A 104401-nucleotide genomic window follows, 5' to 3' on the forward strand; every position below is an offset into this window, starting at 1 on the left:
TGCTGAATTTCTATTGGGAAAGCATCTTGGACAGGGGAGGAAATGATGAAAACGTGTCTAACTGGTTAAATTCTTTACTGCAAGAGCCCGATATGCAGTTTAAATTTAAGCACTAATTCCCGGAGCTGCAAAGTTTTTGCATACCTGCAGAACATAAGCACTAAAACTTGGCTGTGAGAGTTCCCAAAGCAAAAGTCAAGGGCCACTTCAATGCAGCTTTGGGTGTTGCTCTGCAGTGACCATGCTCACCTGCCAGGCCTCATTACAGAAGCTTATGAATGTTCCTGGCAAGCAAACAGTTATCTCCCCAGGGAAGCTCACAACCTGTGGCTAATATGCTAAGCACAAAGAGCAGCAAGCAGTAAACAGAAATGCCCTTGGGCTCCTTTTTCTTTTCATCTATTGCAGGCTGAAGAAGCAGGACATATGTCCAACCATTCCCACAGTGGCTCTGCCTACTGCCCTGGAAAAAAAAAAACACAAGAACTCTTCTTTCATTGGGTCAGAAGACCTTGCTGGAGTCCCACTTGTCCAGAAAGACTTGAATAATGCCGAAGGAAATGAACAGCAATCTCATACAGGGCAGAAGAGAACTGCAGGAGACAAAATACAGAAAACCCGAGTAGTCCTGTGTTTACCTGAGTATTTTTCTCATCAAGAGCACTGGCTTCTGTAGCTCCCATTGCTGTTGTGTGTCACCCTCCCATTGTGAGCTGCGGCATTCCCCTTTGTGGTACTGATACAACTCTTCAAAAGGGCCACATGGTTGAGTGGATCCAGGAACTAATCCAAGTTTAGAAACTTTTTTTTTTTTAACTACTGCTGTAAATTGATGAAACTCTGGCCAATAAAAATCTCTCATATTTTTAAACAGTCCTCGAAATCAAGAATTAGTATGGAGTTAAGTGTGGAAAAATTAGGTATTTTCCAGGAATCCAGAGCAACAATTTATTTTGAGAAGCCTAGATCATGAAGGTAAAAATGTAAATGGGAGGGAGAATTAGGGGAGAGGCTCTAATATACTAGAAACCTCACAATTCTTCTGGATTTCAGCTATGCTTCGTTGCACTGACCTGGTACATTAAATCATCTCATCCATCGCCTTCCCAAGATTGGCAAGAAGAGATTGGTAAATGAATGGGATCACTGACACTGGCAATTAATAACATTGTTCTATTTATTGTACTACAAGTGTCTGTAGAAGAGATCGCTAGGTGTATTTTACACAGGTAAGAAGAACCAGATAACATTATGACTACGAAGGTAGGTGCTTTGTAACTCTACTCCAAGCGAGCCTGATGTCACAAGGATCCAAACAGACAGTGCCCAGACGATTCAGCATCACAGAAACCCCCTACAAGTGTTAGGGCTCAGGTTTCCACAGTGCTGAGCATTTCCTGGAAAATGTTGAAAATCTTCATTCTTTGAATGGCAGGTGAGGGCATCCAGCACATTTGGGGAGGTGTGAAAAGTAGCTTTTAATAATAGGCCTTTAAACTACAAGGGTGGGAAAGTAATACAAGAGGATTCCCCCACACACACACCTTAAAATACAAAGCTGAGGACTTATCTCAAGGAAAGCGTTTGCTCCTCTCCTCCTCTTGTTTCCCCAGATCTTGCTGATTACCAGATTCTTCCAGATTCTTCAGCTGGAAGTGTCCGGATCAATAAGAAAAAAATTATAAGGTAGGAATAATTTCAAATGCCATCTTTACTGTCTCTAATCCATCGTGTGACCACAGTGGTTACACCACTGATGCTGAGGGTACATAACAACTCTGTTACCAGGTGTATGTCCATTTATAATAAGAAATAAAAAAACGGCTTTTCCTCTTCAAACCCTGATGACTTCCATATTTCCTCAACGTAAATTACTCCACTCCGCTTCTCAAAAACCAGACATCATCCGCACCTGCCTGCAGGGAAGACAGTGGGGGGAACTTCCCATCCACTCCATTAGCATTTCTCTAGAGTGATATGAGTATTTTGCATGTTGTGACTTTTCATCATGACGCACGTTCAGGAGGACTTCCGAAGCGGCTAGTGCTCCTGGATTCCTTGGATCTGGCTCCCTTCAGTTAGGATGCTTTCAGCAGCCTGGTTTCCTAGACTGTCTCAAAATGGAGGCATCCCACAATTGCTTTTGAAAAACCATAGATGTCATCATTCCTATTTATTTAAATAATCTTACTACCCTGTACATATGACGGCAAGGTAAAATACAACAGGCTTTGAACAGTACAGAATAACTGATAATAATTGTTATGATATTCAAAAGTGCATACAAGTATCATGTGACAGACAAAAAGACAGAGAACCCAACAGAATAGCTCTCCAATATGTTCTGCACAGTCATTTATGCCAAAAAGTGAAAGAATATATCCAATTTCACCTTCAGACAATGTTTGTAAGAAGCAGAGGACAAATTCTTCCATTGGAAGAGGAGCTCACGAGTGCAGTTCAGGGCTAAATCCCGCCTGGTGCCAAGCATGTGTTCATCCTAAGGTTTAATAACATCCTTCCAGCCCATTTTCAGCATCCCTCTCCTCCACATTTGTGTGCCACAAGCTCTCTATTTCCTTTGAACCCAGATGAAACTGGACAAGGGCTCACTCAGCCTAGCCTTGGATGGTGTTGTGATGTGGCCTTTTTTTCCGCCTTCCTCTCACGTTGGTGAGAGATGCCATTCTGCTTCACGGTGTTGCCTAACCCAAGACCCCTGGGGAAACTAATGCTATTGCCATGTATTTCCCCCTTCTGTTGCTTTCATCCACAGAAGCCCCTGTCAAGTGCTTGAGAGTCAGTGAGTTCCTAAACACCTAGTATTTCTGTCCTAGAAAGCTGCTGGGTGAGCCGCACGTAGGCCAGCTCCCCGCTGTGCAGCGAGACGGGATACCTGCAGGCAGAGGACGGTCTAGCAGGCCGGCTGCAGCGCGGGGCGCTCGGCTACCTGCGCGGCTACGCCTTACCTCGACGGGGGATCACCACCCCGCGGCAAGAGAAAGGAGAAGTGCCTGATGCCCGAGGAGGAGCTTCTTCTTTTTTTTTTTTTTTCCTTTTATTTTTTTTTTTTTTGCGCGCGCGCTGAGTCTTCAAACACGAGCAAAAACGCTTACGTGAACGGCGCCGCACCAACCCAGCCCCACAAAATTCACCAGCGAGCCAGGTCGGGCAGCGCAACCGGCACCGCCCGAGCGGAGCCCCGGGCCGCCCCGGGTACCAGATAACGACGTTGCCTGTGAACTACTTACTTAAACGCAAAGTGCTACGTGTGAGCTGCCGGGCGGGGGGCGGGGGGCGCGGCACCCGCCCGCCCGGGGCCCCGGGCAGCGCCCGGCCAGACCGCCGCCTCCAGCCAGCGCCGCTCCGGCCGGCGGCGGCACCGGCGCCCAACGCCCGGGCCGGACCGGACAGCGTTTTCGGACCCCTTTCACGCACCAAGTGGGCGCAAAATGATTAAAAAAAAAAACGATGGAAGGAGAAAAAATAAACCCGAAGTAGCACCGACAGTCCTCGCAGGGCTAAAGCGGAGGCGGCTCCCGCGGGGACAGCCCGGCCCGGCCCGGCCCAGCCCCGGGAGCCGCCGGAGCCGCCGCGGGGGCCGGGGCGGGGGCGGGACGGCACGGCTGCAACCCACCTATGGCGGCAGCGGGTGGCCGTGACGGACGCGCGGGGGCCGCAATGAGCGCGGCGCCGGCGCAGAGAGAGAGTGGCCGGCGGCGGCGGGGCGCGGCCAATCAGAGCCGCGGGGAGGCGGGGCACGGGGGCCGCGCCCCGCCCCGCGGAGCTGCGTGCGGCGGGCGGGCGGGCCGCGGGCAGAGCTGGGCAGCGGGCGCCGCTGCCGCCTGGTCGGGTGCGCGGCCGCGGGGCCGGGCGCAGCGGGGTGAGCGCGCAGCCCGACGGGGCTGGGAGCGGGACCGGGAGCCGCCGCCGCCGCCATGGATCACTACGACCCGCAGCAGACCAATGACTACATGCAGCCGGAGGAGGACTGGGACCGGGACCTGCTCCTGGACCCCGCCTGGGAGAAGCAGCAGAGGAAGGTGGGCGCCGCGCCGCCGCCGCCGCCGCCGCCACGCGTGTGCGGGGCAGCGCCGTGGGAGCTGCGGGGGCGGGGCAGGGCAGGGCGGCGGGGCCGCGCCGCGCTGCGGGAAGCAGCGGCCGGCGCGCAGCGGGCAGGTAGCGGCGCGCTGCGGTGGCCGGCGCGGCGGTGGGACGTGTCGCCGTCCCGCCCGCGCCCCCGTCGCCGGCGGGGCTCCCCGCCCGCGGCCGCGGCCGCAGGTGCGGCGGCGCTGGCGGGAGGGGGGCGCGCCCGGGGCGGCGGCGGAGCGCGGCCCGCGGGGCTGGCGGGCGCCCGGCCTGGGCGGGGGGCGCCGCGGGGCCGCCGCCGCCTCCGCGCTGCCGTCGCCGCCGCCCGGGGCGGGCTGGGCGGCCCCACCCGGCCCTGCCCTCCGGCCCGGCCGTTCGGCGGCGGGGTAATAACTCCCTGCTCAGTTGAATGGAGGCACTTTAGGGCTGGGCTTGTGCGAAGCTCATGTCCAAAAATGGTAACATTCGTCCTTTTTTTTTTTTTTTTTTTAAAACTTAAAGGGTGGCAGGAGGAGTTGGAGCTTCTCCGTTTCGGGTTTTTTTTTTCTGTCTTCCTTTTTTCTCCTTGAAACCGAAAAGCATCCTGTGTTAGATCACTCTGGAATCCTAATCCCTGAAACGTTTCCGTTTTAGTCACTCCACCAGGCAACAATAAAGCCGAATTTAAAATAGCCGTAATGCTAATATGGCAGAGGCACCTAGAACTGCAGCAGACTTGACACTTCCATGTGAATCACTTGTTCGCTCCTCGCTCACGTTTTGCATTGTGTCTTGCCCCTGCCTAAATCATGAGCACCGAACACCAAGACCTTGCTTGCTGCTGAGGAGGACATTACTGTGTTTAAACACATATGTGTATGCATACACATATATGTGTGTGTGTATATATATATATATGCATACATATATATGTATGTATATACAAATATATACATACACATATATATATGTGTGTGTATATATATATATATGTAACACTTGCAAGGCTGTTGTCAGGCTTCCTGTAAGGAGCTGGGAGCAACTGGAAAGCAGGGAGCACCAGTAAGAAGACTCTTCCTCTTTAGCCTCATTCTTCCCCCCCCCCCCCCTTCTCCTTTCAGAAAAAAGGGTCTTTGGGTTCTCCTGCTTGTAGCTATCTGAAATGGTGCCTTTGAGAAGCATTTTCCCTAGATGATGCTCCCCCTGATGAGTTAATTGAAGGTGATAGCTGTGGAGCTTCTGTCAGCAGTTTCCTCGCTTGGAGAGACTTGCAATGGTGAGGGTAGACAGCATGAGAATTAAAGTATACAAACAAGGGCATTTAGTTGAGAAAGAGTTTGTGGTGTGTGAACTTATATTTCAACAAAGAAGAAAAGAGAGGAATGTAATCTCAGTGTGGGGTGTAAGTGCCAGATCACTTATCTAAGACCAGGCTCTAGTCCTTTGAGGAAGGAGGTTTCTTCCTTTTCGGAAGAACTGCCTGGCTGTGATCTGTATCTTCAGCTGCACACCTATATTTGGCTAATACAGCTAGAAACAACCTGTGGGGCGTGTTGGGGCCCAGAGAAAGATGGACAGTTTTGCTCCCAGGTTATAGGGGAAATGTTTTGTCACGCTTCTTGTGTTTTACTGGAAGGGAGAATATTTTGTGTAGTGGGACTTGGTTGTCAGAAGCAGGAATTGAACCTCTGGATTTAAAAAAAAAAAAAAAAAAAAAAAGTCCCAGAACATGAGTTGTAATATGTTCCCTGAAAGGTCAGAGTCTTTTCTTTTTTTAACTTAATATTATCTCCTTCAAGGAGATCTTAAGTCATCTTCATCCTATCACAAGAGGGGGACAGAGAGCTGCTCTATAAACTTGGGTTATATGGCCAGAGGAGGGGAGAAGCTAAAATAGTTTTGAGGAATTAATGCATCACTTAAAAATCATCCAAGCCAATTTATTTTGCTGGTTGATCACTAGTAGTGAACCTCCTTCTCCAGCTTGCTGAAGAAAGGGGCTCGGTCCGGTTAGGAGTCCCTCTCTGTGGTGGCAGGGTCACTTTGTTGTTCTTCTGCTGATGGACAGCTGAAACCATTCTCTTCTGCAGTAGATGCAAGATGATAGTTTTATTGTGACCCGCCTCTCTAGTTTCTGTACGTAGACAGACCAGGTTTGGGAGGGACAGCTCTTCCCAGCTTCTGCCCGCCAGACTAATCCCCCTCACAGGAATGGCCAAACTTGGTTCCTGGCCTGGGCAGGCTGTGCAGATGCTGAAGGACGATCGTGTTCCCATCGCTGCCTTGGGGCTTCCCCCTTCAGAGGGTGGGGAGATAGCGGTACCCACCAAGTGCAAGCCTGAGATTTGTAGTAAATTTGTGCTGTCTCCTTTCCCTCCTCCTCTTTTCTTATCTGGGAAGTGAAATAATGATCTGTGACTATAGTTAAATGTTCAATACCATACCGAGATGAATAGGACATTTTCATGTCTGCCAAAGCTATTTGTGTAGGTTCTCTTCAGGCTCGTTCTCAGTCTCTTGCTGTTGGCTCACATGTTTTAGGTTTTCCTCATCTAAGAAATACCTAGAGAATTCTTAAAAGCCTGTCTATCTGAAATAAAAGAGCACTGAGATTCTGGAAGAGCAAAAATATAATGCATTGGCTGAGTCCTGGGATGACGCTAGGTGAACTGAAATGCACTGGTTATGAATCCTGAGTTTGTGTTGCTTTTTTGCGCACACGAATGGGTGTTTGGACCATCGGTTCTTAGAAACGGCTGTGCCTGTTTCAGTATTGCCGTTCAGTCGGGTGCCACCTTTATTGATGGGAGAAAGCTGCTATTTCACTGTCTGCAAGCAGCAGGCCCAGAAGTAGCATATGAATGAGGAAATGTGCTTCAGTTTTTGAAAACGGTAGACCCAAAACCTTCCAAGCTGTGATGGAGAAGAGAGGTATAAGGAAATCTGGCTAAATGGGGATTTAAGTACTACCAAATTATTATTATAGCACTGATGTCAAGCAGTGAGGCAGACTTGAAACTTTCCTGCTTGGCCTCTCTCCTGGAGCAGAGACAGCATCTCTAAAATGTTGTCATGGCCAGCAACCCAGCAAACAAATGTGTGTTTGAGAAGTGGCTGCGCTTTGCTGGCCGTTCCCAGGCTGGCCCCGATGTCCTGGCTCAGTAAGGCCCTGCGGATGGTGCTGGACGGGTGGGGGAAGCTGTGCTGCCCTGCTGTCCTGCGTGGCTCTGCGCAGCTGGGACTAATTGAGACTTGGGAAGCAGACAGTCCTGGGGATGTAGCTCAAAGGCGAATTGAATCCATTTCCCTTCTCAACTGCATTGGCTCAGCAGAGCTAACAGCAGGCGTGAGAAGCGGGAAGAGCTACTGATTTTAGTAACTGACTCAAGAGGCCTGCTGCAAGGAGGAGGTGCGGTCGCCGAGCTATCAGGAAGGTGGTCCGCAGGTTCCCTACCTGCACGGGGTGATGCGTACAACAGCCCTCCCTGTCTGGGAAAATGCTGGAAATAGACTCTCGAGAGCTGCTTTGAGATGAGTAAAGGGATGAGCTGCAGAGTGAATTTTAAATTTGGAGAGCGATGCTAGGCCTCTGTCTCATGATGCAGAGAAGACCCTGTGGTCCCACATCTCTTCCCATCTGCCCTTTCCAGACTAAGTGCAATAACTAGGACCCTGTGAGTTGAGGACGGGAGGTTACTGGATTAAAATGTAGGCAGAAAGTGACAGTTCTTGGGAGTGAAACAGCTTTCCTTGAGAAGCTTTTTTTTTTTTATGTTCTGAAGAGTCCCTAGGAGGAATTGAAGAGCTCGTGGCAGCGTTGCTGTTCATAGGGAGCAAAAAACAAATTCTGATAAATCTGGTTTAATGTAAGGCCTGCACAGCCCTTTTCACAGGAGGAAGGGGTCTCTCTTGGGAATTAAAATACTTTCTACTTTGGACTATCAATCTCCTCTTAGTAGTTTCTTCTAACAACCTTTCTTTTCTTCCTTTATTCTTTCCTCCTCAGATTCAGGCCTCACAAAGTAGCACTAGCCAAGATAGAACAAGACTGATCCTGCTGTTCTCCAGTGTTACAAGGCAGAACTTGCTGAAAGGCATTGCCAGAAAGTCACACCTGAAGTGTAACTGTCAGGGTAGACAAGCTTCCCTTGTAAAATGTATGTTTGTGGGCATTTACTAGCTGAGAGACTGTCACTTGATTAGATTGATCCTCTTGATTAGAAAAGGCCAGCACCCATGTTTGAACTTCCCCTGGGTCACGCAGGGGCTTTTGCTGAAGGAGCTGGGTTAGGCAGTGAGTGACTGGGTGAGCTGCTTGGCCTGGCTTGTCTTTGCACGTGAAGCGAAGGGTAATAGTGAGAAGAACAGCCTCCTGCCACCATCTCTGAAATGTCCCACGGAGGTTGGAAACAATATTTCAGTGAAGCTGGTGCTGTTGAGGTGCTGTACCTGAGGCACGCTTGTTCTCATGCTGGTCACTGTCATTTCATGAACTAGTCGCTTATGGTTCGTATATTTAAAAATCTGGCCTGAAGTGTCTTGTCCAAACTGCAGAGCCGGGGAAAGAAACTTTAAATTGCTGTCTGACCTGACAGCTGCATCTTGACAATGTGAGTAGGAAGCAGGGTTCATTTGCAGCATAAAGAGGAAAGCCATGTGTGACTTAAACTTTGTAAGGAATTATAGTAATACTTTTATTTAAAAATGTTGATTAAATGGCTACACTGAAAAAAATGTGCCTCCTCTTTCTCCAGTGCTGCTCTGCCTCACCAAGTTGGCATTTCTGCGGTGATGTGGCAGTAAATGATATCTCTGGCTGAGAGAGCTGAACCATTCAGATTTTTGGTGCTGCTAAAGTAGTGACAGTACATAAATTTTTGGAGCACCTTTTCTACCTTAAATAAATATTTATCAAGTGCAGTTATTTATGGAAATTACTGAATTTCCTGTTAAAAACGGCAGCTTCCCAGATCCCTTCTCACCACTCTGTGCGTGCTACGTGCTAAGATACACATGGAGACAAGGGTGGTCCTGTAGCCATGCATCTCGTACCCTTGCTCCGTCTGCATCCAACAGGTCGTACAGCTCTTGTTGTCACGGTTTGAATTTTGCTTTGCTGAGCACCTCAATCTTTTTAGGTAAGATTGTTCATGATAAAAACTACCCATTAAGCATAGCTGAGGTCCCTTGTGGAAATGCCTCGCCTCCAAGTCTCCTGACTAATATCTATGACAGAATTTAAAGTTGTAATCACAGCTTCCTTTTCCTTTGATTTGAATAGTCTCCCTTCCAGACAGTGTCTGTTTTGAAACTGGAATCTAGATTTCCAGAAAGCTGCAGTTGTGATAGCTGCTGTGGGCCAGCATAAAAGTGAGATACCACATTTCTTAATCTCTGTAGTTTGCTAAAATTCCTTACAGTTCCACCATAGTTTCATCAGTGAGATAAATATCTGTTGCTGGTGAATATACAGTAGTGGGTCCTTGTGCTCCCCCTGTAAGGGACGTTGCATAATAATCAATTGATCATAGCAAGGGATGGTCCTTGATCGGTCTTTGCAGGGCGGATGTGCTGTGGGAAAGGTGGCCCTGATGCACATAAGGATCCTCTGTACCTTATTTCACACTGAGTGATACCAGTACAGAAACGGAACGATGAAATTTGTAGAATCACTTGCTCAGCTGCTATCTTGTCATATAGGCAGGCAATATAGGTCACTAGATATCTTAATCTTCTCTTTCAGATCAAGCTTTTGTTGTTTAACATAGGTAGCTTATCACCAGGTACTTGCTCTTCAAAACTCTTAAATCAAAAGTTGCTGTAGCGGGCCCTGGAAATGTCTGGCTTTGCAAATCAGTTATTCATTCTTGAGCGTGGCAGCTGCCTTATACTTTCTGTCATCAGATTTCACCAGGACATGTACGTGTGTGTTTGTGTTTATTAACAAGAACATTGTTATTCATTGTAACCTCTTGGTTGTGATGAATGAGGCATGTGGCCTTTGCAGTGACTTACCCTCCCATACAGCATCCTGTTTCTTAAGGGAAGAATGAAGGAGAAGGCAGGCGTGGGTTAAAAAGGAGACTGCACATTTTTTAGGAGGCCTCTGTAACAGATCCCAAGGAGCAACCCATGAGAACACAGTGCTTGCCAAACGGGATTGAACTGTTCATCCTCCTAATCTTCCAGGGTAGGGTGAAACACCTCAAAGGCATCCAGCTACCAGCACGCTGATGTAAAATGTGTCTGGCTGGGGAATTTCTTACTGACTGCTTCAGGCCACCAGTTTAAATTCTTGTGCATGTGATTTGGCGATGACGCTGTTGCTGTGTATCACTGTAACGGCTAAAGATGATAACGCTGTTTTCTTTCCTGGCCGCTCATAGTGCTCTGTGGCAAGCTTGGGGTGTCTGGTGTGCTAGCCTGCCACAGAGGGCATCTTTAAGCAGAAGCTGTTTGGAAACTTTTATTGGCTGTCTGGTAAGAACTGGTCTCTTGAAAAGGAAATGGATGCCTTTGTGTGTAGTAGTGTTGTTTTGCTACGAAAATTGAGTGTAGCTAGACTGTGGCCAGTGAGAATGCAGGTCAGTAAAGCTGTTGAGTAAAAGCATTTGGTCTTCCTGCGCACTTGGCCCTGCAAATTACGATGGAGACCCAGTGAACGCTACCTGCTCTTTGCAACCCTGAAGTGACCACTGCGAGCTGTAATAATACACTCCCCAGCTGCTCCTCTTGTAGGCACTTTGCTCGTCTCTTGTGTGCCTCATGTGAGATGCAGTCCCACAAACTGACATGTCTCATATTGTTACCTGGAGGAGGAACAGGGTTTAGTCAGCCTCCTGGCCAGGTTATAAGCCTGTATGTAGCCTCGCTGGGATCCACTTAAGGATTTGGCCTAGAGTTCTTAAGGCTGGCACAAGCAGTGGTGACAGGGATGGTGAAAACTAACAAGCCTCTGCTGGAGAAGGTCAGAGCTTTTTCCAGCTGCCTGTGGATTATCACTGTTGTCTGACACTTAGGCCGTTCTCTGGGGCGTAGTTAAGCTGGTTGGAGATGGCTTTGCTCTCTCTGCTGATGAGGTGCAGAAAGCAATCACTGTAGAAAAGAGGCTGGAGCTCTGTCTGTGGAAGCTTTGGGAAGCTGCTAAAATACTGCAAATAGAGAGGACCTGCCTCACTTGAGTGTGTTGTCTGCCTGAGGGGCTTGCTGGATGTGTTGTTGGGATTCTTAGAGGTGTTTTGTACGTATCTAGGCCATGGTGATTGAAAAAGAGGGTGGGGAACAGAGTTTACTCTTAGTCGTCTAAAAACCTAAAACCGATGTCTTGCCACATGTGGCTATTACAAATACAGTGGTTATCATAAGGAACTCACTTGGCATGACCTCTACAAATCTTGCTGAGCAACAAAAACCCCTCTCATCCCTCACAGAGTTATAGGTGAGCTCTGTTTGTGTGTTTCTGCCTGTGTGTTGGGGATATAGTGTGCTTGACAGATGCTAGGTAGAAAACATGTGATGTTAGTGAGAAAGGCCAGAGTCATCTTTCCTTCATAAAGCATAGGATTTACTCTCCCTGGGATTTGGGGGCCAAAGCATGTTATGTAGAGTTTGGATCCGTTGCAATGAGTTGGTGTAGAGTGGTGAGATATACTTGTCAGCAGTGGGACCTTCTGTCTGGCACTAGTCACACTAGAAAAGTCTGTTTTATTTCAGTCTCTGAAGCCATCCACCACTGCATTTTGACCTCACCAAATGAGACTGACTTACAGGTTCTAAAAAGAATCATCTGTACTCCTGAGACAGAGAACTGGGAAATTCTTTGGGCAACCCAAAAAATGCAGAAGTGAGCAAAACTACTAGCGATGTTATGGTTAGCAAAAAAGCTAGCTTCCCGTTGCCCTACTGTCGTCTTCCTCGCTCTTGTTCCCCCACTGCGTTGCAGCAGAACTTGGCCATAGGATTTTTTGTGGTGTGGCCTGGTGCCAGTTTAACCTCTTAACTCCTTATTAGGCAGTAAAGTAGAACCTTTTTTTCCCCATGTTGGTTTCCTGTCGTTGTCTTTCCTGCTGGGCTGGCAATGCACGTATCCTATTGCTAAGGGCTGGGTTAGACCTCTGGAAGCCAAGCCTTGTTGTACCAGTATTGCAGCTGACTGACCTCAGGCCTTTACCTGTAGTTGTCTTCTCTCCTCCTTATTCCAAATCCATTGCTTCTTTGGAGCACTAGGACATGAACAAGGCTTTGCAGGGACTTTCTCTGCCTTCAGCGCACTAGAACAGCTCCAGCTGATAGGGTTGGGATATGCATGAATAAACGGAGAGGATTTTGGTCACTCATCCGGCTGAGTCTTTGATTTGTTGTTCTAGCTATGTGGACTGAAAGCCTTCTGGAAATATGTTCATCCCTGTGGTGTGGGAAATGGCAGCAAAACCAGCCCTTCCGTTGTGTTGGAGCCAACGTACTAGTCTGGATGGGAAGTGCTGGCAGGTGAAAAGGCCGTGTCTTGGCTATTAACACTCACTACAGTGGACACTGCTGATGTGAGACTCCATTTATCACCTATCTGTCTGATCAGACTGGAGTGGTTTCGCATAAGCCCCTAAATGGCAGCAATCCAGTGCTTCTGAGCAGTTTTCCAGAAACATACCAGTCTGGATAGTTAAGAGGCCAGTAGGGCTGCAGGAGAGATTTCTTCACAGCATGTTGATCCACACCCTTGTTAGGTGGCTTCCTTGCTTAATGGGAAGGCAAGGATGACTTGATGTATCAGCCAATTGCTGCTCGGGCAGTAGCTTGACTTGGAATGATACCCTCGTTGCTACACTGATGATTGCTTAACATCTTTGACTTAAATTTTTGTAAGAAAAAGTTGAGGCAGGGTGTGCACCTCTTTCTCTGTATAGGCAGCTCCTTGCTGAGTGGTGTTGCTGGCTGAGGAGGGGTGGAGCAGCAGCTCAAGCAGCAGTGGAAGACACTGGCTTAGAACATAGTATCAGCCCTCACACTGACTGTGTTTGGTCACCAAGCAGAAAGGACTGGCTGCCAGAGTGGTGAGTGGGCCTGTCCTTCAGGATAGCACAGGTGGACTCTGCTTTTGCATCTTAAGGGCCCTCATTTTCGGAGGTATCCTTGCAAAATCTTCCATCTGCGTGCCAAGCAGCACGTTGCGGATGGGCAGCCCTTTCACTCCACTTCTCCTGCGAGCAGAGTGCTGGATCGCTGCTGTGCTAGATAAATTTCACACAGAATAGCCATGCTGTCTTTTACAGTGTTGAGGACAACTCCTCCGTCCTAGAGAGGTGTTGACTCAAGGCTGATTGGCAGCAGCGGAGGCATTCCTCTGCTTTCCATAGGCTTTGGATCAGGCACCCAGGGCTCTTGCTACTCCTTGCTGCACTTACTTGCTGCTGCTACTCCTTGCTTAGCACTACGATGCTAAGCACTTTGATTTCACTGCTGCTGTAAATGGAAGCTGAGCTGTTGTATCTTTGCTCCAGGAACTAGCTTGTAAAGGCCTCTGTGAGAGAAAGAGAGAGAGATCCATGTATGGTCTCTGCGTCCCGGCAGAGTGCTCTTTTCTTCATCATGGAAAGTGATGTGTACATCCCAGAGCTGTGTTTCCTGGCCAGATTCCTTGGCTTGATAGCAGCAGAGAGTTTCTTTCACTCTCCGGTATGCTTACCTGTGATCCCCTCAGTTTGTTGAAATGTACCCCTGGGTAAGTGATGAGTTAGTTCTGCTGCTTAAATATATAATACCCAATAAAACTTTAACATTTGGCTCAGCAAAGGAAAAGCAAGTACACAATTCTCAGTTGCTAAACGGTGCCAGAGAAAGGACACTTTGTTTAAAACTGTTTGGACCATGTCTGTGCCAGGGCTTATCACAATGGAAAATACTTAATTTCCTGAGGAAAACTCTGCTTGCAGCCAAGAGCAGTTCTAGCTTTTTAACACCTATATATGCTTCCATGTGAACTTCCTACATGCTTTATCGTGTTTGGGAGATCTGGAGATGTTGTAGAGGAAAGGGTAGTGGCTCAGAGGCAAAGGGGTGGTGGGGAGAAGAGTGTGTGAGTGCATTTGTTCAAGCCTCTGGCTTCTCTACCTCCACTCGGTGTTGCTATATAGAAGTAGCACATATAGAGGAAGTATCTGTCTTGGCCCATACCTGGCTTTGCACACAGAGCAAGAACTTGCATCTCATTAACGCTTGCTCATCAAGCACCTTTTGCCGGAAGCACTTTCAGGTGGCCGAGCTGTGAGGAGGAGACTGGGTGGGGGCAGCGGAGGAGTACATTCATTAATAAGTGCCAGTCTGTTTCAAAATGGCTAACGCGTGGAAACTTGCTGTTTCCTGAGGGTTTTGTTAGGCTGTTGGGGAGCTCTGGCCAGGGATGAGACTATTTACAGCTGTGGGGAGCCAAGTGTGAACTCATTCTGGGCAAGATGCCCAACTCCACTGGTTTTCCCCTGCCAGAAATCTTCCCCCCCCCCCCCCCCCCCCGCGATACCGAATTCAATTTCTACTAGTCCTCAGCTGAAGCTCTTAGCAGGGAAGCAGCACAAAGAGACCAAGTGGAGCAAGATGCTGCTCAGGATGGGGGTGAGGGGAGGGACTGAAGGACCTGAGCAGTGCTGACCTCGGTGGGGACATGCGCTGACTGGGGACCTGCGCCAACCCATGCCAGAGGAAGTGGTAGAGGGTAGTCTTCACCGAGGGGCGGCTGTGTGGATAGGGGTTGGCAGGTGATGTAGTCCCCTAGGGTGGGTGGAGAGGGGGAAGCAATTGATTGACTTTGCTTGGTTAGGCAGAGCTATCCAGCAGCCTACAGGGAGATACCAACTGGCAGTGCCATCAGGGTAGCTTTTTGGGAATTAGTGTTTTCCCCCTCATTTTGGCTGTAGCATGCTGGGGATTTCTTCTCTTCCTGTTAAATAGGAGACTGCTTTCCTCTTCTGTGAAAGGTGCTATGGTGCAGGAGGTACTCTTCAAGGGGGAAAGCTGTGTTGCTGTTGCCCTCCATAGAAAAGGCATGGTTGCACAAAACTTCCAGCAACATCTTCCAGTGCTGCTAGCCCTGCGCTTTGCTGTCTCTGCACTGGGATAGGACTTCCTGCAGTGGTCCACTGGTCTAGCTGCTCTTCCCCTAAGACTGCAATCAGACAGATGCTGCTGAAGAACAAGGAGAGGTGTGTGAAAAATGTATGTGGGGATGCTCCACTACATGTTCCTTGTATGTATTTTTAACAATAAGCAGAGGGACTAAGATGTTAATGCCTGGTAACTGTGGTCCTTCCGGTGGTAGCAAAAGTTGTTAGTGAAAGGAAATTTCTAGCCACTGTTTCTGATGAATGCCTTTAGCTCCTGATACTGTGGATGTTTGTATCCGGCTGTTCAATTCTTTTTTAAAAGAATTTCCAAAATGCCTGTAGTAACAACTCATTGCATGCTGTAACAAAGCATCATAAACATGATACCAGGTCAGTAACTTAGCATGCACACACCTGTCTGCAGCATATCTTCTGGGTTCAGTCATGTAGAGGTGTTGGAGCTGATTGGGCCAGCATATGAGCAGGAGCCCTTCTGTTCCTGCAAACGCTCCTACTCCAGCACTGTTAATTTTCATGTGCTAGCGTATCATTTAGTGACACATTACACTCTGCTCCTTGCTGTTGCAGCTCCTGCAAATGCTCTGACCCAGCCAGCTACTGACAGCCTCTTAAGAGGTGGACCACTGAAATCTGAAAGAGGTTTCTATCCTAAACCCAAAGGGATATTTCCCTCCCCCTCCTGTAATGGTTTGTTTCTTTAAAGCTGTTAACTGGCCATAATCCAATCATTACTACCGTAATTAGTGAACTGCTTACAGTAACTAAAACACTCAAAGCCTAATACCCTCAGTGTTTCCATGGTTGGGAACAACTGCCTGAGGTCCTGTGAGAGACAATTACAGCTGAGGGTCCAGGGGTGGGTGCAGAGGGCTTGGGGCAAGCCTGGCATGGGCCCGTGCTGCCTCTTGCACCAAGCCCTGGCTGGGAACGCGTGAGCTTCCTGCAGTGGGTAGATCCTCAGGGCCCAGCATGGGTGAGCCAGCATGCCTGGGCCTCAGCCCTGGAGGCTGCGACGGGAACTGGGAGTGCGCCAAGGGCTGTTGCCCCCCGGCTGCTTGTTCAGCACCAGCTGCTCAGCTCCTTGCTTTGCCTGAAGCAGCACAGCAAAGCACGAGGCCGACTTTTGTCACGTTGAACAAATCTCAGCTTCACCACCAGCGTTTCCCAGTGCTGCGAGCAGCGCGTGGCCATCTCCTGCTGCCCCTTTGTCTGGAGGGAGCCTCCTCTCTGCCAGTTGAGAGGAAGGACGTGGAGGTTGGGGGGAGCTGAGAGGCAGCTGATGGCACTGAAGATACAGTGTAATATTTAACGATTGGTTTTTACATGGTAAAATTTTCTTGCCTGTTGCAGCAGGTTTAATGTCTCCTCTTGCTGTTACAAAACCCTCTTATCCCTACTCAGTGTCTGTCTTCCCTCTTTCCACCCCCCCCCCCCCCAAAAAAAAGAAAAAAAATATTACAAGCTTAGACAAGGCCAAGTGAGTTCAGCTCCTTCCCCTCTCTGCTGATTCAGTCTTCTCTCCAGGACTCAGGGTTTCCAAACAGACACATGCCCTTGCCGTGTTCTTCAGTCATTTCCCCTTTTAGGTGAGGTGGCTTCCCTGAAGCCTTCTTCTGCCCTTCCCCTCCTACTGCGACATGAAGGCAGCGCCAGCACGCTTGTCTCCCGCCTTTGCCCTGCTTCCTCTTTTTTCTACCTTCCTAGATCAAGCTTGTTGTAAATTGAAATCTTTTTCCTTGGGGAGGAGGGGGACCATGAGGAGGAACAACACATGTGGCAGCTTTTAAAGTCGAGGGCCCTGCAGGATGAGAAGGGGTGAGGGGGTGAGCATATACAACTGCAGCCAGCAAAGGGCCTGCCATGTTAAAATCCCGAATGCCAACTGTTGGCTGGCAGGCTTGCTGTGCTCAGCAGTTGAGTAGGGTGGTTTTTTGCAAGTGTTTGGCCTGTGACAGGGTCAGAAAAATGAAAAGTCTGTTCGGCCTAGATTTACTGCAGGGTGAAGTTAGAAAAAAAAAAAAATCTCCCATGAGAGTTTTCATTTTGCTCTTGAGCAATTTTAATCTTGCTGGTTTTCCAGACTTCACTTCTGTCTGGTGCTGGGCAATAGAGGTACTACAAAATACATAGTCTGCATCGTGGCTCCCAAAAGATGAAAGACAAAGCTCTGAGAGCAAGTTTGTTTCATTTGCCCTGGGTTTAGCCTAAGGAAGGGAGAGATGTTCTCGCCCCTCTGGATTTTGTGCGTGTTGTCACCCTCTGGCACTGCTGTCTATAAACTCATATTACTGCCCCAAAAACGTGCTGTTGTCACTGAGCTGCATGAAAAAGTTGCAAATGCACGTAACATGCTCTAAGTCAGTGTGGGTGCATAAGGTGAGGAGTGAGTCGTGGAGTACCGGTGGCCAGAGGTTGCGTGTGACTGGCCCTGTGGATGTGCCAAGACCACTGCCTGTTGTCCTCCCTGTTTCCTTGTGCTCAGCCTTCTCGTGTCTGCATCTGCCTCTAGTCTCTTGTGATGCTCATAGCCTGGAAGGTATTTGGCAAAGGGACTGTGTTTGCTCTGCGTTCATACAGTGCTTTGCACCACAGAAATCCGCTCCATGAGCGTGATTCTCAGATGCTGCAAGGCCACAAGCATTGAAGAAATTACTAATTTTAAAAGGACCCTGAGAATTTACTTTTAGGTGCTTTTTTTTTTTTATAAATGATTATAGCGAATAGAAGCTACTTCCCTGTTTGTGGTACTTGCTTACCATCCACTTAATTCAAAAGAATAAATTATTTTCAATTTCTTATTCTCCTGTACTAGTGCCATGCTTTTGACTTGCCATCTATTCTAGGTGCTGGCTTAGCCACTATCTGCACACTGCATTTGAATGCTTCCCAATCTCTCTTCAGCATGGGCTCTAGCAGCAGACCACTTCAGAGTTGTGCTTTTGTATTTATCATCTTTAGCTCCAGATGTCTTCTGTAGTATGTCACTACAAAATTGCAAGCATAGATGTCCCTTTCTGCACATACTCCCAGCTCTACTGTTACTGTACAGCACCATTCCTTAGGGAGTCAATTATTTCTGATACGGGCATAGCTGGAGAGAGTAAAATCACCAGCATACCAGTTCATGTCAAATTTTACTTTGAATTTAAAGCCTCAGATAGTACTTCCCTATTTCTTTCTCTATCTGTATTTTCCTATTCCAAATTCTCTCTTTTTCTCTTGCTTTCCTTGCTTTTCCCCACCCTCATCAACAGGAGCTGGGAAAGGAAATCTGCATTCCCAACCTAATCTTACGCTTTGGGTGGAAGACTGCTGTTCTGCCTAGGTGGGCTGCTGGCTCTCGTGGTCTGATACATTAACAAAATAATACGGTACTGGAAAGAGCTTTTGAGTTTTCTGTTAATAAATGTCTTCAACTCTTCCTTGTAGATGGTATTTCAGTGGTGGTGTTTTTCTTAAGAGCTTATTTTGAAGTCTCCAATTCTGGCAGCCCCAACCTGAGTAAGCCTTGTTCTGGTTCTGAGCAGGGCAGCAACAGACAAGCTTGAAATAGGGGAGTTTGTGCACTGTGCACGATCAGGCTGTGGGAGTCTTGAGGTGGGAATGTAATTTGCATAGTGCATCCAAAGGAACAGCTCTTCAGGCAAATAGCAAAGCTCCTCATGTGTAACTGGGTTCACTACACAGGAAGAGATGTCCTTTGGATAAACATGCCTCTGTGGGTACAAGAGTTGTCCTGATACTGCAGCAAAGAATTAGATACTGACAAAACTCAGTTCTGTTCCTGTTCCCCTCTGATCTTCTATGATGGGTTGGTAAGTCACATTCTTCTATGACTTCTGGTGTGAACTTTTAACAGGCTTTTGTAAGGGTGCTCATTTGTCATGAAACTGAAGTGCATCAGGACAACTACCCACCCAATCCTAATAGAAGATTATAGAAATGTTAGCTAAGCACGTTTGCCTTTATCCACTTCAAAAGCTTACTAGGGCTTAATTCACCACCCATTTGCACCTTGCTTTGCCTCTCCAAGAGGGTCTAAGTGGGCAAAGCATTTTACTATGTATATGGGGTAAAGTGCTCCAGAGCTCTTGATGCAATTTATGCAGCGCTTATCTGCTGTTTGAGTGCTGAAATTTAGTGTTCCGCTAGCATGGAAAAAGGGGTGAATAAATGTATTGTGTAATTGCAGTTTGTAAAGTGTGTTCTGGACGGTTTGCCAGAAGGTGACAAAAGATATCTTCAAACTGGCTGTCCCTGATGGTTCCAAAGACCTGGCAGGAACCTCTTTTATTTTCCTTCTAATTTATTTACCTTTTGCATATTCAAATATTGAGTGTTCTGCCTTCATGCATTTAGTTGGGGCAGGGTTTGCTTCAGGTGCAGTTTCATAGTTTTTAGTCCTGTCTGATTGCGGGCTTTCCTCTCCCTCATTCTAAGCTGGGTGCTCTCATGATCAGTACTTGTGAACCTGTGACTGCAGGCTAATTCTACGCCTGCACACATGAAAAATGAGTTTTCAGCCTGATCAGAGCCTAAGGTTAAGAGAAGGAGGTGACAGGTTGGAACAAGTGAGGGAGACTGAAGGATGGGACCCCTCGCTTTCATGGCAACTTGACAATAAAGTGGGCAAAACCAACTACGAAATCAGTATCTCAGTGATATGGTATCTGGAGCTACAGCAAGTGCAGACAGGACCTGGCTGTGCCAGTAAGGGAGCTTGAGGTTTGTGCTCTGTTCCAGGTTTCTGAATAGCTGGGCTGGAAAACAAAGCAGTGCATTCTCACTCTCTTTAAGCCCTGCCCAAATTCCTTGAATTTTTGCAACTGGGACCAGGTGATAGTTCTAGTCTGCATGTGAAAAGAATAAACTATCTGCCCAATCTCCATAGGTAGGAATGCAGCTTAAACCACCTCTAGCCATGCAAAATACTGACATGCATGGGGGAAGGGTATTGGGGTGGTGGAATGACAATCTGCCCGACATAGGTACTGTTGGAAGAAGCAGGACTATGATTATGGCTTGATGCAATAAAGGGGCTGCACTAGCCATAGCTGCCTGAGAAAACCTGTCCCCAGGTGTTCCTTCCTGCCCTGTGCAAGGCACAGCCTTTGGACTGCTCCAACATAATGGCTTGTGGACATGAGCTGTGAACTGGATCAAGGAACATAGTGTTAAAATTAATTTACAAAAAAAAAAAGCAAGAAGGGTTAAACCCAGATAGTTCCGCACAAGCGAAGGAGCAGCAAGTGAATGGGAAAGAGATGGGAAGAAGTATCACTGGATCAGTGACCATCCCTTTGCCTGGTCCCCAAGCCCTAGCCTAGGAATAGGGTTTGGCATCTGTTGCCTTCTGAAGTCTTGAGACAGTCTTCCGTCTTCTGGAAGCAAGTGCTCAAGTTGCTGTTCAAGGAAACACTGAGCAGCAGCTGCTGAGCAGGGAAAGATGCTGCTTCTGTTGCCTATTCGGGAATATTAGCCGCCGCCTCCTCAGCCCTACAGATATCATCTGAGCTCAGAGTGGTTCACAGGAACCAGGTTGCTGAAGCTCTGAAGAAACGTCACCTACCTAGTGTGATGTTTAGCCCTACAAATCTGAAAGCTCAAAACCTGAAAATTTTTGCCATGCTACTTTGCAGAATGTCAGAGTTCTTCCATGAACAGACGACAGTGATCTGCTGCCCATCTTTGAAGAGTGGCAAGGCTGCTGCAGGGAGTGTGGGGAGCAAAGAGCTGTGCTGGGGGCTGGCGCCTCCTCCTCCTGCCTGGGAGCTGGCATTTCCCTGTTGGGATAATGCAGGGCTGGCTGTTCCCCCACTGAGTTGGGTGTGAATCCCCTGTCAGCAGGGAGATGCTGTGCTGCAGCTGTCCCACTGGTGGGTGCCTGACTCTTTATTTCAGCTGATTCCTTAGCAAATGTGTGGTGCTCTGATCTGGTCTGTTTTGCTACCTGGTCACTGCTCATAGATCCATCTGGCCCTGCCGACTGATTGCTTCGGTGTAGTTCAGTCTACAAAACGAACATATCTGGTCAGGGCTCTATGCTGAATCTTCCTAGGTAGAACTCAGCCTAGAGCAGTCTTAAGTAGAGAGGAACCACACAGAGAGCTGGAGACAGCCTCCAAATTAGGAGGGTTGGTTTCTTAGGCACCAGAAAGCCAGAAAAAAGTATTAGAGTAGCCTGCTAAGCAAAGCAAGAGGCTTAACAGTTCTGGCAACTGAGAAGGGAAGGAATAAATTCTAAATCACTTAACAATACCTTACCTGTGTACAGAAATGGGCTGGCTGGCTCATGGCATGGGAGACAGTCTACTGTCGAAATGACTAACTTCCTTTAGCAGTTGCCAGTGAAGCACATAGGATGTAGGAGGTCGGATGTAAGCAGGTCCTGATTAGCTTGGGCCACTAATGAGTTCAGTTAAGCTTGCTAAGTACCTAACTTCATGTTAGGAAGGTGCCACTTCCTGGAGTGAACTGTCCAATTTGTGTGGGAAGACAATGTTTCCCTTCCATGCACAATGCTGAATGGCTATCCAGCTGCATCACAGGAAGGAACAGTCTTGCAAAAATTAGATTCTGTGTGTATTAATGATAGGCCATGTAATGCCGTGGAAAGGAAGAGGATCCTGTGGGAGGGAAGAGCAGGGTTTGAAATTCATTGATTGCCTGGCTTCCAGCCTGCCAGTTCTTTTCCCAAGCTGTGGTGGGTGTTGGTGGAGGGGTGCATAGTCGTAACTGCAGGACACACGTGGCCTTTGCCTGCGGCGGATGGAGTTAGAGCACAGGGTGTGAGTGCTGCACTGGATTGCTCATATGGCAGACGTGGTGCCTCTGGGCAATGGCCAATACCTCTGTAATGCATAGCGATTGCTTGATGAAGAAAAGACCATGACAATTGTGCCCCTGCTCTTCGAGCCCGCCCGCTGGTTATCCAGCGTGCTGGGAGTGGGAATATTTCTTCCTGGCTCATACACAAGATTAGCTTGAGCCTCCCACTGTGGGATCTTAATTACCCATACCCTTTTCCCTGTGAAGCTGCACGTAGACCGGCGTTGTTCTTTGACGTGGTTATGGCTGCTGCCCAGCCATAGCCTTGGGCCAGACTGGGATAGACCACAGAATAAAACAGACTTCCTGGGAACTGGTTATGGTGGAAATCTGCATTCATTCTTCTGCAGCCTTCCGCTGTGCGAACGTAGTTTTGCAAAGGAGACAGCACAAGCACCAAGCTGAGGATAAAAGGCCAACCAGTTTGTGGAAAGAGTGTTTTGCTATTCCTATTGCAACCTTATGCTGACATGCAGCTGCCAGCAAGAAGAGGGTTAAACACACATATCGCACAGCAAGGTTCTGTTTACTGCATACTTCTCATAATCAGGGCTGGCATCCAAATCCGGAAGAAGATTAGCACTTAACCAGAGACCCTGAAACAATGTGTTTCATGTTGGTATTCGGGTGAAGCTATGCAGTCTGCCATCACCTCTCTTGCAGGGACCTCCTCCTCCTCCCTGCATCCCTCAGAGGGAGCTTTGAGGAGCACAGAAAATGGATGATTTTAGGAGCAAAGATTGGATTGGAGTTTATTCATCATTGATGTTAGCTTGAAGTCAAAAGAGTTTTGCCAGGAGTTAACTTATTCCATAATATCTCTTCCAAAGGAGGTTATAGAAGTTGCTGGCTGGGACCGCGTGCTGAAACAAGTGCCTAAAGCTCTACAGGCTCATCAGGGATCCCATTTTTGGGGGAAACAGGATCATGCCTCTCAGATGGGTGTCACTGGATCTTTGTTCAGCGATGCAGCCATTACTGAGTACAAGCAGTTGTGGTGATGGAGAGTGACCCACTGTAAAATGGAAATTAATTTTTGAGGTGTGGTTTGGGGCAAGAGGGCTTGGGAAGGAAGATGCAAGAAGCCTATAGCTTACTCTTACTATTAGGATGTTATGGCATCCTGTTATGGCATATGGATGTTATGACGGAGTTATGGCAAACCTCCCTGAGGCCAAGGTGGGATGTGGTTTCCCATGCTGCTACTCCTGCACAAAGCAGATCCCTCCATTTTTTCCATTCTCATGCCAACCTCATCTCTGCCTTTGCGCGCACCCGCATATAGCATGGGGCTTTCCCTTTCTTCCATCTAATGCCAGTTCTCTTACAAGGGCCCACCTTGTATGGCGTGAGGATTAGGCCTCCAGCCCATGGCCACATCCAGCATCACTGGTGATTTCCAAAGCCATTTCTGAAGGCTTGTTGCCTCTCCAGTTCAAGCTCTGTGAGGGAGCTTAGTGCAGGGTCTGCTTCTCTCAGCAGTGTGGTGATGTTTTCTCTGCTCCCCTGTTGGATCCCCTGCTGCCACTTAGGAATTGCAATGTCTTCTGATTTTATTTTTTTTTCCCCCATGCTTCCAAAGGCCTTTTTCCACCTTCTTTCTCCTGTCTTATCTGAGAAATCTGATCATCGTCCATGGATGAGGTAAATGCAAACTTGACGTGGAAAAGGAAGGGGGGAGAAGCTTTTTTTTTTTTTTTTTCCCCTTCTATATTGAAGACTAAACTAAAGGAAAAAGAACTCTTCTCTCAACCATCCTGTTTGCTAGTGGGGTCTGCCTGCTTAGAAAGCTCTCTCAGGCTGAACAGAAATGGGAGAGGGCTCTTGGGCTATGCACAAGCTTGAAATATACCTGTCTGTGTGTCTGCCAGTACTGTCGGAAGGAGCATCTTCCCCCTCCCCTGGCCAAGGTTAACTTTTGTTTAATCACTCTTCTGTACTTCAGCAGAAAAGGAGATGAGTCCTGGGTTCCTATTCTGTTGATTGCTAGCTGTGACTGCTAATGCATGATACAGTTTTTTAGTCACTCAAGACAGACTTAAACTGTTATATTTATTTGTGGAGTAAGGAAGAACTTTACCACATTAGTCTTGCACCGAACTGGATTATTACAGGAGAAACAGATAAGCACTTGGACTTTCACAACAAATACTTCCAAATTCGTGTAATTAAAAGACTTATGATGAATATCTTAGGGTACTAGTGAGATGTCTATTTTCAGTCATTATTGTCAAATGTGTGGTGTCATTATTGTCAGTAGTGTCAGATGATCTATATCACTGGAATGAGTTTTTAGATCTTCTGAAACAAGTGAAACTAAAAGTTCCTTGGCTCTTTGCACCAGGGTATAATTTGACTTCCAAGTGGTAACTAACACTTTGCTATCTGTTATCTGAATGTCACTTTTCTGCATGCACTTTCCTTCGTTTAGATGATTCCTTAGTCGGGAAAACAGATACAAACATCATGACAAGTATAATTTATAGATTACACATAAACTGCGTGCCCATCATTTATGTTACCTATTTCTTGTCAGTGGTTTTTTTTATAGTGTAATATGGAACAGGATCTAAGTTCTCCTAACTTTGTTATTCCTACTGTATCTGTGTGTGCATGTGTTAACAATAGAAATAATTTAGTTCCATCAGTAAAGAAAAAGATCTGAAAAAAACAAGGGTAGGTCCAAAAAGGAGCAGGACTCGACTTGCATTTTACTGTGTAACCATTGGGAACGTTCACCGTGTATCAGTTGTGATAGTAAACTGAATTGCAAATGTTTTGCCTAGCAACTGTTGCCAAGGAAAATTGTCAGGCAACTGCAAAATTAAGAACCGTGAGTATGGAAGGCACTCCTCTTCAGAGATGAGCTGTGCTCTGACGTACTACGCGTGACTAAATGATTTGGCATTTTCTTGCATCAACATGTAAGAATATGCACATTTATGAATATGCATCAGAGTTTAATCCAATCTCCTGGTTAGATAAACATTCCTACTGGCTTTCCTTGTGTTGTAGATATCCTTAGGCTGCTTCCCAACGTGGCCCTGCAGGGTAGAGGCATTTTATGCAGTAGCAACTCCTGTGGCTGCTCCTTGGGCAGCGCTGATGAATTGGGGTGGACATCCAGGTGCAGCAAATGCAGAATGGTGGTTGGTTTAGTCACTCTCCACTGAGGAACCGTTTTGTGATTCCTAAAATAAATCGTATTCTTGAGGGCTGTGTCTGATGCCACATTTCTGAGACTTCCTTCTTCTGGAACTGCATGACAGATCATGATAATGTAGCTATGACTGTAAATGAGGAACTGGGATGTACCTGTATGTATATAGCAGGGCAGGGCAAAATGGTGGGTAACACACCATATGCCATCTGCAGGAGTGCTTGCCCAGTGGTGTGAACAACAAACACCTGAGTAGAGAGTGAGTCTGCAGTGACCAGGGCTTTAACTTTACCATGTATAGGTATGTGCGTGTCACAGAGAGCAGTGTGTTCAAAAGGCTCTTTGAAAGGGGCTAATCTAAGTGTCTTGAGGCCTAATAATCCGAAATAGGAAATCGGCACTAAGCCAAACAGCTGCTTTATACGCTTGTGCTAGGAAATGTCTACTTCCACATGCTTCTCCTTCCCTTGCTACAGTGATCTTAAGAAGGGACTGTCTTAGGAGAGGCATATGGGTAATAGGTATGTATCAGGGTACAAATACTGCCAGGGTAAGAGCACTTTCATTTGCTGTTACTTATTTATGGGAGACACGATTAGAGGCAAGGGAAACCTACCCTGAACTGACACACAAGGGACATGCCTCTCCTCAGATTGTGCAGGGAGCCCTCTCACCTGGGTTAACTGTGAGAGGGTTGCTTGGCACGTGTCCTACGGACTTTTTCTTAGTCGATCATGAAATTCAGTGCAAAAACAGCTTGAAGAACTGAAGTTAGGTAAAGGAGAGTCATGGTATAGCTGTGTAGCGGTCTGCCCGCGCTGCTTGCCTAGTCTTGGAGTGAAGGGTTTGTTTTTTCCAGAATCATAGCGTTATGGTGGGGTTTTATAGTGCTTTCATTGCCCTTCCAGACAAAGGATCAGCTGTAACCAAGACACTGTCTCCTAAGTACCTGCCCTTTCTTCTTTGCCTGTCCCTAACGCAGGAAATGGGGACGGGTATTTTGCTAGGGTGGCAACATTCTCCTGGGTGAACCATGAGGGCCTGGCAGGAAAACCATTTCAGCAAGGCCTCATCTTTTCTGAAATTTTCTTCCCGCCTTACGCTGAGATATTTCTTCAAGGCCTGTCCCTTGCAGTGGAAGAACAGCAGCGGTTAAGAGAAGACGACATTACTCATTGTGATGTGTTGTGGCAGTTTGCGTATGACCATTCATGCCACGTGCTGTGCTTTGGACTTGGAGTTTTGTCATTCTGCTCATCTGCATGATTTTTTTTTCCTTCTTTCCGTCTTAAGAAGGAATCCTGCTTATTGCAAGCCACAGTAGCTCCCAAATAAAGGTAGAGTCCCCAGTAACCTCATCTACTCTGAAATGAAATGTTCTTATCTAAATCACTTGCCTTTCCTTGGGCAGGAGTCTCATTTTTATTTTTATTTGCATCAGGAGTGGGACCCTCTCCGATCTCGCTGTGCCACTGAACTTGTAGGATAGCAGAAATAGTGAGGGGTGTGTGTAGCTCTGTTAGAGATGTAATGCTGCGTTTGCTCTGCACGCTCTTTTCCTTGTCTCCTCTGCCTTTATGCCTGTGTTGACTAGCGCAGCACAAAACAAGACCCCAGGGTCTTCCAGAGCTACTGAAGGAGGTAGATACTGCTGGTGGTTACTGGGGAAGCCTATGCTGTGGTTACCAACTTGCTCCTTCCTTCATTTTAAAAAAAAAAAAAAAAAAAAAGCTCCCTGAAAGCACATGCTTTTCTGAAGGCTGTTCAATAGTGTGAACCGGAGGCTGGTTCAAGAGAAGTGGATGAGAGGAGGGGAGGCACTGGCCCTGCAGGTACGCTGGCCTGCTGGTGGGCCTGTCAGAGAGCGTCAGCAGGATGGCGCGTGGGTGCCAGGGTGCTCGGAGAGTGTGTGGCCGAGGCTGTCTGTCTCCTGGAAACCAGCTGCGTAGCGGTCGGTTCTTGCTGGGGCTTGTGCCTCCTTGGCAATCGCTGCCTCCGTTCATCGCAGTTCTGGCCTCTGTGCTTGGCAGAGCAGTCTGTCAGCCTAGTGCAGGGTGCCCCTCTCCTTCTGCAGGGTTTGGTGCGCTGTGGCTAAATCTGTACAGCTGCTGAGGCTGCATCCCATGTGCTTGCAGCTCCGCTGCCTCCTACTTCAGCGGCACTGACTCATCTCTGCCAATATCTCTGTGATCGTGTGCGCTACATGCTGGTCTCGGTCTTGCCGCTCTCGCAGAGCGGTGCTCAATGCTGTTCTGTGGGAAGAGACAGGGGATTGCCACCCCGCTGCTTTCCCAGTTAGAGAGGGAGCCCTCTACCCTGCAAGGGAGCTGTCTGTGCGTGCCCCCTGTGAATTTATGGCTGTGTGGTCTCAGTACGGCTTTTGTGTCTATTAACCAAATAGGGAGCCTGGCAGATGCTGGAGCTTTGCCAAGCTTCAGTGACAAGAAATCAGTTTACTTGTGTCAGGAGGCACGGGTAAGAGTTTAGAGATCAGCTCTAGCAGCGGAGGCCACTGAGCAGGCGTCCATCTGTACGTGCTTCAGTGCTTCACTGACTGGGCCTAGCCGAAAGAGCCTGGATAGGATCAGGGACGATGGCTGAGAGTGTGGATATGGAAAACACAACATTATGGTGCTTGCGCATCGTATCACGCCAGCAGATTACACTCTGGGGATCCTCAAAGTGATCTTTCAGGAACTGAGAAAAATCCTTTGCTGCCTTAAACTGAAACACTGATGAAGGACTTAAAAGTGTGTGGGATGAGTGATAGAAACCCAGGAGGGTACCCTAGTCCTACAGGAGCAGGACTCTTCCTATCACTGGTCATGGGAGGCATCTTGCTTAATAAGGACCAGTGAGAGGATGAATTCAGTTTCCTGTCAGCACATTGCTTAGATCTGCAAACTTTTTCCAGAATTGCCACAGAAAAAAGCTCAAAACTTTGTCTGGAGTTTTATCATCCTGCTGGATTGAATAAAGCTGGTTAAACTAATTGAAGAAACTGAGCTTATTGGAGAAATGCTGTATTCTAGAATTAAAATATCCGTCTGTAATGATTTTATGAGACTAGAACTTTCCCTTTTCCCTGAGGAAAAAAGATGCCATTCTGTGCCAGGGTCTCTGGGTGACAGACTTCTGCAACAGTTTGGGGCCAGAGCTATAGATTGCCTTTGCGTTTCTTAATGGGTGCCCCCTTTTTAAAAAGCCATTAACTTTCTTTGGGGAGCTTCTTTCATTAAGATTTCTTTGCAGTTAATTTGTGCAGCAGAGTTCAGGAACCTGCGTGTGTTTCAGGGGAGCCCATGTTCTGGAGAGTTTCTAGGTAAAATCAGTATTAGTGGTTCCAGCTACCCATGCACAAGTATAAAGCTGTGGACACCCTTGTGCCCTTGTGCTTTGTTCCTCCTGATAGACTAGACCACAGGTTGCTTCCTATGGTCAGGAGCCACATCGGGGAGTTTGAAGAGCACCATAGGCAGGTTGGAGACCTTCTAGCTAAATAACATATATTTTAGATGAGATCAGAGCTTACTAGAAAGAAACGTGATAAGGAAGGATATGGGTTAGAGATTACGTGGTTACTCAGTTTAGGCAAATTGTGTCCTGCTGATTCAGTGTTTTTAATGCCCTGTTTTATAGGGGGTGTTGAAGCACTGCGCTTTTAGAAGCAGCACAGTTCTGATACCTACCCAAAATGTTTGTATCTTTGTAAGAATACTTCAGGACTTGCAACGTGCAGGTAAAAAGTACCTCATCTTCTAAATGGTTTGATTTCTGTGTATGAGAGAGAGGCACCTCCCCATGCTGCCTTCAAAGCTGATATTGTTGGTGGCAGTTCTCACTGGTAGTTAATATGCAACCCGAATGTCCACAGAAAGTCTAGAATTCAGTAATTATTGCTGTACCTTGACAATGCCTTTTTTAAAAGTGGCAAGGGAGGGACAGGAAAGGGGAGATTTATATTGCATTGCCTTAAAAAAGCTAAACAAACTGCCTGTAAGCCACTTAGTGTAGATCTGACTTTCATCCAAGTCAAACTCTACATAAATTCTGCCATAGATATATGGAACAATTGCTGCATGATTGTGTTCTGCTCTTTCCTACTGAACTGTAAAGCAGAAGTAAAATGAACATCTCGATTTGATTTGCTTGTAATATTGTTTTGTCCCTGTTCTGAACTTTTTAAACAAAGAAGGAACCATACAGCGTTCCACGTGAAGGCACAGCACGGAGTAGCGTGCTGTTATTGTCATGTCGGTAATTATTTTTCATCCTGTTCCTTACTCACCTTTACTTGTGGTTTCTCTTTTCGAATAATGCTGTGCGTTGAGCAGATGAACTGGTGAGCTGTGCAGGGCTCTTTCCTGTTTTGTTCCAATTAATTTAGAGTTAGTTCAGGATCCAGTAAGATGTTTGAGTAGTTTCTATACAAATGAATCCTTGAGGATTTATTACCAGTGACTTTTATGCTGTTGTGTTGCCTGCTTGCCTGCCTTTTGATTACATCTAGTTCTTCACAGCTAGCTAGGCTTTATAAACCTAAAAGTTTTTTCACCTTACTGATCGCTTCATTTTTCTCTATCATTAACCATTATATTAGGTGGTATTTGTCCTTGTCTGAAACAGTGGGTAACCCACTGCTTAGCTCTCACCTTTTTATCCTTTCATTTTCTTTTATCCAGTTTATAATCCAGGAGAGAGCAGCCCTCTTTCCCTATGACTCTTGGTCTTTGAAGTGTCAGTGATATTAAGATACAATGAAGTTAGGGAAAATAAGTCAGGTAACAAAGGAGAAATATGCAAACTATATGCTGGTTTCTGGAGGTGTGGCAGGATGCGAGAAAGCAAATAGGTTTGCTCCTTATTAGGCATCAGAGAACGCGCACCAGAGCAGCATAGGAAGCCAGACTTCACTAGTTCCACTGTTTACTCAGTGGTTTCTTATCAAAGAATAAATAGGTTAATATTTGACTTTGGAGGTGAGGTATTAATTTTCAGGAAGAGCTGAAATCAAGTAGAAATTTAATACAGTACATGGACATGCACTGTATTACATGGAAAAGTGTGCACCAACATGATTGCCTCTTCCAAGAATGGCATGTTCTCTGTAATGTTGTTAGTGATTTGTTTATGAATTACCAAGGGCAGCCAATGCTTACTGGTACTAGGAGGGTAAGGCAGCTTCCTGGAAAAAAAGCTGCTGATAACCAAAGCAGCTGTAGTCTTTAACCGCCCAGTGAAGGGGCGGGGCAGGGGGGGAAATAGCTTGAATGATGTATAAGTTTGATGCCATTTTAATAGTTAGCCACAGTCAATGACAGATGAGCACTTAAGGCCTTTACTGGGAAGACAGGGGTTGACTTAATGCCAGTGGCAGGTGCACTCAATTCAGCTGTATTGTAGTAGCTGACCCGTGCGAATGTGATGATGGCAATGCAGCTGGATCCCATCCCCTGAAAGGGTAGTACTCCCTGGGTCCGCTACTGCCCTTTGCTATGACACCTGTGTCCCCGACGGTGTATGGATTTCCAGTACTCTGCTTGTGAAGCAAGGTCAATGATGGGATACTAGTTTCAGTCACTTCAGGTCCTTTCCTCTGGGAAGGCTGCTGGATTGCTGTTGGCACCACAGTTAAATTATTTTCTCAGTTAAAAAGAAAAACATGCGTGAGGTGGGAATCTAAGCTTCTATTTTAAGTTGACTCCACATTGCTACTCTTCAGAAGATAAAGAGCTGGAGTAGGATACGCCTCAAGCATGGAGGAAACTTTTCTAGGGCTAAAACCTGGTTTGAACACATACTTTGGACTGAGAACTGCAGTAGCTGAGGTTCAGGTGCATGCTCCTTGCCGCACCTCTTAGCGGAGCAGCAGCATTCAGTAGCAGGGCAGGGTAGTATTGTCTTAAAGACTACAGCCAAGTCTGTCAGAGCCTAGACCCTCTAGTTAAAGCTGGAAAAGTTTGTTGGGATACAGAGTTACCCAGTGTGCAATTATGCTGCTGCTTGTATGCTTCCACTGCACAGCTTTGTATGATTGTGTGCAATTAGCCCTACTCTCTGCACTGTTCAACAACCCATCGCATGTCAGACTGCCTTTTAACTCTTTTGACCTTGATTAAAGTGGATGTGTGAGGCTGGAGCCCGGGAATCTTCACTCCAATTTAGCTGTAGTCACTGTACAACTCTGAAATGCGTTGGTTTTGTTCTATTGTTGTTTTTGTTCTATTTATTATATGGGTAGTTTGTGCAATAACCCAACACACAACCTGTTAAGTGCTTTTGGCTTGTCACCTCTCCTTTCCTTCCTCCTCCGGTTTGGAAGAACCTGAGTGAACAGATGGCACTGGGGGTTAAGCTACTAGCGTTTATGTGGTTGGAGCACTGAGCAGAGCTTTCACGTTATGACTTTACCTGTAAGATTTGCTTGATGCCCAAGTGAATGGGCAGAAGAGCCCTGAGGACTCTTTGCTCTGAGCAGTAGTTAGAAATCTGGGTCTCAGCCTTCCAGACTCAGGAAGAGCACATGCTTCCCAGGGTGGTCGCAGCGTGTGGAGGGCTGCTGAGGTCTCAGTTAAATTCAGCCAAGTGGGATAGAGTGAAGAGAGGAGGAGCAGTGTACAGGCCCTTTAAGAATGAATTGGCAAAAGAAGAGCTCAGTATTTAAATTTAGCACAGACGAAGAGGGAAAAAATTCCCTCCAGCATCTGTTTTATATTACTGCTCTCAGCTTCAGTAGAGGGTGTGTTTACAGTGAAGCTCTCCAGTGTGTAGTGAGGGGGGTGCTCAAGCTGTTTGCTTCTGGGAGACTCTGTCTTGCAGCTGCCCCTGTGTCCTCCCTTTGGGCTCCTTAAATAACCCTGTGTCGGCCCTCCAGCAGCGTGGAGGGGGACCCTTTGAGGTCCCAGATATCTGGGACCACAGCAAGCATGCTGTCTTCCAGGGCGCTCTGGCAGCGCTCACTGTCCTGGCAGCTTCCCATTTCACTCAGCATAAAAGTGGAAGGCGAATAGTCCCTTGTTTATGGACTTTATTTGGCCATCCCACCAGTGGCTACCTACAAAGACTATAAAACTGCTGATGCAACTGCATCCTGGCTGCTTTCATGTTTTGAACACAGCTGGTCATTTTTGACTTGTTCTAAATGCAGGGTCGGGGATGGGAGTGGGAGGTGCAGTGAGCAGAAGAACGACTGGGTTTTAGTTGTGGTGGAATTTCTCTGCTCTGTGTGTGTGTGTTTTCTTTATTAAAGTGTGGTTGTGGTCTCCGAGCAGTTTTAACAAAACCAAGCTCTGACAGGAAACCTGAATATAGTAGTATTAGTTGAACGAGCTACTTGTAAGAAGGAAAGAGTAGTGCTTTGCACAGGGAGTGCTTCGCACAGGACTGTGGTAACCCATGTAAATACTTTCTTCCACCGATACCTGGTGCAACTTGCAGCCTGTTCCCTTGAGGAATGACTGCACCTTCGGTTGTATAATATGTGAAGCACAGTTGTCAAACACAGCAGTGAGCTCCCATGCTCCATTCGGCAGGCAGGGATGTTTTTAAAAAAAAAAAAAAAAAAAAATTCTCCTGAGTTGAAGTGCCTTGTTCAGCAATAATATAAATATGTTGCAAGGCTCCATCATGTTGAAGGATAAATAAATACACAGTTGTAGACTAAGAGCTGGGAAAAATAATTTGTAGTCTGCAGGGCTAGCAATCATTTTGATGTCTGCTATTTGAAATTCTTGGGAATAGATGCCACATGCCTCCAGGCAGGAGAAGGAAGAGCAATGGAAAATTCTCGATTTATGTTCATGCAGAATACAAATTTTTTTACATAGTCATTCTCTCCAGCAGCTGCTGGACCAAAGCCTGTTGCCACCACCGCCAATTGAGATAAAAGCTCATAACACAAACTCTTCCCCCAACTATTTTTGCAATTTCCTTCATCCAAGAAAATTTTAGTCCCCACCTCCCTTCTTTTCCTCCTCCTCCTATTCCAGGACAAGTCAGAAACAGTTCTCATCTTGCATTCTTTATCACTAAACAGCAGCAAAGGCAAATGATAATTAATCCCTGTCTGACCCCGTTAAAATCAGTACCCCCCCCCCCAGCCACCAGTCATCTTTCATGACTAAATGCATCTTGCTACAGATGAATCAAGAGTTAAACCCTACCCTTGTCTCTGTGCCGTATTCTCTTAAGTCTTTTGAACTGCCATGTTCATCTCTGAAGGGCTGTGCTCCCAAGGCCAGCCTGCTAGCAAGGAGGAGAAAGTACCCTTTCTGCATTTATGGTAGGCTGCCTCAGCTGTGGTACCTAAGGGTGGTTTCTATCCTGTCTGATTTGAGGCACTGATCACTTAGATCCCTATGTAATTACTACAAAAGACCAGCCCTTCTCAAATAGTTAGAATTATTCTTTGACCAAAAATGCACATATTCCTAACTGCATAAATACAGCTTTCTCCTCCCCACCCCCCCACCCACCCATGAAAGCTGTGTGCTTTCCACTGGAGAGAAGTGATATTTATTTTTTTCAGCAAAAAGCCAGATACTGAAAACCCCAAATATGTTGGCCGGTTTCCTTCACCTTCTGTAAAAGGCATTTGGGTATGCAGCTCACACAGCTGGTTCAGTTTTATCTGTGGAGTGGTTTCTCAGGAGAGTTGTCTCATGATTTGCACCTGATTCCTGTAATATACCATCTTCCTTGGTAGTTCATCATGGAAGTTGCCATTAAACAAGAGTTCCTGCACTATACAAGGAAATGGGAGCATGAGGCATCCGAACTATGGCTCCCAAAGGAGGCAACACTATCTCCAAAGCAAAATATTACGACTCGAGACAAAATATTTCTCCTGTATGTGCCCCTGCTGAAAATAGACCTTCTTCTGTACAGTAGGAAAAAGATGTCTCAAATTGTCCGAGCTGTGCTAGAACTCATGGTCTTTGCTACAGAAGGGTGAAAGTGCAGCTCTCAAATGGGATCAGTCGCTAATAAGTAAGAACATAGCTGATAGTATAGTTGGGGTTGAAATGGAGCTGCAGAAAGGACAGGTAAATCCAAATGACTGAAATTGTAAGTAATATAGGAACATCCCACTCTGAAATACAAATTGTTAGATTTTGTTGAATGTCAAGACTTCTCATATTCCATGTCCTTTCTTTCCCTCCAGATATTTGCAACAATGCATAGCATCCTGGGAGACTCAGCGCAGCAAATAGAAATTGTCCCTATCCCCCTTTCTTTAGGCCAAAAACTAGACAAAAAGAGTTGAGATCTAGCTCTTTTTACTGAAAGTAGCTAAATCACCATTAACTGGAGACTTATTCATTTTTCTTGATGAAAATCTCTGGTTTTCCTCAGGGAATCTTTTCAAGCCCTCTGCTCTCCAGAAGGCTCCTCCTTAGAGGGATGAAATTGTTGTTGTAGTGGTGGTGTGTGTTCCCCCCCCCCCCCACTCATCCCTTAACTGGGAGTGCTGAGCTTTGGAAATTGTGCTAACATATTTATACCCTCCTCTAGTCTGCTGAAGAATGCACCTTTTATACCAATGGCCTTTCCTATAAATGGAAACGTTCTCGCATTGTTCAGAGCACAGTGAAGAAAAATTAGTGCTGGCATTCAGCATCCAGTTTACATCATCCACCCTCTCTTGTGGCAAGCTCTTCGACCTCATCTCCTAGAAATGAGCAAATGCAAGAATGTGAACGTGTCTGTGGCTAGGGCTTAAATCACACTCTGTCCCCAGCGCTTTGTAGTTACTGTAGCTCCAGCTTATACCTTTGCTTTCCCAACTGCCCGACGTGCTAAGTTAATTTCCCCAGCCAAATACAGTAATGGTGTGTTTCCAATCCCGGTAAAGTTAGGGCTTATCACATCTTTCCTAAGGAAGGAGCAATTGAGAAGCAGTGTGGTTTTTACAGAAGATGATGATTCTGGGCTGAAGACACCTCAAGCCCTCATGAACTAATGGGAACTTCAGTTTGCCCAGGGCAGGGATGCTCGGACTGCTCTCCCTTGCCTCCCTGCCCACAAAGTGTTGTGCATATCTGCTTTTAAGAAATGCAGCAGCAGCTCCTTATGGCTTCTTGGGACTTTGAGTCATCAGAGTCTGCTGTTCTGTGATTATCCTCCACAGATGGAGCCTGATCCAAAACCCACTGAGGTCAATAGAAATGTTCTCAATGACCTTGGTAGCTTTTGGATCAAGTCTAGAAACTTTGACTGTGTTTCCCACTCTTTACCTAGGATGGCCATTCTAACAGATTTGAAATCCACCCAAAATATTGCAGCTCCCTAGTACAAGTATCTTTAAGCCTCATTTCCTTCTTTTCTTTTAATGAAAGTTTTTGAAAAATTACTGTAACCATGATGCAAGCTTTTTGAAGAATAAACAATGCCAATAGTGTCTGGTTTTCTACTAACTTAGAGTTACTGTGTTCATACTGAATAAAACATCAAAGAAAAAAATCCTTGAATGTTCCTCTTTCCCTTTCCAACCCCTGATATCAGTTCCACATCTGACATCTTTTAGGTGGAATTTCTTGCTTTGATAACCTGCATAAACAGTTTTAGGAAAAACAAGGTAATTAAATGAAGGCTGATGGGAAATAAGAGGTTTTGGTCATAATGTCAAGAAAATCTTTAAGCGGTACGTCCTCTTAAAGTTGGATCATCTCTCACTTAGACCCCCTGTCGGGAGTCTTTGTGGTCATGGGGAACTCAAAGGAGCGTGGGGTCAGAGTAAAGAAAGCAAACTAGGTGAAGGAGAGATGAATGCTGTGCTGTCTCAGCCAGGTGTAATGTGGGACGAGCCAGCATTGCCTCCACCTCTCCTAAGCAGCCACTTCTATATCAGGATGACTGAAACATTGAACCACAGCAGTATGGAACAAAGCTCCTGCTGTAATTATCCCCTATCATAACTTTTAATCTTCTACTGCCTTTTTTCTTTCTTTTTTTTTTTTTTTTTTTAAAAACTTTGATTTCCATCCTGGTTTGAACATGCATGCTGGCAAGACCTAGCCTGACCTCCTCGTTTCTCTGCCCCACTGCAGTACCAGGCTCCAGTTTCTATGCCTGTTGCATGCTGATTGCTGCTGGGGGGGCTGTGCCCCATATTCTGAGTACGGCTCCTGCCTCACACAACCCTTGCTGAGCTTTGATTTCTCACTGCTGCTCTTCATGCTTCCGTGGGTCAGATACTCAGATGCCCCTGCAAACGGTTTCCCTGTGCAGTCCAGGTGTGTGCACAGAGACTTGCCACAGATCATGCAAAGCACAGCTCAGTACCAGTCAGGGTTACATATGCTGGGTGAAGAGACGAGATCTCATTATTTGCAGTGCATGTAGGGGTAAGGTGGTGTTACAAACTTGCCCTGGCCTGCAGAGGCCTTAGGGCCCATGAAGATGCTAACTAATTAGACTATTCCTTGCCCAAAATTGCACACTGAGAAACAGCTTGCTACTCTGCTAGTATAGGTAATTTAAATCCTCTTTTAGCTCAGCTCTTAGGTGACACATTCATGCCTTAACAGTGAATATGTCTTGAGATCCCATAAAAGACAATCTGTATAATCTCACCACCCACAGTAGCTTTAGCGCTTTTGATAGCCAATTAAAAATGGTCACCATGCAATTCAATTTTAAATATGACCATTATCTTAATAAATATCTCTTTCCACAATCACAGGGCACACAGACACTCAGGTATATGAATTTACTGTCGTCTTCACTATTGGATATGTAGAGTATTTAAACTACAAGTGAAAACACACTAGAAACTATAGCTGTGCAAACATGAGCACCCACTTGAGAGTAACAGCCTTGGAAGAGAAATGCATGTGGTCAGATAAAACTTCCAGTAAGTCACTGAGGCTCTGATCCTCCTGGTGCTGCTTGTCTGTGTGCTGCTAAAGGCCTGCAGGTTCAGTGAGACACGCTGGCAATCTTGTGCCGCAGTAAGGATCCACGTCTCTTCATGCATGTATCGAGCTCAGCACCTTCTGGGTCATCTGTGCTGGCTTTACAGGCTTAACAGCAGTGAAAAATGATAACTCCTGCTGCTCAGTGTGTGAATGAAAGGAGCACAGCTACCCAGGGGATACACAGAGGAGCAGTTCCACCTTTTCATGGTGCCTCTTTTCATGTTAAAATTATATCTTACTCTGTTTTTCAGTTGTAGGAGATGGGAGGGGCTGGGGGAGCTGGATGATTTCAGAATCAGAACTTCCTAGGCTTTAATTCTGCATTTAATTTTTTTAAAGACATTTTAGTGCTCACAAAGTAGAAGTGGGACTTTTTTTTCACAGTGACTTTATATAAATATTTAAAATCTTGCCTCCACCCAGGTCAATTAAATCCTTTCATCCAATAACAGACATGACATTCCCTGCTCTCACCTGGTATTTCATTTTCCTCCAGAATGGTTGGTGGATCTTCTCTAAGACTCCCACCTGGGCTTTTGATTATCTTGTGTCTCGGTAACTGCAGCATCCTTTTTTCTGACCTTCGTAAAGCAATCCAGTCACGCTCATACTCACCCAAACAGCTGCAGCAGATACATTTTTTTCTAAGGCATCACTTACAGACATGCCCTGCAGTTCACATCTCATGGGTGACTCCCCTTTCTTCGGCTCATTAAACTTCAAGTACCGTTGTTTTGAAGGCCCTACTACAGGATCTCTCCCCTTCTTCTTATCGTCTCTTTGCTGTGAGATGTGAGCTCTCACCTCTGTCAGCCCCTGATGCCAGCTGTCATAGCCTGCTCATTACTTTTTCAAACAAGTGCTTCCTAGGTCGTTTGTGCTGCCTCTCTCTCTCTCGGGAGGAACCTGCTATTGATAGCCACAATTCCCCCTCGTCATCTCCCCTCCTATTAGACTGCCAACAGCAACTGCATAGACCAAGCTAAAATAAATTGCACCATGGTAACAGGATGTAGCTTCTGAGAGCAAGGTGAAAGCATCAGAACGTAACTTTGATAGTGTGAGGAAATCAGTCGTAGGGTCTTGCAAAGGAGGCTGCTGTCCAGATGCATTTACATTGCTTTTAGGGGTTGCGTGAACTGTTTGTGGCTTTTATCTGATAGGGACAGCTGGGAATGCTGTAGTTTATCTCACTGTCTTTTTTGGATTAAATCTCTCTTTGACTATGATTTCTGTAAAGAACTTGACAGCAGGTAGGTTGTGGGTGTGCTGAGGCCACTGCCAAGCACCCTGGCTGAGAGTGCCTCATTATTTTGAGATCCAGTGCATCTACTGTCTCATCTGAGTCTTACATGGAAAGTGCTTTGGGGCAGGGAGCAGCTTTTCAGCCTGTATTTGTGTAGTCCCTACTACCGTAAGGTCCCTGTCTGTCTCCAGGGCCCTTGCTTCTTTGGTAGTGTGCATATGTCACAGTTATCTTGACCCAGAAGCTATTTTGTTAATTCTGGAAAATCACTTTATCAAGTTAAGGATTTTAATAATTGCAAACCTGGTTGACAAGAAGAAACCTCTGGAGCTGGGAGTGGCACGTTTCGCAGCTGTGAACGAGGATGAGAGCACTGCACATTGAGGGACCTGGGATCCAGGCATGGTCGGCCCCTTCTGCTGGCTCACGCGCGTGTGGCTGATGCTGGCTACGTCCAAGGACAGGCTGCCATGCTGGAGCCTGAGAAATTGCAATTTAAGGAAGCAACAGCATTTTGAGTCAGGGAGATAGATGATGGCCAAAAGGACAATTTGAAGCCAAGGCAGCGGCATCTTTACAGAGATAGCCGCGCTGAAACATTTTCAGACCTTATCCTGTCTTCTCAAGCAAAGCAGGGCTGGACCAGATCCATGTGTCCTGTGTTACAGCGCCCAGGCATTCGCTATCTTTCCTCCCAGCCTTCCCCTATGACTGAGTGGGTACCTCCCTTGGAACTCAGTCCTGGGCCTGAGTAAATGGTCTGAGAAACTTTGTCTGGTGAGATTTAAAATATAGACCTGCTATCAGTGACACGACACTGTTTGTGAAGGTTTTTATCCAAGGGTCCTGACCCAGTTTTGTGCTGGATAGTTGAGTTGAGCATCTCTGAACTGAATAGATTGTTTTCATTCTTGTTTGCAGTGCTTTGTTGCCGCTTTTCATTCCATAAATGGTTGCATCCTAGTACTCAGTAAGATGTTTTTTTCAGCATCTCTTCAAACGCTATAAAGCATTTGGGACACTCAGGATATAAAGTGCAGAGGCTAGCTCTGTTTAACTTTTGTTACGAGAGCTTTAAATGAGTTGACATTTATGAGCTGATTTCATAGGCTAGGGAAATGCCTAATGAAGAGTCTTGCTAGTCTGACCTTCACAGTAAACTATAAAAGATCATACTTTTAGTGTTCTTACCCTGTTGATCTCATTGTTCAGTTTTGTGCATTGTTTTTGCAAGTCTGAAGCCTTCCTGTAGCTTCCTAGCTAATAGCACTCCCTGGTAACTCTGGGATAAAGAGTGCTCGTACTTTGCTGGTCTGAAATGCCGCCCAACTCATTGATTTAATGGTCAGTAGCTTTCCAGTGCCAGAAGCAGATTCTTCCTGAAATGGTGCAGATCTGTAGCAGTAATAGAGATAAAGGTGCCGGAGGTACAAATGTGGAGAAAAACAAATATTTATCCTGTGTTGGAAGGGAAGTGCACTGGATTGAGATTTCTGTTCTTGCTCTTGTTAGCTAATAAAAAGATCATTCTGACTCCAGAGCAGTTAACGCCACTCCAGGGAAAACAAGCGTGGAAGGGATTCCAGCTTGTTTTTCTCCTGCCCTCCAGGAGAGGAGAATTAAAAATTGTGCAACACGGTAACTGTATTCCACAGAGCAAAAATGAAAAGCCCCTACACTGAATTTACTTGAGCTTATTGCAGGCAATTTGCTGATTCATTTCCACTGTCCAAAAGGATGAGTTTATTGTTAGGAGAAGTTTATTTTCCCTGTACCTTGGTTTTTAGCTGTTCTGGATAGGGAGGGACTCTGGTGGCAAATACTGCGTTCCCTGTGGGATGCAGCCTGGCTTGTGCAGGCACAGTTAGGACTGGGCCTCTTGCTGCTTTGGTGTTGTTTTCATCGTGAGCTGCAGAGCCGGTTTTGGGAAGTCGCTGAAACCACATATGCTGAGAAGCATTGACTGAGCTGTAACTTGCTGAGTTTCAGGGGCTGTTACTTGGAGCTGGGAGATGCAAGCGCACTTACGATGTTTCTTTTCACCCCCTGTTCACCCCTATTTTTTCACTTATCCAGCTACCGAATGGCTCCTTAGGAGGATGCTGGTAACATGCCGTACAATATAATGACATCTGCCCTCTTCAGTAAGTAGTGTTTCAGAAAGTGTGGCTATGGTGGTTTGTCTTTCAGCCACACTTAAAACTTAGCACATACAATTAAACCAAAACTGGACAGTATCACTGATGCAAGTGGCATGATTCTTTCTTAATGATTCTTTCTGAATATGTGTTTAATAACTTCAGCCTTTCTTACACAATTGACTAATCCTTTGGGAAAGCAAAATTCTTCATTGTACTTTGGTCTCACCCGTCATTCAGTAGATGCCAATAAGTGATAGCATAACTCTTCAACACAGATCAGGCCCTTTGAACCACCGCAGCATCCTGGGGCATGGGCTCTGGAACTCAAGGCTGAAAGGGTTTACCAACTGCCTTTCTTCCTTTGGAAATTGTGGTGTGGCTTTAAATACAAAGCACTATGCAGTGGAGTCAAAGCTGTATTTCAGGTTAGAAGAAGAAACTAGAGGGTGGAGTAAATGGTGGCCGATCTCTTAATTCAGGTTCACACAAAAAGCACTTTGGGCAGCTCCCTGGAGCTGTGAGGAGGTTTGTGTAGAGGAGCTCTCTGAACCCAGGAGCTCCTCTGCAAGGTGAGGACAGCCGTCTGTGAGTGTTTTGGGTATTGTAATACAGCTCTAAGTACCCCGAGGGGAATAAACTAAGGGGTATAGTATACAGAGGTGGGGGCTGTAGGACTGCACTTCCTCTGTCCCAGCTGAAAACCAGTAATATATACATGAATAAAGTTTCTGTCACTTGAAGGCTGTGGGCACAGAAACTAGTTGGGCCAGGAGACTGTTTGGGCTTATTTGATCACAGTTGTAGTTCATGAAAGCCCCTTTTGATGCCCAGCTTTCTTCACTAGGGTTGTTAGTGTGATCTATTATGTCCAGCCATGGCCTTTCTTGTGCCAAGGAGCTGACAGGATCCGGGATTACTTTGTAACTCCTCAAAATAACTGAGCACCACCTTGTCAGCTTGTACCACAGCCTTGGGCAGGCAACAAAGCTGCAGCCAAGCCTGTCTTCTAAGCTTGTGTTGAGTTTAGGGAGGGGGTGGGTGACAAGTAGCCAAGGGACCAGATGAGCCAGCAATTCTTCCAGATGCCGTAAGGTGTGAAATGGGGGCAGGGGAAAGGAGTGCTACAGAAACTGTCGGAGAGCAGTAGCGTCAGGCTGGGGAAAATCACATGAGACTCTAGGGGTTAATGCTAGCAACGACTTAGTGCTGAGTTCAGGGAAACTTGGACCGGATAGTCAAGAGACATTTCATGGCTTTCTCAGTCTTTTAGCCCATAAGTTTCTGATTAATAAGGCAATTATGCCCTAGTCTACATGTTCAAGTGGAAGTAGAGAGAGGTTTGTGGAGACTGTGGGTTAGGATCCTTCTTACTTGCTACAGTATATTCAGCTCCCAGACTGCCAAGGTGGAAAGGATCCAACTGTGGGGCAGCTGAAACTGCTTTATTAGTAATTTTATTGCTTAAAGAAGCCTTGTGTGCAGCAGTTTTCTGCCTGTTCTTAATAAACTATTAGTCGTTACTGGGCGAGTGCCTCAATCGCTGTTCCGGATAATTTCATTTAAATAAAATTCCTTGCAGTGTGGAATTGGCTGTAGAATTTGCTGCAAGAACTGGTGGAACCGTGTAAGCAGTCCTGTAATGCATGGTATTGTGTGCTAAGCAGGCACTGAAAAGTGTTTGCTTTCAAACCAGGCAGCAAATGCAGGCTGTGACTGTGCATTCAAAAGCACAGGTGCACTCTTCTGAACACATAACTTTCAGAAGAGAAGTGCTTGCAGCTGGGTAAATTGATTTAATTTTCCAGCTGTGCACGATGTGTCGTTTGAATATGTATCCACAACCTGCTTGCTTTTCTGGTGGTTGGGAAGGAAGTCTTCCTGTCATTCTGCCTACAACACCAGAAGAACGCCTGGACCTGTAGCTTACAACTTTCAAGACCTCACTTTGTAGAGCGCATGTGCAGACAGTGTAAAATGTTGCTACCCCATCCCTTTCTTAATAGAAGCCAAACCTTTGTGGACGCAGCTCAACAGAAGAGCTATGTGCAAATACCTAATTAAAATTCATCCCCCAGTATAGGCACAAGGAAGAGGGTGTCCTTATGAACACTGCCTCCCTTCAAGCATGGTAGTGGTGTGCTGGTAAAGCCGCGCTCCAGTGAATTTTTTCTTTGATTGCTTACCCCAGACAACTTTCTCCTGTCAGACAGGAGGCAAGCAGGACTGCTCTGGCTCAATTACAGCTTCTCTGGGGCTTTTATACAAATATGGCAGTCTCTTGGCTGTTCCAGCAAGTTTATGCCCACCCATGGAAAGCAGGGCTGCATGGAAGAGTGATTTAGCAAGGAGAGAAGTAAAGAGCATCTGGAAAGGTCAGATAAAGCTGGAATGTCATGTCACAGCCACAAAGAGATAAAACTGCCTTTTTTTTTTAATATCTGTCATTTGTGTCATTGTGATGGCTTTGACATTTACATTGCTAAAATTGCTCAGAGGCTGAAGTGCCTTCTTTTCTCACAGCGAAGAATTCTCTAGTTCTGCTTTCAGCAGTGTCACTTGTGAGCAACTTGCTGCTGCTTTCTAAGCAGAAGCATTCTCTTAACTTAAAAAGGTTGGCTTACTGTCCTGTTTCTCTGAATCTCAGGAATGTTTTGTGAGCTAATTTGGTACAAGAAAGGTACAGAATTTGGAAAGGATGATGCAAAGAGGAAAGGTCCAGGTGATTGACCTTTCAGGAACGGAAGAAAAAGTTTGGGGAGTGCAAAGAGTGCCAGAATGTGTGTGTATGTGTGTGCGTTTATAGTACAGGGAGAACCAAAGGAAGCTTTACAGTTGGCAGGACTGGCAGATACCTGGAATGAGCTAGCAGAAGATGCTGTCTCAGCTTTGGTTGCAGGACCTCCAGCAATCATCAGGCTATTGCTTTTTGACATCTTGTGAACTCTGAAGAAGCAGGGATTTTTCCATAGTGTCAGAAAAAGGATGCGTGTGCCTGGATATGTAGGCAGGCCTGCAGAAGTTATCCTGGCAGTAAACCTGTCTGATAAGCTGAGGCAACAGAACAGTTAATCGCATTTGTTTGCTTTTAGTGAGTTTTTTTACTCTTTATTACCCGGTAGGTTATATTGTGGTAGAATTTGAAGATCCTGTTCTTTGTATGGCACCTAGCACATGCCTGGCAAGAGGTGATCTCTGTCTCAGATGCTGCTCATGAAGTTGAGGTACAAAAAAAAAGAGTTACAAGTCATAGCTATAGATGGGAGCAGGGGGAGGCAGAGAGAATGGATGAATAAATGCATACTCACACATGCTCCTTCACTGGGCAGCACTACGTTGTGAACACTGCAGCAGAAGTGGACCCTTACTAGGGTCTCGGGGATCTATTGTGTCAAAAAATGAAGAGTACAGCATATGGAAAGATTGAAGGGACAAGAAACACAGCTCTGTTTGCACCTTTTGTCAAGTTACCATAGACAATTTGTGGTGCATGACATGACTTTGATTTGTATGAAGAAGGCTCAGTTGACAGCATGCCTAAGCTGCTATTTAGCAGCAGTAAGTATTGTTTTCTATTTCTGCAAAATCTTCATAAACCTTGAGATTAACAGAGTATTTGTTTCCCCTTCTCTGAGACAAGGAGCTAGCAGTAAGAGAGAGAACAATCTCCAGGCTTCTGAAAACAGCAAAGAAGCACGTCTGTTACTTCAGAGCAGCAATGTGAGTTCAGGACTAAGGAGACAGGGTTTCCAAGGGTCTCGGTTTCTGTCCTTGGTTGTTACTGCCATCTCTGCTGCACTGTAGCCTGTCTCGCGTCACCCTAGCGGACACAGGTGCTTTTTTCATCTGGCTGCTCCCAGGGCTGGGCCTGCGCCGGAAGTAAGGCTGGCTGCTCCCAACAGCCCTTTCCTCTTTCAAAAACCTATCTCTTGATGACAGGAAGTGCAGCAGGGTTTAACGGCTGCCAGGTGCTGATTGCCGCCACCACTACCACCATCAGCGTTGGCTGTGGCTGAGGGTGTGGGGAGTGGGTTTATTGCTCAGAGGATGGATGGGATGAGTGGGTGGTTTCAGTAGGCTTCCCAGAATAACAAAAAAGGATCCTGTGCTGATGCAGGAAGCCAAGTCAGTAAAAGTGGCCCCAACCAAGATTGCCAGAATTGCGAGACCCAGTGGACAGCAAAAATTTCACTCTCCTCTCTTCTCCTGTTCCTCCCGCACCGTTCTGCTACATTTCTTCAGCCCTTGGCTTCTCTCATGGCATCTGTCAAATCTCCTTCCAATTTGCTACTTTGGAATAAAGAGGTATTTTATCCTTGTGCAGTATATGCAGCAAACGTAACATAAAGCTCTTTTCTGCTTATTATGTTTTAAATGATGTTCTTTTGGGTTGGTCTGTGAGGCTAACTGTGTGCAATTCCCTTTGCAATAAATGCCCACTCTTATTAAAGCATTCATCATCCTGCCTTCTTGTAAAATGGCCTAACGCATCTTCACAGGGCTGCAGCTTGTTACCGTTCCCAGATGCTGTTGTGCTGGTTACTATATTTTGGAATTAGTGTAGGATCTGAAGGGTGCCCTGAGAAAATGTCTGAGAGTTGTTGCCTGGGAACTGCAGGTACTCTCTGTATTAACCCTTAACAGTCCACCTCCTTGAGGAGCTGAAACACCAGTTCTGTCATTGATTATCAATGGCCATGCTTTGCAGAAATGTCTGGCCTCAGCACATCCAAGGCCACAATCTGATGGAGATGACTCCAGCAGAGGAGCTGGGGTGCTATCTACGATTGTAGATCGTAGATGTGCTATCATCGTAGAATATAGTTGTTCTAGTCTCACTTGTCTGGTTATTATCCTAGGCTCTATAGTAATGCAGAGTTTAGAAGATTTGTGATTTGTTTTTAATTTCATCTGTGTTACTTGGCGGTGTAATCCTGGTCACCCTCCATCATCCTTAAAATGTACAAGGAGAAGCCTGGTTGAGCTGTGCTGGGATTATCCATTATTTAGAGCAGAGCTTCCTGACATGCTTTAGGCTGATGGACAGCAAAACTGTGAAGCAGCTTCAGGGAAGGTGTACAAGAAGTAAAAATGCAGTCTGGTGGCTTTGTGAGTTAGATCTTGGGCTTCTTCACGCTTCAACGCAGATCTGTAATGTGACCTAGGGCCAGTCGCTAGCTCTAGGTATCTTGCTCCGTCTGCAACCCTAAGTGGACGTCTACATCCTTCCTGTCATAACTTGCTGCCATACTTTGATGTGTGATGACGGTGTAGCATTTGAAAGCTTCTCTGTGCTGTCATTTGCCCCTTTAGAGGAATGAGGGAGCCTTACTGCAAAAGGCAAGATGAACGAACCTCTTCTCACGTGTAATAAAGCACAGGTGGTAGAATGAAGAAAGTAGTGCCAAAAGGGCCTACTTCAGGATACAGGGCCCATTTTCAAATAAAATCACTCTTATTTCTCAAGGGAATAACAATAAAAGGCAATAAAAGATGCTTAATAGCTTATTCTTCTTTAAACTTGCAAAAGTGGAAGGAAACCAGGCCATCTTGAAAATAGAGATCCTAGGCTTTCACAATACACGTACCTGTCCAAAGGGCTATTGCCAAGAGAGTATTTACAGCTGTGCTGTTATCCTGTTGCATCCCACAGCCCCTGCAGAGAGCAAGGCCCGAACACAGCAATAGAAAGCTCATTAGCTGTTAAGAAATGCTTTTTCCTAGAAAAGATTCTGCTATGCTATTTGTAGTCATGTAAGCACAGATATAAGTAGGTCAATAGAGGAAGTCCAGCAAATAGGAGAAAAACTTGATGCTCTTTGCCATTTGAGGCAGTCTTTCTTTTGACATCTTATGCATGGTGTACACAGTGGTGAAGCATTTCTAAATTTTTGGCATGCCTTGTTCTGTATCAGCTGTCTCCTTTTTGCTGCAGTTCCCCAGCGGCCCAAGATGGCTTGACTGCTGTGGTCTACCCTCCTACTTGGCCCACGTATGCCCAATTTTCTCTTGCAGAGGCTCATTAGACTGCTGAGCTGTGTCCGTGCACTAACTCAGCAGAAGACCAGCCTTACCGAAGAAAATAGATAGTTCTTTTCTAGGTCAGGGAGTTGAACCGACTCTGGAAGCATATCTGGGAGAGAGAGGGGGAGAAAGACCTTCTCCTTTCTGTGGTAGCACTGAGCTGTTGAAGCAGCTCAGTTTTTGAGTAGCCTCATCCTTCTATTTAGAGACTGTTTGAGGGGTTATCCATTGTATAAAGGAAAGGGTTTTGTTGGTGTCCTGTTCAAACAGTATGAAATGCATTCATTAGCACTTGGGCAAACTTGTCAGCCCTGAAAGAACGAGTTGCTCCCGTTTGCTCCTCAGACAGTTCTTTTGTTACAAGCTGCTTCTGGATTTCCAGATTGGGTTCTTTTATTTATCTAGTTGAGAGTATGCCATGCTTCAAGTCTGAGGTATTTTTGTATTCGCTTCTTGTGTTTTGACCTTCCACGCATAGCACTTACCTTTCTCTTTCAGAGCCATTCATGTGGCTTCTGTGATTATCTCTGTTATCACATATCTTGGAAGTTTAGACTGTGGCTTGGGTCTTGCTCATAACTGATGAGATGGTCTCTTCCCCCATTGGTGCCCTACATGTCCATTGTTCAGAACATGAGCTAACAAAACGCAACCACAGAAAATGTGTATTGTCATCAGTTGTGGTGATATTCATTTTTCTCATATGAGAGATCCTCTGTCCTGACCACTTGAGGTCAGAATTACTATATTTAAGGCGAGAAGGCATTTCCAAAAAGGGTGTTGTTTAGCCTTAATGCCAGTGACTCCATTGCAGTTTGGCCCTCATCCCTCCTGCACTTCAGACTCATATAATTACTCCAGTGCTCCTGCATAGCGTCACAAATTACAGAGTAGCTGTGATTTCTATCACTGAGGTGGCTGCAGTAACCCCTCTGCGAAACGCTGTCAAGCAATGGGAGTTTGGGAGTTTGTGCTAGACAGTCAACAGTGGTGTTAGGCAGTGCTTGCTTTTATTCTTTCCAGCACCTGTACTACTGTTGAGATGGCTGAAAGCATCATTGTTCAGAAAGCATTTACTCCTCCATGTGAGCAGCTGCTGCAGCTACCAGGGCAATGTGAAATAGTCGCAGAGGTGGTCTGCTTAGCAGTGAGTTGGAGAGAACATATACAGCAGGACAGACCTTACTGAGATGTCCTTTATGGGGTTTCGGAGCTCTGCACTCTGTAGTCTGTCGCCTGGTGCCTGCCTAAGGGCTGCAGTGTTTAATGGTGATGGAGTAGACTGGAGGCAGTTGGCAGTAAAAGGGTGGTCTTTTTTTTTTTTTTTTCTCAATCGCCTATCTAGAGCCAAGGAGATCTGGTATACTGATTACCTTTCTCCCTCATACTGTGTTGGCATGTATTGCCTAACACGAGCTGGAGTCCATAGGAGCTTTGAGAGCTTAGCATGTCTTAAAATCAATTTCTGGGCATTCCAAACTGAATGCAAATGTTAAGGGTCTCTCTAGAAGATCAGACATGACAGAGCTGTGAAGTGACTGCCTCTGTCAGACTCCACACTCATGGAAGGACCTTGCAAATTCTTTGGGTGTTTAGGTACTAGCACTTGTTCTCTGCAAGGACAGCGATGAAAAGATGATAATCTAACTGTCATTTGAATCTATATCGTGGTATCCTAGCACCACTGCTTTGGTTCTGAAGTGTTGTTTGGCCTCTGGGAAGATTACTAACTGCCTTTTTTTTTTTCTTCTTCTTCCTGTGTTTTAGACTTTTACAGCATGGTGTAATTCTCACCTCCGCAAGGCCGGGACACAGATTGAGAACATAGAGGAAGATTTCAGGGATGGTCTTAAACTCATGTTACTTCTGGAAGTCATTTCAGGTGAGAGAGGTTCTGTGTGGTGCTCTTAAGCGTCCTTAGCATTGCCAGCCCAGCTGGAAATTCCTCCCCCTTTCCCGCAGAATAGGGCAGCAAGGGCTGTGATGCTGTAGATTTTGCTGGAATATAAGAACAGCTGTTTTCTGATTCAGAACAAATCAGAGTCAGAGGCTTGTCTCCAGCAGTGGCCATTAATGTGCTTTGGGAATATGGTCCAAGCTTCTCAGCCTCTGCACACTGCCCATTGCATTCCTGCTCCTGCCTCTGGGCTTTCCTCTGCCCGTAAAAATGCACAGCCTCCTGTGAAGGCTCAGGCAACCTCTCTTACTGCTTGGCAGGACTGACAAAGCTGCTCTGGGAAGCGTGTGGGAATGCTGCACTGGCAGATCATACCACATCCTCATGACAGTGCGCATAGGATAGAAGTTATTGGAAGAGAGGAGTCAAACCAGTAAATCTTCTGGTGTAGTTCAGCTCCAGCTATGACTGAAGTTTTTCCGGTCTAGTTTCAGTCTGAGCTCTGTGCTCAAGCCTTCAGGAAAAAAAAAAAATCTCCAACAAAAAGCTGAATCCCAGAAAACACACTCTGAAATAAAAACCGTGGTGTGAACAAGTTCTTAGGTCGAATTTGGTTTGACTCCCTATCGTGAATGTCCTTCTACTTGACAGTGATCCCCCCGAACAGGGATTATTTCATAAAATAATCTCTATTCATGTGCTGATAAAATAAATACCTTAATAAAGTTTTGTGAGAGGCATCAGAGGAGATAAGTCTGTATGTGTGGAACTGGGGCCTTGTGCTCACAGACTTTCTTTTGCTGACATCTGAGCCTGCAATAACAATCCTGTGACTTGCACCCTTCCCTTTCTTCGTATGTTTTCCAATAAAATTGCCGTGATAGAGGAACTCAGACCACCTTCCCTCTGCCCCTCCTCCAACCCTCCCTCCCAACTCCTGCAAAGGTATCGTCAGTATATGTGTTCTGGAGAATTTGTGGAGATAGGATAAAACCTCTTGATTTTTGCTGATGATGGTGGTTTGGAGGGATCAGAGTTCAAAATATTATCAGAGCTTTATCACCCACATACTGCTTCTGCAGTGCCTGTAAGAAGCTACTACCTAATGAAGTTCTGTTAGTTTATCTTCTGAATTTATCTTACTGCTGAATGGTTTGCTTGCAGAGGAGGATGGCAGCCTAGAGGCAGGGGCAGACAGACCTTGAAGGTTTGGTTTCTGGTTGCTGAGCTGGAAGATAGGGAAGAGGAGGATGTATGGGGGAGGGAGGATAAGTGTGGCAGGCTGGGTGCTAAAGCAGCAGGTCTCATGCCTCACACCACTCACAGCTTAGTTTCCTTGCCCTCACCTCTCACTCTTCCTCTCCTGTTGTCCCTTCAATAGCCTTTCGATCCCCTTTAGCCTGTTGATCCCTCCCCTCCCCCCCCCCCCCCGATTTGGGGAGAAGCTAACAGCTTCCAAGCACAGCAGTAGAGTGAGCACAGCAGTTCCTCATCCACCACAGAGCAGCTCTGCACCCATAGCCTGCCACTAGATGACCAATGGGCAAAGGTATGGGGAGGTGCTGTGGGCTAGCAGCCCTCGGGACTGTGCTCCTTCACATACTAAGGATCAAGCATCCTTTCCTTAGAGCTGGCAGAAAGTAGAAGTGCGGTTTTGCTGGGTACAATGACAAATGATGGCAAAAGAGGAGGAATTTAGCACCACTGTTTTTTCCTATGTCATTTCCTTCATTAGTGGTTCCTCTTCCCGTTGTGAGCCTCACTTCTCTTACTGAGTCTCCTTTGGACTGCTGACCCACTGGTAGCCCTTTGGGCCCTTAGCTTGGGAAGCGGTGACCCAGTGGTTCCTAGCACAGCCCTGGGAGCAGCGTGGGGGAAGGAATCTCCTACTGGTGCCTTCCCCACTGGCGGCTTGCCTTTATATTCCTGCTGTAGTTTCTGCTGATCACCTGCCAAAACAGTGAGACTCAGGATGGCTTTTAGCCTGATAGTTCCAACGTCTGGCTTTTCCATTTAGCTCTTGGCTCTCTCCAGATCTTCCTTTTCCCATATTTTGGGTAATTGCAGAACTCTGCTGAGTGGGCTCTGAAGTGGGCAAGGTTGCTCTGTGCAGGCTGATCTTTTCCTCTAACCCAGATAAGCTATGGGTAGAGTGATGGCAGCAAGAGAGTCCAGCTGTGAGAGCACTGGTAATAACTGGCCAAGAGTTACGCAGAGCTGAGTGCCTCCTCCACATGGTAGTCTGGCCTGGATATGTGGGAAGGAGGGAACATTATCTCCTGTCTTCCACAGGCTACATACAGTCATGGCTGTCTCTGCACTGGGGAGGAGGGGTGGAGATGGCAGCCAGAAAACTGTCAGAGGCCATAGGATGAGTGAGGGTGTGGCTGGGGCTGTGTGAGAGCTGACCTTTCGGTGCAGACTGGCTTGGCCCCCTGCATGTCCTTTGGGAAGCATCACTGTAATGCAGCTAAGTCAGGTAGGAAGCAGTTTTCCCACCCTACAAGACTTCCCAAAGTGTTGGAAACAGGCATGTTCTGCAGAAGAACCAGCACCAGGTGTGCTGAAGACCACCACACCAGTACTCCCATGCGTTCCCTGTCTTGTAGAACGTGGCCATACCCGATATGCCTCCCTCCTTCTCCAAGAATAATACATGCACACAGTGACAGGGCAATCACTGCTCTACTTGAGTCTGTTCAGGTAGATATTCCTCCAGCAAGATGCCTCCCCTTCTCCCTCACCCTGCCGTGCCTTCTCACTTTGACCGGATTTGAATTCCATGCTGGAATTTAGTTCTCATCAAAGCAAAGTTTTTTTTCTTCAAAATCTGTACATTTCCACAGAAGAGCCTTTTTTTTTACTAAGTCTGGTACCTTCTAATGGTAAACTGTGCTGCTGAAAAGTCCCCTTCCAGCTCAGCCAGAGCCCCCCCTGCCCCCCCCAGCAGGATGTTGAGGGGGAAACCTCACAGGTGCTCCTGGGACTTTCTCATCACAAATCCTCCTCCGTTGGCTTTCATGGTGGAAAGTAGCAATTTGGCCGCATAGAAATTGCCCAAAACATACACTTTTATGTTTTACTGCATATATTTCTTTCTTCTGGTAAAGCCATTTTAAAAATAATACTATCAAACTGAAAAAGGCTGAGGCCACATTTGGTACTTTTAAAATAAATTTGTAAGGTTTTTTTTTTCCCAAACAGAAGGAGTGACTAATTGAAATTTTTCCTAAACAAATTCTGCTGTAAAGAACTTGTATACTAACACTTTCTTGCATTGCTTGGCTTCTAATCTATAGCCTTGGGCTAGTACATGAGAATCGGAGAATGGAAATGCGTAGACCATTTTCATTGTCTCAACTAGGAGAAGGACTGAGAAATAAAGCAGTGATGCAACTATCGGAAAGTAGAGTGTATTTCTAGCACGCTTCCGTTTTAGCAGTCTAAATCATTAATAATATATGTGATGGAACAGAATGAAGCTTTGCTCTGGAAATCTAAGTGTGTAATAAAATCCAAGTCTGAAGGAAACGGTTTAAGTTCAGCCAAAAAAAAAAAAAGTCTAAAGCAGGTATTGCAGAGAAAGGAAGATGGCAGTTTTGCAGCCACCATCAACTGCTGTAAGATTGCGTTGCTGTGCGAAGGAACACTCCTCTCCCCAGCCCGAGGAAGAGCAGCTCAGATGCTCTCGCTTGTGTTGGCAATACGCATTATGCAGCCACAAGGTGAGTTGGATCACCTTGCTGTCCCACTTGAAACCTGATCTCTTTTCCTTTTTTGTTCTTCCTTTTCTTTGTGCAAGGCCTAGTTTTCAGTCACAAATGCTGAAGAAAGTGGTTATTTTTAACTAGCTGAACCCCTTTTGTTGGGAGTTGGCAGCATAAGTCCGCTTAGGTCTATTGTGAAACTACGTGTAAAAATGTCATTGTGGAACTGTCGCAAAAAATGCTTCCACTTCTGTTCGCAATGACTAACATTATCCAAGTGGATAAAGAAAGCAACACACCGTGACGTGTACTTCAGGCTCGATTAGAGCAAAAGAGATTTTCTTAATCCTAGGATGGAGCTAGTACCATAAATGCATCTTTTTACCTAACTTGTCAGAAATCGGTGTTTCACTTCCTTAAGCCTGAGAGCTAATGACACCAGCCTGCAGTAGTAACTGAAACAGTTTGAAAGGATTTTCGTTTCCAGATTTTTTTTCGTTGGAGGGCATGGCTGTGGTGATAATCTATTTTTCTCCCTTTTAGCTTTTCCTCACTCCTTTGTTAGGAACCAAGCCTTCGAGTTTTAAGATGAAAAGGAGTTATCTAAAAAGTGTTTTTCTTTCTCACCCTTAAGCCTCAAGTACAGGTTTTGAGTCAGCTCACAGTAGCTTAAATATTCAGGCTCAAGATAGAACAGGAGACTCTGGAACTGAATAGATCTGAGTGAGAAATTACTTGCCCCGACTTGCCCGTTTGATCTCTTTTCAGTTATTCCATAAATTCTTTTTCAAAGTGGAAAATCTTCTTGTATTTTGTTTGGATCTTTTTTGTATTCTGGAGCTTGCAATCTGAAACCCAGGCTGTTTTTTTCAGTTTCTGGGTGATGTGGGTGATTTCTGATGTCCTGTCTGATTATGTTTCTGGTAAGGTTTCCTTTGAAAAGTCCATGTGTCTGTAGAAGCTTTAATTTGCTTTCTGTGAGTGTTGTGTTAGTGTTAGTAATAAGTAGGCTATATGAGTTGTTACTGGCAGCCTATCAAGAAGAGTATAACTGTACTGATTGTTTCAAATAAATAAGGTCAAGAAAAAACACTTTTAAAAATCTTCTAGTACTGTTCAAGTCAGAAGCTGGTGTTTGCTGTAAGACTTGTTTCTGTCAGAGATTTACCTGCTCTTATTTCAGAGCTAGGCTGTTTCCTTCTGTCTGCCTCATTATAAACATTCAAAACGCTTACCGTTGTGTCAGAGACCCTTAGATAGAGGTAGAAATACATCAGGCGTTTAATGGAAAGCTGCTCGCTGAAGAGGTGATTTTATTTCCTGGTACATGCAGTAGTGATGGTCAGTGCGGAGGCTACGCCCCTAGGAATGAGGTCTGCATCCTGTCTGGGGGGAAAAAAAGGCAAGATACAAGGTCAGCCTCATATTTAACAACAGGGAGTTCCAAGAGGGAAGGGATTTGCTTTGTAAGTGCCGTGTTGTCAATGCGGGAGATCAGCTCCTCACCTGTGTTTGTGAGGAGGTGAGGTTTGTGTCGTCCCAGAGCGCTGTTATCTGTGATAATGGTACAGGCATGAACTCCGCTGCAGTGCCTCAGTTATTAAATTAGCTGGGATACAACAAAAAGATAATTTTCTATCTGTTTCTTTCTGCGGATACTTCAGAGTGAGTGTGGCCATCCTGCATTCACCATCAAGAAGAGATTCAGGAAAGTGTACCCTCTGCCTGGCTGAGCAGTGGGAGCCACCAGACTGGGGAAACATCTACCAGGAAAAGGTTCAGGATTATTTTCTAATACTTCTTTTTTCTCTTTTCTCAGGTGAACGTTTGGCTAAACCTGAAAGAGGCAAAATGCGAGTGCACAAAATCTCCAATGTGAACAAGGCCCTGGATTTCATTGCCAGCAAAGGAGTCAAACTAGTATCTATTGGAGCAGAAGGTAAAAAAGGCAGCTCATTTGTCTGGGCCCAAGCTGCACTTTGTCATTGCGTTTCTTTCACCTCTGCATGCCAGTTCCTAGCTCTGCCATGTCCTTAAGCTGAGGAGAAAAAGAGAACACATTAGGTCTTTGCCACGAATTTAAATCCCACCTACACACCATGCTGCCAAGCCTGATTCCCAGCTGGGCTTTACTGGTCAGATTCCTCCTGTTTTCTTCCTGATTTTCATGAGTTCCAGACAGTGTTGAGAAGCGATAGAAACAAATTTGTTGGAGTGTTGCTTTCTCAAATAAAGAAAATCCTCAGTTGAAGCAGAGCAGCTGCTTGCATTTAGTGTGCTACAGAGCTGCTGGGTAAAACCCCTTGTAGCTGTAAGACACCCCATGGGACAGGGCTGAGAGCAGTCCCCAGTACCGGTCAAGGATCCTGGAGGCTGCAGATCTGAGGGCTTCCAGGCTTCTTGTCCCACACCCCAGAAACCTGGGCACTCTGGCTAGAAGCCCACGCACCATTATGCAGGGTTTGTTGTGGGCTCCACCAGAGATGCCCTCAAGACAAACTTGCAGATTGTGCAGACAGCGGGGAGTTGGTGCAGGTTTTTTGTCCTTCTAGATAAGACGGTGTTTTGCAGGCATCACCCAAGACCCAGAGGCGCTTGCAGGTTATTCAGTTTGCTCTGACTTTTGTAAACCTAAGCAGCTTGTCATCTCATCTGAATTGCGGTTTCATGACACCTGTTTTCATATGCTCTGGGCCTGTGTCTTGAGTCCTGCCTACGGACTAATGTTGTCACTGTTGCTGGGGAGACACTCTGCTTCTCCGATATCTCTGGGTTTGTCTTTATGGTGACCATGGAAAATGAGGGAGGTTTGTTATCTCCATCTTACAGATGGAAATACATGATTTCTCCATGGAAACTTGTGACAGAGTCAGGAAGTCAGCCCATGATACAGTTCTGGATTAGCCTTCCTCTGGAAAGGCTGAGCCCTGCCTGTTCTTAGCCCAGGAAGTTAGAGCAGTGTCTGCACACTGTCCCCAGGTTTGGCCTTTCCAGCATGCTCTTGGGGACATCTCTAACACAGGGGCCCATCCTGTGGTCTGCTTCTTCTGTGTCAGACCAGGCAGAATACCTTGGCCTCTGTGGACACTTACGTTTGCTTTTTCTAGACCTTTGCGTCTACTTAAAACTTTAACCTTATGGAGACTTGGGAACAATTTGAAGCTAACTGTTTATGTAGCACAAATCATTGCACATGTAAGGCTATTCTGCACCCTTACGGAAAGTCAGTATCCCATTCAGTCCAGTCCATACCTGTATGGGACCCTTTTCAAACTGGAGGCTGGACCTGGTGCTGGAGGTTTCCTGCCTTAAGATTTGACTACTCCTGCTGTCATTTGGACCTTGGGTAGCATCCTTCCCATAGTCTAGAGCATATGTAAAACCCGTTTTTTGTCCTTTTTTTTCTGGTTCTGGTTTCCCTGGTACTAGGTTGCCTTTTCCACACCCTCCGCTGGATTCTTCCCTTTCATTCTCTGCTCCTGAGTCAGCTGTGACTATACCCTCGCAGCCCTTAAAAATCATTTGCAAGTAAAAGAGTCTGTTCCCGTGGTCTCCATGGTCCAGTTATTCAGTTGTTACTGATCCATAGCAGTTATCCTGTTCTGAAATAGGCTGTGAGGTGCAGTTTGCAACAGGAACCATGATTTAGATCAGCCTAAACTGATCTTGACCTCCCCTGGCAAACATCTGACCCTCTTTCGTCCTGATGCCCATGCAGCTACCTGGTGAGCCAGTTCCTGTAGATGATCTGGCTGGAAACTGAGTTTCTTTCTTGTTTGTTTGTTTACTTTTAATTAATTTTCCATCAAAGCAGCTCTCTGAACTGACTCACTGCCTGACTTCCAGGGTTGGTGAGAGCATATGGACAGGGATGGAGCTACAGCAGCCCTCATTAACGTTGGTCTAAGCTGCTGTGGAACTGCACATGATACACCAGAACTATCTCCCACCATTAACACAAATGCAATGATAGAGTCCGGTCTGTATAGAAAGGCATCACTAATGTCTGTACATACAAACCGTCCAGAGCACCAATTTCAGTATTCATTTACAAGTTTTTCACAAACATGCTTACAGCCCTCAGCCGCTCATTCCTATCCCTGCACCACCCCCAAGATTGCACAGTACAACTACCCCTGTGGTGACCATTTGGGAAATATGAGCCCAATAATCCAGCAATAAATTTTTTCTTTAGATCACAGATTTCTCGTGGCACATTTTCTAAGCTTTTGCATTCAGGTCCCTTGAACTACCTCCTCATTGCTTTGGCTGCAAACACATCCTTCTTTTGCAGCTCTTTCTTCCAAAGAGGTCTGTGCTGATAGCCACTTGCGTTTGGAGCTCTCCAAGTATCTGCTCGGTCACTGCCTTAGTTTAGCACAGTTAATTTAGCACAAAAAGCTAGAACAGTGACTGATGCTGTTGCCACCCCCAAGCCGATATGAGTTTGTTTACACTGCCAACATCTGGATCTTAACAGATCGAGTCAATGGCTTTGCTTTTGATGGTCAGGAGAGATCTTTCTCGGGAAACTCTGGAGACGTTTGAGGCAGATGAAAACTGGCTGACTACTGTTGACAGGTAACATAGGTGGAGAGCCTTGTGACTGGCAGCAGCTCCTTAGTGTGAAAGGGGGTAGGAGGCAAAGAGGTCTTCTTTGGGACTGACAGTGTTAAGTTCTGCTTTGGTCCATACGTCCAAGCCTCTGAATTCAGAGGAGAAAGATAACAAGGCACCAAAATTTCTGACCAAGGTTAGCTTTGATTTTGATTCAGGGGGCTCAAGCTGTGCTTTGATGCATGCTCACGGCACATAGTGTGATCCCAGAATGGGCTTGAAATGCCCATTCTCACTCCACCCTCACCCCAGCACCGGCCTATGCACTGAGACTGAGCCCAGGCCTCTGGTTGTCAGCAGTAAACATAAGCTGTAAGGGCTTCTGCCTTCTCCATCGGCACACTGGATGTATAGTACACATAAGCTTTAGAAGTGGGCCTCTACTTTGCGTGGCATTAGGGTCACTCTTTCCATTGAAGGGGTTATGAACCTTCCTGGAGCATAAATTTTAAGGGCTTTGAGTTTTTGAAAAACCATCACACAGCAGCAAAGTAGAAAATAAAAGCCAATGAAGCCATCAAAACACTACACCAAGAAAAAGAGTGGTAAATGCCTCGAGCAGGTGGGACTGAGCTAGGAAGTTGTCCAGCTTGCTTTTCTGCCATGGGGAAACTGCAGCCCAGTGGCAGTGCACTCCTCACCTTGAGGCAGCTCTGTCCCAGGGCAGCTGCCAGGCAGCATAGGGTCCTGTACAAAGAATCTGTAGCCTAGCTGTATTTCTCTATATGCATTAGACAGACGGCATTGGCCATCAGTGCTCTCCCTTCTTTTTGTGGTTAAAGAGAATAGTTTTCTACCTCTTCCTGACAAAGTAAACTGCAGAAAGAATCCCAAGGGGAAACTAAGGTCAACTTAAGCCTTGTGGAACATTGTGTTTAATCAGAGTTAAAGTCAGCAGAAATGTTTCCATGGCATTTCTTTCACATTTCATCAAATAAAAATCCCTCTTTGCTGTTTACGAGACATGCGTTGCAGCCTCGTCCCAGTGAACGAGAACCAGAGTTGAAGCGGAGTTCCTACAGACAGCATGAGCGTGGGACATGTTCCACGTCCACATTAAATGGAGCGTGAACTAAGCAAACAGAATTAAACAGTAAGAGCTGCTTTTTACAACTGCCTTTGACTGTTAACAACCTACAGCATTGCTCTTAACCTTTACAAATGATTTAGCCAGCGTCCATCTGATTGAAGCAGTTGTCGTACACAACAGCTCTCTGTAAATCTCTGTCAAGGAGGGATCTAGCCTGGTGCAGCTTCAAATGATTCTCCATCTGCTTTTAAGTATCTCTCTCATCTGACATCTCTCTTCTTTTGATTTAATAGATTACATACCAGGGTCAAACACTCCTGGGATTTAACATTTTGAGTAGGCTGATATTTGACCCTAAGACTATTTTATTTGCACCTCTAATCTGCATGGAAAGTTACTGTTTTCTTAGATGTGGTGGAGTTCAGCATAAAGATGCCTTTGCATGAGCTGGTCTGTGTTCTCACACCTGCAAGTGAATGGAGAAATAAAGCTTAGAATTTCCACAATTGCAGAAGTACCATCTGAGGAAAACACTCCATGACCCACCAGACAGGGCAAGTGTAAATCTCACAGTGGAAAGTGGTGAAAATAAGGTCTGTACATGTCAGTGAGTGAAATACAGCATTACATTTGTACCCATCTTCTGCCCACTCACAGTGAGGGAACTGGCATGTGTACACCCCCATCATTGATGCCAGCAATCTGTCTTAGATCTGTCTGGACTATCAGTAGCAACGGGCTTTCTCCAGACCTGGACTGGGATGCTTGTCTTGCTTTATTTGGCTTTTATTAGGATAAACACAATGCAGGATAGCTTTTATTTTTATCACCTTTGATGTCCTGCGTCTTGCTGAGTAAATGGTGGTGGGCACTCTTTAATTCCCAGATCTGAAAGTTGTCCTGCTGCTTTTTCATACCCTGAAACTCCTCTGCATGGGGTAAAAAGAGGGTATGCCTTTGCGGGCAACTCGAGTAGCAAGGATGGAAAACAGTTTCCGTAGCATTGATTCTGCTTCTAACTACCTAGGCTGGGGGTGGAGAAGAAAGCTTGATCCTTTTTGCATTTTTCAAATCTGAGTTATTAGTATATGCATTTGGAAAAGGTGATGGTATTTTGCAAGCTACATCTATGTAGCAAGATAGTCTTGCTCTTAAGGACTAATTTATTTGTTAGACCCTTAGCTGGCTGTCAAACAAGTGGATGAGAGTACTGTAATTTTTGCATATTTTGTTAGTGGTATTTGGTACAAATAATGAGAGCTGGATGGAAGCATATTCAGTGGTGCAAAAAATTTCCTTCCAGTGGTTACCAAAAGCCTCATCAGCTTTAGCCTGCAATTGATCCACCCCCATGTTGAATGTAAATCACATTAATAACACGTACTTGCTGCTGCCGTTCAGAACAACAGCCGCTGTTGATGGGGGAAGTGCAATGAATGCTTGCAGAGGTCCTGCCTAGGAAGAGCAGTTAGAAAGCTCAGTCAGGCAGAAGATCCTATCTGATTATTAGCCTTTTAATATCATGTGTGAACTGTTCTCACATTACTTAGTGTTACTTTCATCAGCAGGGAACAAACACAGACTCTTTAATTGAACAAGCATTAGATTGCTCTAGCTTGGTAGTGTTATGCCCAACTTATTTGCAGTTTCTGAGGAGTTCCTTTCTCTTCATAACCAAGAAGCATGGCTTGCCTGCGTCTAACAAAGGGTAACAGTTTTGTCAACTCCATTGGAAAGGAAAAAAAGGAAGAAAAGGAGTAGGGATGATATGGTTGATTAAATCTGCCATCCCGGGATGGATCACTCCCTCATCTCACTGACATCAGCATCTGCTTAGTAGGTGGTGGGTTTTCTCTTTGTCAAGAAAAAATAAAGTGATTTGTAGAGATGAAGTGGTAGAAATCTTTTGGGCTTCTTCCAGAGCAGCTTTGGTGCAGTGCCAAGGAAGGAGCAGGCAAGGAAGCAGGGTGCACACATTTTTTTTAAAACAAGTGAGGTAATGAAGAGGGCTGGGGGAGAGGAAGAAATACTTTCCACCTTAACTCCACTGGCTAACTTGGTAAAACTGGGATTTGAGAATGTGACTAGAGCACAGTGCTGAGTTCTAATGCCATATTAGCCACTTACCGCCATCTGGTTTTATGTAAGGACCTTGACCTTTATTTCCAATTAAAATCCATGAAACAGTAATATTAATTACTTGTTTCAGCTCACTGATTGATTTATTAGCATTGATAAAGTACTTTCAGCATTAAAGTATTGCTATCAGATTTTAATCTAGTCCATTAAAATAAATTTGGTTCCAGATCTGAAATATACCCTACGGTCCTCCTATCAACTGCTTTGGTTTTTACAAGCGTTATTTGTTGCTTTTTTGTCCTGGTTTATTTTTGGCTTTTTGAAAATCCCTACAAAGATCTACCAAATGAACAAAATAAACCGAAAACACTGATGCTTTCTTTTATACTTTAGCTATGTTATCTCAGGTATTTGTAACAGTAACAGGGATTTTCCTTTCAGTTGATTGTGGTGCTTTACTGGAGGAATTGAGAATGCAAACAGTGCAGAGCTGAGTATACTTGCCCTCACAACATTTTCTTACATCAGCCTGGAAGACAACCTCCTGTCCCCAAGATATCTCTGAAAAATTCATTTGCGAGAAAACTTTCAACAGGCAAAAACAGCTTTTTCATGCCAGAAACGAATCAGGCATTTACAAACAATACCTGTAATTCTTTTGACCTGCATTGAAGAGTACAGTATTTTTGTAATTCTGAGCAAACGGATGTCCCCACCAAGAAGTGTGAGTGCAGAAGGGTGGATATAGGGATTTGGTGGAGTCCAACGAGGTGGCATGTCTTGTTCTATACCTTTTAAATCTGCAAATCCCTCACGGAGATGTATGTCAAAGCAAAGTAGGGATTATCTTTCTAGTTTGCGTTGGAAGTTGCACCACATGTGCCGCTAAATCTCCAGGAATTCAGGCTGGATGAACAATCTTTCTGAAACAGTGTAATTAGAGTGCATAATACTTCTCCCCTGGTTTTGAAGACTCTGGAGTACACATTTTGAAAATATGAATTTTCCTCTGTGAACAAACTTCTTTTAAAGAGAGAATTTCAAATACTCTTAAGAATCCAGAGAGATGGCAGTTGCTTAGGATGCAGATTTTACCTTGCCCCAGCGTGTGATGTGTTGCTGGGCAGCTTTGTGGAGGCAGTGACACTGGGGTGTCTTCGTGAGCACAAAAATGGTGTCTGCTAGCCTTCTTATGCTTGGAGGTATTCTAATCCCAAATAGTAGGTTAATTTTAACACTTTTCTTACTGAAAATAGCTTTGTAATTTGTTAGTTTGTGAAACATCCTTCCACTATGGAAGGCAGGAAACTGCCACATAATGAGTTGGAGAAGGCAACTAGGTTAGTTTCGCTATTCAAAAAAGTGAAGTTTGTAAATATTGTAATGTGTATATATATAGCCTGCGCAGAATACATGCTGAGGGTCAGAGCTTGAGACCCAGCTGCTGGCTACACCATTTGAAATGTTTGGCGTTAATCGGCACACAGTGGAAAGTCCTTTCTGGGCCAGCGTCCACCCAGCGACTCCGCGCCAGAATCTTCATCCTCCATCCTAAACAGATTGTACCTCACACGTGCAAGTGATTGCTTTCTAAATCCTCTGAGTTGTTGACCCTTGCTGATTTATATCACAGAGTCCAATGAGCAATAAAGTACAATCTGCTTGACATCTTAGTTTATGTTATGCTCTGCTCAGGCTGATCAGCATGAGCTTTTGCTTCCTCTTGAAGCCTGATGCATGTGCTCTGAGGAATCTCCTCTTTTGTGTCTTTTGGCAATTACATGACTGAAGAGTCTTACACAGGCAGTCTGGAGGTCTGTATTTAGTCTTGTCTGAAAATGAAACGTTAATGTTTCTTGGTGGTATCCTTTTCACACCACAAAACCAGCTGTCAGAGCGTGTCTGCATTGGGAAGTCTCACTGGTTACACTGCTGTGATTGCACTGGGGCAGTTACACAGGTATGACTCAGAGAAGTCAGAGACAGAGGGGAAAGCTTTTCTTTTTCCCAGTTTGGCTTATACTGCTTCTCAAGTGATAGATATGGAACCTGAACAAGGTATTTTTAGGCCCCTCTGGGAAATTATGCTGATTTAAATTGTTATCTCATTCCTGTTTGTGTCATCAGTGTCTGTTTTACACTCAGTATTATATTGTGGGAGAATCAGTGTGAGTACCAGCTGGACACTACTGGGCAAGACTGTGCTGCAGCAGCAGAGCATCGGGGGAGGCAGGGAGGAGCAATCTTCAGCTGGAGTTCCAGTCCGCTCATCTGCAAAGGGGAAAGCTTCCCAACACTGCTTTTCTTCTGGGGCTTGCACTTGTAACTTGATGCCTTCTGTTCCTTCTTTCTCCCTCTCTCCCTTAGAAATCGTGGATGGCAATGTTAAAATGACTCTTGGAATGATATGGACCATCATCCTTCGTTTTGCCATTCAGGATATCTCAGTTGAAGGTAAATTTCAATTCTTTCTAGGCACTATTCAAGAATGAACAGCTGGGATAACCACGTGGCTTTGCCACTTAAAAGGTACAGGATGCGCTGTTGGATGATTCACTGGAAGATTTGAGGAAACTAGCCATTCACAAACTGCCCTCTGGTCTCCTTGACCTTTCTAGCAAGTTTATGCTTGGTTCATATAAGCTGAGAGGAGTATTTCACATCCTTTTCTTGGAAGAACATTTAAGAGCATCTCAAAAAGATGGATAATCATGAAAGCCAGCTTTGATGTTGGATTCTATTGCATTCCTTGTAGCCTGATTGAGGGACTACCGTTGAAAATGGGCCTTTCTTTTACGAGTCCTGTAAAGCTTTCCTCTGTATTCCTGAAAAGGCCATCTACTTATTACAGAATCTCATTAAGAAAATAACAGTAACAAAACTCCCAGTAGAATCTTCCCAACAAGGAATTTTCTGACAAAGGAAGTTAATTAAGATGCAATTCAGTGCTGCTCCTATCAAAGAGGAGTTGGTCATGTTTTACTAGCATATGCTTGGGGGACTCTTGATTTCTAAGAAAGTGGATTAATTGGTGTGCATTTTTTATTTCTCTAGAGACATCTGCTAAAGAAGGACTTTTGTTATGGTGTCAAAGGAAGACAGCCCCCTACAAAAATGTAAACATCCAGAACTTCCATATCAGGTGCGTTACGGACAAGAATTTAGCTTTAGAATCTGTTGTTTTCCGATGTCTCTTGGCATATGCAACAATGCACCTGACAGACCTCCCAAGGAAATGGAGATGCATGTTACACAGTAACAAAGTAGTCCAGAGAGACACATAGCAAATTAAAGGCAAAGCTTATAAGAGGATCCAAGTACCTACATCACAATTACTCATTCTGGTTACAATTGCTGCTTTTGCAAAGTTCTTTAGGGCACTAAGCCCTCTGAGAGTAGCATATGTGCTGCAAGCTAAGCAAGACAGTTTTTGCTCTTTGAAAACTCAGAACATTTCAGAAGGCCTGAAATAAGGGCTGTACCAGGAACTTTGTAGTATAGCGGTGTTGGGAAGGGATGAGAGGTTTTCTTGCTCTGGTTAGTTACTTTTTTAGTTAATATTTCTAAACTGACAGATATTCTAGTGTAGATTCAGCATAACAGTGCTTTTGCCAGCACATCTTGGAGAACTGTATGAACCATATGAATATAAAGCACTTTTTGAGAACTTAAGTTGCATCCATGCCAGCCAGTCCTATAGTGGACCTAGCTATGGGCTTGGCTGAAGATTGAGGTATCTGAATCTGCGCAGGTGCCTCTAAGCAAATCAAGAGCACCAGTGCATCACATCCCAAATTAGGTTAATGACGTTTTTAGATTTAGTAGATGATAGGAAACAGTCCTGCTAGTCGGAATGAGGAATTCTGGTTCTGCTTCTGCCCACAGATCCAGAACAGGTTGGGAGGCAGAACTTGCATGTTGCTAGTTATAGCCAGCAGCAGTCATTCCCCTCCTCCTCCAGCTGCCTTTCCCCAAAGGCCTACACTTGCTGCTTCTTTAGAGCATTTATCTATATCTTTTTTCAACCCTGAGCTGTGCACCTGTCCTTGTGCTCCAGGCAATGGTAACAGTTCAGCGCAGAGAACTGGCATAGAAGAGGTGGCAATGCAGAGAGCAAGTCCTAATCATGGTGGATTTTGTTGTAGCTTGAAGGAGATTTCTGTTGATATCTGATGCAGATAGGAGATGTGCCTCCTTTCCAGCACTTACAGAAGCACTGTTAGCTAGGAACTAAACCGGAGTTAATCGTTCTGGTGTCTTGGTGCGCTTCCTCATGCTCATGCCCGTCACTTTGCATCTCCCTGGCTGAGCACTGTTCACTGTGCTGTTTTCTGTCTCTCTTACAGTTGGAAGGACGGCCTCGGTTTCTGCGCTTTGATTCACAGACACCGTCCAGAGCTCATTGACTATGGGAAGCTACGAAAGGTACAATGCAATTAATTTGTCAGGCCAGATGCTTGGGGTCCATGGAAATGGAAAGAGAGAAGAATTAGCTTGATAAACAGATAATTGGGGAACTTCAGCTCAAGCTGGTAGTGGCTGGTTTGGGGAGAAGGAAGGGGCGATGAAGCAGTACATTCAGGATTCATTAACCCTGAACTTAATGAGCTGCCTGCTTACCTTTCCCTGCTTTCAGGCTGCCTTGCTTTCTAGCTCACAAGAGGTGTCTGTGGTATGTGGATAATGTGAATTACATGTGTTCCAATCCGAGCTGATGAGCAAAAGCTGGTAAATTCAGTAACATCAAATGTGAGGCTAACTATACTAATGTAATGGACTAGCCAGACAAATCAGAGTGAACATTTCTGAACAGAGCTGGATAGAAACACGTTCCTGGTGCTCAAGTGCAAAAGCTCAGTGAGGCAGATGTATGTGCCCTCGCTGGACAGTTGCTGCATGCTTCCTGCTTAGCACTGAGTAGCCCAGCCTTTTCCTAGCATGTAGATATCAAGTGCCAGAAAAACAGTTACCACAACACTTAGCTTTACTTTAAAAATTGTCACTGGTAACGTGTTATCTAGCTACTCCAGAGGACTGCTAAGCGGATGACCAGAGTAAGTGTTTAGTGCTTTGTGTTGCAAGCGGTGTCCTGACCCCGTAGGGCAATGGTAGGGTGAGGTAGTTCCTCATTCGGCTTGCGTGCTCTCAGCAGAACAGTCTGTTTAGAGTCTGTTTTGCTATATCCACACGCACATGGAGAGTGAAACGTCACCAAGGGCATAATTCATGTACTGTTACTGCTGAGGCTAATACACTTGAAGTTTGACCATCTGATCTCCTGGGCTGAGTATTATAAAGGGTGCAAGTGCTAAGTGCAAGAGAAATAAACATGCAACTTCATCGTTAATAGATCTGGCCTTTTGGATCACTGCGCAAATAGACAACCTGCAAATGAGTTAATCAGATTAGCCTGCATCTTTGAGACAATTAATTGTACAATGCCTGATGCTTTTTTCAATAACCTTTTAGATATTTACTGTCTTGCAGAGCAGTTTAACCTGATCAGTTTTAGTGTCTGGAGTGAGCATGTGATGAATAAATAGCAGGGAGAGACTGTCTGTTTACATAACCAGTAGCAATAAAAAAAATCAATGGTCAGCACTAACTACATTTTCAGGGGCTATTCTTGGCAAAATAAAAGCAGCTAGGCAAAGTTTGTCTGAAAAACCCAACTGGGAAAATACTACAGTGCTCCCCATTACAAACAAAGCCCTAAGCCAAGCTCGAGCAAAAGTGAGGTGAGGGGAGGAAAAAGAAAGTTATCTGATCATTTTGCCTGCAGGCTTTTCAAGGTAAAAGAGAGGGTGATTCTCCTATCGAAAATCAGTGTAGATGGGAAGGGTTTTGCCCTCCTTGGAGTAAGGCTAAGGGAACCAGCTACCTTTGTGCTCCCCTGCATACTGCCTTTGATGGCATCCTTCGAGGTTCCCTCTGCCCTCCTGCAGCCTTCTGACTCTTGCTATATCCTTTCTATTGTTGATCTGCCAAGATTACTCTAAAAGCATAAGAGTAAATGCACACTTGATAATTCTACACAGCTAAAGTGCATTGTCTTGAGTCAATAGCTAGGAAGAGCTTACCTCAGAGCTTAGCCTTTAACTTCGGCAGATGGCATGTGCTGAAGGAAAGTTGCCTTTTTTTATGCTAAATCTTTCAAACACGTTTGTAGCATGTACAAATCTGGCACCTTCCTAAACACAGTGTTTGCCTGGACTATTTCTGTCACATATTTCCTCCTTTATTCCTTCCTTCTTCTCCATTGGCTCAACTCAGCTGATCCTTGCCCTTCTCCTTGGAGTCTCCTTCCCCTCAAAAAAAGAAAAAGTTTTTGACTCTTTCACTGGTTCTGCCAGAGAATTTTATCTTCCAGAGGAAGATATGAGGAAAGCTGCTGAGAAGCAGCCATCACAGCGGATGGTAGATTAGAGGGCCACCTCCAGGTCTCTTCCAAATCTAGTGAGTGATTAATGGCACCTCAGTTTCTGTCTGAGCCTTTGGCACTGTTGTGTGTGTGTGTTTCTGTGTATACAGGCAAATATGTAAGAGAGAGGTGTGAACATCAGCCAGTCTAAGCCATCAAGAAGAGATCTGCATTGTACCTCCTGTCTGGGCAGCATTTTTATGCAGTCTTAGTGTATTTTATTGCTTCATAGAGTCTGTGTCTATGCTGCCAACCCTGCTTTGGCAGTGTATGGTAGCAAAAGGTAGCCACTGTAACTGTGTGTCTTCCCCCCAAAGTTAGCAGATTCTTTTGTTAGCGCAGTTTTGTCTTGAGTTTTTGTTGCTAGCTTTTTTTCCTAGTCTAGCTATATTACTGAAAAAACCATAATTCTCTTCTCTCCATGCACAATGTCTAGCTGAAGTTGCTATACCTGCCAACTTCCTGGTACAGACCAGGCCCCAAAATAAAAGGTTCAGGTGAACTCAGTCTGATATCAGTAATTCCCTGACATCACAGCCACTTGTTCAGTTAGATGATTTTTATGCAGTGCAGGTCTATCTGCTATTGTTCAGGTCACTGTAGGTAAGATCCTGACATTCAGCCCAAGGTCTGTGAGTGAGGGATTTGCGGAAGATGGGGCTTCCCTTCCGCCTTCTACCTCTATCCTTAGCTCAGCTTTGAACCACATCTGAGATCTTTTCATCCAGCACAATGGTTGACTGATGGCTCAAACACCCCCTCATGTAATGCGATCCATACAGAAATGTGGTCCGTGTGAGCTTTGTACTGCTGTGTTGGATGCATTTATTCCAGATGCTGCTGAAAACATGGATTGTACTAATTGGATTTTTTTTCCAGAGTCTTTAGCTCTGGTAGATACAGTAAGTGCTTTCTTTCTCTCAACTTCCCTCCCCTTTAAACTCCTATCCTGATTGCTAGCTAATAGAAGATTTTTTTTTTTATGTGACACTGCGGTAATTGCCATGGCAACATTGTGTGTGCTGTGAGGACTTAGAGCTAGCTAGAGGAGAGAAGTTTCCCCATGTGACTTAGGGTTGTGGTGAAAGAAGAGGAGCTGTGGCAGAGTGTTTAGTCAGCAAAAGCAGACTAGATGCCAGATAGGCATCTGTTTTGGGCAGGTTTGCTCTCTGCCGCCATTGAAACAATGTAATTCTTGCGTGGAAAAACTACACCTTTCCTCAGAGTTGGCCCAGCTGCAGTCTGACAAGTGATTGCTCCTTTTTGTACATCTCCCAGTTCTGTATTCACATAAGCAACTGGGAATAGGAGCAACCCTGCAGAACCTCGTATCAGTCAGTGCTGTTCTTGGATGTGCATGTGAATATGGAAGGAATCGGGGACATAGGCCTTGGCTTTTGTTCTGCTTTGCTGCCTTTGGGTTCCCAAAGCGTGCCCGCAGTCGCAGTGTTGGAGTGCTGCACTGCAAGATTTGGGGCTGCCAGGCCTTTCTTAACTTTTTTTCCTTTTCCATGGGGAGTCAATTGTAATTGGGGATTTGAAATAAGCGTTAACTGGAGTATGATGAGATGGAACTTAAAGCGGAGGAGTTTGGAGAAAGTACACAGGAGCTGAAACCCTATTCTAGTCTTGGACAGGCCTCCAGGGAAACCATCCCTTGCACAGAACAGCTTCATCTTTGTGATGAGCTGCCCTGTTGTGCGTGAGGAGTGAAGCTGTTTCCACACCCTGAAGGTTCAAGCAATCTCTCATGTCTGCCAAGGCCAGAGTAGGTACTTAAATCAAAAAAAGCAGGCTTAAAAATCTGGCAAGAGAAATTACAGGGAACCAGTGTAGCGTTTGGAGGACAGACAGGTTATTTCCATGGGAGAGATGAGCTACCATCTCCTAGCTAGTTAGAGGTGGAATTGATGTTAGTCGGTGCCCTCCAGGAGTGCCGGTATGTTCCTGCATGGTGGATTGACCTGCATCAGCAGAAGTGTTTTTCTTCCCTTTGAAAAAAGACTGCTCTTCCCGTAGCTCTTATTTCCGAAAGCAGTTGTAGCCAGGGCCTTGCTCAGGCTTAGCTCTTTGCTCATCTATCAGCTAGTCTTGGGCCTGGGTAGCTTTCTTGCGGTAACACCATCTTCAGCTTCGTTCCCCTAGATACTGCTTCATCATGCATCTTTCTTATCTACAAAATAGAAGTCTGCTGCCTGTGTCTAGGTGACTCTTCAGTTTCCCATGTACTAAGACTTCCAGCCCTTCCTCTGGGAGCACCCAAGCCAGTAAATTCTCCAATCAGGAAACCTCTCCCAACTTTCAGCTTACTTCTTTTTAACCTTTGGCTATATTGCTCCTGGCAGTGTTCCTTGTAAACTGGTAGGAAAGCTCTCTGCAGTGAATTAGCTCCTCCCTTTCCTCCAGGAGAGGCTGCTAGCTCTGACTGCTCTTCAGACGGCTCATTCAGATAGATCTGTGCCAAGGAAGGGTCTGCGTTAGTACTAGGCTCTGTATCAGGTGGTTAGTAATGCCATAGTGTTCACTGTCAGCGTGGGTTGAAATTAAATACATAGTGGTGGTGTTCCTACAGAAGTAAAGGAATGGCACATGGACTAGGGGAGAGTTGGCAAGGGAACTGCCGCTTGGGATTTCTGGATGCTCCCGCGCTTGAGCGAAAGGCTGCTACTTTTCCTTCCTCTAAGGCTAGATGGAGCTGAAGTCCTGTCTACATGTAGTGAACAAGCGTGTAATATACCAGCTAATCTTAGCTTCTGAGGTGAGGCATATGGTTACACTCCGGGATTTTTAAGGGTTTTTCCACAGCAGACACAGGAGAGAAGTAGGCTGAAGTTGAACTTGTGCCAGTCTCTGTAATTGCATTGTATGGGGCAACTAGAAGATAGGTAAAATCCCCTGCACCACTGCTAAGCTGTGAAGAGGTGGATTTAGAAGTAGCTGTTGTAGTAACCACTGAAAGTGTACCATACAGGGACAAAGTACTATTTTGTGCTGAGATAGGGGATCTGTTAACAAGCGTGACAGCTGTCAGTTTCATTGTGGTGTTGTCCATGCAACATTTCCTCACTTAATATTGACTTGTTCTAGTGAACTAAATATAGATTACTGGTAGTATCTGTTTTGATGGCCTCTGTGTGATTTACCTTAGTAGGCAAAGTGTGACTGTCCACTGGAGGTATTCACCTGAAGCAATGTGATATTGATAGAGGATGCCAACCTAATGTATGTGTTCATTCCTAGGGAACTGCTGCAAGAAACTGCTTTTCAGAATAGCTGTTTCCTAACTATGAGGGCTGCATAATGACCAGTGCCATAAAGGAACCTTTCTGCCTATCTACGCCCCATCTGCCTGGGCCCATCTAGCTTCATTTTTCCTGCTGGATGGGTCCAAGGGAGATTGCCAATTGATTAAAGTTCATGCAAAGCTAAATCTTCCAGGTCAATGCAATAAGCAAAGGCACATGCTCTTAAGTAAAAAGGAAATCGGACATGGATGCCAGTCTGGAAAGAAGGTGAAACAATTTCGCTCCATCTTTTAATTTTTAAAGCAGGTCTCAGCATGGGTATCACAGATAAGAATATGGAGAGAGGGACACCATCCTCCCTCTCTTCTGAAAGCCTCTTAGCAAACAAGGTGACTAAACACTAGCAGTTTGTGCACAGCCTCTCCTCCAACAGAAGCCGCCTGTCTCAGCAGTAGAAACTGGTAGTGTGAGTGTCATTTGACATCAGTAAAATGGACTGATCCTTCAGAATAACTAAGTACCATGGATATATAGGATTATAAAATATTTTCACAAAGTAGCAAGATTTTACCTCCATAGGTGCTCCAGTGAAAGTCTTGAAAGTCTTGTATGAGGGCTCTCATACTGGTCAGTAGGCATCTGGTTGCTTACCATTACATTTGAATGTTGTAAACAATTTGCAGAGGACTTTCTTTTCTAGTGACATCTGCCTTTCAAATTCTCTTCTTTGGCTCGTTAAAATCTAGTTACCTTTGTGATATGACTCACGCTTATTTTGTTTAGGATTTGATTACTGTGTGTTGATGTCTGTATTGGAAGTGCATCCTGCCACAGTGGAAGGTCTATATATAAAGAAATAGAAACATACTAAGGAGATGGCAAGTCCTGTGCAGTGCCTAGGAGGAAAACCAATACTCATACAAAATGGGAACTTTTATGTATTTATTTAGTAGTGATTTGTTAAAACATTTCTCTTCCTCCCGCGCAACTGATGTTCAACAAACTGTACATTAGCTGAGGACAGCACCCATTCCAGATGTTGTTGCTATTTTAGTATTGCTTAGATGTACTAACAGATATAGTGCTCTGCAGTTCTTTTAAATGGAAGTTGCATACCTAATGTAAGCCTAAGATATAAATGAGATACGGCTGTTTGCTATCAATGTGATGTGAAACTAATAGTGCTGTTTTAAACTAGGTTCAAAATACGTTGTTCCTTCTTGTTGTAAGGACATAGATTATGTGTTATTATCAACTCGTGAGTCTCCAGGCTCTGCTTTTAGAAGGAAACTAATTATTTCATCCTATTATATGAGAATTTTTGTATAATTGCATCAGGACAGCTAAGTTAATGGGAGTCAAATCAGGCAAAATTGCTGTTTCGAGGGAAATGCTATGTACCTTGTTGCACATTGATGCTGATGCTCTGACTCTTTTTTTCTTTCCCAGGATGATCCTCTCACTAATCTAAACACAGCCTTTGATGTGGCTGAGAAATATCTGGATATCCCCAAAATGCTGGATGCAGAAGGTAAAGTAGAACCTAATGGCTTTTAACTTGCTTTTTCTCAAGAAATTTCCCACTTCTTCTAGGTGGACTTGTATTGTACAAGAATTCACTAACCTCTGAATGCTCCCTCCATCACCATGTACCAAATATAAAGGGGGAAAATGACAATGAAATAATTAATCACATGTTCTGCTTCCCTCTTCCTTCTAAGTCCAGTGTGGAGATCTTAACCTGGGGCTGACACACTAGGCAGAGAGTAACACCTAGTTATGTCCACTGCTGGCTGGAGTGTTCCCTTTCAAGAACTGGGCTTAAAATTGAGAAAATGTACAGTATTGGGCTGTGTTCCCTTTGCTCCAGAATCTGTATGCTGGGCTCTTTCTGGCACTGCTGGTGACCTTCCTTTAGGGGATGTGGTGATTTTTTTTGTCTTTGAGAGTGAAGCAGATATGGAGAGCAGACTCAGCAAAAACAGTTCTGTTACTTTCTCTTAATTCTTACAGGCTACTCTTCCCCCATGCCTGGTATTATAAACTGCTTGTTCTTGACTGCTCAGAAGCATTGGGCACAAAGATCCCTCACTGTCTAGCTCTGGAGACCAAGGCAGAAATCCATGTTTTTCAGGGATGTTTTTCCTAGTTAGCGTGACTGCTTCCCTGAGGCCACTGGGACAGTAAGAATTATACTTCAGAGCCTTGCAGGGACCAGCTTGACAGTGGACCTCGGAAGGCAGTGCAAACAACAGCCTGAAATAGTTCACTGGTACAATGGCTGCTTGCCAAAAGCTAGCTGGCTTCAATGGTACAAGCTATATTTCAGGCTTGGAATATTTCAGGAGAAGCAGTTAAAGACTTTTGTTAGACAAAGGAGAGTGAGGAACAAAGCAGAAAGGTGGAGGTAGGACAGCAGAACCCCGTTAGTCTGTATTTGGGTGACTAGTATGTTCATGTTCGTTCTCCTGAGGCAGGATTTCCCATCCCTCAGGACGAGTCTTGCTTTCCCTGCGCTCATCATGTCGAGGCCACAAAATGTCCTGAGGTTTCTGGAGCAGATTATGTCTGAGCGTTTTCTGCCACTCTGTAGGGACTAGAACCACCCTCAAAATAAGCAGATATAGCTTCAGATCTCAGCAAAGCTAACAGTGAGGAAGAGAGTCCCTTGCAGGAGCTCCCATTTGTTTGTCCTGGTGGCTCTCCTTCCTGACAGAGTGGAGATAATATGCAGTCTTTTAATTCCACAATACTGATCTCAGGAGGTGTTGAATTTCCCTTGAAACTAATGAGAGGGCATTTTGAAATTCAAGCCATCAGTGTGTTGAAATGGAGGTGGGGGGGGGGCAGGGAAGGGAACGGAAGAAGGATCTTCCCTCTGAAGAGCTGCACGGAGAAATTGTAGCATGATACATCTATAAATGCCATGTTAACCTGTTGCTAGTTTGGATTGGTTCAGCCCATCGTTCGCAGGAACATGGTCAGGACAGAGATGCGCTCTGACGTGATACGTGCTGACATATGGCCCCATTAGCCTGGCCGGACCCTGGAAGCAATTTTGTCATGAGGGAGGGGAGCCAAGAGGGTGATCCTGGCTTCTGAGACACGTCTAGGGAAGGCTGGGAAGCCCCTCAGAGTTGCTGTAACAAGCATATACCCTGCAGCAGGCCTTCTGGACGGTTGTGGTTCTCCATCTCCTTTGCTTTCCGCCCGTCAGTTGATTATGCTCTTAACGTGAGGTTTTTTTTGACAGACATTGTTGGAACTGCCCGTCCTGACGAGAAGGCCATCATGACCTATGTTTCTAGCTTCTACCACGCCTTCTCAGGAGCCCAGAAGGTATCGCAGGATCCCAAGATCCCTCCACAGAGCACACCTGGTGCCGTTGCTAATGTCCAAACCTTTTTTTCTTTCTCTCTCTCCTCTCTAGCTACGGGCATCTTTAATATTATGTTTTTGGTAGAGTTGGCTGTTGGTTCAAAGTGGTGCCCCAGACATAATACACTGGGGCAAGAGAGCAAGGAGTCCTATTTCCCTACAGTCAATGTTACCTGTAGCAGCACTTCTGTATGCGAACACCTTGGCATACACGCAAATCCTATGGTGCAGGAAGCTCTGCCTTCTCTATTTGCTTTCCTGACTGCAGCCTCATCAGCCAAGGACCTGCACCCCCTGTTCCAGGGAGAGTAGCTAGGGAAATCTGAGCTAGGATGCCTGGTATCACAGCAGTGGAGGGCACACAGATTGCTCAGCAGACACTACAGCCTGCGCCCACTGGAAACAGTGCTGATAGGAGTTTACTTTTTTTGTCTTTTTTCGAAGATGGAGGTCCAGAGTTGACTTCTGGCTTTTATGAAGGCTCTAGTGAATGCCCAAACTTCTGGCTTTTATGAAGGGTCTAGTGAATACCCAGAGCTTTTCTTTTATCTTACATACACTGCAGAAACCCACGCCTTTGCTTCGAGATCCAAACCTGCTGCTTTCTCAAGCTGTGCCACAAATTCAGTCCCAGTTCATCTGGGGCTTACAAAGTGTATCTGACGAGGCCTTTTGTGGTGATTTTGCGAACAGAGCATTGCTTATCAGGATTGAGATGCCTGTTTTTGTACATTCATTTCTTTTTTCTCGTTTCTCTCCAGTCATGCCAGAGATTGGGCAGTTGAGTCCTTGCTGTGTTTGGTTTAGTGATTTTCCTGTTGGTAATGGAGTCACTTAAGGAAAATATTTTGTGGGTGAAACCTTGTAAACATCTCTTACCAAAACCAAACAGACGTCTGTACTTCAATGCCGTAGGAACACACAGTGCATGCTGAAGCAGAGTGAATACTGTGTAGGAAGCGCACTGCGTAGGAAGGCTCTGATCTCTAGCTCCTCAGCATGCAGAAAGGCCTCAAGCATAGACATTAAACCTTCTTCAAACAGTCTTTTTCTAACACTGGACCAGGCCCTCCAGCTGCAGCTGTGAAGGTGCAGAGCCCGGATCCTCAGCTTGGGAACCCCCTGGATTTGGGGGGAGGGGGACAGGGTGCCCCTTTGAGCCACAGAGCCAACACTGCTAGCCACCTTCTGATCCGAATTCCCAGCTCTCCGCATGGAAATCTGTTTGGCCTGTCCTGCAATGCATGATGGGAAGTTTTCTCCCCCTCTCTCATGCCACCCATGACTGTTTTGTTTTATTCTGTGTGCTGCTTCTTACTTTATCCTTTCAACCTCTTTTCCTTCTCTGCACAGATATTATAGGCACGCTAAGGCCGGATGAGAAGGCCATTATGACCTATGTTTCATGTTACTACCACGCCTTCTCAGGGGCGCAGAAGGTGAGATTTACCGCTAACAACCCCCTCCCTGCTCCCTGCCCTGCCCACCAGTCCTCTCCACTAAGAAGCGCTCCAAACCCTCCGTCCACTGCAGGACGTTTGCAGGAAAACCCAGCGCTGTGCCCAGGCTGAGCAGTCTCAGCTGCATGGCATCGAGCATTGTCTGCAGATGTGTAATCTGTAGCCTTGCTGAAGAAATGATTTAATGGGTCTGAAAATACCCTTTCAAAGATACCTGAGCTGCTCCAGTTTCACACCTTGGTGGTGGAGAAAGGGTTTAATAACGCTAGCATAGAAAGAAAACTGAACATCCGCTCTGTCAGAGTGAGGACCCTCTCAGTGACTAGTGTTCTGTTGGCATCATCCTGGCCAGATGATGCATCTCCAGAAGTACCCTACTCAAATCAGCCTTGTCCAGATGAAAGCCTGATTAAGAAGGAAACTTGCAGACCATCCCCCTAAAGCTGCCTTCCCTCTATTCACACTGCTAGGTCAGTGTTCTCTTCCTAGGCTGAATCATCTGTGAGCTGGCTACACAGGAGTAGCCTTCAGCATCTTTTGTGGCACTTGAGTGCTCCAGCCACAAAGTCCACTCCTGCTAGGCCTTGAGCTTTCCGATACTCACCTACTACTTCTTTCCTTGCTTCTCCCCAGTCATTTTCCTTCCTTTCACAAATGACCTGTGTTTTCTTTCCCCTTCTCTTACTTTGTTCATTTCCATAACTTCAGCCCTACTTCCTCTTTGTTCCCAAGTCTTTTGCCTGGCATCGGGACATTTGTCCTCAGAGAAACCAAATAGTCGCTGACAGTTCCTTTGGGTGAACTTCCTCCGAAGTGGTGATTCCCCTGCAATCCTTTGGACAGAAGAAAAAAATCCATCCTCTCCTCCCAGATCCCAGCCTGGCTGAGCTACAGCCTTTCCATAAGATCATTGCTGATTTCAGAGAGTGGGCTTTGGAGCAATAAAGTCTAAAATTCGAGACTGCATTCTTCATGTAATGAACATGAAACAGAAAATCTGTTTCCGCATGCCACAACTTCTTTCTTTCACCAGGCCTTTTCTGTTTGAGAGACAGCTCACAAGTGGCCCAGGCTGATGGCCATCTTAACTCCAAAAAGACTTCATCTCTTTTGTACAAAGCAGTGCTGATGGCAGCAGCATTGGTGTAGATACCATATTGATACTGGCTTTCAGAGGGTGAATACAGGCAGTAGACGCCATAGAGCAGCTCTTCAGCTCAAGGTGGAATGCTGCATTTTGTTCCTAGCCCTGTTTCATATAAATTAGATGATGCTGTTCCATGTTTCCAGGGAACTTGGAATATGTCGCACAGTAGTGCAGTAGATTTGCCCATTTGGAATAATTTGTATCATCATGATTTCTCCAGCAGGATACTGCTTTGTAAATACTTCAAAATCCTTAAGACCAGGCTGCAAGCTTCAGCCGGCTGATACTTGCTTAGAAAGACTGCAGTCTCAGAACTCTTGCCAGCCCAGTGATAAGGCCTGCTGTTTCCAGGTGCTCCTTAGGGACTGCTCCATGCTGTCTGTTTAACCTGAAGATCTCCAGATTAAGGAAACGGCAAAACACGAATGTGAGCAGGTTCTGGCCCTGCTGGAGGAGCAGCCTTGCCCTTGCCAGTCTACTCTTCTTCTCTCTGGGCCCGTTCCACCCTTTGAAAACCTGCTTAGCAGGTCCCGTGCTCTTGTCAGCAGTTTAGGTGGATGCTAGGACTGCTAGAACCGAGAACAATTTTTTAGTGCTTCAGGACCTGAACCAAGGAACTGGAACAAGACCTAGATACTGAGCTTCTTAGTTATTAAAGCTGCAGTCTCATGAACTCTAACTGCCTTATAGGGAAGATGAAAGATTTAATCATTTATTAGATTGTAATCAGACCTGATGGGCCACCAACTCACCTGTGACGTGGCAGGAGGGGCACAGTTCCTTCGTGGAGCTGCCCCAGCCCCTGCTGTGCATTAGCCAGCTGTTGAGTGGCACAAGTTCAAACCGCTGGGCAAATGCAGAGCGATTACTGAGGGCAAGCGCCGGCCCCAGCCTTGAATTTCTTGTGGCGCTGCTGCTTTGTGCGTGGTTAGGTAACTTACTATGATATCACTCCATTTTTCATTCAGATTTTTCATTGCTACCACCAGCCCTGAAGGGGAAGTCCCATGAGCCGCTTTCTGCTTCTTTCACTCTCTTATACTGAGCCTTTGAAGGTACAGGGGCCCCAGTCTGACATGAAGTGTGTGTGTGGATGGCTGTTTTCCTTTATGCCATTTTTTTATATGTATATGTATGTATATGTATGTATATATATATATATATATATATTTGTAGGTATACTTGCTTTGGTTGATTTGCTTGTTCTCTAACCGCTTCTGACTTTCACACTAAATGCATGGTTGTTTACTACTGGTTGGCTTAATATTTTGAAAACTTGATTTTGGGATGAAAATTTCTAACTAACATTTTACCATTTTATTAAAAGATGTTTGGCGTACAGTGTTCTGGGCTGATGCTCTGAGACCAGAGGGCAGCAATAGGCAGGCACCCACACTACACAGCACACTATGGGAATTCCTTCCTTTATCACCCTCCTCAGCGAAGAGACATGGATCCATGAGCCACGGATACAACTCCCCTTCTACCCTAAGCAGGCCAGGTCAGGGTTGAGAAGTACAGAAAAGGCAAAAGGCGCAGAGAAATCACTGCTACTTTGGCCTTTCACGTTTCTGTTCTGAGACCACCAAATGGCATGTGCATATCATGCAGCCATGCTGTGTCAAGCAGAAAGCTTGAAAGCAGAATATGCTCTCCCTCCCCATGCAAGTGGTATAATGTCAGTGCCATGCTGCATTGAAGCTAATCAGCTCATACCAGTGCTCTAGGAGTAGAGTATGCAACTTCCAGGCCCCTGGATGGTACATCTTCTCAGTGCTGCTCTGTGCCTTGTGAGCACCCTGGCTTGTCTGGAGCCAGCTTGAGCGTTGTAAATGCATCATTGCCTTCAGCAGTGGGGGGAAGCCAGAAGGTTTTTCCCCATTCTGTTGATGAAGGTGTATGGAGAGCTGCCTTGGCAACTCTTCTTTTGCCTGGAAGTGTTTCACTGAGGTTGCCATCACCACGGGTCTACTTGTGAGAAGCAGTATGGGAGGTAGTCATGGAGGTCACCCAAAAGCATTGGGATACTTTTGTCCCACCCTGCTCTGAGCAATTCTGTACAATAGTGGCCACAGTTCCATTTCTGCTGCTTTTGCAGCACAGAGTTACACAGAGCAGTCTGAAGTAGGTAAGAGTAATAGAGGAGCAAGTAGTGGTGGAGGAGAGAAAGAGAATTGGCTGCTACACTTCAGTCATTAGGATAATACAAATAGTCGCATTTGCTGCCGTTCTGGGGGGTTTTTGTATTCGGGCAGACACTAAAAACACATACAGATACATTGAAAAACCTGGGCAGCTGGAAGAAATCTATCATCCGATGCATATAAATATACCCCTGTGGAATTGGGGTCCCTACTGCTGCAGTGAGCTCCTGGGGTGTAAAAAGGAGAGAGAGTTAGTGTGTACAGGGATCATCTGTCCTGTGAAGTCTGAGATACGTGTTTGGTACTACCAGTTCTCTGTAGGCACTAGGCACATCATGATAGCGCTCTGGCAATGTCTTTTTGACATACTATTTTGTCTCATGTCCACAAAGTTTTCTCTGGATGTCAAAAAAACCGATCTGTTGAAGTACAAACTTTTGTTAAAAACAGATCAGAGTACAAGTTTTCTTAAATATATCCATCCTTTGCACTTTTTAACTGATTTTTTTTTTTAATTGAAATGGCTCTTTTTCCTCTGTAGAGCCCCCTGATGTGTTTTTAATTAGTTAATATCTGTGTATCTACTAGCTGGCCCATTTTAGCAAAGGGACAGATGACATTTATAGAGTTTCTTACAAATGACTAAGATCACCACTTCCCCTGGGACCTTAGCAATCCATATGTCACTGTGGAGCCTATGACTTTATTGCTATTCTTGCTGCCTTGTATCAGCTGCAAAATCTAGAGGAATTTTTCTCAAATGGCCTCGGAGATTGAATTAACAGATAATAGAAGGCCTTTTAAAAGTAGAAAAAAGGTTGGAACTTGCCAACTATAAGCTTATTAAAAGGGAAGTTCCACACAACTCTAAAATCACACACAAAGCTTCTTTTGATGTCAGTCCCACATATAGTTGTAAGGCAGACACAGCATTTGCAGCTGGACTGTTGCGGTGCTGGCATGCGCCCTCTCTGCTGCTTCTCCGCTTAGCCTCTGTGAGCGAGTAAAGAGGAGAACAACTTCATAGGGGACCTATGGCTACCTCTAGGACCTTCCCCATGCCGGGCCGATAACTGTACTGTGGTGAGAGAGTGCTGGATGATCCCCTGGCACCCATCACAGGGCCACATCCACCAATGCCTTGTTACATGGCACCTACCGTGACGATGATGATGATAAGAGCTGTGCAGATGCACAGATGCATGCTGTCCAGGGCTTAGCCTGCTGTTATGTTCCCCATGTCAAACTCCTTCATGGCCTTCTCAGGTAGAGTGTTCCTGAGTTTGTAGCTGGGATTTTTCTAATCTTTGTTCTGTTCCAAATTCATATTTTAACATGTCTAGCTCCCTGCAGACAGCCAGGTTTTGGTCCCTCAATGGAAAAAAAGAAGTCCTAAATGGTAGTAGCAACAGGCCCTTCCTTGTGAGATTTGATTTGGAAGAAAAAACAGAAAGTTTACCCAGAAAGCAAAAAGAAAATCTTGTTCTCAGCTGGGACCTGAAAAGCTGAATAGCTGGTAGGTGTCATGGCAGCAAGGTGTTAGAAGAGGTGGCCCCATGATTGGTGTCGAAAAATAAAGAGAATGCTGGAAGACAGATCTGGAGTTTAAGAAAAGTATCTACCATTTTATCTTAAAAAGAAATTAGAAATTAGCTGAAGTCCAGTATATGCATTAACTGTGTTTAGGAAGTGTTTTCCTAGGGGTAAAAGCATGTAGGAAGTCTCATCAGTTGGTCACTACTCAGTTACTAGCATTTTAGCTCTTAACACTGGTAAGTGGGGTGGAAGCAATGGCAGAAACTCCCTGCTTTTGTAAAAGGCAGCTGGGATCCTTTTGGTACGAAGCAAATAATAGGACCCTCTTGTAGGAACGGCTTCAGAAAAGGCATAGAAATGTGGTCGTCTCACAACAGCTAGGGCTGGGATCAGTAGCGCTCACAGTCTCTGAAGGAAGGTATTCACCTGAGAAGGGAGAAGTAAGTTGTTAATAGAAGGTCAGATGGAAAACAAACAGGTCAGGGCAGGCATGTTGGAGCAAAGACAGGCTGCTAGAGGCAGAGTTAGGCGACTTTACCACAGGTATGTAGCAGGAGACTAAGCCACAAGCTTTGGTTTATGGTTTTTTTCATAGTTTTCCCCTCTCCTGTTTTTTTTTTCTTTTCGGCAGGCGGAGACGGCAGCAAATCGTATCTGCAAGGTGCTGGCAGTCAACCAAGAAAATGAACAGCTCATGGAAGACTACGAAAAACTGGCCAGTGATGTAGGTGTCCATGGTGCTGTTGGTTTCTGGGCAGTGTTATGTGGAAAAGAATTGCATTTAAACCCAGACCCTGATAGCTAATCCCGGGGAATGTTATTGGCCCGTGTTTCTCTGGAAAATTCCTTTTTTCCCCTTCTAGCTGGAGAAAAATGAATTATTGAACTGTATCTGAAGGCAAATATAATCTGCTTTAAAACAAATCTCCCATGGAGTGGCTTTGAGTTTCTACAGTTTATTAAAAGCAGCTCCAGAAATACTGAAATTAAAGGAAAAAGCAAGCTGTTTCTATTTGCATTGCTTAGGACTGTACAACTTCTTCTTAGCATCTTTCCTACAAATTTTATACCAATACAATAGGTAAACTTCTTGACAGAAGTCAGGAAGTGGATCAGGGAGGAATGGAAGTTAGCAATAAATGAAGAAAGAAATATGTATAGGCCATGCATATCTAAAACGTTCTCCCCAAAAAGCTTGCAAGCTTTTCTTTACAAGCCCTGCTGCTGGCAGAATCTTGCTGACAACTAACATGAAAGCAAATAGTCCCTAAAAAGATCAGAGCAACACCTTTAGTTTTAACACAATTTTAATTCAAGGCTTCTCGTCGTTGTTCTTTCCAGCTGCTGGAGTGGATTCGTCGCACCATTCCCTGGCTGGAGAACCGGGCGCCAGAGAACACCATGCAAGCCATGCAGCAGAAACTGGAGGACTTCCGGGACTACCGCCGCCTGCACAAGCCCCCCAAGGTCCAGGAGAAGTGCCAACTTGAGATCAATTTCAACACCTTGCAGACCAAGCTGCGGCTCAGTAACAGGCCAGCCTTCATGCCTTCAGAAGGGAAAATGGTCTCGGTGAGTTGGGGTATATCCGCAATTGTGCCTAAAAAATGCCTATGGGTGGGCAGAGCATGCCTACTCTCAGTGTGAGCCGCTCTGAAGGGAGAAACCCTACAGAATATAGTTCAGTAAGTCTAGAGGGCCTCCTATATTTAGACTAGGTTCTGAGGCTCTTCACAAGTAGCCTGCCTTTACGAGGAGATGTTTGGGTACCTTTAAATCTTTTTCATTCAGAAATAGTTGGGTTTTGTCAAGTTTCACATGGGGGAGTGTTTAAAGAGGCATTGTCATGCAGACAGGTGTATCTTGATACTGCTAGGCATGCCTATCTTTAGTCTGGGACCTGTTGTTCCTGACCTGTCTGCACAGCTCTGTGAGATCCAAGACCCACGCTAAATCTCTCCAACCAGCTGGAGCCCTGGAGCCCACTGAGACAAATGCTGAAGAACACCTCTCCCCATCTTCTAACCTTCCTTTTCTTCTCATGCTGCTGTCTCTAGGACATAAACAATGCCTGGGGAGGTCTAGAGCAAGCTGAGAAGGGCTATGAGGAGTGGTTATTGAATGAGATCCGGAGGCTAGAAAGGCTGGACCACCTGGCAGAGAAGTTTCGGCAGAAGGCATCTATTCACGAGTCCTGGACAGATGGTAAATGCCCAACCTACGTGCTTCCTATTGCCCCCAAACCATGCTTTATCTAATCATTTATCTAGGGAGGAAGGGGTGGATAATACATGGGTCATTCTATCAGATATTTCTCTCAAGACTGCTAGGCTGATTTTTTATTTTATTAGGAAATAACGAAAATCAGCTTGATCTCTATTCTGCTGCATCATCTTCAACATGGATATTTCCTAACTGGGGCAAAGTGTAAGAACTGCAAGAGCTAGAGAGCGGAGGAAAGGAACTAGGATTGCTGCTGCCAGTGTTAACTTCCTGTACAGTAAATGCTGCAGGTAGCATTTACAGGACCAGCATAGACCAGTTTGCACATGCTGAGAGGAGTCCAGGATGAACTCTGACAGCACTGGCTTGAGCTGCACTATTTGCCTGTCTCTGTTCTTAATGGCAAGCTCACACTCAGTGGTTTCCAAGCGAAGGCTGTGCATCTCTAGGCCGGCATGCATTGGGGCAAGCCTCCGGCAGGGTGTTTGAAGGGGAGCAGGTGCCCTTTGGAGGGGTTGCATCCATTTGGGGGAACTGGCTCCGAGGTGCTTGGGCCTGTCCTTCATTTGTCTGTCCTTTGGCTCCCTCCCCAGGTAAGGAAGCGATGCTGCAGCAGAAGGATTACGAAATTGCTACACTGTCGGAGATAAAGGCCCTGCTGAAGAAACATGAGGCCTTTGAGAGCGATCTGGCCGCGCACCAAGACCGCGTGGAACAGATTGCTGCTATTGCACAAGAGCTGAAGTACGGTACCGCAGCGTGCGTCCGATCCTCAGGGCTGGGGGGGGCTTAATCAGCTTTGCTCTCCACACTCTGGAGAGCTGTAAGTCCATCCGCATGCACAAATGTTGGGAAGTCCCAGTGTTTCCAAACAGTATCTAGGATACTCTCCAGTATCCGGGTGCACCAGAAGAACAGGCCAGAAAACGGATGAATCGTGGGTGCTGGTGAGGGGGAGGGAGAATTGTATTCTCAAGCCAAGTTTCCATCCTCTTCCAGCTCACTGTGCTGCTGTGAACCCTTCTTAAAGAGTTTGACCCTCCTCAGGCCTCTGCTAGGTTTCAGAGTTGTAACACTGTCGTGCTTTTCCAGGAACAGGAGGAAACAGTGGAGATTAGCAGGCACTCCAGAGGCCCCCAGTTTGCTCCCTATAGATCAAGTCCTGCTTATTCTGGCAGAGGAAAAAGTCTTCAATAGTTTCAGCCCTCTGTGGCCTCTGTCGCCAACCTCAGGCCCTTTGCTCCAGGAGTCCTGTGCCATCTGGACTCCAGTCAGGCCCTAGTGCCAGCAGACCCCCCACAGCGCGTCAGTTACCTCCCTGCTTCCTCTTTGCTTGGAAATCTGCACCCACCTCCATTTCCCAGAGTGAGGAGTGACAGAGGGATCACCAGGAGAAATGGAGTCTCATCAGCGCAGGAGAGTGGTTGCTAGGACTAGCTGGCAGCTAAAGGGTTGGCCACTACAGCACGCAGAGAGAGATTTTGAAGCCCTGCATGTTACTTGGCAAAACCAATCTGAACAACCTGGCTTTGACTTTGTTTCCTATTTGAAAGAAAAAAAATCATATTAGCCTATCTTAAGCCAGATACAGTGCCTGGCTGTATCAGTACTCTTGTGCTGAAGGACTATTTTTTTCTAAAAAAGTCAGGATTGTTGGATCAAGATTATGATCTCCTTTACCAGCGCAGATTTACAGAATTGCTCCCTTTTCCGCTGGTGGATTGACCTTGGAACAGGAGCAGGGTTCAAGGTGATCCTCCGTCTCAGTAAGATTAAAACTAAGGCTGGCTTGTCAGCAAGCATTAGCTGACCTGCCACTTCCAGAGCACATGCTACATGCTAGCCAAAACAGCTGCAGCTTTAATAGCAGCAGGGAAGACTGGACCCTAGGCTGGGGGAAAGGTGATTTCTAAGTGGTGAGAACAGCAGGCCCTGCCATCATCCTGCCAAAAGCCATCTTCTATCTCAGCAAAGAGGCCATGTCCTGAAAAGACAGGGCTGCTGAGCTCTTCTCTCCACCACAGATTCACCGCCAGGGAGATGACAAAGATCTGGAGGAAACTGCTGGGGTTGCCTGTGCCTGGCGTGTTCGGGAGCTGGGTGTGTTTGGTCCCCAGGGACAGTGGTCCAGCATGAGCACGTTACGGGCCGTGCTTTCAGAAGCGGTTCTTTCAGCAGCAGGCTCTCTCTGCAGCAAAGTAGATCGAGGAACTGATCTGGATTAAAAACCCAGCAAAGAAAAAGGTTATTTTTAGCCTAAATCATTTTCCTGACTAGTTTACCACAAGACTCCACCAACAGCTATGTCCACACACTTGAGCAGGGCAATTCAGTGGTGCGAAGAAATGGGACTGGGAGAGACAAGACAGAACTGTTTAAACCTGCACTACTGCTTAAATAAATGCTCATCCGATTGCCCAGAGTCACTCAGTAGCCCAGCAAATTATTCCGTCTTCTCCTTCAAGGCTGATGCTTCCCAGCCTGGCTTATCTTTCTCTGCCTGCAGTCTTCTCCTTCTTTGACCACATGCAGAACCAAGAGCACACATTCAAGACCCCTAGTTTCAGTTTACCCCATACACTCCTTTCTTCAGCCATACTCTTACCAGCCTTTCTTTCATGAGTGCTGTGCTATAGACATCCCAGGCAAAGCACTCTCTATCAGGGATACAGGAGAGAAACCTACACTGTAATTCTGTGATTCGTCTAATAAATGAATGGATTGTGCACTTAGGCGGTTTCTTTGCATTCATAATGAAACCCTTGCTGCTCGTTTTCCTGAGGTATAAGAGCCAGGTAGTTAACCCGAGTGATGTTCTCGAGCAGAATACAGGGGAATACTGCTCTGCTCACAGTCTGCTGATTTCCACCTTGAGCAGAAGTCTCAACTCCCTTCCCCCAATGCCCAGCTAGTCCCTTCAGGCAGCCAGCGTAAGTGTTTGTAAAGAGGCCTTGGGTGGTGGTTGTTTTTCTTCCTGTTCTGTGTTGTTTGATGTGCCTTAACATACAGTGTCTCCAAAGCTAGACACTGTCTTCCTGGCTCACTCTCCTCTCAGAGAGCATGAGCCCTTTGTTTGCTTCTGTTCTCAAGGCTGATAAAGAATTTCTAATGGATTTCTCTTTCTTCTCCAAAAGGTCTTTATCTGACTTTTTGTCCTTTTTTTTCCCCCACCTATCATAGTGAGCTGGACTATTACGACTCACCGAGTGTCAATGCCAGGTGCCAGAAGATCTGTGATCAGTGGGATAATCTGGGTGCCTTAACCCAGAAACGTAGAGAAGCCTTGGAGGTGAGATATGTTACTGGTTGGACCCTTCGGAGTACGTTGGCAGGTCATTTGCAGGAAGCATGTTGCAGTGGGCAAAAAATCCAACTCTTTTCTTCCACTCCTAGAACATCCCAGACTGTAAACCAGGGCTATATTTCAGTATATTCAGTCTGCCTCTACCCTTCCAGCCTAGTTATGATGACTTTCGTTTGCTCAGGCTATTGATTTTTTTCCACTTTTCTGTGTTTTGTAATTTTGTCTTTGCTTGAAAAGACCGTCCTTGTGTTGTTTCATTTTAAAGGACCTCAGATTTTTCCCTCAAAGAGAGGGAAATCTTATGTGTAAAGTCTTAACTGCAGAGAGACTTTTACTGCAGTGCCCTTCTGGGAGCACAAGGGAGGTCTGACAGGAAGGAGTAGCTCAGACAACCCATGTGCCTGTATGATGACTCTTCTCTAACTATTTTCCCCGGTTTTCTTTCTTTTTTGGGCCTGCCCAGAGGACAGAGAAGCTACTGGAAACAATTGATCAGTTGTACCTGGAATATGCCAAACGAGCTGCCCCTTTCAATAACTGGATGGAAGGGGCCATGGAGGATCTGCAGGACACGTTCATTGTTCACACCATTGAGGAGATCCAGGTACAGAGCAGTCCACACTGTGGGGGCTGGGGTAGAGAGAGGTCAGGGTCTTATGGATTCCTAGTGCTGCCAAGTTTGTAGGTCATGTATTGGTGCTTCTGCTCTTGCAAGTGAGCCTTAGCGAGAGAAACAATAGTAGTATGTTTTTTGTTGATTTCTTCCAAAAACCTGGATTTGAATAGAAGTGAGACCTGCTCACACCATCTTAGCTGGGTACAAAGAACTGAACGTGAATATTCAATGTGACTGCAGAGTCTTACTCATGAGACCCTGAAAGCTAAGGGGATCTTTCAGGGTCTGGGATTTTTTTAATTCAAATGAGCAGGGCTTAATGCTGCTCTCAGGTTCTGCAAGTCAGTTTTCCCATGCAACATCATGTCCTGATCATTTAGTCCTATGTGATGTGTCATGAGGGCAGCTGTTGAGCTGCCAGCTGGGTTTCAGTGCGGAGCATGAGAGAAATCAGGATTCTCCCTTTTGCTGGTGGATTGCTATTTGAAGCCAAAAGCTTCCTGGCTCCCCACAGGCAAAAACTGATGCACTAATCTCAGTTTCCCCACCTCTAAAAGGGTGTTACAAAAAGAGCTTGAAGTATCTGCAGTAATTCTCCTATCTTTGAGAGCACGAGTTACCCTTTCCTGGTTGCCGTTCTGGATTTCTATTTCTCCTACTTGATGGGCTCGTGCAAAAAATCCAAGTATTCATTTGGATTTGGCTAGCTGAGATGAAGAACCAAGATCTTCTTGTCCTTACCAGTTCCTGTACTATTGCCATGATTTCCTCCTGACACTGTGCCCTTTGAGGACTTCATCAGAATTTGCCGGTACCTGGTCAGCTTTTTTCAGGAGCGGCAGAAAGCAGCGTGGCCATCAGTGAGGCAGTGGATGGGATACCAGCAGAGGACACAAGGCAGCCAAGGGGGAGGAGGGGTGGTGAAATAGCCCTGTCCTGGTATAAGCTCTGTTACTGAGCTGGTACTTGCTACTTCCTCCCTTCTTTCCTAGACAGAAGGGTACGTTAATTCTTTCATAACACAGACCAAACCTGAACATCATTTATAAACACTTCCATCATCTACCTGTGACTGTTTGCAGTATCTTTCCCAGCCCCACAGACTTGCATTACATCTCTCTGGCCACTGCAGCAGCTGCAAATTAGTGGGTCACCATGTAAGGAAGCAATTTTATGAAAGTAGTTACAGCATGTGTGTTTTGTAAGAGTGGTCAATCGTGTGGTTTACTTTTATTCCCTCTTCTGTCTACACTCTTCCCTCCTTTATCCCTGCACATGCCTTTCTGTCCCCCATTCCCTTTGCTGCCTTTTCCCCTGCGTTTGCTTCCCTAGTCTTTATCTTCCAGGCTTATGGGATTAAATGCCTTAAAGGCCTGTAGAAGCAGTGGGAAATGAGCCAGGACCAACTGGCTTGTCAGCTGTCCACAAACTGCCAGCAACTGTGCCCCCACCGTCAGTCCTTGGATCACAGTCTGGGCACCACAGCAATAAGGGGAACAGAAAGGGCCAGTTGTGTTCAGGGAGTGGGAGCCGTTTTCAGCAGCAGGAGCACATATTGCCTATGTGAGTTTGCTGTAGGCTGGAAGACCTTCCCCTAGTTCTAACTGACTCTGACCAGACTGGATCTGACTCCTATATTCAACTGGAATCATCCTAGATGTTAGAACTACTACGTTCCTAGTAGGAGAAGAAAAACATGGCTCATTTAGACTACTGAGCTATAACAGCTATAAAGTAATGTTAGTAGTCAGATCTTCTTCCCAGAGGGGCTGACACCCATTACTGTCACAGAGCAGTTACTCTCGCTGTTGGAGAATTAGCTCACGCTAATGTACGAGCGGGAATTATTTCACCGTGTTTTGGGGTATAATCTCTGTCACTGGTCAACATGGGACAGAAACAAAGATAGGGAAAACAAGACTTCGCTTCATTTAACTACTTAAAAACTACTTGTGTAGTGATGCTTGGGAGGACCTGAAAAGCATATTAGAGTAGCCTGTTTTGTATCCTGAGAATCTATGAGCATTTGCAGTCACATCTGTAGGGATAAGTTTACTGCAGAGGCCATTCAGTGACTAATGCTGTTCTTACCCTGCCTTTGCTGCTGCCTTCCTTCTGCAGGGATTGACCACGGCTCACGAACAGTTTAAAGCCACTTTGCCGGATGCTGACAAGGAGCGACAGGCCATCCTGGGAATTCACAATGAAGTCTCAAAGATTGTCCAGACGTACCATGTCAACATGGCCGGAACAAATCCTTACACCACAATTACCCCACAGGAGATCAACGGCAAGTGGGAACACGTGAGTTCTTTCCAGCCTTGCAGTTACTGTGGGAGGAGGCTGCTGCTCAGTTGCTGGGACCCAGGAAGTGGATCATTTTCTCTCAGTTGTCCTCTCATGCTTAATGCTGAGCTTTTGCACCATTTGTCATTTGTTTTTGGCTTGAATACCATGTGCTTGGAAGGTGGAAGAGATCTTTAATGTAAATGCCTAAGGGAGTATCACATCCCCTTTGCTTGCTGTTTTCACTGTGAGAGGTGCTAAATTAAAAGCTCTAGGATTTTCAGTCCCCAGTTGACCAGACAAGCAAGGATGCCATGGGAATCAGTATCTTTCTCCACCATTGCACCCTTCAGATGCTTCATATCTGCAAGCCAGCAGCCTTTCTTTGCTCTAATGCTAAAAGAGCAACTAAACACTCCATACCAACTGTGTTGATGATTCTTACCACGAAAACAAAGAGATATGAACAAAGATGTTAACATGAACCACCAAAAACCCAACCAGTGGATGGCAGCTTCTTTTGGTCTACCGTGGCCTGAGATGAGATTGCAGCATTCATGCCATAGCAGATGGGATTGCCGCTAAGGCCAAAACCTTATGACTGCTTATTTGCGATAGATACACTCACTCCTCCCTTCCCTACATCTCTTTTTGTATTTACTATACATGTGCCTTTCTGTGTATAAAATGCACACTTTGTTGTTTTTTGCTGTAGGTGCGGCAGCTGGTTCCCAGAAGGGATCAAGCCCTGATGGAAGAACATGCTCGCCAGCAGCAAAATGAACGACTTCGTAAACAGTTTGGTGCACAGGCCAATGTCATCGGACCCTGGATCCAGACCAAGATGGAGGTAGTGCTTTGTTCATTTTGAAACGTTCTGTTTTCCTCTGTGATCATCACTGGTATTCCCTCAGTGGGTCTTTTTGAGCACTGATAGTCGTTCTTCCTTCAGGTTACAGCAAGGGAAACTTTCAGAGAAAATATGGAGAACCCCAAGATTGATATTGGCTACCGAAGTGCATGTACTTTTCTTCCCCTAACTCTTTAGTGCAGAGAGAAAAAAAAAGATTTTAAATGGAGAACACTGGTATTTGAATAAAGTTGAATTTATATGCAGCAAGTTAAAACCCCCACAACAACATGATATTTTGTATAACTGCTTTCATAGCAAGAGTCTTGATATGCGTGACAAAAAAAGTAAAACTAGCAGATTAAACATCAGCAGAAGAGAAACATTTTTAAGGGAGATCTTTTCTTTTTAGGTAAGGATTGAATTAAAGTAACTGGAGTTGATGAGATGGGAAAATATGAAGCTATTATTGATGGCAGGAGCTGTAAAGGAGTGAGCAATTATGGAAATACATCTATATGACAGACAGCACCAGGAAAAAGAGCCATAAGTCAAAATCTATAACGATAAAAAGCACAACATCCGCTGAAAAGCAACAGCCTTTTAAAGGAGACTTAATGGAAGATCTTTCTTTGCTGAGGAAGAGGGAAAAGCTGGCCTGTTCCCTGTCTGTCCTCCAAGCCCACTACTACCTTAGCCATCTGGAGAGCAGGTGGCCATGTCTTCATCTTTTATCTCTGAGTATCAGTAGAGTAGAGAAGATTGCCGTCTGTTCCGCTCTTATGCTACACGTGATCCTGGCAGGACATGATCAAGTCAGTTTTGCCCCCACAATCCATTTTCCAGGTATGAAATTGCAGCACAGATGGTACCTGTAGTCAGGGAAGATGTTTGTCAGCCCAAGTAGGCTCTTCTTCTGAGTATATTGACAGTGCTCTGACTTGGTCATTGCAGAGCTCTCACTTGACTTGGCTCATACTTGTTTACTTCTTCTGAAGGCAGGTGCAGGGGACAATTCCACTGGACCAGGTGTCTTGTGTCTACCTCTTGGTGTACAAAAGGAAAATCTCACAGAGCAATTACCTTAGATGAGCTGAGAGTGTCAGCAAAAATTTCAGTAGAGCCCTGAGCAGTCTCCCAAGTGGGGTGTGGCACATGAGATGTGCCTAATATAAGGATGCGAAAGCAGGAAACTGCAGTCCATAAGCTAGTAATGTAGCAAGCCAAATCCTCAACTATTAGAAAGGGATAGGGATGCACTGACTTACAGAGCTATATACTTTTGCACTATATATTTGTCTCTTGTCTGTAGGACCTTAAAACTGTCCCTGAAAGGGCTAAACTTTTGAACCATGTTATCCTGTGTGACGGTGAAATAGCTGCAATAAATGCCAGGTGTGCTGAGGCTTGCCCTTCTAACGTGGTCCAATGCTTTTGGCTTCACTAATGCAGGAGATCGGCCGCATTTCGATAGAGATGCATGGGACCCTGGAGGATCAGCTCAACCACTTGCGGCAGTATGAGAAAAGCATTGTGAATTACAAACCAAAGATTGACCAGTTGGAGGGAGACCACCAGCAGATCCAGGAGGCGCTCATCTTTGACAACAAGCACACCAACTACACCATGGAGGTAAATGTTTTGGGACACCTTCTCCCTGCTGATGTATAGCCCCAGCAGATCAGACAGCCTGATCTGTAGTGGCCAGCTAGCATCAGCCACATCCAGCTCTGGCAATATGTTCTGGTTCTCGGGAAAGCAGGGAACTTGACAGTACGGCTAAGCATGCAAAAAAACATGTCCTTGAATTTCTTTTGTGCCTTCCTGTACTTGAGGCCAATCCAGTCCCCTGTACTCTAATATGCATGATAGAAATCAGCTAAATAAGATCAAAATAGTATTGCTTGAAAAATCGGCTGGTCCCACTTCTCCTGCCACCTGATTGTGGCAGCCTATCGGCTGGGATTAGAGAGACCGAGGGAGTGCTTGGGGGTGTTGAGCTGCTAAAGTCTGGTAGAAAAAAAATCCAACAAAAGATTTTTAAAATGAGAGTCTGGCTTTCTGTTGACAACGCGAGGTTTCCTGGAAGCAATCTGAGTTCATCATGAGCCTAGCAGAACACAGACAGGCTTTGAAACCTGCCTTTTGGTTTCTGGCCATCTCTCCACTAAGCAACAGCAGAGGCAGTGGAGCAATGTGTCTGATGCACCAGTGTCTCCCAAGGACTGTGGTTTGTTTTCTTGCCTCATGTAGGGAGAGTTTTCTGCCCAACTGTGTGCTGGAAATGCTGGGTCTGATTCTCTTTTGCGTTAAAGGCACCCAACGTGCTGATCTGACAAGGCAAGAGAACTTTGCAATAGGACCAAGACTTTCTGACAAGAGGGAATTAGCCTCCTAACCATTTTTTCAGTCAGAATACAGATTTTAAACATCCTGTTGGCTCACACTGCAGGTGAGAAGGGAGCTTTCCTGAGCAAACTGACTTCTGCCTTGGCTACCAGGATCATTTAATTTGCAGCAAGATCCAGCATTAGATCCAAGGGCCCCAGATGCAGAAGATCTATGTTTTAATTTAAAAATTGCCTTATCCTCTTTTTCCAGCATATCCGAGTGGGTTGGGAACAGCTACTAACAACAATTGCTAGAACCATCAATGAAGTGGAAAACCAGATTCTGACCCGTGATGCCAAAGGAATCAGCCAGGAGCAGATGAATGAATTCCGGGCTTCTTTCAACCATTTTGACAGGGTAAGTTGGTGCTGACAGCAGCTTGGTAAGCTACGAGCTTCAATTCGGGCTGCGCAGCGCAGTAAAAACCAAATGGTCACTGTGATAAAACTAGACCAGTAGAAGATGTTTTATTCTTAAAAGTGCCACTCCTATGGAGCAGTCATTCCTATGGAGACCACCAAGTGATCATTAGTAAGTCCTTTGGAGCACCTGTTGTCCATACCATCACATAAACCTGTATTGAAGAAGAGCCTGATGTAGCCGCAGACCCAGCAATAGTATAGATGCGTCAGGCTCTCAGCAGGGGCAGAAACTAGCATCACTCTTGTATGGAGCAAACAGGAGTATACACAGCACGGCATTGCATGATACAGATAAACCGTGAAGTAAAGCATGCCTTGCCTCACTGCGGAAATACATGCCCAGGCACTAGCACTAGCAGAGCGCAGAAAGAAAAGAATTCCTTAAAGGAAATCCTCCTCCCCTCATTTGCCACTATGCCTGCAGCTCTTCCTTCTACACTGAGAGGCCATTAGCTGGCATCCCTCTACCACCGAAATCGCAAGGGTATCACGCAGGGAGGCAGAGACAGTCCCCCAGGCCTGAAACCATCTCAGGACTGGTTCTCTAGGCTCCATTATCAGTCCCTTCAATGTTGCTTGGAAATCCACCAGCAGCTTGTAGAGGTTCCAAGTCAATGATGCAAATGTAGGTTGCTCCCACCACTTGCTGTACCGGCCGCACTGTTAGAGAGGTTTCCAGAGAATAAGGCTACAGCCTGCTCTCTCAGATATTGGTGACTCTTTCAGATTCCTGAACACTGGCTATTTCAGCCTTTCACAAGATGCCCAAGGATCACCAAAGCCCTAGCTTCTTAGCAGAGGGACCCAGAAAGTCCTGCAGATTTTCTGTTTTGACCTTCATGTCATTTGCCACTTCCTCCACAACAGTCTTAATGGTAATGCAGAGAGAAAATGGCTTCCCTGTCTTCAGCAGTGAATTTGAGTTAGGAAGCTTTAACACTGGCTTTAAAAGCTGATTGTTTGAGGAAGGTCACTTGGAATTGGTCCCACAGTCCTGTCTGTAGCTTCCTTTCTCTGGCCAGAGGTGGTGACTGCAGGCGGGGGCTCTTCAATGCTTCGGGCTGCTCCCAAGGTAAAATTCAGGGCAAATGAGAATTCTTGATTCCTGTGTGCAGTTCATGATTATGGGTACACTCGAACAGTGGGAGAGTGGGGGATGAGCAGGGAAGGGAAGAGCAGCTGTAGAGCTGAGTTCTGCTGTGCTGTACAGCAGTGCTGTTTTCAGAGTTGAACATATCACATAGCTTTGCCAGTCAAAGCTCTACCTCATGTACAGGTCTCATAAATATAGTGAGAGCACTGCTCCTCCGAGCTTCAGCTGTTTTTCCTTGTCTGGTCCTGGGATGCTCTGACAGCTAAGCTTCCTTGGGAGCATTGCCAGACATACCTGCCCTAGCCTGCTCCTTTGGTGGTATCTTTGACTAGAAGAATAAGGCAATGCTTCCCACTGCCTCTGCCTGCTTCCTTGCACTCTGGGTTACTAGTGAAACACAGGGCTTCTGGCACTACGGATAACAAGCAGTGACGCAAGTAATTCACTTGGGAAACGGAGGTCTTGAGGCCTCCAAGCGTCAACTGTTTTTGTCATTCAAACGCTCTGAAGATGTGATGAGCTTTCTGAAAAGCAACTGTTCCAAGAGCATTTTTAGCACATCCTGAAATGTCATTGTGGTATCTAATGTTGTGCACTTTTTTATTTTTCTTCCCTGTCTTTCTATCTGCATGTCATTCTTCCTCTCCCTCCCTCTCCTCTCACCCACTGCATGGTGCACCTGTTTGTTGTCCTTCTACCACCCTTCAATATCCTCTATGTCTCCCTTCCTTCTGTCCACACCATCACCCCACTGGCCCTGCATGTCCTGCTGCCTGGCACACTGCATAACCAGGACCACTCCGGCACACTTGGCCCTGAGGAATTCAAAGCCTGTCTCATCAGCTTGGGTTACGATATTGGAAACGATGCACAGGTACTGAATGCTAATGGTGAACACAGCCAGATGTTAAACTATGAATAAATAACAGGTTTTTTCCCTCTCTTTTCTTGTTTGTCTTAATCCATCTGTCATTGCTGTTCTTGTGTTTGGCTATATATGCATCACTTTTCTATACTTTCTTTTTAAATGTTTTTTGGTATCTACTCCTCCTTAACTCCCTGATTGTTTTTCTTGGGAGAACTTCTTTTATGTCTTCAAACTGTGACATTTACTTCTGTGTCACTTAACGCTCCTTTTCTTGTCCATCTCTAAACCTGTCTTGGTTGAGATCGTCATTCCTCTTTTTTATCTTCGATATGTCCATTCCGTGTAAACTATTCCATGTCCAAAAACATCTTTGCTGCTTCATGGTTTCACAAACTACCTTTGTTGTATTGTTTTCCATTGTCCCACATATCCTTTCTTCCATCTCCTCCTCCCTCAAACTCATTCTTTGTAATGTCTCCTGTGGGTTCATTTCTCCCTGGACTGGTCTCCATTTTCTCTCTTGGCTTTTTTCATCTTTGCATCATTCCGTGTAGAAGAAGACTGGTATGATGGATTGTGAAGATTTCCGAGCCTGCCTTATCTCCATGGGTTATAATATGGTAATGTAGAGCCCTCTATTGCTCCTGTTCAAAGTGATTCATGTAGTCTCCTTCAAAGGGGAAGGGAGAATGTGTGGTGGATCAAGGTAAATGCAGCCTTATTTTCCAGAATTATCAGAAATGGAAGTTAAATCTAGTGTTAGTGGTACATGTAAAATTCCTGTCTTGCAGCAGTAGCTGAAGAGAAAAAAAATGGGAAATCACTGTCTAATTCCTGTGCATTTCAAATAAGAATTATATTTATCAAACTGTATAGCTTCAAGTGTAAAAAACAATAATCTTTCTCATATTGGTATGTGCACTCTGCACAGCAACACATAACTTCCCTAAGTAGCAGTGGAACTCATCTGGAAGTATACAGCGCCTGTTATCTGAATACACTCAAATGCTGCTCCTCTCATTCCTGCCTTTTATTTCATATCTCTTCTTTCTGTTCATGTAAGTAGGTTCAGGTTCCGCTCATCCTCCCCGTAGCTTTTCCCACGCCAGAGTAACTGTGTGTTCAGAGCAGTAACATGGGGCACCTTGAGAGGGACAATAACTGTACTAAGAACTTCACTAGAGACCGAGGCTCATCATAGAGCGGGACAGGAGCGTAGTGTGAAAAGGTTCATCTGTATCTTCAGCACCATTGCTCCTGATATCAGGCAAAGGAGTATCCATTTGTCTTATTCATCAGCCCAGTACAAATAGAGATTCTTTTTAGTGTAGTGTGCAAAACCATACTAACATTTGATTAGATATCCCAAGCTCTTATGCGCATATTACTCTTGCAGGTATACTGATCTAGATCTATTGGAAGAGCCTGTTCTCAGGAAAAGTCTCAGATCTGTTCTCCCCTCCACCTTACCTGGGGAGGAAGGAATCCCAGAGTTGAGAATAGATGATCTTCTGTTTATACGCCATGAACAAACCAAAAAAAAAAAAACCAAAAAACACTGCACTACAAGGTTTTGGCTTCTGTAGCTAACTTCTCTGTTGGACCTTTCCTGTCAAGGCTTCTTCCCTGGCCCTTTCCAAAGCCTGTTTAGTAAAGATGAACCAGATATTGTTGAAAGCCCTGGAGAGGTTTCTCCTGATGGATTGTTTTCCGGTAGCTGAAGAGAACTGCAGAAGTTCTCCTTTAGTAAACAGAAGTAAAAGGTTTTGAGAAATGCAGATCTTCCAATTTTGCTACAGACATCTAGCAAATGTAAAACATGTATTACAGAGAAACTCAAATCTTCTGAAGTCTGTATGATACTTTTCTCTGATAGGGCCATTATCCTAGTGCTGGATGGCTGGATGGAGCTGGATGTTATCCTAGGGCACAGCTGAAAATATTTTGTTCTGAAGGACAATTGAGTCGGAAGCATTTTCACAGAACAGCCAGCTAAGAAAAGAATATCTTAAAAAAAGATTGAAGTCATTTCTATTTGGCTTTTTTTTTTCCCCTAGCTGTGAGGCGTGCTGCTGAACAGTTTCTCCCCACCCTCTCGTAGCATTACTGCCTAAATGTCCAGGCTTACATGACTCTCTTGTTCTCCAGGGAGAAGCAGAGTTTGCCCGCATCATGAGCATCGTTGACCCTAATCGCATGGGAGTAGTGACGTTCCAAGCCTTCATTGACTTCATGTCCCGGGAAACGGCAGATACAGACACTGCTGACCAGGTTATGGCTTCCTTCAAGATCCTGGCTGGAGACAAGGTGAGGCTCTGCACCTTTCTTTCCAGCCTGCCGTGCTCCTGCTTCCCCTCCTCCCTTCTATCTCAGAGGGAGAGCATCGAGGGGAGCGCTCTAGCACAGAGGGGTTTCCCAGGAACGCTGTGCAATGCTGAAGAGCTATAAGGCTAACATATGAGTTAATGGTAGCCTGCCCAGGCACTTGAAAGTCCTGTTCAGCTGTCAGTCAGGACTATGTTACCCGCTCTTGCTTTAAAAATGTAATTAAGAGCATGGTTGTGATGGCTTATTTTAAAATGTGTGAACAAATTCAACAGACAGTTCTTGATTAGTCTTGAAAAACTATTAGTTACTGACAGCTGCAAACTTGAGATGATGATCTTTCTCAGATGTATGTGTGTTTATCAGTGGTTGTATAATCAATACTAGATTTTCTTTGAGGATACGCTACATCTGCTAGTTATAATATGATTTAAAAGAAGCATCTTTTAGTCATAGAAATCGATCAAAAATAGGAGAGCTCACAGGATGAGGATAAAGTATTAATTTTTTTAATTTGCATCATCAGTGGAACCAGTTGATACCAAAAATTATATATTCTTAATTTTTCTTACATGATCACCACCACTTTTTTAAGCAGATAATATGCACATCTAATATTAAAATATCACCATACTTGCTAATGGCTTTATTCGTCTCACTTGAAATATGAGATACTGTTTCTCAGATTGTAATGAGTTATCCTTAATTCCAGGGCTGGTTTCCATGTTTCACTAATAATCTTATCGTAATCTGTACTGTAGAAACCCCCGCTACCCGCCTTTCATTTAGGCATTCCATGTGACTGAAGTCAGTCCCGTTGTCTTTCAAGAGCAGAAAATTCCAGGTTATTGTGATAGGCTAAAAACACTGAAGAAATGTTTTTTTTTTGCTACAGTCTTACTTATTTATTAACTTGTTTACTCATTTAATATGAATGTCAGTTTAACATGCTCTAGTGACTGTAGCATGAATCAGACAGTATTTCGTTATGAAGAAAAATACCTCTTACTCATTCCAGTCACGAAACTGAAAGACAGGAATGAAAGAATAAAAAACCAGGGGAGAGAGAGAGAGATGCTCTGAAACCTGAAGCTCTGTTCAGAAGATCGCGAATGCCCATGAGTCAGTTAGCTAAAGACGACATACTGGTTAGCAAACAGGCAACTACTGTTACCTGCTGCGTGAAGTGGAGAGGAGCCAAGCTAGCCTCAGCTCAGCTCAGTCCGTCTCCAAAAGCCAAATTTATATTGGTAATTTTGCTTCCTTATTAAAAATGTCTGCTGTGAAAGGCAAGGATTGTTGGGAGAACTGTGGAATGAATAAAAAGTGTTCCCTTGTCTGCTGCCTGCACTGGTGCCGTCAACTAGTGCTAGTGGGAACAGCCTTTTCCTTGCTTTGAAGAGAGGGAACAGCAGCTACCAAGCAGCAGGAACAGCTGTTACCTCCTGCCAGTGAGCGCCTGGATCCAAATGACGTTTCTGCTTCCTCCTGTTTGCCTTCAGTGAGATCTCTTTCATCCAGAAGGCACAGAGCCTTACGCTAACAGCTCTCCTTATTTCCCACCAGGTCTTTTCTTCAGGTGCGCCAGCATTTCTCCTGCCAAAACAATCCTTCTCCCCGTTGTAAATATGCTTTCTTGGCCAAACTATAGGGAGAGTAACTGCGTTTTCCCATCAGCTGTATGCCCACAGCACTCTTAATGGGTGTGTGATACTACTGTAGTCGTTGTGGTCTGTCCTTGGTTGCCGCCTGCGGCCTTGGTTGGGCAGGGAGTGGTTTGCCCCTCTGAGGAAGGCCAGTTTTGTGAAAATAATAATCACTTTATCTTGTGTCCTCTTTGCAGAACTATATCACTGTGGACGAATTACGGCGGGAACTGCCTCCAGATCAGGCTGAATATTGCATTGCTAGAATGGCACCATACCATGGCCATGATGCTGTACCCGGTGCCCTGGACTACATGTCCTTCTCCACAGCGCTCTATGGCGAAAGTGACCTTTAACTTTTTTCTGTCCCACACACACTCCCTCCCCTCTCCCCCGTCCACACACCCTTCTTTCTCTTTGCAAAGCAGCCTCTGCTCCGCTCTTTTTTGTGTTTCCCTGTTTTGCTTCAGATAACAGATCACCTTTTTAAGTGGGGGGGGGGGGGACATTGACATGACACCGCCTACCTTGCCCTTGAAATGACAGTTTACAAAATTATTTTCTGCAAAAGTTACATTTTAAAAAGAACAGACATATTTTATTATAGAAAAAACGTATTTTTCTCCACCAGATTGAAACTTAAAAAGGAAATGTTAAAATATTGCACCAAATATTTTTTGTTGTGACATAGAAAGTCGAGCACAGTGTTACATTCCATTCTTTCCAAAAAGAACCAAACAACGACAAACAGCCACTTGTTCTGTTAACCTTTACATTTGCGTATGTCTCTTTATCACATTTATCTTGGGAGGGGGGAAGGCACACAAGTGCATGTGTTTGCTGGTTCACTCATTTCATGAAAATATTTTATGATAAACTTTTGAAATTGCTGTGTTTTCTAGGGAAAAAATAATGTACACAGCTCATGTTTTCATATTTAATTAAAAAATACAATATGCCTCCTATGTTTATCAGTGCACAACTTTTTTTGTTGCTGAGAGTTGTCTGGTTTCAGAACATGAAGCTTGAGAGTTGATAACTTTGATATTGCTTGTCACAAACCATATTAAAAATTACTTGTGATAACAAATCTAGACTTTATTCATTTGTGTAGTAAATTTGTAATACCATTTAGTCAAAACCACAAACAGAAGAAGAGAATTCAAAATCAATGTACTTATTTTTGTGTTCAAATTACAACACTTTAAATTGAAACTTACCCCCCCTCTTAAGCTTTTCCTTCTTGTTAAATGATGTCAGAATTTTCATAGCTTTCTGACCACTTCAGATTCATGTCCTGTATCATTTTTAACCATCATTCATACACTCGTCCTTTGCAACAATATTCTTATTCTTAAAAATCCAGCACAGACGTAGTTACTAGAGTTATGCCACCATTTTTTGAACCTCTTAATAAAAAATCCCTCCGCTGTTTAGTGCAGTTAAATATCTTGCTTCTTTTGATACAGTGTTTTCTGAAATTATAAATTCTTCCAGCGCATCCAAGATCATCTTTACTTTGGACATTCAAAAGAAACTATCCTTCAGAACAGCTCTTTTGGGGCCTTTAAGTATATCATAAATTAACCACACACACACACACACACACACATAAATGCAAAAATCAGAAAAGGGAAGCAGCTAATCCTTTCCCAGCCATCTCATGTTACGGATGCATTTCTTGCCTTTCCATTGCTTTTTTCGGAAGCATGGAATTCGGAAGCTGTCCCCAGTTCGGAGGGCAGTTTTTATTTTGAAGTAACTAAACTGCAGGAGCATAGAACTTGTTTGCAGATTCACAAGGAACTCCTGCAGCTTTTAGTAGAATTGGCCTCTATTTTCTAGGGCAAAGCTAAGTCCTGAGGAAGGAGTTTTACTTGGGTTCAGTGCAGGCTTCTGGTTTACTCCTGACCTTGAGAAGGACACATAATAACAATCATAGCGCTGTGGTGTGCTGCATCCCAACCTGAGAATATCTGCGTACTATACTTGGGAGAGGGGATGCTAATGTCTACTACCACACTTGTTGCAGCAGGCACTGAGTCCTCCTCTCTAAACAGTGCTGGATAATGTGTTAGCAAAGCATATGCAAGTGAAAGCCATTTAGCTTCACATGTACACAAGGCCAGGCTATGCTCAGCCATAGCTTGTCCTCAAAAGCTGAAGCAGAGACAGCTTACATAACTTACCCAAAATGTTGTAATTAATCATTGCTGGAATTGAGCTGAAGCTAAGTTTCCTCAAGTCCAAGACTTTCTTGTAATCCATAATGCTGAGAACCCTGAGAGGGCCCGTAGGAAACGCGTGCTCTAGGACTTGTATCTACATCAGTATTTAATCCACTGACAAGCTCTTCTATGGCATTTTCAGCCAAGTCACTACGATATGCTGCTACAAATGCGACTGTTCTCTTCAAGATATGGAGAGCTGAGCCTCTTACCATGTTTTAGAGTGCTTAATGCAAAAGGCTATTTTAAAAATAAAACAGCAGAGGGGAAGGCTACATGCATAAGCAGATGATCTGAATTGACATTTACCTCAGAGCACCCATTGCCCTTGCTTTGATAACGCCCTTTCCTCTTCCTCAAAAGCTGCCCTGTCCTGTTTGGTGCAGCTGGACAAGGACACGTCTGCATTTTCAAACAAACTGAGGTTCTCTGAGGAGTGGGTTATACATGTGAAGATGTAGTGACATGCAGTTTGTTTTTTTTTAATTTAAACATAATACCAAAGGTTTGGGGGAAAAACCTCCAGTTGGGGTATTAAAAGACTGCTTTCTGGAGGACAGACCCATACTATTTTGAAATAGGACTGGACGAAGAGCAGAGGAAGAATATAGGCGCGCTGTGGGCCATCACAGCTCCACACCTCTCACTGCACTGAGGATGGAGTCAAAGGTGTTATTTGCAATAATCCTGCTGACAGCACTCTGCAAGTCCACACTTACTCTGGAGATCTCAGAAATCCTTTACAAAAGCCTGTTACTGAGCTGTGTTAGTGTTGCACTCTGTTCACAAAACCCCAGCTGAGTATAACTTGTTATGAGGTAGAAAGAAAGCAGGTGACTCTTCCCTGCTCACAGCACAAGTTGGTAGCGGTGTGGGCCACAGCATTCCTAACATTGCTCTAATAGCCCCACAGCACTTTGATGAAGTTAAGATGTTAGCAGCATCAGAAAGGCCTCACTGTGTTTCTGAGTAGTTGAAAAGAGTTACGTATTGACAGTAGGTGTACTTACAATTTTATGCACATCTATAGTATTTCTTCTGCCTAGGTGGCTGGTCTTTGACATTCACGCACACACTCCCAGGCTGCAGATACAGCCCCTCTCTGAGGAGGAGCAGTATGATGCTGCAACATGTCACATTTCTTCATATGCAGCACAAGACCTATCTTGCAATCGCATGGCCTAACAGTTTCTGGCGCTTAGTATGCTGAAATTTGAAAACAGCTTTTTGTGTTAGGATCGTGGTTTTGCAGCTAATGTGCTGTTCATTAGCCAAGTCTTGACATCAGCCCTGATTAAATTCATCGCTGGAAGCAGCTGTTTGCAGTTCAATGACTGCCCCTTCCCCTGCCAAGAACAGAAAAAGCGGACAATGTGTTTCAAGCTTGCCACATTTCCCATTCAGGGATGAACTGATTGTTTTCTTAGTCTGCCGTGCTCCCGATTTTCAGATGGGGAAATTGAAGTAGTTCCCCAGAAATCCCCCTTCCTCCCCACCCATTTTCGTTTCAATGATGTTGGCATCTTGGCTCCTGCGATCTTTGTACCTGCCCCTGCATGGCTCCCTAACAGTGCAGGGACAAAAGGCACATAGTGCTCAGACAAAATGGATGTCTTGCCTGCCAGAATGTCAGCCACGTTTCCAAAAGCCTCTCAAGCGTGTCTTGTGACTGTTGCATGTCTTCAATGCTGCCAGCATCTGGTTTTGGAGAAGAGGAGCAGAGCCAGTTTCAGAAAACAATGAAAGGAAACTGGACTGCTACCTTGAATGAACTTAGTTTCAAAGAAGTATTCATACATCAGCAGAGGCTCTGTCCAGCTGAATCAGACTGACTGGTTTTATCAGTGAAATAACAGTGAGGAACAGAGAGGATGACTATTTGTAATGACTGGGAAAAGGAACAGCTTGAACTCAAATGACTTTCTTAAGCAACTAGAATGTAGGTATGATTTTCAGACCATAACAAGAAAATTAGTTGTACGACATTACTTATACCACAGATACTGGCGTAGGATAGACTTTTTTCCCCCCTTGCGGTAGCCAAATACTAAGAAAGCTCAAACCTGTTGAATTAATCAAACTGTCTAGGTGATTCTTGGCTACCAAAAGAGTTGCTGCTACGTAAACCTGCAAAATCCATTGCATTAGCTCTAAGCTGCTGAGAGACTTAGCATAATAAAACTCAATTAATGCAGTACAGAGCATATCCCAAGACAAACAGGTAATCAGAATATTCCCCAGCATGCATTAAGAAAGCTTGTTCAATGCTGCAGTTACTAAGAAGACAGCCATTACAGGGGATAAAGTTGGATGATTAGCACTTGTAGCGGGGAGGAAGCTTTATAAGGCTATTTAGGCAGACTTGAATCTTACCAATTTAAAACCACTGAAAATGCAGGAAGAAAATTAATCTTCTCTATATCCTGAGGACTTACAGCCATTACAGACTACACATCTCTCTAGTCAAATATTAAAATAGATTACTCCCCTTTCTTTGGAGACAACACAGCAGTCAGGAAACAGTTCCTTAATTTTGTTCTCAAAAATATACTTTGATTTCTGGGAGATGAATGCATGAAAGTATGTTGGCAAAAACTGCACTACGTATCATCACTGACTTACTTCTTTTCAGCAGGTTTGTTTACACCTTCCTGCTAATTATCAGTAGTTCACATCCTAGTGACCATCATACTAGTTCTCACTGGAACAAAGCATCCGAGGGGCTTCTAGCTATCACAATAGCTCAATGACCATAACCTCTCACTACTGCTGTGGGAAGCAGAACTGGGATTATTTCCATTGTGCAGGTGAAGAAAGCATATGGGGGAAAAAGGATTAGACCTCAGGAAAAGGTAGAGTTGAGGAGCCTATATTTAAAATGGCAATCCAAACTGTTTCTGTTCAGCAGCTGCCCAAACCTGGAGGTATTACTCACTAGGCTTTCCTTGTGGTACCTAAGCCTTTTCTGCATGCCCACGTCTGCTTCAGGGCAGGCCTGGAATGGCCCGGTAAAAGCAAATCAACACCCAGTTTCCCTCTGACAGTCCCCACTAAGGCCCAGGTATTCATCTGGCAAAGACCCTGGGTCACCCGGTGTGCGCAAAATTCACCTATGTGAAAAGAGAAGTACAAAGCAGCAAGAACGGCTGCTTTCTTTTCAAAGTCACCAGGTGAGTCTGGCACCCATTTGCTCCACAAGAGCCTGGTTGCCCAAAACATCTCCTCATAAGGAGAGTAACCCAAGACCAACACTTTATCGCTCCTGACATGTCAAAATGTCTTTTGGCATCTAAAGAAAAGAAAGACTCTTAGTCGGCTCCTGATAGAAATAGATGGGGCACTTCCCTTTGACACAGTTCTGAGCTGTGGATCCCAAGTGAATCAAGGCTCTGGTTTCACGGGCACGTATGTGCTGAATGGCCACAGAACTTAAGGCCTACGTCTTTCACTACTGTTCCCGAGCACCTCTTCACTCAGCATGCAGGTGTTTTGGGTCACCCGATGCCTACCTTCTCCTGTTTCCTGTGCAGGGAGAATAGGGACCTAACTCTAGGTCTTGGATTCCTTTATGGGTTGCTGGCATCCCTAATGTAGGTGCCGCAGTGAAGACATTTAAGTTGCTATTGTCTCCAGCCATAAGTGACTTGCCTGTGGTCCTCTGGGAAGTCAGTGGTGGAGCAGAGAACTGAACCCAGCTCTGTCACATTCCAGTCTAAGCACCACAGTCATCCTACAACTATTTCAACTCTTTTCCCAGACCATTCCCCCTAGGTCCTTAATTACTGTCGCTGGTTTTTCTACGAACCCTGTGGCTTCTGTTGTACAGATCTCTCTGAAGATCTACTTAAAAGTACACAGAGCTAATGGAAAATGTTAAAAAAGTATTTTATACCTTTTTTATTACTCAAATGACACTGCCATCAGTTTAATGAAGAATTTCTCTCCTGCTGCTTTTTAATTCAAGTAAGGGATAATCTCCAATCTGCGGTGCTAACCCAGAGCATCCCAGTTTTTGCCACAGAGAATAGAAAGTCCTCTTCAGGGAAGCAAGAAAACAATGTATTTTCCCTAGCAACAGATTATGTTTTTTAAATAACCTGATTCCAGCTGAGTATTTGTTTACGTTTGTAGGTGTACAGTCAGGATGCTCATAGTTCCCAGTGGGCTTTCAAACTGTCTTGAGAGACCAATCTCTTCGTGCAATCAAAATAACTAGAATAGACTAGAAAACTAAAATACAACTCTACTCTGAAAGTGGATTTTGCACACAATACCAACCAGAAATGCTACCCACAAGCCAGAGGCAACACTAGTAGGCAGCACTAGAGGCAGATTTTTGTAATGATATATTTCATGCTTTTTTTTTTTTCCCCAAGAAGGGAAAGCCAGATTCCAGTCTGGCTCAGGCATCAGCAAAACATTTGGACCAGCGTTCCAAATGCACAGCTACATTCTCTCTCACTTACGTGATTCCAGTGACTCCAGAGATGCAGGCTAAAGTAAATAAAAGGGGTCTCCTGCATGAGTTCTCTTCATTACCGCCAGTAACTCGAATCCTTACTACTTTCATGCCATTCCAACACTGCCACCTAAGGAGCTTTTTTCTACTTCTCAGCTTCTCACATAGCAATTCAAGCACACGGACACATGGAGACCCTGATGCTACTTTTTTAATATTCCAGTGCAACCAGCTACATAGAATTTGCATAGAAAGAGTCATAGGGCCGCATTTTGAGTGTCCTGGACAATCTTATCAAAGAAACCTGAATTAAAATACCCTTACAGCTGAATGCTGTATTGAAAGCTGTAAGACATGGTTGCCCCAGCTGCAGCTACTATCCACTTTTCCTTTACCATATATTAGCTTTGTTAAGCTGTCAGATTACATCATTTTCTTACCAAAAAAGAGTTCACAGCAGTTGGTTATTATAGATATCAAACTTATATCTCTCTCCAAAGGTATAACTACATTCTAAAGGACAATAATCAGAG

At 45.2% G+C, this 104401-nt stretch overlaps 1 protein-coding gene across 4 annotated transcripts; it reads left to right on the forward strand.

Annotated features, from left to right (window-relative positions):
- The first annotated feature begins 3816 nt into the window (after positions 1–3816).
- On the forward strand, positions 3817–98271 carry ACTN1 (actinin alpha 1). Of its 4 annotated transcripts, none has more exons than XM_068946189.1 (21): positions 3817–4043; positions 48264–48378; positions 53920–54039; positions 62194–62280; positions 62881–62968; positions 64173–64251; positions 70942–71023; positions 72746–72831; positions 79789–79881; positions 80499–80729; positions 81215–81362; positions 81974–82124; positions 84561–84669; positions 85148–85288; positions 87422–87604; positions 88302–88436; positions 89889–90068; positions 91038–91184; positions 93136–93216; positions 95359–95517; positions 97379–98271. In XM_068946189.1, the coding sequence occupies exons 1-21, from the start codon at positions 3939–3941 to the stop codon at positions 97535–97537; spliced, it is 2679 nt and encodes an 892-aa protein (XP_068802290.1). In that variant the 5' UTR covers positions 3817–3938; the 3' UTR covers positions 97538–98271. The 4 variants fall into 4 exon arrangements, with proteins under 4 accessions (XP_068802290.1, XP_068802292.1, XP_068802291.1 ...); XM_068946191.1 differs by lacking the exon at positions 93136–93216 and adding an exon at positions 93765–93830; XM_068946190.1 differs by lacking the exon at positions 72746–72831 and adding an exon at positions 74224–74309.
- Positions 98272–104401: the final 6130 nt, after the last annotated feature.

The sequence above is a fragment of the Struthio camelus genome, chromosome 5 (assembly GCF_040807025.1).
Source record: "Struthio camelus isolate bStrCam1 chromosome 5, bStrCam1.hap1, whole genome shotgun sequence".
Lineage (NCBI taxonomy): Eukaryota > Metazoa > Chordata > Aves > Struthioniformes > Struthionidae > Struthio > Struthio camelus.

Excerpts from the sequence above, each read along its gene's own strand:
- ACTN1 (XM_068946189.1), top strand. The coding sequence starts at position 3,939 with ATGGATCACTACGACCCGCAGCAGACCAATGACTACATGCAGCCGGAG. Across the intron at positions 72,832-79,788 it reads CCTTCTCAGGAGCCCAGAAG|GCGGAGACGGCAGCAAATCG; the intron begins GTATCGCAGGAT and ends TCTTTTCGGCAG. Across the intron at positions 95,518-97,378 it reads AGATCCTGGCTGGAGACAAG|AACTATATCACTGTGGACGA; the intron begins GTGAGGCTCTGC and ends TCCTCTTTGCAG.